Source organism: Centroberyx gerrardi, chromosome 15 (assembly GCF_048128805.1).
Source record: "Centroberyx gerrardi isolate f3 chromosome 15, fCenGer3.hap1.cur.20231027, whole genome shotgun sequence".
In the NCBI taxonomy this organism is placed as follows: Eukaryota; Metazoa; Chordata; class Actinopteri; order Beryciformes; family Berycidae; genus Centroberyx; species Centroberyx gerrardi.
The window spans coordinates 1356707-1480110 of NC_136011.1; the positions used below are offsets into that span (position 1 = coordinate 1356707).

At 40.9% G+C, this 123404-nt stretch overlaps 5 protein-coding genes across 5 annotated transcripts; all 5 read left to right on the forward strand.

Moving 5' to 3' along the window:
* Window positions 1-10652: 10652 nt before the first annotated feature.
* LOC144542375 (uncharacterized) lies at window positions 10653-13195 on the forward strand. The gene is made up of 8 exons (XM_078288891.1): window positions 10653-10725; window positions 10835-10934; window positions 11063-11274; window positions 11481-11622; window positions 11731-11859; window positions 11989-12169; window positions 12461-12609; window positions 12851-13195. The coding sequence occupies exons 4-8, from the start codon at window positions 11515-11517 to the stop codon at window positions 12920-12922; spliced, it is 639 nt and encodes a 212-aa protein (XP_078145017.1). The 5' UTR covers window positions 10653-10725; window positions 10835-10934; window positions 11063-11274; window positions 11481-11514; the 3' UTR covers window positions 12923-13195.
* A 23623-nt stretch (window positions 13196-36818) lies between these two features.
* LOC139921234 (glutathione S-transferase P-like) lies at window positions 36819-42949 on the forward strand. Its single transcript, XM_071911429.2, has 7 exons — window positions 36819-36947; window positions 37317-37352; window positions 39917-40023; window positions 40146-40233; window positions 41102-41205; window positions 41679-41780; window positions 42560-42949. Coding segments are annotated over exons 1-7 (627 nt in total). The 5' UTR covers window positions 36819-36946; the 3' UTR covers window positions 42749-42949.
* A 4712-nt stretch (window positions 42950-47661) lies between these two features.
* Window positions 47662-59570, forward strand: LOC139921235 (glutathione S-transferase P-like). Its single transcript, XM_071911430.2, has 7 exons — window positions 47662-47781; window positions 48147-48182; window positions 56165-56271; window positions 56402-56489; window positions 57238-57341; window positions 57534-57635; window positions 59181-59570. Coding segments are annotated over exons 1-7 (627 nt in total). The 5' UTR covers window positions 47662-47780; the 3' UTR covers window positions 59370-59570.
* Window positions 59571-61427: 1857 nt separating this feature from the next.
* On the forward strand, window positions 61428-70280 carry cdk1 (cyclin dependent kinase 1). The gene is made up of 8 exons (XM_071911437.1): window positions 61428-61482; window positions 61892-61935; window positions 62307-62463; window positions 63580-63703; window positions 64335-64505; window positions 65743-65906; window positions 68990-69131; window positions 70032-70280. The coding sequence occupies exons 2-8, from the start codon at window positions 61899-61901 to the stop codon at window positions 70143-70145; spliced, it is 909 nt and encodes a 302-aa protein (XP_071767538.1). The 5' UTR covers window positions 61428-61482; window positions 61892-61898; the 3' UTR covers window positions 70146-70280.
* A 2588-nt stretch (window positions 70281-72868) lies between these two features.
* Window positions 72869-98274, forward strand: tm9sf2 (transmembrane 9 superfamily member 2). The gene is made up of 17 exons (XM_071911440.2): window positions 72869-73083; window positions 81262-81329; window positions 83621-83714; window positions 84174-84301; window positions 85977-86106; window positions 87101-87225; window positions 87442-87553; window positions 88605-88684; window positions 88798-88906; window positions 90159-90291; window positions 90944-91063; window positions 93061-93118; window positions 93216-93375; window positions 94057-94208; window positions 95436-95547; window positions 96291-96462; window positions 97343-98274. Exons 1-17 carry the CDS (start codon window positions 72967-72969, stop codon window positions 97408-97410), a joined length of 1938 nt encoding a protein of 645 aa, XP_071767541.1. The 5' UTR covers window positions 72869-72966; the 3' UTR covers window positions 97411-98274.
* The last annotated feature ends 25130 nt before the right edge of the window (window positions 98275-123404 follow it).

Sequence of the window (123404 nt, forward strand, 5' to 3'; positions counted from 1 at the left end):
CATTTACAAGACACTTTTGTCCAAAGCGACTTACAATAAGTAAATTTTGTCAACAGTAGTCAAACCGACCATATATTACAGTTAGCACATAACTGGCACATAAGTCTTCAATAGGACATGCAGCAATACCAGCACACCAAGCTATTATATATCATTTTGTAATGTCACATAAACTGTTGTATGATTAGGTTTTAAATTTATTTTTATTTTTTTTTTTTTACTTTATTGCCATTAACACACATTAACAGGCAATTAACATTACAAAACAAAATCACCTTGAGATTGGGCTTCACTTGACATACATACACATATAGATGAAATGACACCGTACAAAAGTAAAATACACACACATCTACCTATACATATCTACAAAAATTATACATCTAAACAATAAAGTGCAAGATTCCTAACTACGGTAGACAATAACCGATGTCCATTTTCTTATAAAAATAGGCAGTTTTAGTTGTAGCTGGGCAGTCATGTGTTCCATCATGTAAACATGTTTGACTTTTTGTAGCCATTGAATAATCGTGGGAGGGTTAGGCTTCATCCAATTAATAGTAATTATTTTTCTTGCAACCATCAACAAAATATGCAGTATATAACACTGGTCTGTGGTAAACAAGAGTTCAGGTGATACTTCCAATAAGAACAATAACGGGTCCAGGGGAATGTCCGTTTCCAGAATTTTCTCCATTTCTTCTTTGACATTTTTCCAATATGTCTGTATTTTCGGGCAGTCCCAAAATATATGAGTATGGTCACCGACCATACCACAGTTTCTCCAGCATTTGTTGGTAGAATTGTGTTTAAAGACGCAGGATGTCAGCAGGGTCCTAAAGAACCTCATTTTAACCTTCCAATCAAATTCTTTCCATAGCTGGCTCCCAGCCCCCCTGTGACATCTAGAACATATCTTTTCCCAGGCGTCACCGTCCACTATTGTATTCAACTCCAGTTCCCATTGTCCTTTGATATGTAGGGTGTTATCTGACGTGTCTAGCATTAGCTTTTTGTAAATATGGGATATTTGTTTTTTTGTTGATACAGGGTGTTCAAACAGATGTATAAAATGGGTTTCTATATTGGTTGGTTCTCTTTTAATATTATCCCAGTCTGTATTTTTTGTGATATAGTGTCTAATTTGTAGATATCTATATAGGTCACTCGAGGGTAAGGCAAACTTGTCTTGGAGTTGTGAAAAAGATTTAAATATATTCCCATCAAACAGTTGGTTAATTGTATTCAGCCCACTCTCCGCCCATCTTTTATAAGCATTATCACACGGGGAGAAACTCTACATTTCCTACTATGGGCATGGCCCGTGACAGGGCTATAGCTCCCTTTAGTTGCTTTTGGACTGAAGTCCAGACCTTCAATGTGTGTTTGATCCATACATTCTTCATTTTATTTTTTTTCCGAGACTGTTGACTAAGAAATGGAAGAGTAGATAGTGATATTCCTGGTAAGGAATTTTGTTCAATAGAAACCCATCCAGTCTCCAAATCCTTGACAACCCAAGCCACCACTGCTCGGAGCTGGGCCGCCCAGTAGTAAAGTTTTAGGTTGGGTACACCCAGACCTCCTTTCTCTTTTGTTGACATCAATATTTTCAACCGGATTCTTGGTCTCCTGTTTTGCCAGATAAATTCTGATATTCGTTTTTCTAACAACTTAAATGTGGATTGTGGTACTAGGACAGGAAGAGATTGAAATAAGAAAAGTAATCTTGGTAGAATATTCATTTTCACTGACTCTATCCTGCCAAAAAGTGACAGGGGCAGCACATCCCATCTGTTTAGATCCTTTTTAATTTCTTTAATCAATTTGTCGTAATTTGAGGAGAATAAATGTGTAGTTTTAGGTGTAAGAACAACACCAAGATATCTGAATCCCTGCTTGGATCTTCTGAAAGAGACCAAGTCATCTAATTGGGAAGGCCAGTCCCCGGCTATCATCATGGCTTCGGATTTGTTTGTATTGACCTTGTACCCTGACACTGCACTATACTCATTAAGGCTATGTAGAAGGGCAGGGACAGAGGTAGTGGGGTTTTCTAAGAATAATAATATATCACCTGCGAAAAGTGCTAATTTGTGTTGATCATTTCCCTCATCAGATATTCCCTGTATGAGGGGGTTAGTTCTTATTAATTCAGCCAGTGGTTCAATGCTGAGTGCGAACAAGGAGGGTGAGAAAGAGTCTCTCTAGCATGTACCACGTCCCAGAGGGAAAAATTCTGAGCAATGCCCATTTACCCTAACTCTAGATCTGGGGTTTTTATAAAATATTTTAATCCACTTAACAAACGTATCATTAAAGCCCATATACCTGAGAGTCTGTTCTAAAAAGGTCCAGTCGACCCTATCAAATGCCTTCTCAGCATCTAAGCTGAGAAGCATTGACGGGGTGTCCCTCTTGGCTGCAATTGATTGTAAGTTCAAGGCTCTTCTGACATTGTCAATTCCCTGTCGATTATTAATAAAACCTGTCTGATCTGGCTTTACAAGTTTATTGATATGTTTTTGTATTCTATTTGCTAAAATGGCGGTCAAGATTTTAAGGTCTACACAGAGGAGGCTGATTGGGCGGTAAGACATGCATTGAGTCAGGTCTTTATTGTCTTTATGAATAACACTTATTACTGGGGTTAACTCATTTACAAATATTTTATAATATTCTCCAGGGAAACCATCTACCCCTGGAGATTTATTATTTTTAAGTTTGAGAATAATTTCTTTGATTTCTTCTTCTTTAATAGGGGACGCCATCATATCGGCCTCATCTGCTGTTAATCTAGTCAGATTAATTGAATTAAAAAAGGATTCAATCTTTTCTTTTTTATGAGGCTCATCTTCCTCTTTATACAACTTTCTGTAATAAGTAGCAAATGCCTCTGCGATATCTTTTGGTTGGGTTAACATCTGATCATTATTTGGGCATTTTATCTTTTGCACTACTCTGTTTGATTGGGCTTTACGCAGCTGGAAAGCCAGCAAGCGGCTTGCTCTGTTACCCATTTCGTAGTACTTCCTATTTATGAATTGCAATGCTCCCTCCGCTTTGTAAGTTAACAGATCATCCAATTTTTGTCTATTTTCTTTTAATAAGCCCAATATTTTCTGATTTTTTGATTGTTGATGCTCTGTCTCTAATCTCTTAATTTCCCTCTCTAATTCAACTTGTTGAGCTAGCCTTTGCTTTTTTAATCTTGAAGAAATAGCAATAATATTACCCCTCATCACTACTTTGGCCCCCTCCCAGAGAATAGAGGGGGAAACGGTATCATTATCATTAAAGGTAAGATAGTCTGTTAGGTCTTTACGCATTTCTTGTTGAATTGCTTCATCATTTAACAATGACACATTAAGTCTCCAATATTTAAACTGTTTACTTGGTCCTATCTTTATCTTTAAGGTGACAGGGGAGTGGTCTGATATAGTAATTGCTTCTATATTACACTCACTAGTCCTGTAGATGTCTGTTCTAGATATCAGAAACATATCCAGCCTAGAGTAACTGCCATGCATCTGCGATATGAAAGTAAAGTCCTTTTCTCTGGGGTGTAAGTAGCACCAGATATCCACCAAGCCCAGCTCACCCATCATTGCCAGAAGAGTAATAGATTTTTTGGACAGAGGGCCTACTTCCGCTGGGAGCCTATCCATAGTTTGTCTCAAAACACAATTGAAGTCTCCACCTATCAAAATAGTTACCTCTGCTTTGTCTGCTAATAAAGATGCTATGTTCTTAAAGAAATCTGTACAGTCTTCGTTTGGAGCGCATAGATTGAGCATTGTTATTTTAGTACCTCCAATAGTCCCTATTACCATCACATATCTACCCTCCTTGTCCTCAATTGTTTTTTCATGGTTGAAGTAGACTGATTTATTGAACAGGATGGCAACTCCCCTTTTCCTCCCATTTTTAAAAGAAGCACTATATACCTGATCCACCCATTCTCTTTTTAGTTTTAAATGTTCTTTTCCTGACAAATGGGTCTCCTGGATTATTGCTATAGAGCAATGTAGTTTTTTAAGTTGACTAAATATTTTTTTTTCTCTTAATTGGACTGCTTATACCCTTAACATTATAAGTAATATAATTTAGACTGTCCATGTATTATTGTTTTAAACTTATTATACTCCCCTCTCAGTTTTTTCCAAATGCACATAAAGTCAAGTATGGCAAAAGTACCACGGGATGACAGTGGCCCAATGCTAATCTCAAGGTAGAATAAACAAAACAAATAACATAGAGTAGAATAAGTAAAGTAGAACAAGCAAAGTAAAGTAAACTTCCACATACCCAACTGGTTTTTGAGTATTAATTTTTGTTGTTCAATCACTTCTAACCTAAACACAAACCAGTTCCAGGTGTGACCTGGGCAGAGGAAGGTGACTGTTCCTCCGTGGGAATCACACACAGTGTTGGTACTGCTGTCGTCCGGCTCGTGGAGCGGTCGCTGCTCGGTGTGCGGGTATTATACTCGCAGCTCATAATTAAGTTCCGTCCATTGTGGTAAAACTTGGGGTTGTCGTCCTAACGTTGATTGTTTCGAACTCCACAAAATAAAACTGGGCATGCACTGAGGTCGCTCAGCTCCATTGAAGAAAGCCTTGGCATCCGTGCCCGATAGCACCGCTGGGTCTTTCCCTCATCTCCCTCCCGATCTGCTCCACCTGTAGCAGGACAGCTCCCTCTCCATCTGCTCCCGCTCGTCCACCCGGACCTGGATATTGAGCTCCTGAAGCGTCAGGAGAGCATCCGTGAGCGTCGGGTAAGTCTTCTCGCCAGACTCCGTGAGCATTTTTAGCTGTGCCGGATAAATGCATTTGGCTCTGATGTTTTTCAGCTTTAGTTGTTTAATTACGACCCACACCTGCGCTCTCTTCTTTTGTAACTCTGGGGAGTAGTCGTGATCAAAATATATCGGTTTTGCTTTGTATAGGATCTGTTTTTGACTCCCTGCTTGTCTTAGGATCGCGTCTTTCACTGAATAGTCCACAAACTTAACAATTAGGGACCTCGGAGCGGCAGTGGGGATCCTTGGTTTGGTTGTTAGAGATCGGTGGGCTCTCTCTATTTGTAGGTTCACTTCGGGCATCGGTTGAAGGACTGATTGAATCAGCTCCTTTACAAACACCAGAGGTGGAGTAAGTCACACATGTGCAAGTCACAAGCAAGTCTCAAGTCTTAACCTTCAAGTCTCAAGCAAGTCCCAGGTCACTGTGTTTAGACTCAAGCAAGTCAAGTCACCATGAAAGAAGTGCTTAAAACAAGAGAGAAAGGGGTACAATGGCGAGCCATGTCATGAGAAAACTGCACCTGTTAGTTAGTTAGTCTCTACAACTAGGGATGGGTATGGTTAGGATTTAATTAATACCAATACCACTATTGATACTGCTTATCGATACCAATACTTATCAATACTCTTTTGAGTGCAAAATACATGGTGTTAAAAAAATTATCAGTACTACTTTTACATTAGTTTGGGCAAAAAATATTTAACAAAATAGTTTTGTTGATAAAATGAAATAGATTTCTCAGACAAAACATGATGATGGGACCAATTGGTATAGGTACTGTAAATGTCTGGTAGTTGTTGATACTTGAGAAATTTCTGTTTCTGATGGTCTTCACTAACTTAATGGGAATATGACTGTAATATAGTGTGTGTCCACCAATCACTAGTTATTGCTACCTTTGTGAGCTGCAGGTATGTTTTTCTTTTCAACCTCCTTCCTAAAAATATAGACTGCTCTGGTTACATTAGGTTACACTGCTGACATTTTAAAATCACTTCTTACATTAAAACAGACACATATGATAGCATATAATATTGGTATGCTATTTCATCTCTAAGCATTTTGTCATTTTTCCTTTAATTAGGCCTTCCATTGACAGTTTTCAACATAGAGGATAGTGAGTGACGTTAAAATAGAGAGTTGAAATGACTGATATTAGGTGTAGAGGGTGACTAGCATGTCTGGATGATCATGACAGTTTTGAAATCTTTATTTAAGACCCTTTGAATGTTGAAATAGATTATTATACCCGCAACAGTTTCCCACTTTATATTTATTATGCGGCACACGCGAGTACCTACTGTATAGGCAATTGTTCAAATTGCGCGAAAATGAAACATAGTAGCCTATTCTATCTGATGATTACTATTTTCTGCTGTGGATTGTGTAGACTAATACATCCATAAATTTAGAACACTGAAATTTTAATCCTCATCAAGGAAAAATACCATCTTGTTTGCCTGATCTCGCAGGATTGCATTTGTCACACAGTTGATTAGAGAGAGGGCGAATGAATGAATGAAATCATTCCGGAGGAAGATTGCCACGCAAGTGTTTACATGAACACTAAATATAACGATCGCATTGAGATGTGCGTTTACATGCTCCGCAGTATGTAATCAGAATAAAAGTTTCTGACATGCACAAAACACCGAATCCAGCACTCTAACATGGGCTTACGTTTTTAAAAGATGGACGATGGATGCGTCGGTTATTTCTTTACTGCTGTTCTTTCTGATGAAGCAACAGTTTTATCAAAACATACGACTCCATAAGTGTTAGAAAAAGACGTTTTGTTTTGCCCCCGCAATGATTGGGTCCATTTGTAATTTTCACCGCTGTAAACCGAAACTGACCCGGAGAGGCGGAGTCAGGACTTGATATAAAAACGGGCTGCGCCGCCTACATCAAGCCTGAGCGCCCCGGGGTTAACAACAAGCACATCCATTCGAATCCTCCCGGAAAAAAAGGTAACGTAAATGACGTTACTTACGTTAAATGCGCGAGCATGTGCAGAAAGAGGCGAGATAAGGAAAGTGATCGGAATGAGTGTTTACATGACGAAATTGTATCCATCGACCGGATTATGAAAGGGTTATACCACCCCTCTCAAACGGAATGAAATTTCTTTCGGATCGGCCAGTTTATTGTGATTGAGGCGTTTATATGAGGCATTTTTATTCTGATTGGGCTACTATTCTGATTAAAAGGCTCCATGTAAACGCAGAACTAGTGAGGGACCGCGAACAGAATGATGAAGCTCTGTCTAGAAAAGCTGTCAATTCATAAACTGTCTTGTCTGAATCAGAAACGTTCTGGTAATATAGAGAGCCTAAGTCCCTCCCCTTCCGCTGTCCCCCATGGGACCTTATTTCGAAAAAAATATGTACGGTAGTCAACGGCAAGAGACAAATAATTGTTTGATCCCGTTTGAATTGTGCCATGAATTACACATATGATTTTTTGTCAATTTAAAAGATAATTTTTCAAGTCAAGAAAGTCGCAGTTTGTCGTAAAACAGTAAAGTAACGTTTAGTTTTGTGTGAAACCGCTCAGTGTTTGCTTTTTGTCGGGAGTGTTTTTCTTTTTTGTTTTTTTTTTGTTAAATTTTCACAGCAAAAGCCGGATCTGGTTAGGCCTTGGCACCATGGGCAGCGCCCTCTCCAAACCGGTAAGATTGGCTCATTTTCATCTTTGTAGTGGAACAAATTTGTCTTTCTTGTGTGTTTTCACGGTGTAACTTGAGCTACAAGAAACTTTGTGAAGGATGTGAAATGCAGCTCAGAAAAAAGTCGCGTGTCAACTGAGATGTGACGGTTCCGAGTAGAACACAGTAATTGTTTCATTAATTACGAATTATTGTGGATTTTTATGGGTCCGTGGGGTCAAAGTGTTGCTAGTTCACGGAGCTTCCCTCTAAGCTTCTCTACAGCGCGCGGACACTGGACTTGTTATTGTTTGAATGAAGCACGCGCTTTAGCTCGAGCCGCTGTTCTGACTAGAACGCTTTTGACCTTAGAGCAGTGCCTGAAATAGAGAGCCTAAGTCCCTCCCCGTCCGCTGTCCCCCATGGGACCTTATTTCGGAAAAAATATGTACGGTAGTCAACGGCAAGAGACAAATAATTGTTTGATCCCGTTTGAATTGTGCCATGAATTACACATATGATGTTTTGTCAATTTAAAAGATAATTTTGCAAGTCAAGAAAGTCGCAGTTTGTCGTAAAACAGTAAAGTAACGTTTAGTTTTGTGTGAAACCGCTAAGTGAACTACATCTCTCGTCTCGCACAATATACGTCACCAACACCAACATGGAACGAAACATACGAAACACACAGGCATCGCGTTAACGTTAGCGCCCACTGTACTAAAACTATCCTAAACCAGTTTAAATCCGTTCTTACCTTCCAGGATGTGTATAATACTACTGCTATCTGAGAGGGACTTAGAGAGCGGCTCTGGGTAGCTTGTGGAGAGAGAAAGTTATGACGTCACTTACGTGACTTTTGGGTGTGTAGTCTTTCTAATTACATATTTTCACAGTCTATAACTTCAACAGTTTTACGACAAACTGCAACTTTCTTGACTTGCAAAATTATCTTTTAAATTGACAAAACATCATATGTGTAATTCATGGCACAATTAAAACGGGATCAAACAATTATTTGTCTCTCGCCGTTGACTACCATACATATTTTTTCCGAAATAAGGTCCCATGGTAAATTATTAGCTAGACAGACGGAGCTCCACTTTTAGGCTGTTGCCTCAAACATGACGTCACCGGAAGTCCTTAAAAAAAAAGGTTATTTTAAAGTTATTTTTTGGGCATTTTTGCTTTTATTTGAGAGGTGAAAGTGGAGAGAAATTCAAGTTTGTTTATTTATATAGCCCTTTATCACAAGCATGTCTCAGAGGACTTTACAGAGAATGAGCCTAGCTAGATCTAACTAAACAAAAATCAGTGGTGAACAAAATGATATAGGACAAGTACAGCGAAAAGCACAAGACAGACAAGAGCAGATTTTAGCAAGACAAACAATCTACATATTCCACGTAGCCTAACCTACCCGGCACCCCCAGCCTTAGACCCTAACTGCACACAAGGAAAAACTCCCAAGAAAAACCTCAGTAGGAAAACTTGGAATAAACCTTGGGCGGGCTGAGGCAAGGCAGTGGACACTCAGCTGTTTGTATGTAGGGTTTGGATATAGTTTACAATATCTTATTATTATTATTATTATAAATGTAAATACAGATCGTTGGTTTGAATAGGCAACAGTACTACAGTACCTGCCTTAAAACAAAATGTGCTCTTCAAAGTCCCATTCAGCTGGCAAATTTGAGTAAAGGATTCATTAATGTGCTACACCCCTGTGTCTGTGTGTCTGTTAATGAGTGTATTGGCTACCATAACTATCTAGATCAGTGGTTCTCAATGTGGGGTCCGGGGACCACAAGCGGTCCTTGAGGGGGTTCCAGGGGGTCCCCAGCAAATTGATGAATTGTTAAACTTCAGCATTATTTAATTTACAAATAGTTAACACAATTACAGAATGTAGAAGACTGACTGTTTTGATCTTAGTTTCACTGTTATCTCTCTACCTACAATACAGACAGTCATGGGATTCTGGATCAAAATCATTTCTAACAATAAAAGTATTCTCAGATTTGGGTCCGAGAGATAAAATCTCATCAAATGGGGGTCCATGGCTCTAATGTGGACTAAACTAGGGGTCCTCGATATGAAAAAGGTTGAGAATCACTGATCTAGATGACATGAAATGGCGGTCAGAAGTCTATCATAAATGTAAAATGCCTCAGCTTCTAGTGGGGGTTACATCCCCTCCGGACCTCCCCCATTTGTGTCCCTACCAATGTCAAAATCAAACCTACGCCCTTGGCTCCAGGCAATGTCCTGCCAAACACACTGAGTGTTGTACTCGTTTTAGGCCAGCAGAGGGCAAGATATCATATTTAATTACTGTTAATTGTTTCTATTTCATTATATTTTAGATGGTGACTTATGAAGTCATGCATGTTGGTAAATGTTAACAGTTTTTATTTTTATTGATTATGCTTGTCTATTCATATGGTGAGAGAAGCACTGTAATAGTAGTTTTCAAATTTGGTGTGTGTAATTGTTTGTTAAGAAAATAATTAATTATTAGTACAACCCCCCCCGCCCCCTCCCCCCCCCCCCCATCAATTGCACTATGATATATAAACTCTTGGTTCAGTTTGTTTTACTGAAAAGAATAAATAAAATCAACTTCCAAAAAGATTTGATATTATAGATTGCGTTCAGTCAGTGCTTTCTGACATATTTCTTGTAAACATTCTTGAATATATTTTCACATTTAAAGACGAGATGAAATGAAAAATGCCTTTTTAACCCTTTTAGATCACATCCCCGGTCATATTGTGCACCTATTTAACAATATATGCCAAAAAAAATACCAAAAATCAATTTCATTGTATTCTTATATCAAAATTCAATCATGTTTTCTTCCTATAAAACAAAATATGCCGTGTGCTTACGTAAGCATGCCCATAACTAATTTCAACCAATAATATCATGACATCCACCCATCAATCAATCTTCAACTTTTAGCGCGCAGAGCTAAGATTCATTAGTTAGCTAGCTAGCAACAGCATGGTACTTCGGTGTGTCTTCGGGTGTTCGCCACCTCAAACCTTGTTCCGTTTCCCCAAAATACCGTGGTTATGGGCCCGCTGGCTAGAATTTATTCACTTTGAGGAAAGCGGTATCTGTGACCGCTCCAGATTATGCGCAAGGCATTTTACAGTGGACTGCTTCGGCAACTACATGCAACATACGATGGGCTTCGTCTCTCTCTCCCTGACGAATACTGCTATCCCGTCGGTGTACACCGTCAGGGCCTCACCTACTTTGAAAGTAAGTACCTTTAGGCTAACTTACAAATAATGTTGGTTTACTAGACTTCATGCAATATACAATGGTTTTGTTGTTATAACGTTAGCAATAACTTTACATTATCCACCAGCCACTGACACGAGATGTGGGCTGCCAATATGCTCCGTGTATGAAGACAGCTTCCATTCAAGTGTCTTGCCCAGCTCCGAAGCAGAAAAGACGGAGTAAAGGTAATATTACATTAGCAAGTGTTAGCTAATAGTTTGTTATTTAGCAAGCTAATTATGCTAAACAAAGTTGAATGTGTTATATTGTCTTACAAGTGTGCATCTTTTATTTGTGTGTGGTTTAACGTTAGCGATTCAAGTAAGACCTCTTGGGCGCTCTGTGTCAGTGAGCTGCTCCATGGACATGCTACCCCGAACCACCATTCCTCACGTCAACCCCTGTCAAAAGGCCACGCGTTGAGCACAGCAGCACCTTCGAGTCCAGCGCAAACGAATCCTGCTGCACAAAGCAACCTCAGGATTCTACCTATGTGCCTGATGTGACACAAGAGGACCATGAAAGGTAGGCTGCAGTACTCTGTGTGTGTGTGTGTGTGTGTGTGTGTGTGTGTGTGTGTGTGTGTGCGCGCGCGCAGGGATGATAAAGCAAATGTAGGCACTGTCTACACACTATAATCTAAACTGCTCTCACCTGGTCAAACAAAGCTAATTAGAAAGAGTGTCATGTCTGTCTGTGTGCGCTTCTGCTTGTGTCTTTTTCCTGTACAGTGCTCATCTACCGCTGTACAACACCAGAAAGTATATGGTGTATGAGAACAATCTAATGCAGCTCTTCAGGACGTGCCCAACATGCACCCGCACCTGCCAAATTGAAACATTTGTTGTTGGGACCCTTTTATCTGTCACACAGGTAATTGCAACCTACAGACAAAATAGTATCAACACAGGTGTACATATTATTTTACCTTAAAACGGGCTGTTGTTTACATACATCATATTGCTGAATTATCACACACAGATATGTTCTCACTACTACCACAAAAAACTGTGGAAAAGCCAGCCCTACATTGGGAACATCCCAGCTGGCAATCTTCAGCTGTCAGCTGCAGTGGCCTTCAATGGTGCTTCTTACATTCAGATTCACAAGGTTTTAATTTTTTTTATATACAGTATATTTTTAATTTATATTTGGTATACTCTGCATGGATTATGGTTCAGTAACATGAGATACGTTTTGATGGTGTGGCTAAAGAATATGTGTTGTGTTGTTTTTCAGGTACTGTCATCGCTCCGTCTGGAGTGCATGTGTCCCCGGACCTACTTCAGTCACCAGAGAGCTTTCCTCCAGCCAGCCATCCTCTGGCAGTGGAGGGCTGAGCAGCAGCAGGTCATTGAGAGGGCAAAGCAGTCGGGAAAGCCCGTCACCTTGGGTGGTGACATGAGAGCTGATTCACCAGGTTTGTAAATTATTTGTTTTATTAGTTTGGTTTAGTGAAGTACAGTCTATTCTGGGAAATGGTTAATGTCAGGTTCTGCTCATGTTTGTGGCAACACACAATTTACCACATTAAAAATAGCATCCTCTCTGCTTTTATCACACACCTTTTTTTAAGATCCAATCAAGAGAACAGAGATCACACCAAATTCAGTGCCAGTTAGTTTATGTTCTAGCTTACACTGCCTGGAAACAGTAGGGTCACAAGCTTGACTCCCACCCCCCTAATTCACTCCTTTTTTAATGTGTGTAGATTGCTCCTTGCCGGTCTCCACTACAACGAAAATGCGGACCGTGGTAAGGCGTGCAATTTGGATGGGGAAGCTGTGGTCAGGGTCAGATGGCCGAAGTACAAGAAGAGAGAATACTCTCTCTACTATGCGAAGACTGCTCCCACATACAGTAAGTTACACAATAGAACCTGTGTATAAAACTTGTCAGTCTGTCATTGTTCAGTCTCTGCCAAATCTAGAATCAATTGAACAAAGATTGACAAGAAGCATACATTTCTGGAACTGCTCCTTTGACAAAGAATAGACAGCTTTTCACATGATGTGATAGAAAACAAGATTTTTTTTTCTAAGGGACATGAGGACATTACATCTACATTGACATTACCATATTTCTTTTTTTTCCCCTATAGACTATGTGGACACCCTGCAGAGGCTGCTTCTGGAGGAGGTGGCCTTCAATCCTGGCCCATACCAGGAACTGAGAGACCAAGTGAAGGTCCCTGAAAACCTATGTGCTGCTTTTGAGAGGCCCAACCTGCAGGAAGCTGTGGTCCACCACTGGTCCCGTTTTTCACAGGAGGAGCAGGAGTAAGCAGCAGTTGCAATAACCCTGTCATGCTAGCTTACCTGGAAAGGGGGTAAATATTGCTCCAAAGCTAACCCTTAACAGGCTGGTGTGAAAGCGCCTTAATGGTATCAACCCAAAACATGCTGCAGTAATCTGTTACACTTGGGAATAAAATGAAAAATAAATAAAATATCTTTACTGTAAAATAATGCAAGTCTTATGTCATTATTTTTGATTTATTAATTGAAATGTTTATAAAAAGTTACATTAAAATATTACAAAATAAAATCACTGAATATGTAGTGGAGGCAGCCTGAAGCCAGTGTATTGTTCAGATGGGAAGGCAGCCCTGATCCTCACGACGACACACGATGGGATCACCACACGGACATGTCTTCCCAGGTAGCCCCAACACCATCTCACAAAGATCCGGTATGCTGTGTGCCGGTAACGTCTAAACAGAGAATCACTGATATAAGAATGCTAAAATCAAATATACCTTTTCATGCATATAGTAAATAAGTTAAATTTAAAAGAAAAGTGGAGATGTTGCAGCACATGACTTGAAAAAGTTGCTTTTCTGACAAAACATTGCAGCAGTTAGATTATAAGAACATAATAAAAGTAAAATGGTTTGATAAGCATTGATACAAAGTGGAAGTTGACAACAATGGTTACAGACATACATTGTCATTTTTACTTACTCCTCCTCTGTGAATTGGTCCTGGCCAAAGTCACCATAGTACTGGACCATGGATGCAAATTCCACTTGGAGAACCCATGGGTTGAGGCATACCGCTTCAAAGCCTGGGTGTTGGGTCATGCACCCAGGCTGTGGGTCCGCCTGTGCACATTTGTCCATAACCTGTATAAGACAGCAAAATCAATATTCTGCAACTATGCTTAATGTTCAGCACATATCCTATTTAACATTGTTCTGGATACATTGTTTTGCCTGAGCATGGATAGTATTACCTATCTTTAGTCCTACTCTCCTGTATACATTCAGACTTGCAAAATGGGAGGATATAGGGCAATGGTGGTGTAGGTTGTAATGGAGGGCAGTTCCATGTGTGTTTGTTTGTTTGTGGACACAGGCCTAGGCCTAAACAGTGAAGGGTAACAACATAATTTATATGTAGGCTGTTGACAGACTGACATTCATCCTGCTCTAATACCACAAACCTTTCTAACCTCCCTACAGCACAACTTTTCAATGGCTGAAGTCATGTTCTGGCAGCAGCCACAGGAACACCTGGATGAGAAGCATAGGTTGTGAGGGCTTTCACTGATTAGTGTGAATTAATACTGCAAATAATAACTGCAGAGCCTAACAATAGGTGGCCAAGATAATCAGGGCAGAAAGTAAGACTTCTCAAAGCCACAATGACACAATATATCATACCGCATCATATGCACACATATACACACATATATACATACACACATCATACATACACACATCATATGCATACCGGTATGTTTGTGCATGGTTAGTGGCAACAGTGCGTTCAACATGTATAATGCTAACTATTCGACTTTGTAATGTTAGCCAAGATAGCTAATCACTGTTGTACTATTGGAATAAATGCAGCCAATCATTTAGATCGACTGTAACATTACGTTAGCTAGTCAATGCAATAATAGCTAAATAATTGATTCTAGAGGAACGTTACCATTGAGACACATCAAGATGCTCTCGTGGGTCAGGTTGAGCCTCAGCATCCTGGTCACCACTGCTGTTCTCTGCAGGGGTCAAAGGCTCAAACATGTATGGCCTTACTCCAAGGACGAAATATTCATCCTCTCCCTCGTCTTCCTCCACCTCCTGCAGTTCGAGGGGTACGTCTGCCTGCTCCGGTAACGGGGGTGATGAAGGTGTTGAAGGAGGCGAGTAGTCCTCTACGATTGAATGGAGGCTAGCATCCAAGTCTGAATCACTGTAATTCTCCATGTTTATGACACGCCCACTTTTCAACGTTCAAATCAAATTCCTTCCAACGTTATGTCCCGCCTGTCTTTCCTGTTTCACTCGGAAATACGTCACGATACGGAAGTTAGATACTCTCAAAATGCCGTTTCATCTCGACTTTAAAGTAAAATTAACTTTAAATTTTAAATTGAACTGGGGAACAGTGCAACAACTTAGATTTCCCCACTTTTAACAGCAGGTTCTCTCAAACTGAATTAGTGTGCAAGAAAAAAACAAATCCTACATATCAAACAATGACTGATGTGGGCTTACTGTCTCGTCATACTTCCTTACTTTACCTTTTTATCTGTCGTTGTGGTCACGTTGTCGGCTGCGTTCACATTGCGGAGCGGTTTCCGCCTGAAATCCACGCGACCCGCCTCGCTTTGTAAAAAGTGGCAGAAACGAAGCAGAGCAGTGGCGCATTCGGCGCGAATCTTATCCGCTCAAGTTGAACTATTTTCAACTCTTTGCGTGACCATCCGCGGAGTCGGCGGTGAGCACGGAATCCGCTCCCTTCCATAGGAAATAATGGCGTTTTGAGCAGAAACCGCTCCACAATGTGAACGCAGTGTAGGGGGTATTATGTCATGCCCCCCCCTGTAGTTCCTCTGTTCCCCCCCAGTTTGGGAACCTCTGAGTTACACCAAAAGGATAAACAACCAACCAAGCTGGAAACCGCAGCAGCGTGCCTACCTGGGCTGACACAGTCTGCAGGCTGTACAAGACAAGCAGCATGTAGAACGTTCGATACTGCTGCCATGTCGAGTCGAGTTTGAGTTTTCAGTATACCGCCACATGAACGACTCATTCAACAAAGCAGTATCTAAGTATGGCAAGCCCCGAAGGGAAAAACACAAGTCGGCACATGACACAAAACTATACAGCCGCTCAATACAAGGACATACAGTTGTCATACTAACACAAACAATGTTATTTGTTTGTTCAGTGAAACCATGTCTATTAACTTATCGTCCCTACAACGAAACAGTAGTTATTTTGTGGTAAAGTACCGCAGGCTGTCGGCGACGAGCAGCAACTCCAGCATTCAGTATCGCTGCCGTGTTGAGTCGAGTTCCAGTATTCCGTATGCGGGTTACGTACGTACTGAAACTCGAGAACCCGAATGAACGGCTGGCTCAATGAGGAAGTAGTACTACATTGTTGAGCGAGCCGTTCATTCGGGTTCTCGAGTTCAGTACGTACGTAACCCGTATACAGAATACTCAAACAACTCAAGAAACGACTCGACATGGAAGTATCGATGCTGCTTGTCTCGGACAGCTGTGATAGTGATTTGAAAGTGAATATCGAATGCCGCACTCAAATCAAGTAAGATAAGAACAGAAGAAGAGTCGGAGTCTGAGGCAAGGAGTAGGTCATTTACCACCTTTGTGAGAGCAGTCTCAGTTCTATGGAGAGACCTAAAGCCAGATTGAGAAGGTTCGAAAAGACTATTGCACGAGAGGTAGAAACTATTCTTTCCAAGACTTTAGAGAGGAAGGGGAGATTAGAGATTGGTCTAAAGTTATTAAGAACATCAGGATCAAGGTTAGATTTGATCATAATTTTTAATAATAATTGATAATCTCATCTCTAATACAGTCAATTTTGTGATTAAAGACCTTAAGAAAATCATTTGCAGTGAATGGTGCTCACTACAGGGGAGGGTTTGCAATTAAATTTTGCTACAGTGTCAAATAGAAACTTAGGGTTATCTTTATTAGTGTTAATTAGATCTGAGAAATAGGAGGCCCTAGCAGCGGAGAGCGTACCCTTGTAATTCATTAGGCTATCGCTCCATGCTAGCCAAAAGACCTCAAGTTTGGATGAGCAGCATTTGCGTTCTAGCTTTCTACACGCCTGTGTTTGTGCACGAGTTTCATCAGTAAACCAAGGCGTTGGTTTCTTTAGACGGCGAGTCTTTGTGAGTAAGGGCGCAACAGAGTCAAGCGAGTCAAGTAGAATGGAATTAAAATTATCTGTGAAATCGAGGGAGCTGATTTGTTCTGTGAGAGAAGCAAGAGTTTTAGGTAGGAGATCAGCAAGTTTTGAAGTTGTGGAAGTATCAATACGGCGGGTGCTGTAGGTATCAACTAGATTTGAATGCCGACAAGGCAGTTAAATTTGAAATTCTGAAATCTGAAACGTTAATACCACGAGCGAGGACCAGATCAAGAATATTGCTGTTAGAATGGGTCTGTTCGTGAACCGAGTGAAGTCAAAAGTGTCAATTAGGGACGAGAAAGTTTTGCTAAGTGGATCAGTTTTACTATTTAGATGAATATTGAAATCACTGATAATTAAGATGTTGTCCGCACGAATTTCAAGGTCAGAGAGGAAATTGGAAAATTTGTCTAAAAAAGATGAATAGGGCCCAGGAGCGGCGATAAACGATAATTAGGTAGAAAGGCAGTGACAGGATACCAGAGTGATTATGGCCGATGCTAACTGGAGTAGAAAGGTGCATAGTGAGCATCTCACAAGATGAGTTTATTATTCAGATTTGGTGAAAGGTTCAGACTCGAATTAAAGATTAGGCCAAAACCCCCACCTTTCTTAGATGTCCGAGCGACATGCGAATTGGTATAATTATAGGGGGATGCTTCATTTAATGGAAGAACGTCATTTGGCTTTAGCCAGGTTTCACATAATCCCATTATGTCAATACTATGTTCTTTAATTAAGTCATTGATCAGCAGGGCTTTGTTAGAGAGTGATCTGATATTAATGAATCCAAGTCGTATGCGTTTGTGTTACGAGTAGTTTTGGTACACTCAATAACATTGCGAGTAGGTTTAATCTCAATTAGGTTACTGCATTTTGTTCCAGGTGGCGGACGAGGAAGACGCAAGGGGAGTCGGGGATGGGATACAGTACTGATTTGCGATAACGTAATACAGTTTGTTGTTGAGGCAACGCTGCTGCCAGACGGGTCGATATGAATAAGAAACAGGAGACGTTGGGAAAGAGAGGGACGACATGCGCCAAAGGTCCCAGGCCGTATTCGAACCGAGAACATCACGGTTACATGGTACATGCCATAGACCACTGAGCCACCAGGGTTTTAATATTTGGGAGGAATTTGTATTAATGTTCCAGCCATCAAGCGGCCATTATTGGGAGGCAGCGCAAACGGTCTTGAGTAATAAAACCTAACTCCACTGAAGCTGTATGTAGTCTTTTACCCCTGAAAATGTATACAGTAGGAATCAATAAGGAATTGGGCCGATAAGAAGAATTGAAAATGGCAAAAGAATCAGTTAAATCCTAACGATACCCAGCCCTAGTGACCTCTCTGTGTTTTCCCCAAATAAATGTGGTTGGTAACCTGAAAAGAGCAATTCCTGTCATCACGTGATTGCAATGTTACAATATATGTATTCTTCACAACACTTTTGTTCATACCTTTTCCATCTCTTTGGGCTGAGGTGGGCTATAGGAAGCAGAAGCTCTGATTCCAACACTAAAACCTCTTCAGAAGTTCAAGAATGAAAACCAACAAGGTGAAGACAGCTCTTCAGTCACTGTGACTCAGCAGAAAACCACATAGCAGACATAGCAAGTTATCAAAATGACACATGGAAAAGTACTGTAGTTAGAAAGTCAGAGGATCCAGTTTCAACTCATCACTCATCATGCCACACCCACATTCCTGCAATCTGTGGATGTATGGTAGGTTCATGCCAGCAGGGACAGCAGAAAAATTACTTCTGGTTGAGCCTTCAAAATATTCAGCGAACATAAGATAAGATGAGACTTTATTGATCCCAGTAGGGAAATTAGGTTGTTACAGCAGCAAAAGTAATAGGATACAGCAAAGAAAAATAGGATGTAAACATATGAAATAGTTGTGGGGTTATGTAAACACAAGCAACCAGAAGTAAAGGAAACTGGCTTAGTAACATTCATGGATTTACTTACAGTTGTTACTGACAGTCTTGCTTATTTAAGTATGGATTACTATATGAAATATGTGCTACACGTATAAATATAAGTATGTATAAACATTCATTATAAAAAATATAAATATAAAACTCTAGATTGAATGTGACGTGAAAATAGAGCTGTCTGGACACACAAAAGGGATTATGTGGTATCATTAATGGTATTTCCTGATGATATAAGGTTTTGAAAAGGGCAGCTTTCAGGCTAAAAAATAATTTATATTTAATGAGTGAAAAACAAAATGCATATTAAAGTGACTTTGGCACCTGTCAGCTCCAATGACAAGAAATAATGGCTATGTAGCAGTGGGTTTAACTTCACGTCTTTGATATCCGATATCCCTCTAGGTTGTCTGGTATGGGTTTTGTGTTTCAGTCTTTTGTTCTGCAGCTTTTCATAGCCTATGTACGTTTTCCACTGGAGCTCCTATTAGGTAACATTCAAATCAAGACTTGAACGATGAGTTCAAGTCATTTGTTTGCGAAAGAAAATAGTTTGTAAAAATAATGTGTTTTGTGTTATTTACTTTTGAACTTTTGGCCATCTTATGTAGCAACCAGAAGTATTCAAGAATCATACTTGCAATAAAAATCCAACAGAAATAACAGCTATACAACAACATGTGGTTTAAATGCTCCTGTTTCAGTTAACAGCTCGTTCTTCCACTTTGTCTTGTACAGGTTTTGTGTCCCAGTGTTTAGTTTTGAACTTTTGGCCATCTAATAAGTCTTCTCTCTTCATAGACTTGTTTGGCTATATAAATGAGCTATGATATGAAAAGGTCATGTTTGAAAACAAATACTCAATTTGCTGTTTATGTGTGACCTTTCATTTAACTTTGGTATGTTGTATTTCCCTGAAAATCTTGCATTCATGAACACTTTTATTTTGAAAAACAGTTTTTACGAAATATTTTTCATAAACCGCTTTGGCTTAAATGTTAGTGTGTTGTGAAAGTAACACTATGAAACCAAACCCCTTAATTTTATCCCGGAAATGTCCTTAATTTCTCATTAGGCTACATAAATATTCATTATCCATTAAAAATAACATAACAAAAAAATAACAAAAATTAAGGTTAGTATCATGGGTTTATATGGGTTTTATTCATGGGTTGATTCACAGACACTAGTAATTAAAGGATTTTTCATGCCTTTTATGCATGGTTTACAGGGTTATTAATGAGTTGTTAATGGCAAAGTTCCTGTCTGCCTAAATTTTACATTAAATTAGAAAGTAAGGTGTTTAAGGAGATTTTGATGGGGTCTCCTGCATTAATAACTCCCTTAATTAATTTAAAGGGGATTTTGCATGAATTAAGGGGTGAATTAATGGAAATGTAAGATTATTTGGTAAGGCTTTATTTTACAGCCCACTAATTACAGTGTAACTAGTTTGTAATTATGGGGTACTAATAAAATAACAATGCTGTAGTTACAGGGTAAGAAACAAGAAGTCCAGGAATTAAGGGGTAACAATTTTGTAATTATGAGAGATTTATAAGGTAGTTACGGCATAACTGTTTTCGTAATTACTGCATACTTCAAAAATAATTACAGGGTACAATAACGTAATTAAGGGGGACAAAACAAATGTTATCTGTGCTTAAAGGTTCATGCACTAGGAAAAGGCCATTGTAAAGTGCTAGCTATGTTTCTATTAACTACATGGGTTGATGCTCAGGTTGTTCTGGAAAAAAGAAATTCTACACCTGAAAAGCTGAATTGAAGATGAATAACTTTTCTGATCGGTGTTCACCTACACATTGAGACAGAAAACTCACGTTGCATTCATTTGGAGAAACATCAACAACATCTACCTTTTAGAAAGGAAAACATGGAGAGTGATTTCCATCTTGGTAAGCCACATGTATTTATAATTGTATTATTTAACAGGAAAAGAGGATTTTGCTGAACAGACAAACACAAGACAGATGGTCAGGATAGACTAGTTGTTTATGTTGAAGGATTTACATTTGTGTTCAGTTCTTCCTTAGTTTGATTTACATTGTAAATTCACAGTTAGATTTGTTGTTGAAACAAAACTATGATGAAAAGCATATATAGCGACTATCCTGACCAGCAATTAGCCACTCAGCTGGGTGCGGGAGAAGACCTTGTTTTTGACGCGCTTCAATGAGTCGATGTCCAGGCAGTCTTCACTGTTGGGTGTCACTTAGCTGAATGATATTGACAAACTGATTCTACATTGCAAACAAAACTCGTATGGCGACATGATGGCTGACTTGGCTCTCTGGTGTGGCTGCCGCCGTCCAAGCATGCGAGCGGTAAAAACCGTGAGACCTCCCCATCACCCATGCATGATTAGACCTGTTGCACCTGTGCCCATATAGATTTCACCCACCACACTAATCTACACTGCCACCCAGTGGTAAACTTGATGTAGGCTACAAATTATAAAGACATAAATACACAGACATAATTAATGGCTCCTACACACCGGCCCCTAATTGTGAAGGTATGAACAATTACATTAAAATCTGATCTTCCTCTGTTTTCTTTCTTCTTTCTTCTCTGAGTCAGGGGTTACTAACACGTGACTCAACCTTGGGTCATGACCTTTACACTGCTTCTTGAAGCAGAAAAAGCTTGGATATGGGCCGCTCCAACTGCCCTGTCTTTGTCTTTAACTGTACTGCACGTACAAGTCCTTTCTTGTTCGGGTAAGTCTTTGTCACTCTTCCCATGATCCATGATCCACGAAGAGCAGTTTGATCCATGACAACGACAATGTCCCCTGTCACGAAACTTCTCCGAGGCTTTGTCCACCTTTGTCGTTCCTGCAATAGCGGCAAGTACTCCCTTGTCCACCTTTTCCAGAACAGATCCGACAGGTACTGAACCTGTCTCCATCGTCTCCTGATGTAAAGATCGTTTTCTTGAAAGAGTCCAGGGGCAAGAATAGGTTTCCCTTTGAGCAAAAGGATATGATTTGGAGTGAGAGCTTCCAAGTCATTGACATCATCAGAAACCTTGGTTATGGGGTGGTCATTGAGAATGGCCTCTACTTCACAAAGGATGGTATGAAGGCTTTCATCGTCTAAAGATTGTTATTGTAGAACAGAAAACAAGACCTTTCTGACCATTCTGATGAGTCGCTCCCAGACACCGCCGTGATGGGATGCAGAAGGGGGGTTGAAAGTCCAATCAATGCCTTTTTGCAGGAGAGCACTTTGAATCTTGCTGTGGTCTATAGCAGCTAAGGCTTCTCTTAACTCTCGCTCTGCTCCAACGAAGTTTGTGCCATTATCTGACCTCAAACGACACACTTGGCCTCTGCGACACATGAACCTTCTTATGGCATTAATACAGGAGTCCATATTCAGAGAGTAGGCAATCTCCAAATGTACGGCTCTGCTAGCCATGCAGGTAAAAATTACTCCATACCTTTTGACCATAGCACGCCCTCTCTTGACCTCAATGGGCCCGAAGTAGTCCACTCCCACGTTGGTAAAAGGAGGCAAGTCTGGACTAATTCTCTCTTTTGGCATGTCGGCCATTTTCTGTTCACTTGGCTGTCCTCGATATCGTCGACAGACCACACAGTCAGATATTATCTTTCGGCAGGCAGAGTTGGCATTTCTGATCCAGTATTTCCGTCGCAAAGTTGAGAGCATATGATTTCTTCCGGCATGTCCAAGCTGTTGGTGAATGTATTGCAAAATGAGATTGGATACATGGTGACCCTTGGAGAGTATTACAGGATGTTTCAGCTCCTCAGGTAAGGCTGCCCGACTGAGTCTTCCACCCACTCTCAACAAATCATCCTTCAACACAGGATCCAATCTGTAGATATCACTGGTTTTCCTTACACCAGATGCTCCACTTTTCAACGAAGAGATTTCTTCCCTGAATGTTGCTTGCTGATTGAAGCGGATAATGGCAAATTCTGCTCTGGAGAGGTCACTTACAGATAATGATTGACTACCAACTGCATCTCTGGCCTTTCTCATCTCCTCTTCTACCTTTTCTGGTTGTGTGGATGAGCCAGCAACAGTTAAAGAAGCAACGACTTCCTTCCTCTTTCTCCTTAGCTCCAGAAGAATAGTTTTGAGCCTAAGGAACCAAGCGACTGAGCTCTTGAGTTTAGTCCACTCAGAAAAGTAGTTCATGAGTTTGGTGGTTGCACCTTCGGAATGTATGATGATGACATTCGCCATGAGGTCCCTTTTGACCTCTGGATCTTCTGAGGAAATGGGCTGTGGATCGAAGGGTCTTGGCCAATCCACCTCTGGCTTTCGAAGAAAGTCTGGGCCCTCAATCCACCTCCTACATGCTAGGAAGTTATCCACAGTCAGACCTCTGGAGGCTTCGTCAGCAGGATTGTTCTTTGAGCTGATGTACCTCCACTGAACAACATTTGTTGCTTCCCTTATAGAAGCCACTCTATTTGCCACGAAGGTGTGAAATCGTTTGGTCTCGTTATTGATATACTTCAGCACGGTCTGACTGTCAGTCCAGAAGCACGACTTCTCCAACTGAAGTGGTAGTTCCTTCCTCAGCATTTTGTCGACTTTGACAGCCAGCACAGCAGCGGTAAGTTCAAGGCGAGGAATTGTTGTCTGTTTTAATGGCGCGACTCTGGCTTTGCCCAACATGAATGCAAGATGTACCTTCTTATCCTGGTTCTCCAGCCTCAGGTAGGACACTGTGCCATAACCATGGTCGCTGGCATCTGCAAAATGATGCAGCTGTGCATGTATGGGTCCTCTGAAGTCCTTCGGCTTGATGCAGCGGTCCACTTTAAGTTCCGCCACCTTCTCCAGGTCCAGCAGCCATCCTGTCCATTGTTGTGAGAAAGTCTGGGGTATAGGGTCATCCCAGGACATGTTTTTTCGACACATTTCTTGCAACAGCAGTTTTGGTAGCAAGGTGAATGGTGACAAGAATCCTAATGGGTCGTAGATGGAACTGACGATTGAAAGAATCCCACGTTTGGTGTGTGGTTGCTTCTCCACTGCAGGCTTGAATGTGAAAGTGTCACTTTCGGCGCACCGATTCAATCCAAGTGCCATCTCCACAGGCAGGTTGTCTTGCTCCAAGTGCAGCTGCCTGGTTGTTTTGGAACGCTTTGCCTCAGGAATAGATGACAATACAGCCCAACTGTTGCTTGTCCACTTTAACAACTGAAATCCCCCCTTTGAGCATATGTCAGTAAGGTCCACTACCAACTGCATTGCTTCTTCCTCTGTGGGCAAAGATTTCAGACAATCGTCCACGTAAAAGTTGTTGTAGATGGTGTCAGTCACTTCCACTTCGAAGTCATCCTTATTGTCCACTGCAGTCCTCCTCAAAGCGTAGTTGGCACAGCTCGGTGATGAAACTGCTCCAAAGATGTGTACCCTCATTCTGTGTTCCACTGGACTCTGTGACATGTCTCCCATGGGCCACCACAGAAAGCGAAGGAAATCCACATGCTTTTCTGACACCTTTACTTGGTGGAACATAGCCTGGACATCAGTCATCAGAGCAACGTTCTCCTGTCTAAATCTTGTTAAGACACCAAAGAGAGAGTTGGTGAGGTCAGGACCTTGCAAAAGTTGACAGTTCAAGGAGGTTCCTTTAAACCAGGGGTCTCAAACTCAATTTACCTGGGGGCCGCTGGAGGCAGAGTCTGGGTGAGGCTGGGCCGCATCAGGTATTCCACAAGAAAAGCTTTGTTAAAACAATTCCAATCTTCTCAAATGTCTTTATTTTTATTTTTTAACACAAAATAAGATTTAAACGTCTTTATTAACAGTTCTTTAACCTCAATGGGTTCTTCTGAATATGAATTGTCCTGAACATGAATGGAACATTGAAGAACATGAACTGTTCTTCTGAACATGGCTTCTCTTGCCTACTCCTTGCTGCTAGAGACCTGGCAGTAGTCACAGAAACAAAAAAAACAAATGACATCATATAGAAATATATGTAGTGTTCATCGTGTGAGGCAATGCAAATAGCGCGATGCAAATAAAAAATAATGACCCACAAATAACAGTGCGACCCTATAATTGGTCCGGGTTACCGGGGACTGTTATCGCCGACGGACAGGTGTCGCTATGTGACTGCAGACTACATTAGGCTACATTGAGTTCCTTACTTTTCTTTTATCCCGCCGCGTACGCATCACTTTGATTTATTTTGTCAGAGAGAGACATATATGCGTATAATGTCCCGCTGGGCAGCAACTTAAAAAACGTTTTTTTGGAAGTGTTGTGAACGCAGCGCGCTGGGACGAATTTCCGCGTGTGCCCAATAGAAACGAGGCAGCCAGCCAGGCACGGAAGAAAACTCTCCATGGTAACGCGGCTGTAACTTTCACTCATTGAGAAATGTTTCTCTGCTTGCATCAAGCCCGGTCGATGTCCCACCCCCGAGAGCCATATACCCCACCGTGATTGGTAGGTTCGTTCAGCTCCGCACACAATACTGTAAAGTGCCATCCATATAAAACTTGCAGGCCGCACTAACATTAAACTTTCATATTAAGGTGGGGGCCACAAAATATCGTCTCGCGGGCTGCAATTGGCCCGCGGGCCGCGAGCTTGAGACCCATGCTTTAAACCCTGCTCCACAGTCGAAAACCACTCTCAGGGTTTTCTTCTTTGGGTGGTACACCCCGTGATGAGGGAGATACCACACACTGCCATCTTTGCAGTCCAACTGGTCTTGAGGCACCACCTCTGCGTATCCACTGTCAATCATCTCAGTAAGAAATGTTGTATACTCCTCCTAGTAGGTCTTATTCCTTTCAAACTTTCTTTTGAGACTTTGAATGCGCTGTTCAACTATGCACTGGTTGTTTGGTATGGTGATGTCATCCACTTTAAAGGGTAAGTCCATGCAATTATGACCTTCCTGCCTGCAAGTAGACTTCTCCAAGATCTCCATGAACCTCAGGTCCTCCCTTGACATCTCCTGCTTCTCCTCCAGTGACTTCTCATTGAAATCTTGGTTATACTGAGAGACCAACAGCTCCTCCAGTCTGACAATGGATATCCTATTGGCATATATGGTCGAGCAGCTTCTCTGGCAACAACCACTATTGCCCCTCAAAGGACCGTTGATGACCCACCCCAATAGGGTCCTCACGGCGTAAGGTCCATCACCTTGGCTGTTAATTATTTCCCAGGGTTCCATAAGTTTTGGCGCATTAGCCCCAATCAAAATTTCGACATCAGCGTCCAATTCTGGGATCCTGATATCTTTCAGATATTCCCATTTTTCAATATCTCGCTGAGTGGGGATGTTACTCTTTGAGACAGGGATTGTTTCCTGTATAAACGTCTCTGGGAGCTCCACAAATTGGTTACCGTCCAATTTGGACACCTCCAGTCCTGTAAGGATTTGGCTTTCAACAACCTTTTCTTGGCCCATAGTGCGCAACAGAATGTTGGTCTTTGTACCCTGTAGATTCAGCTTCTTCATGAAACGGTTGGTACAAAAGGTTGCTGTACTTCCAGGGTCTAAGAAGGCATAGGTCTGCAGCACCTTATCTCCTTTCTTAGATTTCAACTGTACTGGAACAATGGAAAGGGTACAGTCTTGGTCGCCGGCCCCAGTACAACCACATGCCTGAAGAGAGACAAGTGCACTACTGACTGATGTTTCCTGTGGTTTGTTCACTTTGTCTTTGTTGACATGCAGAATAGTCGGGTGTTTTAGATTGCATTCATCACAGGTCAGACCACTTCTGCATTCCTTGCTCATGTGGCCAGCCTTCAAGCATCCAAAACAGATTCCTTTTCCTCTCAGGAATTCAATTCAATTTTCTCCCTTGGGAAATTTTATTCAGCTTTGAACACTTGAATAATGGATGTGACTCTTCACAGTAAAGGCAGGGTTCTGAGGACAACTCCTTAGATGTTATGGGCTGGTTTGGCATCTTGTGCACTGTGGGCTTAGGAGTTACAGCATGGTTGGTAGCTGCAATGGTTGTTGCAAAACTGCTGCCTTTGATGTTGCTCCTGGGTAGCAGTTTGCTCCTATTTACAGCCTTTATTAAGGTGCTTGGTCGTGCATCTGAAATATCACCACAAAGTGGGTGAGACAAGATCTTGACTTGTTTAAATGAAACCATGCTTCCTGCTTTCTCTGCTCCTCCTCGGGTGGAGGAAACTTAGTGAGCAATGCATTATGGAGTTCAGAGGCGTTTTGACATAGGTTTTTGAACCTTTTTAGATTTTGTTGAACAACAGAGACATTTTCCTTGGAAGCCAAGAGAGTGGTGATTTTTGTCTTTAATTTGCTTGCCTGTTTGAAATTTACATTCCTTTCCTTTTGAAGCCTTTCAATTATCATTAAGATTCCTTTAAATGTAGGCTTTCTTGTTCTTTTTTCTGTAACATCACATTGCACTTCTGTGGACTCAGTTTCAACAGTAACACAGTGCATATCCATTTTCAACAAATGCGTACTGTTCCTTTAAGAGAAGGCGCTACAACACGAATGCTGCGCTATGTTGAGGGCTTGCGCACGGCCTGTGCGCTATCAGTTTGTCCAAACAACACAATCGTAATCACATGACGAGTTGAACGATAATGTCTTTCTTTCAATTTGTATGAATTCATAGAAAGTTAACACAATCAATAAGGACTTGAATGCAACACACCATAATCCTCAAAGCAGCCCACCGCCGCGTATACAGCTCAATGCCGTTCCAAACAAGCAATTCAAACATACAGGTGTATGCACTAACCGGACCTCCTTTGCCTTGTGTTAGTCAGAGCCCAGAACTTTTCTTTCCTTTCGGGATGATGATGGATTCACCATTATCCAGAAGACAAAAAGCATGGCCTTTGCAGTGCTGCGACCCAAGGTGTGTGTGTGTTCCAAATGATTCCAATTGTCCGGTGAGATCTGGGTTTTTACTTGTATAGCGACTATCCTGACCAGCAATTAGCCACTCGGCTAATACTTTTTATTATTATTTTTATTAGTGTGCTTGCCGTAGGCAGAGCACACTCTTATTATCTTGCATACTTATTATTAGTGTGCTTGCCATAGGCAGAGCACACTCTTATTATCTTGCATACTTATTAGTGTGCTTGCCGTAGGCAGAGCACACTCTTATTATCTCACATACTTATTATTAGTGTGCTTGCCGTAGGCAGAGCACACTCTTATTATCTCACATACTTATTATTAGTGTGCTTGCTGCAAGCAAAGCACACTCTTATTATCTTGCATACTTATTATTATTATTAGTGTGCTTGCCGTAGGCAGAGCACACTCTTATTATCTTGCATACTTATTATTAGTGTGCTTGCTGCAAGCAAAGCACACTCTTATTGTTACTGTCGGCCATTTTTATTATTATTTTTCCGCCAAAAGGTTTGGCACGCTACTCCTCCTACAGTTTTTACAGTACATACACATGTGAGACATCAAAATGTGCGGCCCATTGAGGAATCATGTGCTATTACTTTTCTAAGAGATGCATCATAAGGTTTTTGAGATATTAAGGATTAAATGCCATTTTGGACGCAATACACACACATTGTAAAATGAGAACCATGTGGACTCAATTATAGGATCACAGAGCCAGAAATTTAAGTTTCGTTTTCCACAGGATCACAGAGCCAGATATTTAAGTTTCGTTTTGTCCGCCATCTTGTTTCTCCGCACGGTAGCTGAAGTTAACTGAAGCTAAGGTAGAATCAGATCAGTATGGATGTATTTGGACTTTTATTCTGTATATTAAAAGTCTACTGCGGAGTTTTTTACCGGCTGGCTTGATGCATTTAGGACAGAGGGGCCGTTTACCGGCTGGCTTGATGCATTTGGGACAGATGGAATCGCGCTGCGGAGATCGGCAGGTACGTTAGCACGCAGTAGCTGAAGCTAACTAGCAAGCAACAGTAGCATGAGCTTACTAGGCTATACAAATGAAATGGTCGAGCTCATTCATGTCAGTGCTTCGACACAGCCAGCAGATGGCGACAGAGACCATGAGTTCCCCACATGGGCTGGCTTGATGCATTTGGGACATTGTAAAAGGATGAGAACCTGAGAACCGTGTGGACTCAATCACAGGATCACAGAGCCAGAAATTGAAGTTTGGTTTTGTCCTTGTTTCTCCGCGGAGATCGGGAGGCTCCCACCCAGTAGCTGAAGCTAAGGTAGAATCAGATCAGTATGGATGTATTTGGACTTTTATTCTGTATATTAAAAGTCTACTGCGGAGTTTTTTACCGGCTGGCTTGATGCATTTGAGACAGACGGACCGCTTACCGGCTGGCTTGATGCATTTGAGACAGACGGGCCGCTTACCGGCTGGCTTGATGCATTTGGGACAGAGGGAATCGCGCCTCGGAGATCGGAGGTACGTTAGCACGCAGTAGCTGAAGCTAACTGAAGCTAAGGTACACACACAGAGTATGGTGGTTGCGGCGCGTCGGCCGACGCTTCACGGAGCTTCCCGGGGACACGGTGCCGGCCAGTGCCGATAGCTGGGCGCCGATGTGTTCCTGGTCGTCCGGCCGACATTTCGGCGCCACTGCTGATGCCGATGCGTCAGCAGCTGGCCGGCGAACGGCGTTTTTCGGCACTGATGGGCCCCAAGTGTGATCGGGGCATGGACCGGGAGAATCAATGCGGCCGAGAGGATGAGGAAGAGAGGACAAAACAGCAGCGGAGAGAGGAGACGGGACGCGCTGAAACGGAGATCAGTATGGATATATTTGGACTACAGCGGAGTTTTTAGAAGCTGGCTTGATGCATTTGGGAGGTACGTTAGCTGGTTTCTCACACAGTAGCTGAAGCTAACTGAAGCTAAGGTAGAATCAGATCAGTATGGATGTATTTGGCCTATTATTCTGTAGATTAAAAGTCTAGTGCAGAGTTTTTAATGGCTGGCTTGATGCATGTGGGACAGACGGAGATCGGGAGGGACGTTAGCTGGTTTCTCACACACAGTAGCTGAAGCTAACTGAAGCTACGGTACACACACAGAGTATGGTGGTTTCTGCGCGTCGGCCGACGCTTAACGGAGCTTCTCACGCGCTCAGTTTTTAAGCTAAAGCGGAGCTTTTTTTATTAACGGAAACTAGACATCCAGACGAATACGTAGGTACCAGCCATGTTATGCTAGCTCGCTGGGAAGCGGGCGTAAGATAGCTCCAAAGTCGGTGAGGTTTAGCTCTAGAATTGTGATGCGTTTTAGGTCCTTGGAAAGGTGGGAATCTTTAGTTTCGTTCGATACCAAACATGTTGTTGTGGCGTGATGAGAAAAGTATCCCAGTGCCTTTGAACGCAACTGGCTCTGTTTACTGAGTCTAGTCTGTCAAAATGCTAACAATTGCAATGCTGCACCGCTTAGCAAAGCTAGTGAACGCCAAGTCTAAGGGCAGGGGCATTGCAAGGGCGGCAAGCACACTTAAATTTTCTATAGAAAATTTAGCCTTTTCTAGTTTGTATTACATTTGTAATATTTGGGAATAGGTGACTATGATTGTTGCTTCCTAGTAACTGTGCACCTTTAATTGTCTTTTGATACTCTCTCGAGAGCAGAGTTTGGGGGTGATCTCGTGGCAGTCTGGCAAGCGGAGAGTGGAGCCACACAGTTTTTTGACCTCTCTCCTTTTCTCTCTCATTAACGATTCTCGCTTGAGTTTGCTTCAGTAATTTGATAACTTTGGAAATTGACAATTGTTCTGTATCAATTATTTTTTGTGTCGAAGTAAACAGTTCAACTTTACCGAGTGGTCCTGTGGATTTTTTTTGATGTGGATAAGGACGAGGGGAATCGTTAGAGCATCAAGCAAAGGCTTCATTCATTGGAAACCTACATGGACTATGATGAAGCATGTTGACCTTGAATGAAGCTACATCAGGCGGCCTTATGATTATTTGATTATGAAGATGTTGCCATTGCATTTCTTTCAGCATCCATGCAAATAGTCGCTCAACTCAATGCTCTTAATGACGATCGCCAGCTGCATGTTTGCGAAAGTCCTGAACAAGGAGCAATACCTTTATGCTGAAGCCTCTAGTTTCTCTGGAGTGACTGCTGAGCTCGACTGTGACCTTTCACCTCAGTCTGCTGTTGGTCTCAGCTCCAAACCTGCTTGTGGATTTGAGAGCCTCAATATATGGGAACCAATAGCCAGCACAGCGTCATCAGCATACAAACGTCTCTTGGATATGGACGAAGGAGACCTTCCTCCCACAGAGAAAGAGTCTCCTCTCATGACCAAGGACACAGCGTTAGGTAATGCTGGAGCATCCATCCACCCAGCTCAGCATGTTGAGGCTCAGTCTAACCTGCTCCGCCTTGTTGAGGCTCCAATGACTGATGACTTCAAAATCATTGAGAGATTGAGGCTGCTTCAGCATTCCCCCTTTGGTTTTGACGATGACTACCACCTGGAGAAAGCTGGAAAGAGATACCTCTATGCTCCCCCAGGTGACACATCTGGATTTGTGGCTGCTTGCTGCTCACCCTGTGGATCCACTATGGGCTGCCTGGTTGAGTGGGAGCCACTGGTCAAATCCCACTTTGACTCGGAGATGGAGGGATTTGGTGAGGAGCTCCTCTACGCTTCATCACATCTCTCTAGATTTGCAGTTGACTGCTCCCCACAGCATGGGCCGACTCTGGACCAGCTTGACAAATGGGAACCTGTTGTCAGCAGCACTGATTCTCACCTGATGCAGTTCCTCTCAGTCCTCCTGGAGGAGGAGGAACCTGGTGAAAAGCACATCTATGATTCCTCATCAGTGAGTTCTACATTTATGGCTGCCTGCGCTGCACACCATGCCCCTACTCAAGATCATCTTGATGAATGGGAGCCAATCGTCAAAGCTGATTCTAAACTGATGCTGTTCCTCCAGGACTTGGAGAAGGAGGAAGAACAATGTCCTTTTACCATCAAGAGGGAAACGGTCAACTCTTGTGCACAGATTGAGGCCGCTGCTGAAAGCTCTGTCACCATCCTGCATCAACCTGAATGTTGTGAGGGAACAAAAGTCACCGTCCTCTCTGCTGGACCTGACAATAACTCCACCTCAGAGGAGGTTCTCTTCGTCTCTCTTGCTGAATACACCCTGATCCGCCTGCTTAAGGAAGGATCAACCAACCTGCTTCAGGAGTCCCAGGCTCCAGCCATCCAGGTTGAGGTCAAAGCTCCACCAGGCCTTGTGGTTGAAACTGTAAAGGACACCAAGGATCTGTCCCACTGGCGTAAATATCGACGGGGCCCAGAAGCTGTCAGGGGCCCATGTAGGAAGGTTATTTTTTGCTGCTTTACTGCCCTCTCGCACATTGACCGTTTCACGAAGTCTTCAAAGTAACCATTCAAGGATATCACTAGTTGTTATTGTGATAGCTAATGTTATACCACCTTCCCACCTTGTGTATAACACTTACGGTTTTGAGTCATAGCCTATTTTTATGTATTTTTATTTGTCCTTATTGAAATGTTCCAAAACTGCATGTTTTATTAAAAATAAATATTATTTCTACCCACCACTTATTTAATTTGGTTGTTTTCTTCTCAAGTTACAAAGGAAGAAGGCTTGCTGGGAAATGCTAATTTGTTTGTCCAATGACCTGCGTGGACGTCGTGACGTCAATTTTTTCTCTATGGTTCAAGCTTTTAGCAAGAAGCAAGTGTTCTTCAGCAAATGGAAGATAAGTTAGCAGCATAAATAATGTTTAGCAAGCCCAAACAAAAAAGCGGCGCTCAAAAGAGTTAGGAAAAAATAGAACAGGATGAGCGTACTGATAAACTGATGAAATTAGATAGGTTTTTCCATGCTTCATCGAATGCTAACGTTAGCAATGTTGACCTGCAGCCGGAGGCTAACGTTAGCTCACCATTGCCATCTAGCTCCATAAGTGAAGCTGTATCGGCCCAGCCGCGACCCCCTTGTCTGGAGTGGTTGTGTGTGTGTGTGTGTCCGTGCGTGTGTGTGCGCACGAGCGTGTGCTTGTGTTTGGGGCGGGGCAAGAAAAAATATTTGCACCGGGTCAATCACAATTATGTTACGCCACTGATCTGTCCTGTCTGACCCTGGAAAAGACACTTCCACCCGTCCAGCTGGTCGAACCTGCAGGACCTCAGAGTTCCAGTGCCAAAGACAGCCTGTCAACAAAACCAAAGAAGAAGAAGCGTGGCTTCTTTTCTTGGCTATCCCGCATATTCCGAAGGAAGAACAAGAAATCTGCTGACAACATGGCTGCAACAGCACTCCAACAGACCTGCCAAACAGAAGGAGATGAGCCAAAGCCCTGCTTGACTGCCCTCTCACCTGCAGTCCATTTCTGAACTCCTGTCATCTTCCTATCCACTTTACACAATTGAACAACTGAATCATTTTACTTGAATACATTAATTTGCACGCTACTGTTACATTGTCTTTGCACATTTCTTCAAAACACACCTGTATTCCTGTAGTTATGGATAACCTGTAGTCTAAAGTAGTGAAAATGTAATGGAATTAGTGAATATATGTTGGCCATTAACATTTTCTATACCTCTATTACTAACAATACAATCAATATTTATTCTAAATGTGGTTGATTTTTCACTGAGAGTCAATTTTGCTTTTAATATACTACTTGTTTTCTGTAAAAAACTGTCATTCTAGGGTAAGTTCAAGGTTGCTCCACAGTAAATACAGTTTAACAGAAAATCACATACGTCCATCTGGTAATCGATGTTAGGAGAGGAGACCCTAGACCAGCTGTTTGGTGACATTTCTGTAACAATATAGCATACACAAAAAATATGGAACTTCAACACACAGTGACAGACTTAACTGAACATACAAGAGCTTTATTGAATGTAATATACAGTATGTTGAGATGAAATATCAAATATGTCAATTTTATAATATAAAATGTAAAATAAAAACCTTCATAATACTTTTATAAAACAAATTAGGGTCTAAATACTTACTACATAACTACAGGGAACAAACACAGATAACATTTGTTTTGTCCCCCCTAATTACATTATTGTACCCTGTAATTATTTTTTAAGTATGCAGTAATTACAAAAATAGTTACACCATAACTACCTTATAAATCTCTCATAGTTACAGAATTGTTACCCTTTAATTCCCGCACTTCTTGTTTTGTTACCCTGTAACTACAACATTGTTATTTTATTTGTACCCCATAATTACAAACTAGTTACACCGTAATTAGTGGGCTGTAAAATAAAGCGTTACCGATTATTTTAAGGGATTATTGGTTCGTAGAGGTTGGTGTGTTGTGAAAGTACAGGTCTGTAGGAGTGTTTTGACACATATCTTGTGCAGTCGTAATGAAAGGTGAGCTGTGTAATGTTTAATCTGTGTATATAGTCCAAAAATGACAAATCTCTGTTTAAATAGGGGGGATTAGAACAATTATTGTAGAAAAACATTGTACATACTGTATAGTTGCATTTGCTTAATTATATTTTTTTGTGTGCAAAAATAAGTTTTTAGTCAATATTTGAATGTTTTGGATTTGAAGATATTAAGAAACAAAAAAAAAAAACTCACAGAATTTTTGAAATGAAATAGTTTCACTCCATGTTGTTGAAACAATGCTGTTATAAAAGCGGGTTCACTCGATATTTGTTGTACATTTTTATGTTAGTTTTAGCATCAAACTAACTTCCGGTTGAGCACTAACTTCCGGTTGAGCACAATCTCGCCTTCAAAATAAAAGCACCGAAATTGACAGTTTTGACAGCAGGAATTTAAATATATTTTATTCAGGGAACGTATGATTTCAAACAAAATTGAAAATGGAGTTGTGAAATTCAAAAGGGGAGCAACACTGAGAAAATGTAATGGTGATTTTGAGTTTAACCTGCAGGGAATTAGTGGTGGCAAGGTAATTGTGCACTTCCTCATAGAGAAGGATATGAAAGGAAAGCTTATGATCTTGTGAGAGAGGGCCATGGATAATATTAGTTTTCTCATTGCTTTAATGTTCAAAAATGAGAAAATTGGGCCATTGATCCACAGTTCACTGCATAAGTAAACTTAAGGAAACTTAACACTCACATGTGGTTTTCCACATGAAGAACTGAATCACATGTGAAAAACCAAAACACGTGTCCAAAAACCACATGTGGTTCAAGATCACATGTGTAAACACTCACATGTGATTTCCACATGTGGGTTTTCTGTAAGGGTGAATAGTAAAGATCCAACTTCCTTAGCTTTAGGGGGAATTGGAAAGCCAAGGTAAGAAGTTCTTATCTTGTGAACTAATTTTTTTATCAAAATAAAGAATAAACGAATTGTAATTTGGATGTAATGGATACAGGATACCAATAAAACAGCTACAAATAAAGCTATTTGAACAAAATCAAATTAAATCAAGAAACCATTCCTCGGTTTCAAAAAGCATGACGCCATTCACTACGAAACCAAATTTTATCCCTGAAATGTACTTAATTTCTCATTACATAAACATTAATTATTCATTAAAAAATAACATAGCTTTAAAAAAGTAAGGTTAGGTAGGCCTATCATGGGTTTATAAGGGATTTATTCATGGGTTGGTTTATGGAGACACTAAAAATTTGGGTATTTTTTTATGCCTTTTGTGCATGGTTTACAGGGTTATTAATGAGTTATTAATGGAAAGTTCCTGTCGTTGTTGTCTGCTATAGACCTCCAAATCAAAGTGACTTTTATGAACTTTTAGAGTCTGCTTGTGCTGAAAGTAATGTATTGATGGAAAGGGAATGCATCATTCTTGGGGATTTTAACACAAATTTGTTGTCACCCCCTAGCAAAAAACATTTAGTTAAATCATTTTCAATTTTTTCTAGAGTGTTTGGATTGAAACGACTCATTTCTGAACCAACTAGAGTGAGTGCTAATAGCCAGTCTATTTTGGACCTGATTTTGGCCTCTGATAGTGAAAAGATCTACCAGTCAGGTGTATTGGACATAGGATTAAGTGACCATAAAGTGATATTCTGCACCTGTTCTTAAAACCCAGAAAATTCCTGGAAATCACCGCTGTACTAACTGCACTAGACAATACACAATGGAGAGCTTTGAGCTCAAGCTTGCTGAACAGGATTGATCAGATGTTTTTGAAAGCAATGATGTTGATAAGGCATGGTTTCTGTTTAAAGGAAAGTTTCTAGATGTGCTTGATGAAGTTGCTCCAATGAAGGAGGTTAGAATAAAACAGAGAAGTGCTACATGGATGACAACAGAGATCTTACAACTCATTAGACAAAGAGATGACTATCTGAGGAAGTTCAAAAGGTCAAACCTGGGTACCGATTATGACAGATATGTATATTGTAGAAATCAAGCTAATTATAAAATACAGAAAGCAAAGTCCCAGTATTATGTGGATGCTGTTACGGAGAATGCACACCAGCCCAAAAAACTATGGAATGTGCTAAGATATGGGCTCAACAGGGCAACACAATACAAAATCATGTAATATTGGACTGGATATAGATAATGCCATATGTTTTGACAAACAGAAGATTGCTGGTCATTTCAATACATTTTTCACAACCATTGCCAATAGTTTGGTAGCTAAATTACCTAGTGGCTCTGGGAGTTTTGAACCACTTTTTCTGAACAAATTCTATCAAGATAAAGGTTTTGTTTCTGATGCATCTGAGATGAGTCCTGTCTCTATGGAAACGGTAATGGAATGTCTGTCTTCACTAAATAAAGCAACAGTTCTTGGATCTTATTCCAGCCAGTTTTTTGAGGGATAGTGCCAGTGAATTAATGTAAATGTAAGGTTATTTTACCTTACTGGTTTGTAGAGATTTCTGCCCAGCCAGGGTCTCTTCCGCCCATCCGGGGGCGTTGCCCAGACAGGGGCGCGTGCTGCGAGTCTGCAGGCTGAGGCTGAAAAGGCTGAGGTTGCTGGAACCGCCTTCAGTCACCGTGACTCAGCAGAAAGCAGACTTTCCTCTGATTTGCTCATTTGACTGCTGTCTGCCACCCACAGCGCAACTCCTTGCGTAAACTTAATCTGACCAAGCAGCCTCAGCCTCCTTCAAGCATTACAGCCTGATCCACCACCAGTAAGTTCCACAGCTGCAGCAAAACAACTCGATCCTTTCCGCTGGATTTTTAGAATTGCAGTAGCTGAGTCTGTGCAGGCTGTTATCATACAAATAGTGAACAATGCAAATTATGAAATCTCCAGATTGCATATGCTGAAAACCGATTGCTTCTTGTAATAGTGTTTTACTTTTGATTTATAATTGTAATAACCTACTGGTTATGGCATTTTTCCATTTAGAATCCAATTTAAGAAAATTAGCAATCAGCAAGTGATTTAATTAATTTATAATCAAATAATGCAGGTGTGTGTATAAGTGATAAATGGGAACATGCTTTCGTTGAATTGATTGACTTTTGGTTTGATTGTGTGTTTTGTCTCTCCTCAGTGCCTCCATACACCATCACCTACTTTGCAGTCAGAGGTGAGTGAAAGACAGCCCTCTCTCCTGAAAGATAGAATATATATATTTTTTTAGAAACAAATAAAAATAAAGTTAGCAGATCTCACACTGCCTGGATAAGTGGTGCACATGTGATTTATACAGGCTGATACATCTATCCAGCTGCCTGATTTATTGAGATGAGATATTGAGAGGTTCTGGTTAAGATTCTCCCAATTCTTTTCATGTTTCTTTGTAAATGCACTGGATGTGGATGACTTGTGATAATAAACCAGTATTACTAGCCAGAGAACAAACCTACCCTATGTTTCAGCATGTAAGCTTTTGTTCTGACAACCTATTCAGTTCCAGTGAGGTGTGCAAACAGCCACACCTACATAGGCGCCTACTCAGTGCTTAACCTCGCGGTTTTGGACTACCTGCATTCCAGTACTTATTTGCGTGGACCCGGCACCTCTGGTGGCATGAAAGTTGTTTTTTTGTTTTTTTTGTCTGCCATGTAATAATCCCAATAGTTGACTCTTCCTTTCCCCTCCATTGCAAAAACCGAATTGGCTCATTTCCATATGAAGACAGGTGATTACCCTATTAGAAAGTAGCAACAAGCGCATAGTAATCACGTCACATGAGTGAGCTGCTCTGCAGAGTGTGTTATGGTAAACTTCAGACATCGTCATGGCTAAAAGACAGTTGAATTTGCTGTCCATATGTCTGCTGTGTGGACTATTTTTGGAAAATTAGACATAGTAAGCATGTTTTGTTTTTTGTTTGTAAACTGTTCTCTGCTGGGACAATAACATCAAAATTAATATTTGCATAGATTAAAACAGAAATTATTTGGAGTGCGGATCTGTAAGTCCCACAGTTAAATATGTGGGACATTGCGCGCGTTATGTTGAGTGTCCAGAAATAATTGGTAATATAATTGGTTGACGTGAAGGGCTGTAAGCCCCACATCAATGTGGGCATTTCAAAACCAGCGCGGTCCAGCTGAGTGTGCGCATTTAGGCCGACTTCTAGCTGCATGGCATGACCATGACACGTTTTATTGCTGTCATTTCATTATTCGCTGACATTGTTTCCTACGTTCAAAGTAGATATCCTATGAAAGTATTTGTGTTGAATATTGATGCGTAACTACTCGAGCCAGAATTTGTCTGGTAAATGGTTGAAGCCATTGCAGTTTCCTTGATGTGTTTATGTATGATTAGGATATCTCACAGCCAAGTATGTGGGCATTTTATGTTGTGCACAGCGCAGTTATATCTTTAGTCTACTACTTGAAGGACAGGTTTGTAAAAACCCATCGGTTTGGACAAAATGAGCATTATGTAATCAAATATTGTTATAGGTCCCCAGTAGTCAGAGCTCCAAGGTCATATAGTCGGTCATTTCGTAATGTTTAGGCTGTTAGGTCTACAGTAAGCTATATGGCTGTACTGAGCACCACCGTGCCTCCAATGCACTTGTTGTCTTGATATGTTCCGGAACCTTTTCCCTCCAGGCCGACTTGCGGGAACACCGACCACTTGGTGTTCCTGGACCTCATCATTTACAAATTAAGCACTGCGCCTACTCCATAGGGGCAATGGGCCTCTGGCCCACCCACTTTGAATTCTGTGGTGGCAAGAATGTCTTTTTTCCCCCTGATATTTTTGTCACGGACAACCACAATTTCTGACCACAATATCTAAGAAAATAATTTTATAAATAACAGTACTTAAAAATAAGCATACAATAAATTTCATCCTTTTCATCTAGAAATATTCATAGTCCTGTATATAAGGTACTTTTGTGTCAATATAAAATGCCTATAGCATAATGCGTACTGCAGGCCTAAAGCAGTCTTGGGGAAGTTACACCTTATTAAAAATAACTTGTAAGAGTACTCAAAAACATGAGCTGAAACATGGCTGAGTGCTGCTCTGTTTTTAAAACAGCAAACCAGACTTATTAAGCTGCAGTATTTTTTCTGTTGTTTCTTTTTTTTTATTTGTGCTAACAAAATGAAACATGAAAGTAATGTAAAAAAAAAAGTAACTAATAACGGGTAAGAAGAATTGAAAACTAACGCCTTAAACCTGCAATAAGCGATATCAGACCCTATAACCAATCCTGAAGCTAACGTGTGCTATAGGAGATTTAATTTAGACATAATGATATAAACCAATATCCACACACGCAGGTCAGCTGTGTTGCTGTTTTCACCTCTTTTCTAAAGCTCGTTGTCAAATTACGCTCCGGAATGAAGCTCCTCTGGGGCCATTCAGTAGCTTTTCATTTTTTAAAACTAGCTTGCACCTTCCTCGCTGTTTAAAAGCATCCTTTGCTAGGTTTGTCCTCTGGGGCCTCCGTAGTCCAGCAGCTTTGCTGTGCTTTATTTACAAATGTGTTGCGGTTTCTGTCACCTTCTAGTGGTCGGAAAATCGCTTATTGCAGCTCTAAGTACCCCCACAGTACCCCAACAGTGGCTTCGATGAGGAAGGGTTATTCTGGACGCTGCAGCTGAGCTAGATCCTCTATACCAGATGCTAAATCAGTTACAGCCCTGTAAATGAAGCAAGCTAACACTGCGTCTGTCCCAGGCCGCTGTGGAGTCACCAGGATCCTGCTGGCCGACCAGGGCCAGGACTGGAAGGAGATCGTGGTCAACTTTGAGGACTGGCTCAAAGGAGACCTGAAAGCCACATGTGTGAGTTGATCATGGCCTCTTTGTTCCTGTGTTTTATTATTCTGCTTGCAAAATCATGTGTATACTTTTACCTTCTTTGAATTCAGTTGAGTGAAATACCTAATCTTCTGCATTTACTCCAGGTATTTGGCCAGTTGCCCAAGTTTGAAGATGGAGATTTGGTCTTAAACCAGTCTAATGCCATTCTTAGACACCTGGGGCGCAAACATGGTAATTTTCCCGATAATATTCCTTACATAAATTGTTACATGTGTCAGGGCTCGGTCAGTACCCATATATTGAAGCACTGAGATGTTTCTGTAGGTCTACTTTGTAGAAGCTGTTTGGGAAATAAGAATAAGGGAAAATGGAATTCTTACATGTAAAAATAAAAGGCAGATCCAGGTATGAAAAGCCTTTATTCAGAGCTGGTCTAGTGCAGCTAAGAAAGATGTGGATAAACTACAGCTACTCAACAACAAAGCAGCACGTCTTGTTTTGCAAGGCATTAGCAGCAGTAATGTTGATATCAATCAGAACAGGTTATCCTGACTTAAGGTAGAGGACAGACTGAGTGCAGCCAGATTTCTCAGATTTCTGAAGAATACCTCAGAATTAAAGTTACCAAACAAGCTTTATCAGCAGTTGACATACAGTCATAAAGTACATACATACACAACAAGACATGCAACAGCCAAATTGCTTATGCTCCCAAAGGCTAAAACTAATAGCATGGAACAGACAGTTATATATAGAGCAATGAAAAGTTGGAATTCTCTTCCACTTGAAATCGCTGAGGAATGCAGTAAAGGTTTTAAATTGAAACTTCAATTTTTATTTTTTATTTTTTTTTTAATATCCTACCACTAGTAGATTATAGGTTTATATCATGGGAAATATCACAATAATCACAGTATTAAATCCTTGTTGCATAGACTTAACTCTGTATCGCAGCCCAACAGCAAGTATTTCAGTTTTTTTATTTGTATATGTATATGTTCAGCTTTAATTTTAGTTTTGACCTGCTGATTTCAAGTCAGCACTAAAAAGGTACTTTGTTTTTATTTTTATTTTTTTTACTGCCTGTCTTCCCATCCAGGAGCTTATGGGAAGGACGCCAGGGAGGCCGCTCTCATTGATATGATGAACGATGGTGTTACAGACCTTCGTTCCAAATATGGGAAGTTGATTTACGAAGAATATGTAAGTCTGAATGCCTAACGTACATACAATCTGTTGCATTATGCACTCTCATTCCAAATATCCTGTTAACCGCATCCTTCGAACTCTTAAGTAGGTCTTAGTTGGCATGGCATGGAGGAGTTCCTGGAAATAAGATATATTAACAGTCTGGTAATGCTTCAGAGTCATGGGATGGGATGCAAAAACTGCATCCCATCCCGTATATTCCTAATGCAACTAGTACTCTATGCTCAAAACATCCTAGTCTGCTCATACTCATAATAAAAAAGACTCATAATATACTTCAAAACAATCCCAGTATCCTCAAAATTGCCTGAATTGTGGTGCCCATTATTAATGTCATTTCTTCATTAAACAACAGAATGAACACTGGAACAATGTGATGGAAATACATTATTGAATACATTATAACTTAGATGAAAAATCCTGATTTGGTATGTCATTCTGACTGACTATGCTGTCTCTTTTAACAGGAAACTGGCAAAGATGCATACATTAAAGATCTGCCGAACCACTTGTCCAAATTTGAAGCAGTGATGGCCAAAAACAAAACTGGCTTTCTGGTTGGGGACAAGGTAAAATGTTGTAGTTTATGGATTAGACTTTCAGTTCAGTACATTTGTTCTTTTTACCCTTATACCCTTTTTAGTTTGTAGCATTTTGTGTTGTCCCTTGCACTTTCTATGAGGCTATTTGCAGCAATGGTGGTATGCAAATGTGTATTAGGCCTAATTCATTCATTCCACCCTCATTCACTTCATTACAAAATAACTCCTGGAATGCATCACAGATTGATGACATCTAGCAGTGGAATAACTTGAATGTCTATAGATTCTGACAATTCATTTTTATAGATCTTACCTTTCACCTTTTATAGAATTCAGTTAATAGAGAATAAACGGTCTATCTTTAGCAGATGACTTGTCAATTGCTATAGGCCCTTTTCACAAACATGGCTGCCATACTTCTGCAGGGTAAAGATCGGTTCTCACCATTTCCAGCAATGTTAAAAGCGAACTTTCTGTCACCCATAACTCTGTCTGTGATCACTTATTTTGTGTTTCAACATAGTGTATAACGCAATACAGGTGTTGTCACTGATATATCTTTCTGTTTCTGTTGTCAGGGACAACACCTGTATTGTGTTATACATTATGTTGAAACACAAAATAAGTGATCACAGACAGAGTTATGGGCTTATGGCTTTTTAACATTGCTGGCAATAGTGAGAACCGAGCTATACCTTGCGGAAGTACGGCAGCCATGTTTGTGAAAAGGGCCGACTCCTATTTTGAATTGGTTGAACTGATCCCAGTCCTGTTTTGTTCATATTATTGTATGGTGTCTCGGTCAGGTTTCATTTGCGGACTACAGCCTGTTTGAAGTTCTGCTCAACCACTTAGTCCTGAGTCCATCCTGCCTGGACGCCTTCCCCAGCCTCAAGGGCTTCGTGGAAAAGATGTCGGCACGCCCCAAAATCAAGGCCTTCCTCGACTCCGACGCTTATAAGAAACTACCGATCAACGGCAACGGCAAACAGTGAATCCCTACAAATGAGCTAATTCACGATAGAGAGTCCTGGCTTTGTCTATATAATGTCTTTGTCCATGTTAAAGTTTGCACTTTTTTAATTGTGTAGACAATTGTGGTAATTCCTTTTTGACAACCTTTATTACATCAGTGCACTTAAAGACTTGTATAGATTTATAGAATCAATAAAGGGACGAGGTAATATACAATGACATTGTCTGTTCACTGGCCTTAATTGCATAAAACCACATCTTGCAGGCTGTATAGTTATTTTGGTAATGAGAACAGATGATATCTTTAGTGCAAAACCTGTCTGAACCTTGCAGCTCCTCCAAGGTTTATGACTCAAAAATAACCAATGCAAAAAAAATCAGTTACTCTTGGAGAACAGTTTGCAAAGCTGACCAAAACGCCTCAGTTTTTCATATTAAAGTCCATTGTTCTCCAAGAGTAGCTGAACTTTTCATATATATTTCAATTATGTCTACCCTTTTTGTGTGATAGGTTTTTATATTCAGAATACATGTAATGTAGTAATGTTTATATTTGACTTGGCAGTTTTCTTCCATTCTTCTATAAAACCTTGGGCTTACCTTTCACTACATCACCGATCATCAGTTCAAAATATTTAAAGACTTTTTAATGTCACAACTTCCATAGGTATAAGGCTTTGAATTTATCTGATTCCTATATGGAGCCTTTCTTTACCTGGTTAAAAGTTTTATGGGGTTTTATAACTTCTCGCTACAGAGTGAACGAAGATTACATACGTAATCATGCTTATGTGACCCGATTGCATCACTGTTCAATGTTTGATATCACTCTGCGGCGGAGGGATATACGTTTTAGGCAAGGATTTTACAATTCACTACTGTGCGCACCTGCGTGTGCGTTGTGCGGCTGGGCCGACCCTATAAAGGCCCCTCCCGCACATATGCACCCGCTATAAACATTTTCGAGGCACCTCAAACACCGCAAGAGGATTGGAGTCACATAAGTGTGGTTACCTACTTAACCTTTGTTATGTTTCCCTCAATTGGATCACTCCAATGTTTGGTATACCTACATCCGATTCATCCGGTTGTTGAGGTTAGGAACCAGCCACAGCCAAGCCGACAGCAGAAGGCTGAACTGTTTAGGGCCTATGCCGTACCAACAGCAGACACCCCCTCATGCAAAGCAGGGGAGCTGTCTAGAACAGCTGACTCTACTAAGTTAGTTGGAGCCACGTTCACCTGATAGAACCAAGCAATGGTGCTAGATGAGGCCCAGCCAGCTGCCGCACACACCTCAGAGAGAGGAACTCCTCGCAGAAGAGCCCTTGATGTGGTCATCCCCCTGGTAGAATGTGCCAGAACTCCATCCGGCTCATGCCTACCAGCCAAACGGTACGCAGATGTGATGGTGTCCACTATCCAATGGGACAGCCTCTGTTTCGACAAACCTGACCCCGGTTCCGCTCCCCATCGCAAACAAAGAGCTGGCCAGTCTTGCGTGTTGCTTGTGTGCTACTCACATAAGCCCCCAAAGCCCTATCAGGGCATAGGGTTCTGAAGGCAAACTCCTGCCCCACTGCAGAAGCAGGAGGAAAGTACACAGACAAGGTCAAGTTACTGTTAACTATTAATCATGCGGGACCTTTGGCAGGAAACAAGGATTGGGCCGGAGAGTCACATATCTCCGGTCGGGATCCATGTTGAAGCACTCAGGGCTCACAGAGAGTGCATAACTCACTGACCCTCTTGGTGGAAGTGATCACCAATAAGAGGGCTACTTTCATAGAAAGATGCTTCAGTGAAGCAAGAGGTTCAAAGGGCGGCTTAGCAAGGGCCGACTTGGATCGACTTTCTGGACTAGTGGAGGCAGCCAACCCTGCATCTAGCAGAGACTGCAAGAAATGCAGTACAGACTGTGCATTGCAGGACTCTGGATCCAGATTGCTCTTTGCACACCAAGAGCTGAATATTTGCCAGCTCAATTTATAAGCTGCATTAGTAGATGGAGCCCTGGCCCCCTGCAGAGTAGTTATCACTGCCTCCTGAAGGCCTAGCTCTGACCATTGGCACCGTTCAGAGGCCAAGCCTAGAGGTTGAGCCGTCGTGCTTCCAGGTGCCACAGAAAACCCCTGGCCTGTGACCACAGGCGGGTCTCAAAGGCAGCTGCCACAGAGTCCTGCAAGGAGAGACAACAGAAGTGCAAACCACGGACACCTGGGCCAAAACGGGGCAATTAGAGTCAGATTGTGCCCTGCAAACTTGGTCCTGTCCAAGTATCAGTTCCCTGGAACTGATACTTGCAATAAAAATCCAACAGAAATAACAGCTATACAACAACATGTGGTTTAAATGCTCCTGTTTCAGTTAACAGCACGTTCTTCCACTTTGTCTTGTTTCGTGTCCCAGTGTTTAATTTTGAACCTTTAGCCATCTAATAGATATCTCTTCATAGACCTGTTTGGTCTATAGCATTTTCTTTTACCCAATTTCCTGTTTACGAATGATCTTTCAATTAACTTTGATATGTTGTATTTCTCTGAAAATCTTGCAGTCATGAACACTTTTATTTTGAAAAACAGTGTTTTTCCAAAAAAAAAATTCTTAAACCGCTTTGGCTTAAATGTTAGTGTGTTGTGAAACTAGGCCCACAGGTCTGTAGATGAACTGTGCAGTGTCCAATTGAGTTGGAACATGTCACAGTTTTGCAGTATTGCTATAACTTTGAGGGCCTGCCATGATTTTTCTTAAAACAGCTTGGGCCTAAATGTTGGTGTGTTGTGAAAGTGCAGGTCTGTAGGCCTAGGTGTTTTGACACATATCTTGTGCAGTAGTAATGAAAGGTGACCTGTGTGTTTAATCTGTGTAGCCTATGTAGGCTATGACAAATGACAAATCTCGGTTTAAATAGTAGTAGTAGTAGTAGAAATCTTTATTGACCCCAATGGGGCAATTCGGTTCACAGCAAGCAGTTGCAATACATCAACAACATCAGAGAAACATAATCACATATCACAAAAACACAGACAATATGACACAATATCAATTTATGCCGACAAGAAAACTGTAGGCCTACATCCTACCCCCAGTATGCATAAGTAGGGAACAGGCCTTTGTTCCACACACCTAACAGCACATAGCCTACACATTCAATCTGCGGATTGCCTCAGAGATAAAAGAGCGCTGGAATCTGTTACTGCTACCTTTAGGGAGCCTGAACCTATGCCCAGAGGGAAGAAGGGAAAACTCAGAGAAAAGAGGGTGCAGGGGCTCCTGAAGAATATCCTGAGCATTCTTAGTAACTCTCTTCTGATATATATAACTAAGATCATTGAGGTCAGTGCCAGTGATTTTAGAGCACAACTTCACAATTCCTCTTAACAGGTTCTTTTCTCTCTGATTTAGATTACCGAACCAGCAGATGAGAGCAAAAGTAAGAATAGACTCAATGCAGGATGAATAGAACATTTTCATAAGAGACTTCTCCACATTAAAATTACGGTGCTTCCTTAAAAAGAATAAACGTTGATTACCTTTATTTACAATTGCCTTCACATTAGGCTCAAAGCATAAATCATCATCTAAAATTGTCCCCAGGTATTTATACTGCTTTACCACCTCTACCTGCTCACCATTAATAAGGGTAGGTGGGGGGGCAGCAACTCCCCTGCGAAAATCAATGGCCATTTCTTTGGTCTTAGACACATTGAGTTTAAGAAAAGACTTGTTACACCAGTGTGCAAACTCATTAACAATTGGGCCATGGCAGGTCTCACCATCCTTTAGAAGGCTCAGTACAACAGAATCATCTGCAAATTTAATAACATATCTGGACTCATGGTGGCTCACACAGTCATTGGTGTACAACACAAATAGCAGGGCTGAGAGGACACACCCTTGTGGCGAACCAGTAGAAGATTTAAGAGGGCCCCATTTACTCTCACCCTCTGAGAACAGTCAGTTAAGAAGTCCACAAGCCAGCCAACAATATTAAAATCAAAATCAAAATTACATATGAGCCTTTGTGCAAGAATATGGGGTTGAATACAATTAAAGGCAGAAGAGAAGTCAATAAAAAGCAACCTAGCATGGGTCTTAGTGCCTTCTAGGTGTTGTAGAGGGGATTAGAACAATTATTGTAGAAAAACATTGTAGGCCTACATATTGTATAGTTGTTGCTTAATTATAATTTTTTTTGTGCAAAAAGAAGTTTTTAGTCAATATCTGAATGTCGTGGATTTTAAGATTACGCTTTTATCCTGAAAACAAAAACGGGCGTTTAGCCTTCAAAATAAAAGCGCAATATTTTAAACATGTATAAATACTGTTTTAAACCAAGTATTTTGTATTTAATCATTAAATTCAATAAGTGAGCACCCATATTAATGTTTGATGTCAAAATAATAATGAAAAATGCCATAAGATGTGCCATTTTGTAACTATAAACGCTGCATATATTACACTTTCTGATATTTCTGACTGCAAGTTCTATGAGTAGTAGTAGTCTATGAGGAGTGTTTTGACATATAACTTGTGCAGTTACAATGAAAGGTGACCTGTGTAGTGTTTATATCTGTGTAGCCTATGTAGTCCAAAAATGCCAAATCTCTGTTTAAATGTAGAGGGGAACTTTCAACTAAATGATTACAACAGTTCTTATCATAGAAAAACATTGTAGAGCATTTTGTTGCTTAATTACTTGGTTTTTGTGCAAAAAGATTTGTTTTTAGTCAATATTTGAGTGTTGTGGATTTGTAGAAATGACGCTTTTATTCTGAAAAAAATCGGACCGGAAGTCTTATTCTTATTTCAGATGGCGGAACACAGCCGGCTGGAGGAACCTATGCGCGGAACAAAAGGCTGAGGGTGCTGGAACCGCCTTCAGTCACCGTGACTTAGCAGAAAGCAGACTACTAACCGGAGCCTTTCCTTCAGTTTGCTCACTTGACTGCTGTCTGCCGCCCACAGCGTAACTCCTTGTTTAAACTTACATAATCCGACCAATTTCAGTAGACTCAGGTTCCTTCAAGCATTACTGCCTGATCCACCACCAGTAAGTTCCACAGCTGCAGCAAAACAGCTCGATCCTTTCCATCGGATTTCTAGATCGCAGTAGCTGAGTCTGTGCAGGCTGTTATCATGCAAATAGTGAATAATGCAAATTATTAAATCTGCAGATTTCTTATGCTGAAAACAGATTGCTTCTTGTAATGTTGCCAGTGAATAGTGGCGCGTTTTACCTTTGATTTATAATTGTAATAACCTACTGGTTATGGCATTTTAAGAAAATGAGCGAGTGATTGAATTGATTTACAATCGGCAAGTGATTAAATGAATTTACAATCAATGCAGGTGTGTGTATAACATGCTTTCGTTGAATTGATTGATTTTTGGTTTGTGTGTTTTGTCTCTGCTCAGTGCCTCCGTACACCATCACCTACTTTGCAGTCAGAGGTGAGTGAAAGACAGCCCTCTATCCTGAAAGATAGAATTTTTTTTTTTTATTAGAAACAAATAAAAATAAAGCAGCCAAAACACATAAAGCCTCTTCTAATGCAGCCAGTCAGCAGATCTCACACTGCCTGGATAAGTGAAGACAGGTCCCCAGCAACTTCAGTTGTTCTGGAGAACGCTGCAACGTACTTCAGCTGGGAAGCTCAGGGACTGTTGTATGGACTAACAAACTTTACCTGATTTTCTACTGGCATGGGGGTGAGTAGATAATGACTGAATTTTCGTTTTTGGGTGAACTATTCCTTTAAGCAATTAATTGCAGCCTCAGCGATTTGTTAATTGCAATAGTTCATATTGCAATTTTTTTTTCTTTTTTATTGTTCAGCTCTAATCTGGAACATTTCAGTGGCTGATTTTTTTCATCCTGCCTTTTCATCTAGAAATGTCCATAGTCCTGTAGACAAGGTACTTTTGGCGTGGGGGTGAGTAGATAATGACTGAATTTTCATTTTTGGGTGAACTGTTCCTTTAAATCCAATTATTAATTAATCCAAAATGGATTAATAAACAAGATGTTTTAGAGCTCCGGTTAATCTTTGGCCCATGAATCAGTATAATAGGTAACGTTAAGTAGAGCTGTAATACTGTAGGTGTGGCTGTTTGCACATCTCAGTAGAACTGAATAGGCTGTCAGAACAAAAAGTTACATGTTGTAACATGAAAAAAATCAGCCACTGAAATGTTCCAGATTAGAGCTGAACAATAAAAAAAAAAATAATAATTGCAATATGCAAACAGCCACACCTACAGTATTACAGCTCTACTTAACGTTACCTATTATACTGATTCATGGGCCAAAGATTAACCGGAGCTCTAAAACATCTTGTTTATTAATCCATTTTGGAAGCGTCTCTCTCTTAAAGGAACAGTTCACCCAAAAATGAAAATTCAGTCATTATCTACTCACCCCCATGCCAAAAGTACCTTGTCTACAGGACTATGGACATTTCTAGATGAAAAGGCAGGATGAAAAAAAATCAACCACTGAAATGTTCCAGATTGGAGTTGAACAATTAATAAAAAAAATAAAAATTGCAATATGAACTATTGCAATTTCCAAATTGCAGAGGCTGCAATTAATTGCTTAAAGGAATAGTTCACCCAAAAACGAAAATTCAGTCATTATCTACTCACCCCTATGCCAGTAGAAAATCAGGTAAAGTTTGTTAGTCATCTAGAAATGTCCATAGTCCTGTAGACAAGGTACTTTTGTATCAATATGAAATACCTATAGCATAATGCATATGACTGTTAGGGGGTTGTTTTCGTGGACCCAAATGCAGACACGGAAAATTGGTAGGAGAGAAAGGAAAAAGGTTTATTGGAGGTTGGAATTGGGTGTAGTGGGATGAAGGCAGCAGGTCGGAGTAGAGGAGATGATCCGGACTGGGCTGGCTGACAAGCAGATGAGCAGGCGGGTTAGCAGGCAAGCGGACAGGCTGGCTGGGGCTCGGGCTTGGGCAGATGTGTGGCGGGCAGGCGGACAGGCAGGAAAGCTGAGAGACTGGCAGGTGTGGCGTGGGCAGGCGGAGAGACTCACAGGGAAATCCACGGAGTAGGTGGAACAATCTGGCGACGGATGGAAGGCAAGCCGGGGTAGATATACTGGTGGTGATGATAGGAAGCAGGTGAGCAGACGAGCAGACCGGTGATGAGCTGATTGCAGGCAGCTGAGCTGGGAGCCAGGAGAACAGGGAAGGGAGGAAAGACCAAGGGCAGAGAGGGCCAAGAGGGCAGACACTAGAGCTGAAAGGGGCAGATCATGGCAGACAGGGGCAGACCATGACAATGACAGATAATCAGTCAAGTCAGTGTAAAGTGTAAAAATGCATAAAACATAATGCATATTGATATTACTGCAGGCCTAAAGCAGTGTTGGGGAAAGTTACTTTTAAAAGTAATTGAAACATTAAATGAAACATGAAAGAAAAATAAAAGTAATGACATTGTAATATCAGAATCAGCTTTATTGGCCAAGTATGTACACATACAAGGAATTTGACTCCGGTTTTTCGTTGCTCTCAATGTACTTACACAGAATAAATATACAGCTAAAAACAAGGACAACAAGATGAACAGAGGTAAAGGGGGGGGGGGGGGGGTGTTACAGGTTTATTGCACAGGGATAGTTTCTGTCACTGTATGATAGAGCCCGACCGATATGGGATTTTTGAGACCGATACCGATTTTAGAGGGGAAAAATTCACCGATTACCGATATGGCGGCCGATATAGTGAATTTTTGAGCTGGAATGAAAATAGACCTTTTCTGTGTGGACCGATTTTGCACCGATATGACTACGCAAAGGTACTCAGAAGGCTGCTTTCTTAAACAAATAACTTTATTAAAGAATATTTAACAATATTATACATTGTCAACCAATTCTAGAAATGAACACTGAGAAAATAAAGAATATTTCCTACTTTGTTGTGCTGTAGCCTACAGACAAAGTTACTACAGTTAAGTCCAGTTATGAACGACGTGGATCAAAGATTTGTGGCTGTGTTTTAGTTGTTAAAAATACATTCATCCTCATAATTATTTCGTATCTATATTTCACATACAGTGCCTGTTAGCAGGAGGAGAACATTTGCATTTCTTCTGTGATGTGATGTGATATACGATTGGGAGTCTGCACAGGGTGTTTTATTTTGAAAATTGACCGGATGCTCTATGCCTTCCTGTGTCTGACTTCCTGCCCAGCTCGATCTGCTCTGTGTAGCTTGACGTGGCTCGACGCCGTATTCTGCTATACACGTTCAGGGGAAACTTTCAACGGTGGAAAACCGTTATTTTAACGTTTTGTAAATGCAACGACTGGAATTGTTCGGTACCGCCATGTCACTCATGCTTATCACATAGCCAGCTATAGTTTGTCAGTACAGTCAGTAATGTAGCACGTAACGTTCACGTAACATGAAAGGCAACGTTAACAGTTAGCTAAGCATCAGGAGCCGAGTGCACCAGCTGGGCGTATGCCTGGGTGTAACGTTACGTCCGACTTAGAACTGAAAGTTATGACCAACTTAAGGTTATGACTAGTGCACCATTTAGACTTAAGCCCTGTATGTGTTGCGCCTGGGTGTAACTTTTACGCCTAGTATGGAGCAGGTGTAAATTGGAAAGTCAGACTAGTATCCATGGTAATAATGGAATATGAAAAAATAACGGTAATGGAAAAATAATGATCACACAACCTGAAAAGAAAAACAAGGATGGCAGCGCGTCTTGTTTACAGGATAAATAACGAAAGGGCATTAAGACGAGAAAGAGTCGTCCGTGATCGGACAAACCCACTGGACATCTATTCAGACAGTGAGCTGATTGAGAGGTTTCGCTTTGGCAGGCAAGCCCTGTTTGAGCTAATTGAAGGGCTCTCCCCTCAACTACAGCATGTAACGGACAGAAACGCGGCGCTGTCCCCCACCCTGCAGGTGCTGATTGCGCTCAGATTTTATGCAAACGGGGCCTTTCAAAATACTGTGGGAGATATGATTAATGTACATCGGACAACAGCATGCCGGGTTATTAGAAGAGTGTCCTTGGCTCTCCAACGCCGCCTTATATTCACCTACCCACCCAAGAAGAAGCAGCAAAGACCAAGCAGGACTTCTATTTAAAATCAGGACTACCTGGTATTGTCGGGTGCATTGATGGTACTATGTTAATCGAAAGGGTTTCCATTCAATTAATGTACAAATTGTCTGCAACTCGGACATGGCCATTGTCGACCTCGTTGCAAGATGGCCTGGGTCGACCCATGATGCTCGCATTCTCAGAGAGAGTGCCCTTCATCGGGAATTTGAGGCAGGGAGAGTGAATGGTCTTCTCCTCGGAGATAGTGGATACCCACTGAAGCGGTGGCTAATGACACCTGTCATCGCAGCGAGAACTGCACAAGAGCGCAACTACAACACAAAGCATGCAACAACGAGGAATATTGTTGAGCGCTGCATTGGAGTGCTCAAACGTAGGTTAGTAACTAGTTTATGGGCATAAACACCATTAACAAAAATAAAAAAGACCAGTATGGTATATGCAATGTGTATAGTCTATAGCGTCTATAGTGATGTAGTTTTTTTTTTTTTTTTTTGCCCTGATATATATGGTAAAGCCCTTTGAGACATGCTTATGATAAAGGGCAATATAAATAAACTTGACTTAGGCTATAACTAAATGAAGTTATGCCTATATTGTGAAATGGTATTGACTAGCCTATTTTTGATGCTTGTTTTTTAGGTTTCACTGCCTCCACAGTGAAATGCGAATGCATCCTGAACGCGTCTGTGTCATCATTGCTGCTATTGTGGTGCTGCACAACATTTGTGTGCAAAAGAGAATCCCCCTTCCGAGGCAAGGAGAAGTGGTGCTGGAGGTGGATGAGAACCCCGCTGCTCCTGTCATCCCGGAAGATATCGGTGGACGACTTGTCCGCAATCATATCATAAACAACTTATAGGGCCTAGAACATGTTGTAAAAGAATGACTGCACTGTCAGTAAAATATTTGTAAAATGAACGCTTATAATCTAACATTGTTGTTTCAAATGGTTTAAATTCATTCTCATGTTGTTGTTTTTTTGCATTTAATAAACAGCTAGTCGATCTTTTAATTAGCTCACCTTTGTGATCACATATTTTTATTAGGTTTTTTTATAGCCTATTTTATTTAAACAACAAATATATAAACATAAGAAACATAACAACAGTAAAAGCAATCTCATACATCAATAACTTACAGTTCATTACAATTCGGCTCTGAATTATAGCCTACCTATAAATATAAATTATATTTATACTATTATTATTATTATTAGTACTAATACTATTATTATTATTATTAATTATACTATTAAATGGCCTACATCTATCATATTTAGAGCTGAATTTGGCATAGAAATGTTACGCATATTTCATGACATCGTGGACAAACATTTGGAGAACTATTAACATGAAATTGAGAAAGAGGAGAAAGCAAATAGAAAACAAAAAAAATCAAATGTTTTCACTAAAGAATGGTGAATGACACATTGTCTTGTTCTGAGAAGTTATATCTGCTGCTGTCTCTCAAGAAGTTTAATTTCCAGTTTTAGTTTTTCCTTTTCGAGCTCCAACTTCTCATGTTCTGCTTTGAGTTTGGCAGTCTCGGTCTCCACACGAAGGATTTCCTTTTCCACAAGGATGCGCTGCAGCTCCGCAAAAACCTTCTTTCGTTTTGGGGGTGTGGGCGTAGAGCTATTTTGGGATTCCTCCTGCGTCATCGTTTGGGGTGCGGGACATGCTGTGGGGCTTTCCTCTTCTCTCGGGAGGTCGTTTGAGTCTGTAAAATCGCAACATTGTATTTTAAGGTTATTTGTAGCACTTAATTGTAACAATGTAGGCCTAGCCTAGCTGTAGGAATAAAGTCATTTCTTAGGGTAATGTTACTCTATTAATGACCTACCACTCATACTGACAGCTGTCACATCGTGATCTGCGCTGTCCGAGTCATCCACTTCAACCGTTGGCGCTGACAGCTCTGAACTATCAATGCCATTCAATCCTGTAAAAGCGGGGGAATCTTCTCCAAAAATATCAATGATGATACTGCTATAAATAGACGTTTTTGGTGAAGGACCTCCCCCTGTCGGCGGGTTTTTAAGAGCTGATGAATCCTTTTTGGCTTTTGATAAAAGATCTTTCCATTTCTTTCTCTTCAACTGTCCGCAGTCCCCCATCACATTCGTTATTGATTGCACTGGTGATCGATTTCCATGCTGATGGTTTTTGTTTGTTTGTGTTGGTGTTGTTAAATTTAGCTGTGAGAACGTTTCTATGCTCTGCATACAACTCTATAAGTTTTCTTATTTCTCTATCAGTAAAATTTAGTTTTCTTTTCTTTGGGTTTGCGTTATCCATATCTTTCAGTTAGAGTTCGCTTTGGATAGAAGTGTGTTGCTTGGCAACAATCATCGCTTCGCGTGTATTCACGTGGACGCGCAGGCGCAGCTACGACCGTGGTCAGTCAGGCTTGGTGCACTCGGTGTAAATTCAAATCACAAAGTCGGACGTAGCTAAGACCGGCGTAAGAATTATGACCTACTTTTTTCCGCCCAGCTGGGGCACTCGGCTCCAGAGCAACTTTCTGCAGCTCGGCGGATGACGGTGCGGTGGTGGATTGAGTCTGTTGAGTGTTGATTTCACGCTACGTTGTTACCTAACGTTAGTTGGTGAGATGCAATGCTGGAAAGTAAATAAACAACGTCCCCATCTTTTACGCTCCGTGACAACGAGCTTATCATACTCGTTTGTTATATTAGCTAACTAGCTAACCACGTAGCTACTTTAATACCTTGCCAGCTGAGTGGAAGCTAATGTGTGAGCATGTATTCACACTAAACTGTTTTGTTCAGGACTCGCAGTTTGGTACGCCCTCCGTTGTCAGGGACAGGGGTAACGTTATATTAGAGTTATATTGAAAATGGAAAATGATGGGGTGTTTATTAACTTTCCAGTATGTATTTCACAAACTAGTTGGCAACTTACCGTGAAGACACCGCTTGACTCCGAGTCCGCACCACTGTCTGCTCAGCTGTGATGTGTACTCTGCTACATGTGCTGCAGACAGTGCTGAGAGTGTAAACAATGGAGTAGGAGCATGCTCTGCTGGAAAAACTACGTGATGACACCATTTCTAAATCACCCAAGCATCGTTTTCTGCATTATATGTTATGTAAAAAAAAGTTTGCATATCGGAAAACATATACGCCGATACAGATATATCTGTGATAGACCCATATCGGCCGATAAAATCGGCAGACCGATAAATCATTCATCAGAGTGATGGCCTGTGGGAAGAAACTGTTCTTGGTTGTTTTGGCGTACATTGTTCTGTAGCGCCTACCAGAGGGGAGGAGTTGGAACAGGTTGTGTGTGATGGGTCTGCAGTGATCTTTCCTGCCCCTTTCCTGACTCTGGAGATGTATAAGTCCTGAATGGAGGGCAGTTGGCACCAATGATTTTTTCTGCAGTCCTGACTGTCCTTTGTAGTCTGTTCCTGTCCTGTTTGGTGGCCGATCCAAATCAGACAGTGATGGATGTGCAGAGAACAGACTGGATAATATAAAAAAAAGTAACTAATAACGGGTTAGAAGAATTGAAAACTAACGCCTTAAAGCAATATTCCACTTAGTTTTAACGTGGGGGTTATTTGGCACTTGACCACCATGAAAACCAAAATATAAACTACTCACCAAGATCAGATGCAGCTGGACGAGTTTGTAGTGTTTGAATGAGGCCACGAAAATAGACTGAAAACTGACATTTAACAAGTTTGTGAACAGATTCAACAGCAGATCCCGCTTTTAAGACAATAAAGCAGTAACTGGTCAGTCATCATTTTGCATTTCTATTATTGGTTTACACTAAAATTAGTATTTAAAAATAAAAGAAGATCCGGTCTCCCAAACAGGAACTATCTCTCCTAAATGGTATCCCTCCGCTATGTGCTCGTCTATCAATAAAAATGCTATTTGGTGAAATGACGTTCTAAAAAGTTTGACCAAACGTCAATTGAAAATCACAGTAGTGGGATCTGTTGTTGAATTTGTTCACCAACGTGTTAAATGTTAGTTTTCAGGATATTTTCATGGCTCATTCAAACACTACAAATGCTACAAACTCGTCCAGCTGCATCTGATCTTGGTGATTAGTTTATATTCTGGTTTTCATAGCGATCAAGTGCCAAATAACCCTCATGTTAGAACTAAGTGGAGTATTGCTTTAAGTTAAAAAGGTAATCTGACTACCCCATAACAAAGGGTCATTCTGGACGTGGCAGTCATATCCAGTCAACCAGGCTAAGTTGAGCTAGATCCTCTATACCAGATGCTAAATCAGTTACAGCCCTGTAAATGAAGCAAGCTAACGCTGCGTCTGTCCCAGGCCGCTGTGGAGCCACCAGGATCCTGCTGGCCGATCAGGGCCAGGACTGGAAGGAGATCGTGGTCAACTTTGAGGACTGGCTCAAAGGAGACCTGAAAGCCACATGTGTGAGTTGATCATGGCCTCTTTGTATTTGTTCTTGTATTCTATTACTCTGCTTGCAAATTCATATGTGTATACTTTCGGCTTCTTTGAATTCAGTTGAGTGAAATACCTAACCTTTTGCATTTACTCTAGGTATTTGGCCAGCTGCCCAAGTTTGAAGATGGAGATTTGGTCTTATACCAGTCTAATGCCATTCTTAGACACCTGGGGCGCAATCATGGTAATTTCCCCTATAATATTCCTTACATAAATTGTTGAAGAACAGGAGTGTCATTTGGAAACCATATGAATCTCAATTAAATTCAACTTCTGAGATTTAACTAAATGCATAGATTATTTTGTACAGGAAAAACTTGTGCGAGGTTCCACTTCCTCTCAAGAGCAAATGTTGCACATCCTAAAGTAGCTGCAAGAAGCCTGAATCAGCAACATCTCGGACACGCCTGTATTTCTAAACAATATACTCGGCTGCCGGAGTGGCACTTAAAGTAACAGTTCACCCCAAAATGTAAATTCTGTTAAAAAAACAAAAAACAAGCTTTCTCTCAATAGTTGTGTTCTATTTGGATATATAACAATTTTTTCTAAAAGACGCACTACCTTCTAAGCCGGTGTAAGCTTCCACGAGAGCCAGAAGAAACCAAAAATAACTGCTGGTAGCGAAGTTCTGGTTTCTACTAATAGGGATCATGATGGGAAACATGTTATTTGGGCCCAGGGTTCAAAATACGGAACTACCCCTTTAAGTTGGAGGAGAGGAGATAGTGTGAACTATTCCTTTAATACCAAAGGGTTCTGAACACAGACGTATATTATAAGAATATTATAGTGATTTTTTTCATGTAGGACTTTTTGTTTTTTAGGAAAACGTTGTAATATCTTGACTTCATGTTTTTATTTCTCACAAAGTCAGCACTAAAAAGGTACTTTTTTTTTTTTTTTTTTTTACTGCCTGTCTTCCCATCCAGGAGCCTATGGGAAGGACGCCAGGGAGGCCACCCTCATTGATATGATGAACGATGGTGTTGAGGACCTTCGTCTCAAATATGGGAAGTTGATTTACCAAGAATATGTAAGTCTGAATGCCTAACGTACATAGAATCTGTTACAAAAACTGCATCCCATCCCGCATATTCCTTCTGCAACTAGCACTCTATGCTCAAAACATCCTAGTGTGCTCATACTCATAATAAAAAATATAACTTAGATGAAAAATCCCAATTTTGAATATCATTCTGACTGACTATGCTGTCTCTTTTAACAGGAAACTGGCAAAGATGCATACATTAAAGATCTGCCGAACCACTTGTCCAAATTTGAAGCAGTGATGGCCAAAAACAAGACTGGCTTTCTGGTTGGCGACAAGGTAAACAGACTGCTAGTGTTTGGTAAAATGTCACCTCTATGCATGTTGTAGTTTATGGATTAGCCTTTTAGTTCAGTACATTTGTTCTTTTGTTTAAAGGCATACTGAGCAGGATTTTCCCCCTTGGAATTAGCATAAAGTTATCCAAAAAGGATCCTACTCAATCATTACTTATGGCCCATTGGTAGAGTGTGACAGTGTGTGTGTCTGCAGAGACCATGCCTTCTGCCTGGATTTTCTAATTTCTGAATGTTCGGGACGTTTCTGGGCGTCAGCATTTTGGCAGCCGGTGTATGCGGCTGCAACCAAAACCACTGCTAAATCGTTTTAGATCTAAACGCCACGCTGGCTATGGTAGCAGTCCTGAACTCTAAAACAGACCAACTGGTCAGAGCTAGTGTGTATCATGAGCTGGCAGCTAGCTACCATTAGCGTAGCTTCGTTGTAGTAGAAAAGCTGATAGCTAAACTACCGTTCGAACAGAAAACAGCTCCGCCAACTCTGCGTCGCTCTTCATCCCCATCCTCTCCTTCAATACTCGCCAACGTGTGAAAGCCAATCCCAGATACACTCTCGTTTTGGAACATACCTTATCTGCTTGCCGTTTCACCATGCTGTACTGTTTTACTGTTTGTTTGTTTTTACTGTTCTGGCAACAGCAGGGAGGAGCGGTCAACTTTGAAAGTTGTGTTTACAAGCCACAACCACCAAAATCCTACTCAATATGCCTTTAAATTTAACTACCCTTTTAGTTTGTAGCATTTTGTGTTGTCCCTTGCACTTTCGTGAGGCTATTTGCAGCAATGGTGGTATACAAATGTGTATTAGGCCTCATTCATTTACTCATTTATTCACTTTTTATTCACTCATGTAACAGTGGAATAACTTGAATGTCTATAGAGTCTGACAAACTGAGTTTCTCAATGACTGTTTGTATAATTTTCTTGTATTACCAACTCCTACCTTTTTATAGATCTTACCTTTCACCTTTTATAGGATTCAGTTAATTGAGAATAAACGGTCTATCTTTAGCAGATGACTTGTCAATTGCTATAGGCCCTTTTCACAAACATGGCTGCCATACTTCTGCAGGGTAAAGATCGGTTCTCACCATTTCCAGCAATGTTAAAAGCGAACTTTCTGTCGCCCAGCTGTCTGTGATCACTTTTTTTGTTTCAACATAGTGTATAACACATTTTATGTGTTATACACTGTTAGCATTGTTAGCACTGTTAGCATTTTTATGACCCTTGATCAAATCACTTTTTTTATAGTTGCACAGTCTTCTGACAACAGAAACAGACAGATATGTCAGTGACAACACCTGTATTGTGTTATACATTATGGTGACCGACAGAGTTATGGGCGACAGAAAGTTGGCTTTTTAACATTGCTGGCAAAGTGAGAACCGAGCTATACCCTGCGGAAGTGCACCCATGTTTGTGAAAAGGGCCTACTCCTATTTTGAATTGGTTGAACTCATCCCAGTCCTGTTGGAGATGAAAATGTTCTTTTGTTCATATTATTGTATGGTGTCTCGGTCAGGTTTCATTTGCGGACTACAGCCTGTTTGAAGTTCTGCTCAACCACTTGGTCCTGAGTCCATCCTGCCTGGACGCCTTCCCCAGCCTCAAGGGCTTCGTGGAAAAGATGTCGGCACGCCCCAAAATCAAGGCCTTCCTCGACTCCGACGCTTATAAGAAACTACCGATCAACGGCAACGGCAAACAGTGAATCCCTACAAATGAGCTAATTCACGATAGAGAGTCCTGGCTTTGTCTATTTAATGCCTTTGTCCATGTTAAAGTTTGCACTTTTTTAATTGTGTAGACAATTGTGGTAATTCCTTTTTGACAACCTTTATTACATCAGTGCACTTAAAGACTTGTATAGATTTATAGAATCAATAAAGGGACGAGGTAATATACAATGACATTGTCTGTTCACTGGCCTTATTTGCATAAAACCACATATTGCAGGCTGTGTAGTTATTTTGGTAATGAGAACAGATTAGAAGAAAACGGTTTAATATTAAAGTCCTTTATTCTCCAAGAGTAGCTGAACTTTTCATATACATTTCAATATATTATGTCTACCATTTTTGTGCGATAGGTTTTTATATTCAGAATACATGTAGTATGTGTATATTTGACGTGGCAGTTTTCTTCCATTCTTCTATAAAACCTTGGCTTTACCTTCAACTACATCCCCGATTATCAGCTCAAAATAGCTACAGATATTTCATTGTCACAACTTCCATAGGTATAAGGCTTTGGATTTATCTGATTCTTGTATGAAGGAGCCTTTCTTTACAAAGGAGGTTCTTACCTGGTTACAGGTTTTATGGGGTTTTATAACTTCTCGCTACAGGGTGAAGTGCAGTTTCTAGTACTCAGTGCATCTGCAACTCAGTAGGAAACCAGCTGTCCCTCTTGTACTGCAGCAGCATTCACAACAGGAACTTTAGGAATTTGCAGCACATGATGGTCACGTTACTCACAGTGTGATATAGTGTGAACAAAACTCAGGACGAGAGAGTGGCAGTTTGACAGGTTTATTCAATCTACAGGTTGGGAGCCAAGGAACTGTTGAACATTTGTGATTATGTCAATACAGATAGAACAATAATAATAATAATAATAATAATAATAATAATACCGCTATTCAAAAAGTATAAAGTCACATGAACAAGACCGAACAATCAATGATAATTATAGTTCTAGCACTTAAAGGAAATGTGTAATAAGAGACGACCACCTTCTTATAGAAGTTCTTTTGTTAGAAGTTATTTTTATTTTTGGGTTGAGAAAATTCTACCACCCCTGGGTTTATAAAAACCTTTTCAAGCCCCACTGGATGAACTCAGAAATGCATAGTGGTAAAGCTGAAAAAGATAGAAAATACCATAAAGTACAATAAGATCACAATGAACGCACTTTTCATTTGGGTTGACATTGGTCACACGTCATGATTATACTGAGATTACAGCTAACGCAATGTTGCTTGTGTGATTGTGATTTCCCTAAGGAAAACAACAGACATGCTGCTTTCAATGTCTCCTCATAAGATCCATAAATAAGTTTTCAGTTGGGAAGTTGTAAATCCCACTTGTTGAACATTCAAGTGCGTTGATGAGAAATGACAAATGTTTAATTAATTTATCAGCCATAAGTCATTGTACAGTATGTGACTTTTATGATGTCTTCATGTACTGTCAGAAATACCTAGGAATGCAACAAATATGACTGGAAAAGTTCGGATTTGTTATGATACGCAAGTTGGGGAGATGTGACAGTTTATGTGCAGAGAGCATGGACGCCGTATCAACAACTGATTGTAAATGTAATGTTTACAGCTTTTTTGTGATTTACAACCGAAAGCACTTAAATGTGGCTCAAGTCCTATTTATGACTTTCCACATTGAAAGCAGGAGCTTACGAGGAGGACTTGAAGGCAACATTAGACTTTTACCATCTTTGTACTCCGCCATTTTCCCCTCAAAACGTCACATCTCGTCAACTCGACTATCTTGTAGACAATTCCAAACTTCATCAGTCATCGTATTTACTACTTTGTTGGGTCGTTCATGTGTGTATTGTGTAATTGTTAAAATTTTGACAACCCTTGAAGGCTGCAATACACCCTACAATACACGCCTCGGCGCGTTCTCTCCCGCTCAGCCCACAGGACAGCCTCCTCTTCCTGGATTGGTGCTTTTGAAATACACCAAGGGATCTGGTTGGTTGGTTTTGAACCGCTGCTGCGCCGCGGCCAATTCAAAAGACTCCATCATTCCAGCGGCAGTCTGCGGAGAGACAGTACAGAAAACACACAGCACTACAGTCAGGTAAATATGATTCGCTTTTTTTCTTTTACTGGTTGTAATATCAATAAAAAAGATTATCAGTTGCTTTGCAAACGTTGACAATTCAACTTTGAGCGGAAAGCGGACCAGATATCACTAGGAGCATGGGAAGCTACTTTAGCCAATTAGCATTAAGCTAGCTAAGTTAGCTAGTTTAACATGGGGGCAATATCGTCAGGGAAACAGCTCGCTACTCAGTTTTAGAAACGTTAGGCAGCGGTTGTTTTTAGCGATTTTAGCGAACTGCAAAACTGTAAAATTTTCACATTACGATCCAAATGTCATATGAATCAAGCGAATTCATGTAACTTAAACGTTAGCATGAAGTGAAGTTACTGTGGCCTGTCAGAGATAGTCTTGACATGACATGACATGTTTTTTTCTGTTTCAGGGGATCAATGGAAGACTACTTGAAAATAGAGAAAATTGGAGAGGGTAAGTCCTAATGTGTTTTTGCCTTATCTTAAAACTTGACAAAAGTGGGGTTATGCTGCTAAAGTGCTAAAGGTTTAACCTAAGTTATAGCCTACATTCACGTTATTCTCAACATCCTTTAGCTAATGTCATGATAGCCACTTAAACATTTATAATCCCTTTCCCTGCTTGCCACTACTGTATGTTGTCACTTGCATTTAATTCAGCATATTTGGAGAAATTTACTAATCTATAATATCACACACAGTGTGGCAAGATTTACACAGATAGAAAATAACCCAAATTGCCCAATAACCCACATCTTTGTATGATGGACAAAATATGGATGAATTATCAACTCGGGAGCACATGTTTGTTGGTGTGTTTTGCAGGCACCTATGGGGTGGTGTATAAGGGCAGACACAAGGCCACCGGTCAGGTTGTAGCCATGAAGAAGATCCGTCTGGAGAGTGAGGAGGAGGGGGTTCCCAGCACCGCTGTCAGAGAGATCTCTCTGCTTAAAGAGCTGCAGCATCCCAATGTCGTACGGTGCGTTTACTGTCTGTAATAGGCGTGATAGAGAGGGGGTGTCTGCAGGGCCTGGAATGTCTGAAAATGTTTTAATGTGCAACGTGTAGGGTTTTTACTGCCCTGTAGCACAAAATGACCATAATAATAATCTGCGGCAGGTTTGATTGGGTTGTTGATCAATACACCAATTTAACCATTACTTGACCTTCAGAGGTCTCAGTTACAGTTAATGAAGGATTTTAAGGGGGGGGGACTGAAGAAAATCTATCTAATGTACTATCTAATGTATGAACCTATATATCTAAAGTGCTCCCTTTCAAGTGCTTTGTGTCAAAGATATCAGAACTTAAAAATATAAACAGTGCTACACTGTTCTTTTTCTTGTTATGTTTGTTGCTTGCTTTTGTCCTGTCTACAAGGTACAGAAGAATAGACATGAGGCCTCTTTTACAAAGAAATGTGCTTTTCTGACTCTCTGCCCTGCTACATCTCTCTGTGCTGTCATTTCACCTGTATCTTTACATTGTTAAATTACTAGCCTTTGACATGGTTACATTATCTACTCTGTTTTACTGCTCAGCAGCTCCTCTGGTCCAGACTGTTCCTGCTCCTTCTCAGGATGAGTCCTTTTCCTTCTGTGAAAATATTTTTCAATATTAATCTGGATTGAGGGAGCAAACATTCAGAGTCAGAGTTAAAAAGTTAATATTAACGTTATCAGTCCACTCAGTGGATACTGACTAGCAGCTATATACAGTGTGTTTACGCCCGCATAGACATCCTGTAAGTTCTATTTCTGTGAGAGGAGGAAAAACATCTGCACCAAGATTTCATGCAAATATCTGTAACATCTTATTAGATCCTCTAATGTTACAGGTGTTTGCATGAAATCTTGGAACAGATGGGCCAGCAAGGGCTTTCAAAGTTTTAACCAAGCTGTTCTCTGATTTTAAACTGATCAGAGGGTTGCATACCGAACAGGTTGTTTTTGATGTGTACTTTTCCACCTTTTAATTAACTGGCAATGAAAGTCAGAATTCCTCGCTGTAGAGAATTAGTGCATTACTGCACCAGATGCCCAGCCAAGGGTCCAGCATCATCCCAGAGTGTGATGTGTGTCTGTGTGTGTCCCAGGCTCCTGGATGTCCTGATGCAGGAGTCTCGGCTTTACCTCATCTTCGAGTTCCTGTCCATGGACCTGAAGAAATACCTGGACTCCATCCCATCTGGGCAGTACATGGACCCTATGCTGGTCAAGGTAACTGTGTGTGTCTATGTGTAATGAATCAGTCCCCTCTGGACAGTTTGTGTTATGGGTCCTTTGCTGGTTTTGGTAACTGTGTGACTGTGTCTGTTCTATGATTACAATAGTTGATTTATATATTTCAGAAAGAAAATTCCACCCTAAAACACTGTTCACAGCTATTGCTCGATGCACTTTGAATTTATCGGTTTTGTTGTTTGGCATATTTTACTTATTCCTGTATATAAAATGCCTTTTTTATTGTGAAATGAAGATGTACAGCCTCTTGACTTCTTTAAATGATTAATCAAGAAAAATGGCCTAGAAAGGGAAACACTAAAAATCATTATTTGGTGGTTTGCATTTCTTGACTTCATGTCCCTCAACTATTCATTTCCTTTCCTTTCCTTCCTTTCTTATTCTGCTTATAATTTCACAACTTTGATTAGCTATGTTAAATCAGAATTTGGCTGGTTTTGACAGCTTTATTTCTTTATTTTGGTTTTTCTTAATTTCGATTCCAGGGTCTTTGGCTTTCTGCAACCTCCAGAAAGCTGCTTAGGGTTTTTTGTCTCCTTTTTGACCGCTGGTGTGTTTGCATCCCTCATCTATCCATCTGTCTATCTCTCTTCCACTCTTCCTTTAGAGCTACCTCTACCAGATCCTGGAGGGCATTCAGTTCTGTCATTGTCGTCGAGTCCTCCACCGAGACCTGAAACCCCAGAACCTCCTGATCGACAACAAGGGAGTCATCAAACTGGCAGACTTTGGCTTGGCCAGGGCCTTTGGCGTTCCTGTCAGGGTCTACACCCATGAGGTGAGGATCCGCTCCACATCACCGCCAGGGATTCATGGTCATGGAAAACTTGGTCAGACACGCCTCCCTGGGAATTTTATAAAGTCACTGATGAAGTAGTTGAATATGAGGGAATTTAATCATTCCCCCGCAAACACTCTGGTCCTGAAGTGGAAATCAGACTTTTTCCAGATCTTACAAAAAGCATGAACATGCCAGGAAGGAATCCAGTTTAATTCATGGGTATTCATGACCTTTTTTATTAAACCCAGAGTGGGAAACCTGTTCATAGATTTTTAAATTTGTGTTTTTGAGCCTTGAAAAGGTTACGGACAACAGGAGTATGATAAAGTTTAGAAATGTAATGGAAATGGGTTCATCTTTGGAGAGGTTTTTTTTTTTTTCAGAATCCGACATTGTTCCCACGATACAGCAATGCTACTACAATTTCTTGCCTACTTCCTTCATCCAATGTTTACAGTTTCGCCTAAAGGCAGACAATGCTTACTCTTCAGAAAGCATTTTGAATGCGTGCATAATTAAATGTTCAAATGTATTTGGATAGGAACTACTTTTGATTCACAAAGCGATGCTTCAGGTAGGAAATAAGTCACATGATTGTTTTTCTGATACTAGCAGCATGTAAAAATCCATTGGCATTTTTAGAAGGGGGGGGGGGGTTGAGATGAGGGTACGCTGGAAAACGTACTTAACACTGACATGTTGACAGACAATCTCACACTGGAGATGACTATGCTTGTAAACTGTTGGACGTGTTGAACAGACGCTAGCATATGAAAGCTAACATTACCTGTGAATAAAAAGCGCTGGCTTCTCACAGATAGTTGCTAATTTGAAGGAATGACATCAGATTCAGAGTCAAATTCAGAATGCAGTCCACTGCATAGGGATGCTGAATCTAAACAGCCGTCCAATACTTGCCAATGAAATAGCCAAGCTCACTGTAAATTGTCCTCTTGGTTTGGGTGGTTGGTAGGTTGAGACCTTGGTATTATTATATAATGATAATATATAATACGTTATCCAGTTTCCATTACTCTGTCAACTCTCTGCATAGTCAACCCACCTGACTCAGTGACAGCTCAACGACTAAAGACACAGGTTTTGTTTGGAGCAGCTCATTACTTTACTGCAGTGGATGTGTTTATGTGTGTGTAAACACAGTTTGTGTCTGTGTGTGCTTTCGCATGTTACTTGTTATTCTGGCCTAGCAGATGTGGTGTGTATGTGTGCCCAGGTTGTAACTCTATGGTATCGAGCTCCTGAGGTCCTCCTGGGCGCCCCCCGATATTCAACACCCGTTGACGTCTGGAGCATCGGGACGATCTTCGCCGAGCTCGCTACCAAGAAACCTCTGTTCCACGGAGACTCCGAGATAGACCAGCTATTCAGGATCTTCAGGTAGATGCGTGTTTGTGTGTACGCGCGCAGATTCATTAGGGCCCGTCTGATATGAGATTTTTGGGTCCGATGCGGATAATTGCGAAATTAAATTTCTGCTAAACGATATATCGCCAATGTTTTTACCAAGACTGGTTCTGTCTTCTGAGTAATGCATTTACTCATTAAAGGATAAGTTTGTCAATTTTGGACCTGTATATAATTTGTCACTTGCATACCTGTAGTACTTTTAGTTACTTAGTACTGTTAGCCTCTTGCTGCTAACAGTACTCCAAATGGGATATGTCAAAATGTCCCCAAAAAAGCCATTTATAGGCTCCATGGGGGAGTTGAGACTAAAAATTACACAATTCCACCATTACGCGCACTTTCACTAATCAGGAAATCACAGAACTATTTTTCTCTGCTGCAGCAGGGACTGCTGTGGGGTGAAAGTGTGTTACTGGCGGAGTGATCTAGTTTTAGCGGATGGACAGGTCAGATTGTAAACAGTTATTTTGATAAAGCCCATTTGGACTCATTGTTATCAACAAGAGGCTAGCAAAGGGAGCTGTTTCAACCGACGGCTGACTCAGGAGTTGATATTCTCTGAAAGAAGAAAAAGAAATAATATATAGGTCCAAAATCGCCAAACTTATCCTTTAACTGAAGGGAAAACTCAGAAATGATATTAGGTATCCACAGTTTTAAATTATCTACATTTAAGAACTTTAAAAAGTATTAAAATACATCTTAAATCCAGTTATTAGAGGTCTTTTTTTTACCATGTAGTGAGAAGTGTTCTTGGTGTTGCAGTTCCACCCTCAGATGAATCCAGAACAGAGTAGTACTACCTACATCTTAACTGCTTTACTAAACATCTGGACTTGATGTCCCTTAACCATTAATATCCTGCTGTCCTATTTTCTTATTCTGTCCATTTACAGTTTGTGTGTTCAATCAGAAATAGTCTGGTTTTGAAAGCTTTGTTTCATAATTTTGTTCTTAAAGTCTTAATTTTACCCTGTCTATATGAACCACTCATTGTACAAGTATGTAGGTTAGTAACGACTGACTTCAGCCACATGAAATGACTTGGTCTAATGGGAGCTCTGCCAGTTGCTCTTTGCAATTTACAGGGTTCCTACGCAGTATGGAATTTGATTTTAGTAATTTCCGGGTCTGTATAAGTATGGAAAAAAGAAAAGAGTATGGAAAAATATTTGTTTCCAGACTATTGCCCCTATTCTGTTTTCTAAAATATAAAATTCAGAATTTCTAAAAATAAATTGATCATACAAGCAGAGTGTTTTTCATGGCGTTTGGAGCAGGCAGCCAGCACAGCCAAAATGTTTACCCCTGTGTGAGAGAGCGCGGGCCAGAGCGAGCTTGATGACGTCGAAAGCAAGGCAAGAAGTATAGCGTGTGACTGAACGCATGCTCCTACGCAGAGCTGCCTGTACGCCTGTACATCACAGCCTGCAAAACAGCTCTGCCCCAAGTGCCTTACAACTGTACCAAATCCGGACATCCGCGATCAAATTAGTTTGACAAATAACCAAATATTAAGCTTGTCTGAACATTTATGAGTTATGCAGTGATGTAGTTATCAGAAAAGTGAAATAGAGAACAACGCCATCCATGATCGATTAACTAGTGGACAATCTCCCCTCGCTCTAATCCTCCAGGTTTTCCCACACATAGAAAACTTTGTGACAAATTTTCTTTTTTTCCACTATTTAATCGTAGAACTGCGTGTAGCACTTTGATTCGCTCAGCCCCTAATTGCTCCACACGAGCTCTCTCTCTCTCTCTTTCTGTCTCTCGGTCTTTCTTTCTCTGTCTCTCTCTTTCTGTCTCGCTCTCTCTTTTTGTCTCTCGGTCTCTCTTTCTCTCGCTCTCTCTTTCTGTGTCGCTCTCTCTTTCTGTCTCTCGCTCTCTCTCACTTGCTCTCTCTGTTTCTCTCGCTCTCTCTCTCGCTCTCTCACCGGACCCGTCTGTTCGCCTCCCACTGCACACGCGTGAGGGATATTTTTTTTTCCATGCCAAGAAGACGGCCGACTGAATTCCTGAAAAGAAGAACTAACAGTTAACGTTACTCGGAATACAGCTGAGTTTCCGAGATTAGCACGCTGTATAGCCTAGCTGCTAGTCAGTATCCACTGAGTGGACTGATAACGTTAATATTAACTTTTTAACTCTGACTCTGAATGTTTGCTCCCTCAATCCAGATTAATATTGAAAAATATTTTCAAAGAAGGAAAAGGACTCGTCCTGAGGAGGAGCAGGACAGTCTGGACCAGAGGAGCTGCTGAGCAGTAAAACAGAGCAGATAATAATGTCAAAGGCTGTAATGTAATGATGTAAAGATACAGGTGAAACTGACAGCACAGAGAGATGCAGCAGGGCAGAACAGCTGATTTCTCTGTAAAAGGGGTCTCATTTCTATTCTTCACCTTATAGACAAAAGCAACAACAAACAGAACAGTGTAGCACTGTTTATATTTTTAAGTTATGTTATCTTTGACACAAAGTACTGTAGATATCTACAGGTTAGTTATTTGTTTGACAAATGGAACTATTTAAAATGGAGTAGGCCTACATTAGATAATTTTTCAGCCACCCAGGTATTGGGATTCTTTATTGATATTAGCCCCCCCCCCCCTCCGTTGCCAACCCACCTATCACCACAAATACATTCGAATTCTGTGGGACACACTGTGTAACATACATGTTAACAGCTGGATTTTAAAACCATTTATTTACATAATTAACATCTAGCTATTTGTACTCAGATGTCAAATATGGTCTGAAAAATCTACCGAGAAGTCTGGAAATTTGAGTCTGGAAAAGTATGGAATTTTGAAATGGAAAATGTGTAGGAACCCTGAATTTAGTGTGTGACATCAGTTCACCATCTGTAAAATGTAATTTATAGTCCTAATCTACTAGCAGACTGGCTGGTGGTAATTTTCAATCCTGACTATAACCTGGTATCCCTGTCTGCCTGGTTACAAGACTTTTACAGTTTAGAACTGCTAAACCTCCCTAGTTCGTCCTTCCTGCCCTTCCCCTTTTTTAATCCCTCTGCCTTTTCTTTCCAGGACTCTGGGAACTCCCAACAACGATGTCTGGCCTGACGTCGAGACCCTACCTGACTATAAAAACACCTTCCCTAAATGGAAGTCTGGCAACCTGTCCTCCATGGTGAAAAACCTGGATAAGAATGGCTTGGACCTACTGGCTGTAAGGGCAAATCTGTTTTTTCTTCTTTTGTCTTAAGTTTGCTTTATTATGGCTTATTGTAAATTGACCTGGATTGTGTGTCACTCAGATGCCATCAGTGTAGAGCATAACACTTTAAAATTGATGCCATAACCAGTGCTGGCAAACAAAAATGTTGCATTCTTGTTTCCTAGATGTTTTTGTTTTTTTGGATGTAAGGTATACTGCAACTAAATGAATGTAGTGGAAACACTCTTGTGTATCCAAAATGTAATGTTTAAGAAAGCCTTTGAAAACTTAAATTCTATCCTTCTTAAAAGCACCACAATACATAGCAAAAGTCTATATATCACCAACATATTTCTAAACCAATTTTGCAGACTGTATGTCATCACTGGACTCATAACAGATAAATCTCTTTCCATATTTCCTAGTTGGTGAAACGCAGGTATTGAGAGATGTTTCTGTTCTTGTGATTGCATTGAAGAGCAAGCTTCTTTTTCAAGATTCTTTTTATGTGAAAATAATTTGAAAACATCTCTCCTGAAAACCTGATCAGTGAAAACTGAGATACATTTTATTGGTGGTTTTCTTGTGAATGAATGGCAATCCACAATTTTAAAAGTGACAAACCCCAAAAAGCAGACAATTGTAACCTACTACACTAGTGTCTGGCTGTAGTTTGTTTCAGCTCTACTTTTCTTTACATTTGTGCACAGCAAAAAAGAAAACACTAAAGACTATTCCCTCTGTTCCTTTTCCAAATAAAAGCGCTCTGTGGAGCAGCTAGAACTACATATTGACACCATGCTGACGGGAACAGCACTTTTAGTGGAGTTTGACGGTTATCACCTTTGCAAAGCATTGGCCATTTGGACCTTGAGTGACACTTTTTTTTCCCCTCTTTCCTGTCTGGTGTAGAAAATGCTGATCTACAATCCTCCCAAGAGGATCTCTGCACGTCAGGCCATGACCCACCCTTACTTTGATGACCTGGACAAATCCACCCTGCCTGCCAGCACCATCAAGATATGAAACACATACAGAGAAAACAATCCTATTTGTACCTATGTTGAATAATTATTCTGTAAATACTTTTGTGTGGGAAAAGTAGTACAATGTAGTAAAGTTTGTCTTTCAACAATTTTCAATAAAGCTGTACTTTTTGAAATCCCAATTACTTTGGTTTGTGTTCTCTATTACTGCAGTAGCCTGCTCTGCGTCCCTACAGGAGCACTTTGCAAATATAATCATCATAAGGGGTTTTTAAACTGACAACCCCTGATATACATTTTGACAAGGACTCCCAAATACATGAATACATTTACATTTCCTAATTGAATCAAATGGCATGAATTTTACTAGAGCTCATTCACGAGACAATCCTGGCCTGGCTTACTGTAAAGCTTCCAACTTCCAACAGCCCTCTGACAAGGCAAACTAGGTCAACAGCAAGACAGTTTGTTTTCAGGAGAACCACTGATGCAAATGTAAAAACGACCACTAGGAGACGATGTGAGCTCAAACTAAAAGTTTTGATACCAAAGACTGCCACTACCAACACCACTCCTCTTGGTATACACATTAAATAGTACCAAAATTGAACTTATACAATCATACAAATACCTTTTTTAACAGGTTATCATTCAAGAGCCATGTGGAACACCTTAGCCAAAACAAAATGTGATTTTTTTTTTTTGTACAGAAACAAAGGTTGTTTCTCTTTTGTTAATGGAAAGAAACCACTGTACAATCACAGTCATGTCTGTATTTGATTACGGAGACATATTGCTTTTGCTTTGAAGCCATTGCATGTACTTTATCACAGCGCCTTGTGTTTTATTATAGATAAGATACATTTTGCTCCATCATGATTTACATTAAAAAGTTGGCTGATCATTAACAAGAAATTAATGTTGATTTGTATTTATTTTTTGGGGAATTTTTATGAATGTATGTTTTGTTGTCAGGTCTTTCTTTAAAAAGGGATCCGAGTTCTCAGTGAGATTACCTGATAAAATAAAGGATAAATGAAAAAAAAGTTATGCAGCCAAATATTCATTATCATCAGGGATGTAGTGGAGGGTAAACCCAGTTTACCCAGCTTTTTATTTACAGGAATACTGTAGTTCACCACCATTTTAGGCTGACATGAATCTATACAAGGTAAATTAATTGTACCCATAATAGTAAGTAGTATAAAACGGATGTAAGATATTTGAGGACAGTGTTTTTCAAGGGGGAAAAAAACAGGAATGCTCTTCTGAGAAAATATTTTTGTCAGTACTGTTGGATGTTTGCCTTATAATGATCAATGAATGGAGGTCAGAGTTTACCCTTCTTTTTATTTACCACTGTTTTTATTTACCACTGACATCAGAATCAGAATGATGTATTAACATGACAAGTATACTCATGGGTATTTAGAATATAAAATGTCAGGGCTGTGAAGCCCATGATTCTGTTTTCAATGGGAGATATTTAGCATCTCTAGTCTCATTTTGGTTGCAGTGTGAACAGAAACGTTCATGTCTTGATAGTGATGATGTTTTAACAGTTATAAGATGTTGCAACTAGGGTTGCCACCGTCAATGTGGAAAAATAAGGGACACCTTGCCAGCGGCCCCATGCCCAGGGGACACAAATCAAGAGTGTCATGAGTGTCAGACACTTCATTTCCTGCATTCTGGTGAATTTTTATGCACCAATTTGTGCTTTTTATGCATCAATTTCAAAGTCCTCTGCTACTCTCAACATGAATGTAAATGAAATAAAGAGTCAATAAGAGTAAAGCACAGTTGCATCAATTATATTAAGGATTAAAACATCAGATCATAGACATGGGCAAAATGTTTCGTCTGTCAAAATACACTATTTGGTATATTTGGAAGAAGCAAGAACCCGTTGATAAACTCGGAAATAGCAAATGACCTGGTAGACCACAGAGACCACTATGGTGGATGACTGAACAATACATTTATTTGTGAAAATATATTAACAATACATTTATTTGTGAAAATAAATGAACAATCTTTTTTTACTGTCAAACTGATCAGAACAACTCTCCTGGATGTAGGCATTGAAATAAAGATCAACCTATTCCAGAGTGAGGGAAATGTGGAGAAACAAAATAATTACTAAAACTTAAAAATTAAAAACTGTACAGTTTGCCTTGTACTCGTTTCCACTGACAGGACTGACCCACTCGTGCTCCGTCTGCCACTCAGTTCTGTATTTGGACAGCCTCTTTCTTTTTACGGGCGGACTTGAGCTGGAGGTAACGCATGAGGTAACGTTATTCGCCGACATTTTTAAAAACCGCGCGTCTGAGTCTCCGTAACCAGGGCAACGATGACGTTGAGTGACAGTGACAGACAACTTGCCTGTCATTCTGATTTAATACTTCTCCGCTATGTCTCGTGAAACTCTTTTGGTTTTATTATTTCTCATGTCATTCCAAGCATGTGAAAACGTAGTATATGCATTAGAGTAGGGTGTGCACGAAAATACGGGACAAATCGCGTCCCGTATTGATTCAGTAAGGGACAGTGCATTTTATTTTTCAATACGGGACGATCCCGCATTATACGGGACGGGTGACAACGCTAGTTACAACCATAGAGATATAACAGGTGTTATATCTCAACAACAGTTACAACAGTTTTAAGGGTTAATTCTAGCTACCCTCCAGCATCCCACAATGCCCCTCTTCATGAAGCACGACTTCCGGCAGGTGACGTGTCTGCCTGCTGCAGGACGGTATGCTGGCTGTCCAGCCTGCGGATGTCAGATGCAGTGTAAGCAGTGAAGACGAGTAGATATTTGGGTAAATCAGTGGTGAAGAGTCGGTGTGAAGATGTTGCTGTGCCTGCTGGGAGCGGCGCTGCTGGCCGGAGCGGCGGGCTTCTACCTTCCGGGTCTGGCGCCCGTCAGCTTCTGTGAACCTGGAAAAGACCAAGTACCAGACTGCAAGGTAAACACATCATATAACTGAGTAACTGTATAACTAACAGATGCCATAACTCACCAACTATATTGCTAACATACAATATATCCAGTAAGTAAGCAGACGAGAGGCACTGAAATTGATTACTTCCTAAAAACAACCTTAAGAGCCAGCAAAGCTAACGCGTCACAGTGGATAACGAAAGGGAACGACAGCGCTAACTAGCTAGCTAGCTAGCTAACCGAGCCAGCTGTTTCTCTTCTGAAAACAAAAAGCCCTTCCAGTTGTTTTACTGGACCTAGACTGGATGCACAATATAACAGACTGTCTGCTGCCTGTCCACTTACTGTATAGAAATGCTGTTCACCTGGGACAATATGGGTATGGAGGGACTAGCCCCCCACCCCCCTTCCCCACCCCAACAACTAGAACAGGCTAGGCTAGATTAAACTTTATTGACCCCTATGGGTAAACTGCATGGTCTGTTGCAGCATACAGTAAAGAAGAGCAGGATAAGAATACAACATATATATTCGATAAATAGAAATTGCTTAATTCAACCACAATATAGTTTTCTGTTAAAGCTGTAGCTAGCTAGCGAAGGAGCCATCAAATGCAGGACAGATAACATCAGGCCAACAACATTAGCCTTGTTGCTATTTGGAAGATGAATCCAAGTATTTGTTAAATGCATCACTCAATAAAATGAACGCTCCTCAGTCCTGGACCCAAGATACTAAACCAGCTTCTACATGAAAGCCAGGGTCAACTTTCTGGTCCTGTTCCAAAGACACCAGGATACAGAGCTGCAAGGGATAACAATACAGGATTCACTCCACAACATGGGGTTCACGATTCGATACAACCGCGATACAATGTAATAAATAAAAGTTATATGACTAAGTATGACTGTGCAGAATTATGTTTATTTCTGAGTCACAGATCTTTCCAGCAATGGCACTGGCTAAATGTCATCACAAAGTGCAAATAATATAATTTGGATGGAGTGCTTGTAAAATTGTGATGGACAACCATCTCATTTGTGATTACTACAGCAAAATAAAATGTAGCTAATATTGTGTTTCATTTTTCTACCCCATGATATGTACTGCCACATTTTTGTATTGCGATATATCGTCCCATCCATAGCGGTTGATTATTCTGTCTCAGCAATCCACAGTAGGCCAGCTCCTATGTGGTGCCACGTGTCCTTACCTACTGCCGACGAGTGTGTTTGCCTCTCCAACGCTGCCTTCTGCTCATGACAGCTAAAGCTGTTGAGCCTCTGATTGTGAACAGCTCACAGGTGTGTCCAGGTGAACTTGCCAGTTGGTCGGAGTACCTCAGTTGTAAAATACCTCACCTCCAGCACTTGACCTTGTCCTCAAGGACCCCCTGCCCTGCAACCTCCAACTCTACTTTTGCACACCTGATTCAATTAAGGTGTTATGAGAACGTGTGGCCCTTAATTGAATTGAGAGGACTTGAATTTTCTTCTTCTATGTTTCTTCTCATTCAATCCTCTAGCAGCAATTTAAGATTAAGATTAAAATTGCACTTTATTGATCCCCTAGGGGAAATTTCAGTCCACAGTAACACTGGTTACTCAGTACCATAGGATATCCGTACTTTGTGTTGTGTTGTGTATTAATCTACCAAATAAACCTGGAAAAGCAGTAAAACACAAAAGTGGGACTGAAAAACTAAGAGAAATAATAATAAAACCCTTGAGTGACATGTGACGGTGATTTTGTCCACATCGCCCAATCCTCATGTCTAGTAATACTTTGTTCTAATGCAGGGGTATTCAACTAAAATTCAAGGAGGTCCAGTCACTAAAATTTCTTCCCATCAAAGGTCCGAAGTATCATAATGTATGACTTTCTATCAAATAAAATAAACAATGTACATTTCAATATCACGACGTAACGCATGTTCCGGTTCTGAAAAAGTAAATACAGAGCAGTACCGGTGGTTGTACCTGTTTTAGGGAGCTGAAACTACTGGCTCGGTTCATTTTATGACCAAAGTTTTACACAACTGGGCGGTGTTTGGACCTTCGGGCCAATCACAGTGCTTAAAAACGGAAAACTCCACTCAATTGGGATGCCGGGCCACATTAAACAAACGCACAATGAAATTACAAGCACAGACAGTTTAATCTGAGCAGCGGAGCTGAAACTAGACATTCTTTCCTATTTTCAACCCAATGTGAGCGATTAAACAATGTGTTCAAGTGAATTTAACTTGTTTCTATGAAGTAGCTCCATTATGAGCGAAGCTAGGCTACTGTATTTCTGCCATCAATCCATCAATTCTGTCCATTTTCCGACGGATCAGTGTGGCTGCAGCTACTACAACTCAACACACGCGCCGTGGGCCTGTACAGGATCTGTACTTGTTCTCTTTCTTTTTCCATATTTTCTTCTTCACCTCTCTACCTTTCTTAGTGAGAGAAATAATATCTTACTTTTCTTATTTTGGAGCAAGACATGCTGTCATCTCTCTCTGTGTAGCTTTCGTCTCTCTCTCTCACTCTCTGTGCATTTCCCTAGCGATGCACCATAAACAGTCGCTTTGATTGGCTGAGTTCAGTGAAGTAGACGCATGTGATTGGTCTGTGACCTCCTAGCTCCACTGAGCGATTACCGTATGAGCTGAAATAGCTGCGCCTAAGGTCTATAGCTGTGCCTGTGGAAAAAAACGCTCCGTGAATCTTATTCTCATTAATTGATCAGAAATGGGTCGCGGTCCGGACAGAACCATCACTGGGCCCGGATCTGGCCCGAAGTCCGCCAGTTAGTGATGCCTGTTCTAATGTGTTCATAGTGAGAGGAGTGGGGTGGTTGTGGGTGGCCAGTCTAGGTCAAAAGTCCAGGACAGTTTTTTTTAGTCCACTCATGCTCAGTACAGAAATACAGTCTGTGACTTTCAGTAGAAAACTGCTGCAGAGTACTAACATTGACAGAACTGGGTTGCCGTATGCAGGATTGCAGTTTTTAGTTTAGTTTATTTGAGAATGAAAAGCAAGATAGACACAATGCATCTCAGCTTAATTTGACAAGGATAACACAATGAAGTCAACAGATTTATTTCAATTGTGGTCCTTAATATGTTAACGGTAAGATGGCACAGGTAGAAAAATAGAAATAGATGGAAAAAGGCAGGCAGTGACCTCAACAACAAACCATTACAAACTAAAAGCACATATGGCAAAACAGCTTCAATTAACAATAACCCAATTAATACAACCAAACAACACAATACCACAACAATTCAATCTGGGTTATTCCTAGGCTAACTATATTTTCAAATTGGTGCACATACCAACTACATCTCATATGAATGCATGGCTTCAATCCTGTGGTCCTCCTTGAGTCCCTGCCCTGTCTCTATTCACTGTCACTAAAAAACAATGAAAATCCATGCTCATGACACCTTCCTTCCTGACACGGAGGTGGACAGACAGATGACGCTGTGATCACAACTCTCACGAGACCGAAATTTGAGTTATTTTGAGTCATTTTCTTGTCACTGATCTCTCTGTTACTTTTAACCTGGTTGTTTGAGTTTGGTTATGTGCTACCAACCACACTGCTGTCCTGATCAACCGGATTCATCCATTGGATTTTCTGCTTTTCTACTACCGTTACTCACCTGCCACGACGCTGCTCCTGCCGCCTGGCTGTCTCGAGCTGACTCTCCCTACCTGCATCACTTTCTGCAGCTGCTAAGAGGGACTTCCCAGATTGACCATTCTTGCCACGGTGTGGCTAGCCCGAGCCCTTGGCCTTGCAGACTTGCTGGCCTGGGTCTGTTACCTTGCTAGCACGGAGCCTCGCTCAAGGTACATCCCGACAAGGACTCCTCTCCAGGTGTGGTTAGCCCCTCGCCTGGTCTAACGCTATCTTGTCTGGCCCATACTTCAACGTCAGTCAGAGTTCTCCAGAATTTCACTGGCCTGCTACAGTCTACAAGCTGTTATGCTGTGTTTTTTCCTGTGGATTTTCTTGTGGTGCAGCCCGCTATTCCTCCTCCCCTGGGCTCCCGACTCCTACTCACGAGCTGGCACCGGGCTAGCGCCCCCCTCCTCGGCCATGGTCCTGTATTACTCTGCAGTGGATCTCCTCAAACTCAACAGCCACTCATATCCTGACTCTATGGACATTCTAAAAGAAGCTGTGATTTTGCGCCGATCCCGTTCTGTCCACAGAGGCTCTGGTCGCAAGTTTATTTACAACTACACTTTGGCCACCTCCATACCGTCTCTGTGGTCCTGTCGCACACCCACTTCCTCCCTACGTAATCACAACACACGGCACGTGAATACAGCCAATCTGCGACCCTTAGCCATATCCTCTCAACCAATCAGGATGCAAAACCGTATGAAACTCGCCTTGTTCAACACCCGGTCCTTCAACAATAAAAGTGACGTTCTCAACAAATTCATAATGGACAACAAACTTGATTTTCTCTGCCTCACCGAAACCTGGCAAAAACCCCTGGACTATTTCTCCTTTAACCAGACTACACCTAATGGATACACATACATTAACAAACCACATCCTGAGGGCAGAGGTGGTGACATTGCCGTGGTAGACCGGCAGGATATTAAGACAAGTCTCATCTCATTCCACCTCCCTCATTTGAATATCTGGCTTTTAAACTCTCCGGTCCCACACCTCTGGTCACAGCTGTTGTTTATCGTCCCCCCAAGCGCAACCCATCTTTCATCTCTGACTTCTCAGATTTCCTTACTCAGCTCTGCTCTCTCTCACCCTCCATCCTCCTACTAGGTGATTTCAACATACACATTGACTCTACGGACTCCACAACAACCACTGAATTCATGGAAATACTGAACTGTTTTAATCTCACACAACATGTCAACTTCCCCACCCACAACCGCGGACACATCCTGGATCTGGTTTGCTCCACTAGTCTCAGCATACATCAACTCTCTGGCTCTGACCTCACCATCTCCGACCACTTAGCCATCACCATGGACATTGATTTTGTTTTGGCACCCCTGTGCCAAAAATAAAAACGCACAATAAACTTCCGCAAGCTCAATTCCCTTTCTCCCTCCTCTTTCTCATCCTCCCTCATCGAAAAAATGTCTGTCTCCCCTCTGCCTGAGTTTTCCACCCCCACTGACCTCACCAACTACTACAACCGCACACTCTCCTCCTGCCTCGACCAGCTGGCCCCCATCAAAACCAAAACAGTCTCCTTCACACACTCTGCTCCTTGGTACACTCCTGAACTTCGGCAGATGAAAACCTGTGGGCGTCAACTTGAAAGACTCCATAAGAAAACAGGTCTCACAGTTCATACCCAAGCTCACAAAGACCACCTGCAACAATACAAAGATGCCCTCTCCAACGCCCGCTCCACCTACTACTCTCAACTCATACAGTCTAGCTCCGGTAACCCCAAAGTCCTATTTTCCACAATCAACAAGCTCCTCAAACCTATGGACAACATTTCCCAATCTTTCACAGTCAACAAATGCAACTCCTTCCTGTCATTCTTTCAAACAAAAGTAGAGACTATCTATAACAATTTGGCCACTCCTACGTCTGCCCCCCCTTCTCTCAATTTCCCCTCTTTAACTAGCCAGTCCCTGTCTCAGTTCTCCCCAGTCTCCCCTACGGACCTTTCCAACCTTATGACGGGAAAGAAAACTGCCACCTGCACCCTGGACCCCATCCCCTCTAGTCTTGTCAAGGCCTGTCTTCCCTCTATATGTCCGCTCATCACCACAACGATAAACTCCTCCCTGACTACTGGCTCCATCCCTCTCACCCTCAAACTGGCTACTGTCACCCCCATCCTTAAAAAACCTGCGCTCAACCCAGACATCCCCAACAATTACAGACCCATCTCCAACCTCCCCTTCCTGTCTAAAATACTGGAATGTGCAGTTGCTTCACAACTCAAAGTCCACCTATCTTCCAATAACCTGTATGAACCATTCCAATCCGCATTCAGATCCAAACACAGCACAGAAACAGCCCTCCTTAAAGTCACAAATGACCTTCTTCTCTCCTCTGATGCCGGTTGCCTCACTATTCTCATCCTGCTTGACCTCAGTGCGGCATTTGACACGATCAACCACTCCATCCTCCTCACCCGCCTTGAAGCCTCCGTCATAATCACCGGCACTGCCTTCTCCTGGTTGAAATCCTACCTCTCCGACAGACACCAGTACATCAGCATCAACAACTGCAAATCCTCCACTGCTCCTCTTTCCCAAGGTGTTCCCCAAGGTTCAGTGCTTGGCCCCCTCCTCTTCATCCCCTATATATGGTCCCCCTTGGCCACATAATCCGCCATCATGGGCTTCAGTTCCACTGCTACGCCGACGACATCCAGCTCTTCATCTCCACCAAAGCAATCACTGCTGCCACTCACTCAACCCTAACCAACTGCATCATAGAAAAAAAGTCCTGGCTCCAAACCAACTTCCTCAAACTGAACTGTGACAAATCTGAAATCATTGGCCCAAAAGCTCTCATCTAATCCACCCACAACTTCTCCCTCACCATTGACAGCTCACCTCCCCTCACATCCGCAACCTTGGTTTCATCTTCGACCAAACCCTCTCCTTCGAACAACACGTCAATCACATAAGCAAAACAGCCTTCTTTCACCTCAAAAACATCGTCCGTCTCCGTCCATCCCTCTCCTTCTCAGCCGCGGAAACACTGATTCATGCATTCATCACCTCTAGACTGGATTATTGCAACAGCATCCTTTATGGCACATCCTCCAAAATCCTCAGAAAACCTCCTCATCACCTATAAAGCCCTCCACAACCTGGCTCCCCCATATACGGCACCCTCCTGTGTGTCCCCCCCCCCCCCCCCCCCCCCATCAGGACCAAGTACCGGACCTGGGGAGACAGGGCTTTCGCGATTGCCGCTCCCTCCCTCTGGAACTCTCTCCTAAAGGACATCAGATACTCTTCCTCACTCTCCACATTAAAAAAATCCCTTAAAACACACCCTTTTAAAACTGCTTTTAATCTCTAACTTTCTTTCGGCCCCCTGGTCTTTTAATCTAAACTTTCTTGTCTTTCTCCCTATCTGAAATGTTCTATTATCTGTCTTATTCATTGATATTGTCTGTTATGTGTTTCGTATCTCCTTTACTATGTAAAACATCTTTGAGTATTTAGAAGCGCTACACAAATAAAATTTATTATTATTGATTGTTATTATTGATTTTTTATTTATTCATTTATTATTAGTATTTTTCCTCTTCCTCTTTAATTTTCATTTATATATTTATTTATTTACTTTTTTCTTTTAAGCCATTATACTTGTCATTCACGCACACACACACACACGCACGCACGCACGCACACACACACACACACCACTCAAACATGGCCCACAGATATACTGTTAAGACTGCCAGAATACATCCATACAATTTTTTTTTCTTTTTTTAATTTGTTCGTTGTTGTTGTTGTTGTTATTATTTGTTTGTTTTATTTTTTTTCCTTTTGCCCCCCTTCTCTTATGTCTTGTCTGTTCGTTTTCCTTTTGGTTTGTTGCTCCCCTCACCCTCCTTCACTCGACCTTGCTCGCTTTATACGACCTGTGACATGTCAGTTATGTCGTCTTAATGTCCTGTCTTAATGTCTTTGTTACTTAGTCAAATGCCAAATGTTCACTTGTTATTGTTTGTTATTGTTTCTTGCACAGTTAAATAAAAAAAAATCCAGAGTTCTACCTTGGATTTTGTGGTTGTGACAAGTGGTGCAGCCGTGGTCAGCTTTACATTATCTGATTGGAAATTTTAGATGGTAGTGCGGCACCACTCCTACACTGCTTGGGGAGAAACCCTGAAATACTGGAGAATACCCTTCTTATTTCACTCAAGAAAGATTTAACTGTACACAGTTAAGAATTTCATTAAAACTTCATGACACTTGTCAGGTGGAAACTTGGGTTTTCTTCTTCAACTGGCCCTAGTGACTGGTTGAGTGAAACATTCAACAATTTACCAGCCACAGTAGCCAAAAAATAGAACAAAATATGACAGAATAGAAACGGTGAAGGCTGGATGGAGGAGGTCAATGTCCTGACTCCTGACTGATGCTAAGCTTAAGAGTTTAATGGCAACTGGAATTAAGCACATCAAATCTGCTGCTCTGTCTTCCTAACAATTGTCTGTCCCTCTTTTGTCTTCTAGTCTGCCATCGAACTGTTTGTGAACAGGCTGGATTCAGTGGAGTCAGTCCTGCCATACGAATACACTGCGTAAGTAGCAACGACTAGGCTATGTGTTTGTTTGTTCTTGTATGTTTTTGTTGTAATATTTCATTTCATGTCCTCTTGTCAAAGGCATTTTAGTCAAATATTATGGACATTCTACTGTATATGCGCGAGCTTAAGCCACTCTTTGGGTCTCGTTCTGGGTCTAATAGCAATAACTGAAAAGATGATGAGTGGCGCTCCACGACTTTGAGCAGTGTTGGAAGTTGGAACTTCATTGTAAACAATGGTTTCGAATAGGGCTGAAACGATTCCTCGAGTAACTCGATTACTAAAAATCATCGATGCAAATTCTTTGCATCGAAGCTTCGTTTAATCCATATAACTATATACACGCTCAGTGTTTCGCACGGATGATTATTACTGTTGCACAACGCGCTGGAGAAAGAGAGAGAAAATAGCGAGGGGCGAAGAGAAGAGAGAGGCCAGAGAAAACGACAGAAAGTGTCCAAAGTTTCGGATCCAGTGTTGCCAACTTGGCGACTTTGTCGCTAGTCTTAGCGACTTTTCAGACCCCCCTGGCGACTTTATTTCTCAAAAGCGACTAGCGACAAATCTGCCGACTTTTTCTGACCATGGGAAGCAATGTTAATGTGTTGAATCCCAAAGCATTTGGCAATAAATTGGTTCGGCTGATGCCGGTTTTCTCTACTTGCTTGTCTAATCCAGAGAGGTCTGACGGTCACAGCGCTTCCCACACACAGCGTAGCTCCTTCCCTCCGCTGAGAGCAGGGACTGTAGGATAGGGTCCACTTGTAATTGCTACCGGCGTACGCCGAAACTGGCCGGGTGGGCGGAGTCAGCACTTAATATTAAAACGGGATGAGATGAAGGCTAGTAAAGAATGCACGTTAATTATGGCTATATGTAATGGCTAGTTAAGAACGTAAATCAATATGGTGGCTAGTTATGATGTCCCTAAGTTAGCTAAGTTTTGCTCAAGAAAATAACCACAGAAAATAAAACGCTGCAGTCAATTTGTGAAAGCCTGAGCTTCATTCATGTTATTATTATGATAGGCACACACACACACACACACACACACACACACACACACACACACACACACACACACACACACACACACACACCTACTCCCCTCACAGTGATGCATAAAATACCCCAGAAAGCAAAATATCAGGTGGTGTAAGTAGCAATTGGAGCCTAAAATGCACCAGTCCAATACAGCAAGTATATTCAGTTTAGTTTGATTGCAGTGAGTAGGGTCAGCAGGTGTAGGGCAACCCTTCAACATAGCAAATAGATGTACATTAGCCAGTCTTATGAACTTGTATGATATTTAGGCCTAGTAATAAATATCAATAATAATTATTATTTCACCTCGTTTTCAGTAAATCACAGTGTCGTATGGACAGCTTCGTGCGGACAGCTTTTCTCTTTTGTATATTTACTAGTGCTCTTTAATAAAGCAAAAGTATTTCTTATCCGATTACTCGATTAATCGATGGAATAATCGTTAGAATACTCGATTACTAAAATAATCGATAGCTGCAGCCCTAGTTTCGAATTTTTGGACGTTTTATGTCGTCCGGCAGATGTGTCCGGTATGCAACCCCCTTCAGTCTAAATCACAAAGTGGAGCTGCAACAGAGAAGAGCATCCCATCTCCAGTAATTGAGATGCCGTAGATTCACCCTTTTTGCCCAAATTAAATTCTGGTGTCAGTATGGTCACTGGTTTTGATTCTCCACACAGTGACGAATCAAAACTTGATAATGTAATCCAAAAGTTTCACTTCAAGGAGAACAACCACAAAATATCAGACTTAAAGTTTTGTGGCATCCAAAGGATCACAGGTGATTTTGAGAAGAAACTCGTACAATGTCAAACAAAGTGGATTTATTATCTTTGCACTGTTCAACCTGAGGGACACAATTTTAAAAATGCTTCAATTAAACTGTTTCTTATAAAAAAAAAAGTGTGATGGAATTAATTTTCATTGTAAATTTTGATATTTATATAACTATAATTTGCATTTGCTATATAGGGTATATAAACTATATTGATATTCATTGAGCAGTTGTGCCACGTGCACGTGTGGAATATTTTCTGTGCCACAATCCAGCAATAAATTATCACATGTAATGATAAAAACTTACAAACATCAAATAATGACTATTCATGTCATGTCGTGTCAAGCAAATGATTTATGCTTTGCCGAATATGGTATTTGAATTTGGGAACATCCCTACCCTCTTCACCTAAGTTCTGCTTGGGCAAAAGCAGAGAATAATATTACATATCTGTCCGTCCAGGTTTGACTTTTGCTCAGACAAAACGGAGAAACGTCCGTCAGAGAATCTGGGTCAGGTCCTGTTTGGAGAGAGGATCGAACCCTCGCCCTACAAGGTAATACACATCTACAACAACACACACACTAACACACACACACTCTACACAGTGTGTAAAACTCATTATTCATACTGACTTAGCTGTAGATCTTTTGCAGGGTGTCTGCAACTTCTGAAAACACCTTGTCTATAATAATAGTCTCTAAACTGCAGACCTTAAAAGGTCTTCAATCGAGTTAAATAAAGAAATCAGTCCAGTCAGACAGATCTATACTCCTATCCGTCTATAACTGTTTTCATTTTCACATTTTGTGAAAAGGTCTTAAATTAAACATGATGGAACCTGTTTCAGAAGAGGGTTTTTTTATGTTGAGTTGAATTTCTTTATTTTACATTAAATATTTGCAATATAGAGAAGACTTGGGCTTGTTAATATCAAAGATGGCAAAAAACCATACAGCACCAACTGTGCCAGTGACAAAGCGCACACATGCTAACCATTTGTACTGTGTCTTAGTTTGAGTTTAAGAAACCGGAGGTGTGTAAGACGGTGTGTACCAGGGCCTACAACACCAACAACCCACCAGACAAAGCCAAACTGGACTTTCTCAAGAAAGGCATGCTGCTCAACTACCAGCATCACTGGTATGTAGCACACACACACATTCATAGAGTGAATAAAATCGTACAAATTAATGGATGCATTAGCGCTACAACGATTCTATTGAATGTTGTAACGATTAATTGAGTAAACATTACAAATGCTTCATTGAAAATAAATCACTGCTGGTTGAAACGTCATCACCGCAAGTAGACACGTCATCGCCACAGGTACAAATGTCGTCATCGCAGGTAGAAATGTCGTCACCACAGGTAGAAACGGCACCACCAAAGGCAGAAATGTCATCATTTCAGGTAGAAATGTCGTCACTGAACCTCCTACTAGAGAAGGAAAAGTAAATCCGGGCTGCCATGTTAGTTTTTGTTGCCTCCTCCCCACCCACTCACCTAGTTTGCCAAAAGTGAGATCCTATCACAGTGCGGAAAGAATGCAGACAAGCACAACACAGAGTAAAACCAGGTGGGCAGTGGAGTATCCAGATAGCATATTCAGATTATGATACCTGATGAAAATAAGCCCATTGCACAATAAGAAATGTTAAAAATGGAGTATAAGGGCTAAAGCCTGGCTACTAAGATTGAGCTGCTACTTAGAATGTAAGACAGCAAGTTTTGCCCCTCTTTCTGCTCTCAACAAAAAGATATCTCACATTAGTGTAATCACCTGTTTCAAGATGAGAAATCCTACACTAGATATAAACAAAACTAAAGCTAGACTTTCTGAATTAGACCTAGACATATCTTGTATGTCAGTATGGCCACTTAAGGCAGTGTTGGCAACACTCAGTCGATGCTTGAGGCTTATGCTGCTGCTATGCAACTATTGAAAATCCGGAGTTGAAAATGGCTACAAAAGACAAAAATGAAGACAAGCAGGAAAATTCAAATCAGGATTTTTTTTGGAATTGAGTAACTTGAGGAATCATTTCAAATCTAGAACACACCATAGTCTCACACACACACACAATTCCACACACATACACTTTGTAACAGTCAAAAAACACACATGCGTGTAACCACTAGATGGCAGTCCTCACCTGTCATAGCCCTCCTCAAGACATCTCCATTCCTAACTCTTTCTCTGAGTGTGTTGGGTTTTGAGTTTGTAGAACTAAAGACCCATATTGGACAATTTGTGTCGTTTGCAAATCATTAAATTCACTAAAAACATCTTTGCTTTCATTTTCACAAGAAATACTGGCTTCATGCACCCACGTTTTCACGAAATATCGCGCCTGTCTTGATAACCGGGTGTGTCGTTTTCGTTCACAACAGAGCTTTGATTGACAAGATGATGGCCAATCATACACTGGAAGTGACCACGCATGTAAATTGTGAAAAGTGCTGAATGTGTTGGACAGACGCTAGCAAATGAGAAAAAAAAAACTTGATGATTTATAATATATCTGTCAGTATTTTAGCATCAGGTTGAGTACAGTAGAAAGAGCATCTAAAATCCATATAAAATCTGGTCCATAGTCTGCAGTTTGTGTGTTCATTGTGATACCATCACAGCAAAATTTAAGCCGCTGATAATTGGCAATATGGTAACAGGTTTATTTACAACAGAAGCAAATTACCAGCAATTAAGGCTTTACTTAGGATCGGCATGGCCTCACCTATAAGTGGACAAAATAATGAGATTTACATACAAATAGGCTTTATTTTTTGTGTATTTTATTATTTTGTGTGTGTGCAGGATTGTGGACAACATGCCTGTCACCTGGTGCTATGATGTTGAAGAAGGACAGAAGTTCTGTAATCCTGGCTTCCCTATTGGCTGTTACGTTACAGAGCAGGGACGACCCAAAGACGCCTGCGTGGTTAATGTGAGTGGGACACACACACATACACACACACAACTGAGAAAGTTACCAGCTCAATATAATTTGGTATAGAGTACAAATTGAAGCAGGTAAATAGTAATCAATTACAATGATCGGATTCCTTGGTTACATGATCACTGCTGGGTCTAATTCATGAAGAACTTACACACATTAACCCCATACACGCACATACACCACATACATTCTACACATCTCTAATACACACACACCATTTTCCTCTATTTATATCCATATATGACCAAAGATGTTTAATGAAGACATCGAGAAAATTAGATTTTATTTGATTCAATTTAAAGTTATGGCATTTTTTCCAGGCAGTTTGAGACTAACTCCAGCAAACGCATCACAACTGGACTTGGTCCTGATTGGCTCCCTCACTAAAGAATTCCTGAAATCTTTCCAATCAGGCCAGTTTGCAGTATTTGAAGTTGAAGTTTGCAGTTGTCGGCCAATCAGCATCCATTATTGTGAAGACTTAGTCTTAAATTTAATTTAATAAATACCCTTTTAACTAAACTACATTTATTTATGAAACATCATGAAGAACATTATTCTCATTTTGAGCCATAATATATTTGAAAACAAAATCATGAAAAACTGAATAGGAAGGAAGTCCAGGAAGACTGGTCTCTAGAAAAGTGCTCAAGACACAAAAAAACTAGAAGGAATGTTGATCACCATACACCAAACTTGCTCTTACTCTAGATCAGCTGTCTTATCAGCCTAAATGTGGCTGCAAAAGAGAAGAGCGTTCCATTTCCACTAACTGAGACACCGTAGTTTTCTAGGGGTGTAACAATTCTCAAAATTCATGATTTGATTTGACTTTCGATTTTGAGGGCATGATTCAATTTACGTTTCTTTACGCTCCACACTAACAGCTATACTATTGTTACACTATCAGTCTTGAACTTTAAAGAAAAACAACTGTTTGTAAACACAGAAAATATTGTGTGTGTTGGGTTTTATTTTTCAGTCTGACTTTAATGAAAAGGACACTTTCTACATCTTCAACCATGTGGACATCACCATCCACTTCCACATGGTTGAGAACGAACAACTTGGAGCACGATTAGTCGCTGCCAAGATGGAACCCAAGAGGTAACCAATGAAATTGCTAGCTGGTACTGAGCTATCCTGCCAAAACATGCCAAGTTCCTGACAATCCTCAGACTGAGAGGACAAGTGCATATTGACCATGTTTCATCCACTTAGCCCCACATCTCCATGTCTATAATTTTTTTCTTCTTGTTTTACTTTGTTGTGAATAAAGTTTTCTCTCCCTCTGCTCCATCTCATCCCCTTCTCTCTGTCCAGCTATAAACACACCAATGTAGATACTCCAGATTGTTCCGGGGGTCCGATGTTCCTCAACAACAAACACATTGGAGAGTTCAAGATATCATACACCTACTCTGTCAGCTTTGTGGTACGTACACTTGTGTGTGGGTGTGTGTGTGTGTGTGGTTGGGCGGGTGGGTGGGTGGGTATCTTATACCCCTTTCACACTTGACAAAAAACCCACTAACACCCACTAACATCTGGCTTTTGTCTTCAGTGTGAAAGGGTACAATCGGCATTCATTCCTGGGTCAAATGACTCTGCAGTAGTCACGGGTATTTATCGGCTCCAGCTCCGATCGGCAGTGATGGAAACATGACACCCGGGTGGACACGCTAATTTTCGCCCCTTTTCCGGTGCGATGCTATGACGCGCGTTGAAGTTCCGGACGTTGGCGCGTAAATAGCCAGGCAGGAACATTATTTATTAGGGGATTAAGCCCTCACTACCATCATAATATCACTGCTGCATGGAACGCTGCATAATTCCAACCAGGAAAGAGGATTGTTAGAGTAAATATCCGACCGCGAGGTCCGACAGCCAGCTTCCTCCGTTGCACGTTGCAAGGTCCGATGACGTCATTCTGCATAATAATTAGCCATGTGCTTCTGTTTGTTTGAGAAACGAGGGGAGAAAAGAGGGCTTTCGGTCCAATGGGACATTTTTCGGACTATTGGGGTTTCGGAATAATGGGCCGTCAGAACAATGGCATGGCACCGTTCAGTCGGCGTTGAGTTTGAAAGAGAGACTGAAGTAAAAGATACAAAAAAGTAACCACCTTAACATTGTCACTGGCCTCCATGCTGCTTTCTACTGTTTGCTAACCGTGTTTTCCAGCGCGTTCGTGACGTCAAACGTGACACACCAGAAAAAAAACAGAAAGACAAACTCGTCTACTGGCAATGGGAAAGGAGTCAATCGCCTATTCTTAGCGGGTTTACCCGCGTTTAAAAAACCTGCATATACGCGCTAATTTTGGTGTAAAAAGGGTATTAGTGTGTTTGCCTTGTTTGTCTTTTCCTTCTCTGTTTGTGTTTTGTGTGGCTCTGAAGACAAGTAACACTAATTAAAGTGTTTGAATTGATTAAGACAAGTGTATGCAAATGTGTATATTGACATTTCTGTGTGTGTGTTTACAGGAGGATAAGAATATTCGCTGGGCATCTCGGTGGGACTACATCCTGGAGTCCATGCCTCACACCAACATCCAGTGGTTCAGGTGAGACTCAGACACACACACACACACACTCTCATACTCTCTCACACACACACACACACACACACACACACACACACACACTGCTAACTACATTGTCTCTCCTATGTTCCCAGTATAATGAACTCGTTGGTGATTGTGTTGTTCCTGTCTGGTATGGTGGCCATGATCATGCTGAGGACTCTGCATAAAGACATAGCCAGATACAACCAGATGGACTCTGTGGTAAGAACCTGTCTGCCTGCCTGTCTGGCTATGAGTATGTCATTTGCTCTGATCAGGAGCAGGGTTCAACCAATTATTGGATTTAAACTATTGACCATTTTCATGCCAAAAAATTTCCATTTTCCAAGTATTCCTCCAAAATTAGATTCTTGTCATGGTAGGGCTGCACAATTAATCGTATATTAATCGAGATTACGATTGCTGCCACGGCGATATGGTAATGCAAAAAGTCGTGATTACTACATTCCATTTAATAGGCTACTCCCGCTGTGTCTGAATCAAGTTTTTCAAACTTAGTTTCAAAGTGCTCTAAACCACTGCTCTAAACAGCAAATGAGCGTTGTAACCAATCACAGACATATCCGTTGAGCTTGTTGACTGCACTGGCGAATCAGAGGCATCCACATTATGTGACTAATTCCGAGCTGTGCTGCTGAACCTGAGCATCTTTTAAGAAGTATGGATTCCTCCTCCGTTTGCGGTAGCCTCCAGAACAATTTGAGAGGTAGGCCTCGAAACATATTTACTTATATTTATTTATGTTTAAAAGTGCAACTAAATAATTTCAGTGGCGCACCGCCACAATATCAACACGGCCACCACAAAACCAAAAGTTGGTCAATGTATAGAAAGTTATCTTAATCGATCCCTATTGCGACTAATGTGCACATCACATCATGTCTGTTATTTGCTGATACACAGACCAGCAGCATTGTACTCAATCTGACCGTCTCCTGTTGAAACAAAAGTGAAACTTAAAATTCCACAATTTGCTCCAAACCCGCATGTGTTTGTAACAGTTTTTGTAAACAGTAATCGGAGATGTGTCAAACCGCTCAACACAAGATAGAGAGTTAACATGAGTGCAGAGCAGAGACTGGCATGGAATATGGTATGGTATATATTAGTATATGGAATAGAATCATAAAATATTCCGTATCATCTTGTCATATCTCCTCCCACTGATATTTTGGAGGGATCTGTAGGCCTATAAATTTCAATGCTTTTCATGTCCTTGTATTTCCTTGCATTTTGTAAACATGGATTGAGAGCTTTTGCATTTGTGACTCCTTGTCACAAAACTAGTGATTGTGGCTGAAATCAAGACAAAGTGACCAGAACAACTAGCGAGATTTCTGACAATATCTCAAATGTCCGTCTGTGATTAGTTTTCTAGGATGAGGCTGGTAGATGGAGGTGTGTTGAGCCTGTCATTTACCTCCACCCATCTGTTGATTCCGGTGTTTTCCAGGAGGATGCCCAAGAGGAGTTTGGGTGGAAGTTGGTCCACGGAGACGTGTTCCGACCTCCCAGGAAGGGAATGCTGCTGTCGGTTTTCCTCGGCTCAGGAACTCAGATCTTCATCATGACCTTCGTCACCCTCTGTACGTCTTTCTGTCTGTATGTCTGTATGTCTGTCTGGTACAAGAAGGTAATAGTCACCTAGTAGAAACAGTGTTTGATAGATTTGTTACCTCATCACATGTTGTTACCGTGCCATTAATTTAATTTAATGTCTTGTTGTGCTTCTCTCTTCTCTCTCTATCCACTAATGCATTAATACTCTCTGTTTCTGTCTTTGCAAATAAGCAAAACAAGGTGAATCAAGACCCCCTACGCAAAGTGATTGTTCACTGTACATATTTCTGCTTATTGCAAGGCTACTTATGAAATACTGGTTTAAAATTACTTTAATACAAGCTTAAGTAACTTACAAGCTTTCCACCAAAAACCTAATCCAGCAGTCTGCAGCAACCAAGGAGTAACTTATTTTTGCCACAAAGTGGCGCTAGTTAATTTGATGAGAAATCAACAAGATGGAGCAGACTTCCTGACATGCTTATATGTGAAAGTGGTTTGTAATTCAGAGATAAGACCTCAGAATGGCTTCATTGGCCAATCAGAGCTGAATATTCAACAAGGCTGTTTTTGTTGTGCTAGTACATCAATTATTATGATTTATTATGTACAACATGTAATATAAAATCATCTCCCTTCTGTCTCTCTCTCTCTTTACCCCCCCCCCCCTCTCTCCAGTCTTTGCCTGTCTTGGGTTCCTCTCCCCGGCGAACCGTGGGGCGTTGATGACCTGTGCTGTGGTTCTCTGGGTTTTGCTGGGAACTCCTGCCGGATACGTCGCTGCGCGCTTCTACAAATGTAAATGAGAAAGAAAACAATACAATGACTACACTTAGAAAGAAAGAAAGAAAGACAGAAAGAAAGGAATGGGGGGATTACAACTGATACTGCTGACTTGTTAAGGTCTGTAGCAATTGATAATGTAATAACTTGTTGTAATGATGTAATAACCTCCCTGAAAATAATAATAATAATAATAATAATGATCTCCCTCTAAATTAGTCAAAAATGTAATAACGGGTATTATTGCTCGATAATGTAATAACTTTTTCTTTTGACAAAATATAAAAAGTTTAAAGAATTTTGTATTTGCCACTTAATGTAATACTGTATTGCATTATCAGGAAACAAAATATTATAATATCAGGTTTTATTACATGTTTCCTCCTTTTACATGGATAGTTTTTTCCTGATAATGTAATACATTATTACATTAACTGGCAAACAATTGTAAGGGGTGTAACCTTTTTCATTATTGCAATATCACTCTGAAGATATTACATTATCTGGCAATTTATTACATTAACAGGTTGAATTGCATTTTAGATGCATTAAGAGGAATATTTTATTGCATTTTGACAAGGTATTACATTATCCAACATTATCAGTTGCTACAGGGTCCAGTCGGCAAAGTTTAGAAATCATAATGGACAACATCAAACAAATCAACAGTGATGAGTTTGAAACTCAAAGAAAATCCAGAGTGAGTTTGAAAAAAAAGAAGAGAAAGAGGAGGATAATGAAAGAGAAGAGTGGTGGAGATAAAGGAGAACAGAGGTCATGATCTGGTAACCTACCGGGTCAGTAACCAGACCGCTGGGTTCGTTAGCTCCAATCAGTGTCAGCATGGAGTTGGACTAGCATGACACACACACACACACACACACACAGTCACTATGCAAGGGTCCCTTGACACTGATGCACAGGTCAGGGTTACCCCAACACACACACTCACACACCTGCTAGGCCCATCTGTCCTGTTGTATTTCCAGGAATCCACAGTGGGACCAGCAGCAGTCAGTGAAGCATGGCTCCAAAACTGGGGTGGCTTTACCCAAAGCAACTTTTTTTGCACAGTGTCAAAGGAGTTGCCTCCGCACTGCTGCTTTACCCACATAAGGACAAAGAAACATTTAAAGCTGCACTAGGCAACATTTTGCAGCTGCTGTATTATCAGTCTATATCAGCTGATCAGTTGATGGAGCTGCAACAACGAAGAGTGTCTCATGCCCACTAATCGAGACACCATAGAATCACCCCGTTTACTCAGATTAAATTCTGGTGTCGGTATGATCACTGGTGGTAATCTCCGCACAGGAAGAGACGGATCGAAACTTAACGGTGAATTCCAAAACTGTCTCTCACCAACCAGACTCACCAACGATGACTGAACCTCTTCACCTCCACCCTACCACCTTTCCTCTCGCTGCCATTTAGAACAACATGACAGAATGACCTAGTACAGATTTAACCAGTTATTTGAGGCAGTTACTGGGAGTTTTGTTTCCTTGTTGAGAGTCCTGCCCATCTACATTGTCCAAAACATCGGTTATACAAAGTATACAAAGGCCCTGATACATATGTAATATTATGACTATGTCTATGGGAAAAGTTGCCTTTAGCAGGTACAATATTAGGCAAAGGCAATAGAGTCAGTGTGGATAACATGTCCTATAAGAAAAGAAAGTCATGAAAAATACTTTTGATCTTGGTTATTGGCAAAGTTGCCCATCTGCATTGTCCAAACATGTTGCTCATATTAACTAGACTTGAGCTCACTCGTGCCCCCTTGGCTTTCAATGAAACACGATCTGAGGGTGGAAAAAAACGTCGAACCAGTTAAATCATCAGTGAAGCAAATGTGTCTCCTCCCACCTGATGTGGAAGAGATCTGTAGCCATAGAAACACAGCTCGGTTAGATTCCAAGCTAGATTTTTCACAGGAAGAAATGCTTTGCAGTTTAATTTGACGTCTTTTCTGACAAACCCTTTCCTCCTTTCTCTTTGAATCTCAGCATTCGGCGGAGAGAAGTGGAAGACCAACGTTCTGCTGACAGCCTTCCTCTGCCCCGGGTGAGAGAGACACTTGCACTCAACCTCTCTCTACCACTCTCTCACTCATCTGCTCACTCAACCTTCTCGCTCTCTCTCCCCCTGTCTGTCTATACAGGGTGGTGTTCGCAGATTTCTTTGTGATGAACCTGATCCTGTGGGGTGAAGGCTCCTCGGCAGCCATGCCCTTTGGTACCCTGGTAGCCATATTGGCTCTTTGGTTCTGCATCTCGGTGCCCCTCACCTTCATAGGCGCTTACTTTGGCTTCAAGAAGACCGTGAGTAAACACACATGCATACAGGGACACATCGCTACACATACATGAGGCATTCTCTAATTCTCTAAACGTATCCTGTTACCTTCTGTTATGATGATTTCACTTTAAGTTGTCTGAAAACTGATTGAAATTCTGAGCGAAACTAAATTACCACACACAGGAATATATAGATGTTCATACATTTTCCACATAACCCAACTTAAATAAATTGTATAAGTGTATCTGTTTTTTGTTTTTTGAGTGACTGAATAGATAAACTGTAGTATTGTCTATTCAGTCACCGTATTGTATTGTCACAAAAATGTGACAATACGTATCGTGGGGCAGAAAATGAATTGTGATATTAGCTTCATTTTATTCTGCTGTAGTAATCACAAATGAGACAGCTTGCTCATCACAATTCCATCCAAATTATATTATTTACACTTTGTAATGATATTTTTTAAATTGTTTACATTCTAGCAAGAAAATGCCATTGCTAGAAAGATTTGTGGCTCAGAAATAAACATAATTCTGCACATTCTTTGTTGTAATTGAAGTTTTATTTATTACATCGTATCGTGGTTATATCGAATCGTGAACCCCATATCGCATATTGTCCCATCCCTAACAAACTGTTTCCATGTTATCCATTTGTTTATTTGATTCCCTCGCTCTCTCCTCTGTGATTGGTTGTTTCAGGGTATTGAGCACCCAGTGCGGACTAATCAGATTCCTCGTCAGATCCCGGAGCAGTCGTTCTACACGAAGCCCCTCCCTGGTATCATTATGGGAGGAATACTGCCTTTTGGATGCATATTCATTCAGCTGTTCTTCATACTCAACTCTATCTGGTGAGAATGATCATCAGGTTTGTCTGAAGGAATGAATTATTGGTCTTTACAGGAACTTGGTCTGCAAGAGCTCTTGCAGGGGTTAGGGTTTTTCTGTTATAAAATTCAATAACAGAAAAAAGTATTCATTCCCTTTATTCACTTGGGTGAAAGTGTCTCACAGGCAAAAGTATGTTATTCATACTTCATCTTTAGGTTATACTGAGACTTTTTGAATGCATTTTGAATGCATTTTTTCGAAATTGCTTAGTGGTCTTAGAATTAAATATGAGTAATCTGTGTAATGTTTTTGCGAGTATTTTGCGAGAATTTGAGGTTTTTGTGAGAATTTAGGGGTACAAACCACTGTATGGCATTGGACTAGGCAAGGCCCAGGTCACAGGTCAGCTGATGTTGGTCTCCACAAGTATAACATGTCTTTATACTGTAGGTATATGCATAGCTCACTCTATTGCTTTTCTTGATAACACATTTTAGTCAGTCGGACTGTATTTGTGTTTTGTCGCGAGTCACGATGCAAGTTGCGACAGTGTGCTACTCAAAAATATTTTCCAATGTTGTAAGGTCTGTAACAATGAAAGGATATGTTGTATTTCTGAATAATTTTACCTAGTGGAAGCATGTACAGAGAAAACAAGAGGGGGCCTAAGATTGAACCCTGAGGAACCCCACAAGGAGTATAGGCAGGTGTGCAGAGCTGACCCAGAGATGCCTACCCACTGCCGCAAGCAGTCGATAAGGATTGCGTGATCAACAGTATCGAAGGCATGTTGGCATGTTGAAACAAGATGGGACAGAGGCGGTAGCCAGGGAGCTGTTTATGATAGCCAGTACGCTGGGGCTAATAGCTTCAAAAGCCTCCTTCAAGAGCCTAGCCGGGATGAAGTCAAGGCAGCTGGAAGTGGGTTTCATGCCTACAATGATTTTGTCAAGGAGAGGAAGGGAAATGGGGTGGAAGTTATTAAGTGAGTTAGTGCTCTCACAAACGATTGATAGTTGTGGGCAGCAATGTTCAATCTAATGTCGTCAACCTTGTTTAGGAGGCGGAATCGGGAGATGGATTAATTACAGAATTAATGACACTGAAAAGGACTCTGGAGTTATGACAGCTTCTTGGAGTTCGTCTTTTTTCCATTTACGTTCGGGTATACGGCAGTTCCTTCTAATGGACCGTGTAAGATCAGCGATCCTCACAAAGACTCAGACACGCCTCTTTCTTTTGTCCAGGTCCCATCAGATGTACTACATGTTTGGCTTCCTCTTCCTCGTCTTCATCATCCTGGTCATCACCTGCTCTGAGGCCACCATCCTCCTCTGCTACTTCCACCTCTGTGCCGAGGTAAACAGCACAAAACCTCTAACATCATCGTAGAAAAGAATATCAGCATCATCGAACAGATATCAACACTAATTATTCATATATGCAGAAATTCCAAACAATAACGTGTAATAATAAAATATAGGCTATCACTTTTTCCATCAGTTGCTGCTTCACCCTCTAAATGTCACGTCTCAACTCTGCTATCATAGAAAAGTAGTAACAAACTGACAAGTAGGGCTTATACTTATGTTCATCTCATATCTGAGTGTTGAGCAATTTTACACATCTAAGATTAAAAAGTGTCACATTACTGTCTAACATACGTCGTTGCAAATGCATAGAGAGTCTGTTACCAGCGGAAAGTTAGTTAAGTGTGGAAAACGCTATGTCTCAGGAGGGGGATTTGATTTTAGCTTTGAGTTAAAAAAAAAAAAAAAGTCGATGTTTGATTGGCTAGAAAAGATAACACGAGAGGGGTTGCCATGCTCACTGTTACTCAAAAACAAATTGCACCAAGTATGATTTGTAGTGTGATTTATATATTTACTTGCAAGCAGTACTACTTTGTTAAGATATTGAAAAATCATAGATCTCCAACTTTACCTCCAACCTTCTCTGTCTTCAGCACTGCAATTGGCAGTGGCCTTCCTTCCTGACCAGTCAGTTAGGTGTAAAAATCTGGAACAGTGGATTTTCTGCTCAGTGAAGACATTTCTAAACTCCCAGATATCCAACTCTGGCTGTGCTTGTGCTCTCTGCAGGACTACCATTGGCAGTGGCGTTCCTTCCTGACCAGTGGCTTCACTGCTGTGTATTTCCTGGTCTATGCCATCCATTACTTCTTCTCCAAGCTGCAGATAACTGGACTGGCCAGCACCATACTCTACTTTGGATACACCACGATCATGGCTCTCATCTTTTTCCTATTCACCGGTAGGTATATGAGGAAGGAAGGGAGAGAGCAGAAGCCTTGTGTTTGGAGGTAAAAAAAGCTGAAGGGTCTTTGAAAGCCAATGCCGATATTTTTGTGAAGCTGTCAAACGCTAATATTTTGTGCTGATGTTCAGTGTCTTTAAACCATTTTCATGCCAACAGTTCCCCGACTGATATGTGATATTTAGTAATATGAGGCCAATATCTGCCCAATATATCAATTTTGGGGGGAATTCTGAGAATAACAGGGAATTTTGCACATGGGCGACTTTACAGGAATATAGCAAAGTATTTTCCAACCTCATTGAAACAATTGGAGCAGAAACCAGACTGAAAAACAATATTAACAAACCAGCAACAAGTCCAGGCGAGTTCTCTGTGGGTTGTTGAAAGGCATTCTGGGAAACGTAGGAAATCACTAACTAAAGTAGAAGTAGACGAGGGAGGTTGAGGGAAAGCGGGTACACCAAAAGTTGCAGTGCTTCATCTGAACATCACAGACTTACGATATAGAACGGGATCTGAGGGTGGATTTTTCCAAGTAAATCAAGTTTATTTGTATAAGCCTTAATCACAGTTACAGTCTCAAAGGACTTCACAGTGCCAACATTATGAAACGATAAATTAATTGGGAGTGTCTTGAAAAGTCCAATGGGCTGGGGGAGTTTTTGTTCCAAAACGGAGTACAGGCCGAAAGTGAGTTTTGAAAGCCAGAAATCTCAGCACCTGGCCAAATAATTGTTAATAATTGTTGAGTTATTGGTATTGATCAACAACCCTATCAACCCCGAGCAGATATATTATGGTCACTTTGTGCTACGGGCAGGATGAAACTTAATGAATGTGCCTTTAAGTAACTATGGATTCTCTCTGTTCTCAGGTACGATCGGCTTCTTTGCCTGTTTCTGGTTTGTTACCAAGATCTACAGTGTCGTCAAGGTGGACTGAAGACTGCAGACACACTACAGACCCCCCATCCACCACCACCACCACCCCCACCACCTCCAGCATACAACACCGTCAATATGAACTGAAATATTGCAACCTGAAGACAAACTTTGCTCTTCGCCTCCCCTCTGTTTCCTCAGCCAGACTGAAATCTCTCTCCCTCCTCTTCTCTGACAAACACTACGACGTTCCTTTCGGTTTTCTTCCTTTCGCGTGCCTGATATCTGCATATAATCAGAATGACACGAATCAAGAGAGGAGGGGTCGAATCAGGCCGCCCTCGCCCCAGCACCACCATATGCCGCCAGAGTCTCATAGCATTTGCTTTGCCATCGCTCCAGCAGTTTGCGATGCGTTTGTGTGCTCGAAATTTCAGAGGAATAAAGCTGCGAGGATCTGCTTGTTAACAGCTCCTTTTTCCAGACCATTTGTGTTCAAAAATGTGCTCATTTGTAAAAAAAACGTGCAGTCCTTGTCACTGTTTTAAATGATAAGAGGTTTTTATGCAATTTGTTTGTATGCGGGCAGATTGCTGGAGCAGCTTTAGCTTTCCTACAGCTTGAGACGGTCTGACGGTCTCCATCACGCCAGGCAAGGTGAATCCATTTCAGGAAAAGTAGCTGAATCCTTATCCGATTGTCATTTGACCCAGTTCTGTTGTCAAACACAGCAGCAAAGGAGTGCTGTGCATTTAAAGGGGCATCTGTAACCTCCACTGAGCTGTAGTGACGACTAGTAGGAATTGCAACAACATTGATGGAACACTCCTACACAGGTCTCTGGCATAGCTCCCCCTCCCATCCTGTCTTCTTGAGGTATGGTGCCTGTAATGGACAGAAACAATAAAGTTTATGTGAAACTCCACTGGATGGGAAAATTTTATTTCAAAACTAGTGAATTTTGAACGCCAGAAATCTCAGCAGTAATGGTAATAGTTGAGCCATTGGTATTGATCAACAACCCTATCAACCCCTGAGATGTACTATGGTCATTTTGTACAAGAAAAATCTTACTTATTGCCCCTTTAATACACAGTAGCAGCCAGAAACAAATGCATTGCATCACTTTGCTGTGAATTAAAAGCAGCAAAAATCATTTTTGTGAGAGTCTACGTTAAATCGATCTCGGTGTTGAAGCTCTGCTGTCATCTTGTATTTGGCAATTGAGATAGGAGATGTTTTCAGGCCAGCTAACTGATGGACTGATGTTATTTTTCAGCTGGTATTTCTTTGGTTTGTACGGAAGAGGATTAGGGCCACATGTGAAACATTTATTTGAGTTCTGAGTTTAAAGACAGAATTCTGAGATTTAAATTGGAATTCTGAGATTGAAGTCAGAATTCCGACTATAATCTGAGAAAAAAGTCGTAATTCTTACTTAAATCTCAGAATTCTGATTTAAATTTCAGAATTCTGAGATTTAAGTCCGAATTCCGACTTTTTTCTCAGAATTCCGACTATTCTGAGAAAAAAGTCGGAATTCTTACTTAAATCTCAGAATTCTTACTTAAATCTCAGAATTCTGACTTTAAACTCAGAATTCCGACTTTTTTCTCAGAATTCCGACTATTCTGAGAAAAAAGTCGGAATTCTTACTTAAATCTCAGAATTCTTACTTAAATCTCAGAATTCTGACTTTAAACTCAAAATTCTGACTTTATTCTCAGAATTCAGACATTCATCTCAGAATTCGGACTTTATTCTCAGAACTCAGACTTTAAACTCAGAACTCAAATACATTTTTCACATGTGGCCCTAATCCTTCCGTAGGCTTGCTCACTGTCGGAGCGGCAGTTTAGCATCCCGCCTGCTGAGCTCTCTGTAGAACTGAATCAGCAGCCCACACATTAGAGGCTTTACCTTGACTTTAAAACTCTACGGTGTTGGAAACCTTGATTTGTAAATAGCTAACTTTTTTCTAATGTTAAAAAGTTTTGTGGAACTGGGGGCGGAAAAAACGATGTGAATGAACGGACTTGTACCTGTTACCATGGAGACACTCTTCTAATGTTCATGTGTTTATTCTATGGGACTTTTTGGTTTGTGGTTTTATCTTTTTTTTGCTTGTTGGCGGATTATTAACCAGCTTGGTTTCTGTTATTTATCTGAAATTTTCATGTTTGTTTTTTCATGTGATTTCTTGGCCTGGATTCTGGTGCCTCATCCTGAGCGGCTTTAAGGCTCAATTATACTCAACGTTAAATACGTATACGGATACGGACGAAGCCTTCTGTCCGTACTCTGCATTCATTTCGTCCGTATTTGTGCACGTTTTCTGAAAGCTTACGGATACGGACGAAACAGAGCAGTACCACCGGAAATCGTGGGGGCAGTGTAGCCAATAGTTCAAGCGAGACCAGCGAGACACGACGAAGATATGTTGTTTGTTGTTCACAACAAACATGGCGACGGTGGACAGAAACTTTTGACTCTTTACTGCCCTCTAGTGGATGTATTGCTTAACATCCATGCCAACGTAAAGGACGCATGGAAGTATGTGGGCAGTGACGGTTACATCGTTTGAAACGGACGTATTTATTTTCGTACGTAAAGGGAGCATAAATGAGCCTTTTAGAAAACGATTTGGTCCGGTAGCTTCCTCCTTCCTGCCCTCTTTCCCTTAGTCCTCATTATCTTGGAGTACTTATTGATTGTACATGGCTTCATATGTGAAAGGCATGAAAAGGAAAGGAAAACGGATTCAAGACGGTATAAAACTAGTCCCTGATCAGCAGTATTACTCTGTGTTCCTGTATGAATACAAACCCTGATCTGTTCCTAAAAAAACAAGAGGAAGGAAAAGACTTGTAAAAACATCTAAATAGAGGTGGTTGAGTTTTTATCAATTACCATTCATCTCTCCATCCATCCATTTATTCACCCTTTCAGTTTGTGGGATGTTGGCATCCTGTGTCTATGTATATACCTGTCTATCATAAGTTATCCTAGAGTGATCCTTAGACTGTTTTTTTTCTCCCTTTTCGCTGAGTTTGTTGAAGTAATAGAATTTAAGATGAAAATGGTAGGGGGAAAAAAAAATAAAACAATTTTCCAACAGAACAAAAAGGTGTTTTGTGTTCGTTTTGTCCCAGCTGATTATAGTGTAAGCTCCTTGAATTTGGACACTACACAAAGTCGCGCTCTTCGTCTGTTCAGCCATGGCGGCTATCACTGCTCATGCAAACTACCCAGTTCTTCTACTGATTCCAAACAAACCGGAAAGGTAAAACGCATCACTTCCTGTGCAGCAGAGGATTTTTCCCAGGAAAGAGCTACCTGACACCGGCTGTTTAGAACAGTAAATGGAAAAGCTTTCATGAACTGGATATAGGTTGCATCACTTTTTTTTAAAGCAATCAGTGATAGAGAATAGTTAAATGGACATTTATTTATATGAAAATGTCACAAAAATGTTGGATTGTTGCTTTTATAGAGTCGATGGATATACATTCTGCATATATGCACACTTTTGGTGTAAGACTTGTGGATGGAAAATAAGCTTTTTCATTTAAAGCAATGCAAGGAGCCTCAGTGCTTCATCATGTCTGACTGACAATAGAGTGAAGGTGGAGGTCAGGGCTGAAGCTCCCATCATGCTCTGCTCCACAGGAACCAGGAGGATTTATTACTATTGACACAATTCTCCTTCCGCTCTATTGACCTGGCCCAGGCAGGGGTGTGTGTGTGTGTGTGTGTGTGTGTGTGTGTGTGTATTTTGGGGTCTGGAAATGTCAGCCAATCTGGTGTAAAGTCTTGAAGGCCACGACCTTTTGGCCATCCTGAGCAACCCAGCAAGACCATCACACACACACACACACACACACACACACACACACACACACAAACACTCATACACTCCCTGCCAAGTGGTGTGTGGGTCATGAACATCACATCATCATCACAGTATCGTCATTGGATTCTTTTATCAGTGAAATCCTGCATAGATTGATGATCCTGGGTTCATCATAATAAAATCATAATTCATCATAATAAAAAAAAATTCAATCAGGAAAGGGGGAGGGGCTTAAATTACATCACAATTCTGTCCTAAGTAAATGCATGCTCATACATGCATACACTATTTATGGATATACTTTAAATGAACAAAATGAATCAAAAACAATAACACAAAACCTACATTACGGTTTGCTAGTTAATGCTTAATTATGTTGTTAATGAATCATTAATTAACTATTAACTGATATATTAGTTAACTACTCACTACCTTTTAGTCACTATTAAGTAATACGCTTGTAAGTGATTAAACACTTACTAATGAATGAAGAACGACATCATTAACTTTATTAATTTATCATTACATCACAGTTTATGTATTCATTACCTCTCTAATTATAATGCTCATGAATTATGTAGTATGTAAAGAAGTAGCATGGGAACATACCAGTAGTTAGTTCCGCTAATTACACTAATCATGTGTGGCTGCATTTGCTCCTCCATTGTGGAAGACAGTCCTGCCTACCTGGTTAATCTTTCTCTCTCTCTGTCTCTCTCTCTCCCTCTCTGTCTGTCTCGATCTCTCTCTCTCTCACCCTCTCTCTCTTTCTGTCTCTCTCCATATGGCCTTTTCTCCCACTACGTTGTCATAAACATGTCAGCGAGGGGAATACAATCAGCCTTTGTTTCTCTCTCTCTCTCTCCACACACACACACACACACACACACAGGGTTAACGAATGAGGTGGACAGTCTTTTGGTGTGTTTTGTGTCTTTTAAAGTGCCAGTTGTCTGTGGCAGACTGATACACTGATCCTATTTCACACTTCCAGTGTTTTCATGCCTCTTACTGACTGTCTGTCTGTCTATCTATCTATCTATCTATCTATCTAGCTTTATTGATTACATTTACTACATTCTATTATTCGAACCAGTGATGTAGTGGAGGGTAAACCCACCTAAACTCAGGTTCCTGCCTTTTTATTTGCAGAATAGTTTACTTACCTTTACTTGCCTTTTTAGGCTTCAGACATAAATCTCTATGAGGCAAATTCATAGTAAACATCATTCTAAGTAGTATCAAACTGATGGAAGTAATATGAGGATAGAGTCTTTTGAGGGATAAAAGCACAAACAAATGTTTTTCTGAAAATATATTTTTTTGTTTCTGTTGGTGGATGTTTGCCTTACGACGATCACCGACTGGAGATCATATTTACCACTAGATTACTGATTACAACACAGCACTAAACATGTTGTCCCCCACCTATGATGGCAATCAGTAACAAATACTGTATGTCACCTTGCTTTGACCCTAATTACAGCGCCCCCATTAGGCCAATCAGTAGAATTTAGAAAATGCTGGAACATGGTGGTGAGATGCATCATTCCCCCCAAGTTTCATCAGAATTGGTGGGTAACTGAAATATCAAGCATGAACGAACAAATGAATGAACGAACAAATGGATGAACGGATGGAGACTGAGCCGTAGGAATACCGACTTAGCATTCTTGGATTTGATAATTACCTCATCTCTTAGGCTGGGTTCATTTTAAACAAATAGTTCACGCAAAAATGAAAATTCGGTCATTATCTACTCACCCCCATGGTAGTTGAAACTCTGGTGAAGTTTGTTCATCCATGAAACATACCCGGAGCTTGCCGGTAGCAGCATTCTCCAAAACAACTGAAGTCAATAGGGTACGATATTTAGAATTGACCAGAAATTGACTCCATACAGCTTGTGTAGCATAATCTAAGTCTCCTGAAGCCAATGATCACACAGTGAGTGGAAAAGACCGATATTTATGCCATTATTAAGTGCAAATCTTCACTACAGCCAGATGTTTTCGGAAAACGGTCGTGAAACTCCTCCACTTCCTGTTTACAGTCCTACAGATAATGATTGAATTGTCATTTTTGGGTGAACTATTCCTTTAATGTTATTTCATGTGACTCAGAAACTAGAACAGCCAAGGGCATGTTCAGTCAATTCATTCCTTCACAAGGAATCAGCTGAATGTAATGCACCAACCAACTCATTTTAGGGTTTTAAAGACAAACTTGTATTGAAGTCGTATCCAACAGTTTCAGAAGGTTTAATCCTTTGTTGAAGAGATGTAGTTTTACTATTGCTACTTGTGGTGGTAAAATAGGCTAATACATCTGGCTTTATGTCTGTTGTGGTCCAAAAGCCAGAAGAAGCTATGAATGTTGTAAATGGATGTAGAATGTGTCATTCAGACTCCAGTTACTGTGACATTTCAATTTAGCCAAGTTTTGAGGAAGTCAGCACAGACTTAGTTACAGACTTAGGATAGTTACCCTCCTATTTCACTGGTGGTAAAGAAACCATTCTGGTCCCAGCACTGTTCTTATGAATGCTGAATGTCCTCAGTGTACCTGAGGTGAATGTGTTGAGAGCTGCAGCTTTGTTGAAGAGGCTAGTGAATGAGGAGAGGAGGATTTGAGGAGAAGAGAGAGTGATGGGCCTCTTTACATGTAGTTAAGAGGAGACGATGAGGTGAATCATGGCATACTGTAACAACAATAAAGACCTGATGTTCACATGCTGTTTGTTTTCCAGTCCCAGTTAACCTGATCTAAAGATGCTACATGTAGAGATTTTTCATTAATTTTGAGATGAGGTGTGATGTCCCATTTAATTCAGGCCTAAAATTTTTACAGAGTAGTCCAAATGATCTGCTTTGTACTTTCATTTGGTTAGGAGCTTCTGCCGATGAGTTAGGCATCAAAAGCAGCACTGAGGGAACTAGCCTATTCACTCTATTCACATGGTTTAGTATACAGATGGAAACATAGACTAATCCAGTATTTGGACAAAAACTAAAATAAACACAGAAAATATCCATCAGCATCGTCGACTACAGCAACTGGACTGATATTAATCCATAATGTTAGCTAATCATGTTGTTAACGATATATATGTTATAAGGATGCTTAATATATGCTTATCTCATGATACGATTCGATATAGGGTTCACGATTTGATACAACCATGATACAATGTTAGAAATAAAAGTTCATTGACAACAAAGTCTAACTGTGCAGAATTATGTTTATTTCTGAGATACAAATCTTTCTAGCGTAGTGTAAATAACAATGTAAAAATGTATTTTCCAAAGTGCAAAAAATATCATTTTGATGGAAAACTTGTGAAACTGTGATGGGTAAGACATCTCATTTGTGATTACTACAGCAGAATAAAATGTAGCTGTAGATTTTTTTTTCTGCCCCACAATATGTATGATATTGTCACATTTTTGTATTGCGATATATTGAAGTTCGATGTATCGTACCATCCCTAATATACTATATATCTAATTGTGTAAGTTGCAGATGACAAGTCATTTTAAGGTTGATTAACTGTAACAGTTTTAACAGGCAAATGTCACCTAAAGCTAGTGTTAGCTAGCAGACGAAGCTAACATAAACAATTTGAAGTGTCACTCAGGATATGAAGCATAATGTTTGCATATTACTAATACTAAAAGTAATTCTGACAATTAAAAATACCTAGTTGGTTTGGAGATAAATATAACTTTAGTTTAACTATAATTTTAGCTTTATCTAAAAACATGAAGTAGCCGATATTAGCTATTAGCTAATAGCTCTGCTCATCTCACCACAATATCACCTGTGTTTGCCTCTTTTTCCATCTGTTTTGCTTCCAGGTAGGTTTCCCACCACGAGTATGAAAATCAAACATGGCTGCCATGTGAATGAAGTTTTTTTTTTTTTTTTTAAGTCTTCAAAAATACAACAAATTGGCAATGACAGTTTTTTCTATAACACCAGAGTAAGAAAATAAAAAAATTCTAATAATAAATAAATAAATTAATTAATTAAAAAAACAAAAAGAAAAAGAAGAAATGAACAATATATACATTCCAGGGGTTGAAGTACTTTATATTGTGTAAATATACTGTAATATACTGTAATTTTTCATACATTTTAGAGATTTGGAAAATGTTGCTAATTAGTTTTAAAGGCTGTCAAACAGGGTTGTGTTTTGCAGTATTTACATTTGTGCATAAAATATTTTGCCAACATAATTAAATTATTCAAAAATTATATATTTCTATCTTCTATAAACATCACAAATTTAACATTTTTGAATGGAAATGGGGGTAAATTTGTATGTTCAAATTAGAGTCTATATGGGAATTTTGAGTCTCTATTAAATTTTAATCTTAGAAATTCTCTGGAGGGATACATTTTATTAAGAAGAAAACTTTAAGCCTCAGCATACAAACACTCAGTCACACACAGAAAATGATGAAGCTCTACATTCCTGTCATTCTGTGACATTTTAGGGTTTTTCCCATAAACCCCTTCTGTCACCAGCGGACTGATGGGGGGACAGAATGAATGTGTCGCACACACACACACACACACACACAGGCATCCCGGGGAGGTGCATTGTTAGGAATAAAGAGCATGTGGGAGTCCTTTTATGTGTGTGTGTGTGTGTGTGTGTGTGTGCGAGGGAGAGAGAGAGAGAGGGAGAGAGAGGGAGAGTGGGTGTGTGTCCCATTGTATGTTGTCCCGTCTTTGATGAGGCCTATTGCCTTGGGGCTATCCTGTCTCTCTCTCTCTCTCTCTCTCTCTCTCTCTCTCTCTCTCTCTCTCTCTCTCTGTTTAAGTCCTTTGTTTCTTGGAGTCTTTATTGCAGCTCAGCCTTTGGTCTTTAACTCCTGTCTCTCTCTCCTCTCTCTCTCCCTTAATCAATTACACACAGCTAGAAGCTGACCTGTGACCCAAGCTACAGGCTGTGCGTGTGTGTGTGTGTGTGTGTGTTGTCTTGAAAAGATGACTGTTCAGTCTGCGATGGAGGAAACCATAAGGAATCTGATATTGCACTAGTTAAACAGCCAAGAAAAGACCAGATGTACTGTTTCTGTGTAAATTCAGCCACAGGAGATCTGTTAAGAGCACACACACACACACACACACACACACACACAAACAAACGTGCGTGCCAGTTTAGTCCATTATTCCTCAATCAGTGTGTCTGAATACGTCCATACTCGCACTCCTCTTTTATTATCTTCTCTTTTCACACACAAACACACATACACACACAGGGGAGGAGTGTGAACAGTTGTGTGTGTGTGACTGTGTTGTTCCGGTCAGATTCCACTCAGCAGGGTTTCCCTTTCAGCTCAGCAGGGGCTCTCAGCGGGGGAGCTGATTGGTCGACTGACTCTTTCAACTCTCTCTGGAGTCAAGATGCATACATACACACACACACACACACACACTCACACACCTCCTCCAAGCACTCTTCCGAATGTCCTTTTATTCCTTTCTTTTAGAGCTGGTGAATGAGTGTGACTAACAGCCTGCTGGATGGGAAATGTTTAGTGTTCAGCAGTCGGAGGGGACATGAGCGCGTGCGCACGCACACACACACACACGCATACATGCAGAAATTAGTACACAAAGTACACAAAGTTTTTGTCCCATTGGTCGGCTAATCCATTAACTGATGAGATAAATGATTCAAACTTAAACACCAAAATCATCCATGTGTCCCCAGTAGATCACTGGCTCCAGTGCTCCATGCCATCACTATGATGAGTGATAGCAGGCTCCATACTAACACTTAAGCATACACTACATACATGACATGAGTGATAGTAGACCACTAGCATTATCTCAGAAGTGAGACAATGAGAATTTGTAGCAGCTATATGGTGAGTAATCTCAAATGATATGCAGCCAAGTCTGGCAGTTTTATGTAAGCGACTGATAAAAATAAACACAATATATGATAAAATAAAATAATGGAAAATAACATACAGTTTGAAGTAGCAGGGACTACTTTCCCTTTTTCATAGGAAGTGAAGGTAGTGGGTGATGGGATATGGTGCACAGCTATCCCATGCAGCAGATGAATACGGCTGCTTACCCGAAATTTTCCAAAATGCACATGGCTACATCAGTTACCCCACCTCAGTTAACCCTCTAAACTCGGATAGGCCGCCCGCGGCCTTATTTGTATCATGCTGTTTAGATAGCTCTAAAATCGAAGCCACCGCCGCGTCCGCCGCAGATCGTTCGTGTGAATGCGATAACTTGAACAGTTTTTATAAGAATCTTTTCTGTTTCCGTATATGTCGTTGATGACGTCATCACATTGTACCACGCCCGTGTCTGCTGGTGAAAAGGTCCGGCACACCCGGCTGTTTAGGGCGCTAATATTCCGGGTGTTTGACCGAGGAGCAAGCGTGACTTGTCGGCGAGCTCCGCTCTCAGCTGCGCTATCTCCGAAATGTCTCCTGCCGCCGACCCGATAACCAATGTCTGGAGAAACATTAGCAGTTGACTAGGCACTGCTAATATTGACTAGCCAACTGCTAATATTGGCTAGCCAAATGCTAATTTTTCTCTCTCGGGCAGAGAGGAAACCGAGTGGGCAGGTGTCTTCCAGACATCGGTTACCCTCTTCGCTGGGGTGGGAGTAACAAAGACACCTTTGCACTCTGCTCACAAATACATTTTGGAGTGTTGAGAAGTATTTTGTTCATGTTCCTTACATTTACAATTTCTGTAGCTAAATATGTTTAGTGTGTGTATTTGGCAAATTTTGGTCAAAAAACATGTCCAATTTTGTCAGATTTTTTTTTCAGTTATTATGGTTTATTGATTTACATAGCCTTTTAGCTTGGGTTGTGCAGATTTTAGGGATATGAAACATTTGAAGATACTCAAAAAAATGACATCACAGTAAGCTATAAAAAAAAATACCAGTGGCTCTGGCAGACCATTTCTATTGCAGAGTATAAAGGGTTAAAGATATTTCATTTTTAACATTTATGAATCTAACTAAAAAACTGCTAACAACGTTTTATTACTGAAAGGTCAGACTTCTTACTTTGGATAATGCTAGTGGCCTACTATCACTCAACATAGTGTATGGTAAAGTGTTAGCATGGAGCCTACTATCACTCAACATAATGTATGGTAAAGTGTTAGCATGGAGCCTACTATAACTCAACATAGTGTATGGTAAAGTGTTAGCATGGAGCCTACTATAACTCAACATAGTGTATGGTAAAGTGTTAGCATGGAGCCTACTATAACTCAACATAATGTATGGTAAAGTGTTAGCATGGAGCTACTATAACTCAACATAGTGTATGGTAAAGTGTTAGCATGGAGCCTACTATAACTCAACATAATGTATGCTAAAGTGTTAGCATGGAGCCTACTATAACTCAACATAATGTATGCTAAAGTGTTAGCATGGAGCCTGCTGGAGACAGAAATCATCTTTAGCTGTAAATAGAACCAAGTCAATGTAGGCAACTTAGTGGGCTATGAAGAACTAAAGATACTGGTCATACCTAATAGGCCTTTAAGCACTATACTGTATTCTATTCTATTGTTCTCTATTCTATTGTATCCTACCTACTCTACTAAACTCTTGTCTACTCTACTCTATTGTACCCTAGTCTATTCCACTCCACTCTACTCTATTGCACCCTATTCAACTCAACTCTACTCTTTTGTACCCTACTCTACTGTACTGTACTGTTCTACTACATTTACTCTATTCTGCTTTTTTCTAATTTGTACTCCTATTCTATTCTATTCTATTCTATTCTATTCTATTCTATTCTATTCCAATGGAGTCAGTGATTCTCTGTCTGGCGTCACCAGCTCTATGGTGGATGGGGGGGAACAAATTGGCAACAAAAGAACCATCTTCCCACCCCAGCTTGTCGTCAGGGCAACCCGTCAGCATGCCAACGATGAGCCTCACTTCTAAAAGTCCCCCCCCTCTCTCTCTCTTTCTTTTTCTGTCATCCTTTAGTCTATCTGTATGCCGTTTTGTATTTGCAGTTTTTGTTCCACCTCGTTCTGTTGGTTTATGCTATTAAGAAGGCCCTTGTAAAACACACACCAGAGAGAATCCAATTTTCAACGTAGGAAGTGATGAAACAATAAGGAGAGCAGAGAGGACTGACACTACAGGGCAGTTCCACTGGATTTTTAGAATGTTGAAGTGGTCTGCAGATACGTTTTATGTGTGTTTTCTTCACATTACATTACATTATGTCATTTAGCAGATGATTTTGTCCAAAGTGACAATAAGTGCATTTTGTCAACATAAGTCAAACCAACTGTATTTCACAGTCTTCATCAGCTAAGCCGTCAATAGGAATAAGTAGGATTTGTAGAATCAGAGGTTGTTTTTTTTTTGTTTTTTTAAACCAAACCCCTTACTTTTATCCCTGAATTGTCCTTAATTTCTCATTACATCAACATTATCCATTAAAAATAACATAGCTTTAAAAAGTATGGTTAGTATAATTTTTTTAAGGGATTTATTCATGGGTTGGTTTAGTCTCCCTGAACTCATTTTAAGGGGATTTTGTATGAATTACGGGGTGAATTCATGTAAATGTAAGGTTATTTTAAGGGATTACTGGTTTGTAGAAGGGGAAGAAGATTGTTCACCAAAATAGCAAATTCCATGTTTAAGTTTGGGGTTTCCTCCTGACATATCATGTCAGTGTCATGGGTTTGAATCCAGCCTGGGACCTAAAAACACAAAAAGAAAAATTAACTTTAAACAAACCCAAGTTAGGCTTATTTGTGAATGTCAGTCAATGACAGGGCATTTTAAAGCCACGTAAAGGTCTGTTACACTTATCAGTTTAATATTCTAATTCAAAATTTTAAATGGGAATTTTTTTGCAGTATTCTAAAATCTCGGTTTGTTGCAAAATTGAGATTTTAGACTTTTATTTTTGACTTTTCCCCCCGTTTGAATAAAATATTGGTCTCACACTAAACTGGGGTATTTAAAAAATGTATATATACTGTATATATATATATATATATGTATATATATATATATATATATATATACACACTCAGTATATATACTGTATACGTATATATTTGATTGATGGATACAGCCTATAGGGGAGACCAAAGTGATGAGTCAAATGTATCTATCGTTCAGTCCATATCCAATTTAAAATTTAAAAAACCATAACAAATGACTTGCTTTTCATAAGTGAAAATAAATAAAATCTGTTTTACTGTAAAATATGATTGCAAAGTATAAATTTCACCATTCAACTCGTTTCGATTACACCTTTCTCCATCGTCAAAATCAAAATAACAAATAAGAAGAGGAAGAGGAAAAAATGAAAAAAAAAGCAGGGGGGACTCTCCACAATCAACGCTTAAGCAATAAAACAGCATTAGGTTCAAAGAGCTCTCAGGTTTCTCAGGCTGTGTGTGACAGGACAGTCAATCATTCTCCTCTCAAGCATGATGGAATTTTTCTGCCCAAATACAGCTCACGTGGCGTTTTGTTTGTGTATTTTACACACGGAGGTGTGAAATTGAAATATACAAGTGCAAACCCCTATCATACACGTATTATTGTTCCCCAAAGAATTCTATCCATATATGTCATATATGAGACACAGAGAGAGAGAGAGAGATTCTGAGTCGGAGAATGCCGTGGGAATGTGCGTAACCGCAAGCAGGCGTGCACTTTCTGAGTCAGCTGAGATGAGTGTGATATGGTTATGTGGCAAAGATAAGGATAATATCAAAGGGATAATTTGTGCAACATTTTATTTTGCGCCTTAATCTTTTCAGCGCACCATAGTAGCCTATTAGGTCTCAACAGAGTTAAATATTTATAGATGCGTGCGCTAACATCCTTTTTCTGCAAGCCTAATTTCTATTCTAGTGGAGTAAACAGGTTTCCATATTGTCACCATATCGTACAGTAATGTGGGAATAGGAATAATGCACATCAGATAATAAATTAGACCTACTGGTGTGATCAATCAGGCCATTATGGCTCCACAATATAGCGGTGCGCATAATGGCTGTGCGTTATGATACAGTGGCTGCTTTGGCTTGAATCTACACAGTTTTATGCGTCTGGCCAGGTGATGCCAGCTGTGTGCCAGTCAGCATGTGTTTGTGGACAGCAGCGATGCTGACGAAAGGAAGAAAGATTTCTCATATACCGTTCTTTTAGCAAAACAATTAGCGTTGATGACGGAGCTCCTTCTCTTTTTACACTTTTCCCTGTGGATGTATTATAGGCAGAGTGTCGCCCTTCTTTTATCCACGGCTCTGCAAATTTATGAGCTGGAAAAAACGCAACTTCTATAATCCCTGCGTGAAAAGGCAGAAAAACCCCATGGTGTTTTTTTTTTTATTTGGAAGTTGTTTGCGCCATTGTCACGACCTGGCTCTGGAGCCATGACAAAAGAGAGGGGGACGCAGGCTGAAAGCCAAATAATGAATGATTTATTTAAATAAAGTATGTAACCATAAACACAAACTAAACTAAGGAAACAATGAGATGTGTTCGTCAGTAGAATCAGTGGTGAGGGTGCGTGTATGCATGTGTGCAAGGTGTCCTGTCAAAGAAAGATGTTGGTTGGCTACAAACAAAACAACCATGCGCGGTCAAGGAAGAGAGAGAGAGAAGGAACTCTCAGCCAGAAAGGCGGGGTCTTATAGCATGGGAGCACCGGGCCCAGGTGCTTCCAACTAAGGTAATCAGCACTCCGCCCTCCAGGTACCTGCTGCACTATAGAAACAAAAGACATAGAATATGAAAACAAGCCAGGGGACCGTCACATCCCCCCCCACAAGAACGGGGTCCTAAAGGGAATCCCGGCACCAAAATACCATAACCCAAAAAAAACAAAAAACACATTTTACCAAAAACCCCAAAACAATTGGCTAAAACACGAAAACCCATATACATTACCAACTATGTTTTATCTGAAAGGCCCAACTATCTGAGGTGAATCCCAGGTGTCTGAATAAACAACTACGTCATCTAAATAAACCGCACACCCTTGCAAATCACCAATAACGCGGTTCATAAGACGCTGGAACGTAGCTGGCGCATTCCGAAGTCCAAAAGGCATCACATTGTAGGAGTAGAGACCAGTTGGCGTTATAAAAGCGGCTATCTCACGCGCTCGCTGGGACAAGGGAACCTGCCGATATCCTTTTAGAAGATCAAATTTGCTCACAAATTTCGCCGAGCCCACCTGATCTATGCAGTCATCCATCCTAGGAAGCGGAAAGGAGTCCGGCTTAGTGACATTATTCACTTTACGAAAGTCAGAGCAGAAACGTGGCGTATTATCCGACTTTGGAACAAGCAAACAGGGTGAAGACCAGCTGGAAGCACAGGCCTCTGCAATCCCGTTTTCCAGCATATAATTCACCTCCGCATCCAAGTGCTTACGTTTATCCACATTTACACGATAGAATCTTTGTTTAATTGGGTTAGCATCTCCAAAGTCAATATCATGCTCAATTAAGTGGGTGCGGCTAGGTGTATCACCAAACAAACATGGATAACCATGGATCAGCTGGACCAACACCGCCCGGCACGACTCAGGCAAATGCGCCAACAGCTTATCTAAGTTGCAGAGAGCTTCAGAGTTTTTCAAACGGCTGTGCACCAAGGCCTGTTCGGGTGTACCTAACCCGTCTTCCTCACACCCCAGCAGGTTGGGAGGAGACTCCACCAGCACCGGAGCAGCTACACAAGCTGCATGAGCCTGACCAACATCTGGCTGTGCGCAAAAAGAAGGTGGCGCAGAGGTGCGTGCATAATATGGCTTAAGCAAATTTACGTGACAAAGCTGAGTTGGCTTCCTACGACTAGGCGTTGAAATTATGTAATTCTGCTCCGAGATTTGTTTTAACACTGTGTGTGGATCAGTGAATTTCGCCTGAAAAGGTGAACAAACAATAGGGAGTAAGGCAAGCACTTGATCTCCAGGGCTAAAAATGCGGCGCTCAGCATTATGATCATACAAATGTTTCATTTTGTCCTGAGCTGATGCCAGTTTCTCTTTAGCCAGTACACCAGCGGTGTAAAGCCTGTGTCGAAAACCGTTAATGTAGTCAATCAAGTTTTTAGGAGGTTGTGATTCCTTCCAATTACCAGACAACACAGCTAAGGGACCCCTTACTGTGTGTGCAAACACAAGTTCATTTGGGCTAAACCCTGTACTCTCTTGCGTTACCTCTCTCGCTGCAAGCCTTAACCAGGGCAAACCCTCTTCCCAGTTTTTACCCAACTCCGTGCAGTATGCGCGCAAGATGGACTTTAAGGTTTGGTGGAAGCGCTCCAATGCCCCCTGACTCTGAGCATGATAAGCTGAGCTCTGGTTGTGCTGGACACGAAGCTGCTTCAACACCTGTGAAAATATGTGGGAAGAGAAACTTGAACCCTGGTCGGACTGAATTACTCAAGGAATGCCAAATATGGAAAAGAACTGGGAGAGCGCTCGCGCTACAGACCTAGTAGTTATTGTGCGCAGAGGATAGCGGGTGCTCTGGCACATAACAGTCAGAAGATAATTTGCACCTGACTTGGATCGAGGCAAAGGACCCACACAATCAATTATCAAGTGCTCAAATGGTTGGCTGATTGCAGGAATGGGACACAGTGGCACAGGTTTTAGTGTCTGATTAGGTTTGTCAGTCAGCTGGCATGTATGGCAAGTTTTAATAAACGCAGAGACATCTCTCTTCATACGAGGCCAAAAGAAATGTCTTAAAATCCGGTCATACATTTTTCTAACACCAGAGTGTCCAGACTCATCATGAGCTACTTTTAACACTGACTGATGAAGTTTAGCTGGCACAACTATTTGGAAGACAGGATCCCCCCCAAAACTCCTACTGTGCTGCACCCATTTCCTCACCAGCAGCAAATCCTGAAGAAAATAACCACAAGCACTGTCCAGCACCTCACTCTCACGGCCGAAATACATGGGACACGGATGCGATGCGTCACGTAGGCGGGGCGGAGCGGGGTTTTTTACCTGCTACACAGACTCCGTCTTTGTAGCGTGTGGTTGCGTGCCAGCCGTGGTTTTCTGAGGAGATATCAAGTTGAGTTTTGCCAAGTGATAATGCAGTTGGTTATGCAGGGTTTGGAAGTGTAGGCTATATTAACTGGTACTGAATTAATTAACTAGATCGTTTTAACTACAGGATCATGGATACACATTGATTTGATTGATTTATTTTAATGTGCAATGTAAAAGCACCCACAAGGTTGCTCTGCTGCGTCACATTGCCTCTGGTACAATGAGGTATTTATTTTAATCATTTTTAAAGAGATTGTACTCGTTTTTTACACAGTTCTATGGAGTTTTTACCTCTTTGAGGGCCGCGTAGCCACGCGTAGAGGGGAAAAAATAGACCAGACGGTCAAAACTAGAGATGAGCCGCGCGATGCCCACGCGATGCCCGCGCGGGTGCGCGCGGCTTCCGTGGTCCGTGTAGCAGCTTCAGTTGATTATACTGGACACGCTCTGCTGCGGGCATTCTGCGGCAGACGTGTCGCGCCGCGTCCGTGTCCCATGTATTTCGGCCGTCAGGCTGAATCAGCTGAACCAGCTCCTTCAGGGAGGGGTCAGCCTGCTGCTCTGCAACCAGGTCACTGCGGAACATTGACATAGGAAAATCAGACAGAGGTAGTGAGAATTTTTCAGAAACATTTCCCTTATCTGATTGAGACACAGATTCAGACTTTGAAGCCACCATTGCGCGCGCGCAGGCTGTAAAAACCTCGGGGAAATCACGTTCACTTTCATCCGGTTCCAGCCTCACCAGTGGCACCGGCGCCACCACCACAGGCGGGGGTACATCTGCCCACACCTGAGCACCTACCAGATCGTTACCCAGGATGACTGAAACTCCTTGGATCGGCAACTCCGGGCGCACAGCTAGTTTAGCCTCACCCTGGAACAAATCACAATGGAGCATCACTTTATGCAATGGAACCAACAAAACATTTAAATCCATTCCACGAACGGGAACGGAACTGCCCGTTTCAGATTCCTTAGATAAGGGCAGAACTCCAGCCTGGATAAACGAGTCAAAAGCCCCCGTGTCCCTCAAAATCGTCACCGGCACCTTCACCCCACCTCCTGCCATAGACACAAAACCTTTCAGGATAAATGGCCGGTAGGGCTCCAACCCCGCGGGACAAGAGTCCTTTTCATACAAGTCAACATTGACACTATCAGGAGTCACGACTTGAGGAACGGGCGCGGCCAAACCAACCCCTTTTACATGAGCACCAAAAGCAGCATTTTTAGGCTTAAACTTCAACAAGTGACAGTCTACCTTCCAGTGTCCTCGTTTGTGACAGTAATTACAAACCTTTTGTGGATCACGTAGGTTACTGTTACCTTTACTTTCAACTTGAAAAGTTTTACCATGCCGGCCAAATGACTCCACAACACCATCAGCACCAGTGTCCCTGTTACCATTACCAGCCCGGGGCTCTCCAAAACTGCCTCTGTGCGTCAACACATAATCATCAGCGAGAGCTGCCGCTGCAGCCGAATTTTCTGCTTTCTGCTCACTGATGTACGTCGCCACACGCACAGGAACACAATTTTTAAATTGCTCTAGCACCATAAGTTCACGCAATCCTTCAAAATCATCAACACCTAAAGCGGAACACCAACGAGTGAAATGGGTAGTCAGTTTACATGCAAAAGCAAGATGACTCTGCTTCTCTCCTTTTTTCCAGGTCCTAAACCGTTGCCGGTAGGCCTCCGGAACCAACTCATAGGCCTTCAACACAGCTGCCTTCACAGAGGAATATTTCCGACTGTCAGCATCAGTTAACGATGAGTAGGCCTCCTGTGCTCTGCCCGTCAGCACGCACTGTAGCATCAGCGTGCGCGCTGAATCTGGCCAATTATGCGCATCAGCAACGTGCTCAAACAACGAAAAAAACTATTACGGATCCTTTTCAGAAAATTTTGACAACAAATCTCGGAGCAGAATTACATAATTTCAACGTCTAGTCGTAGGAAGCCAACTCAGCTTTGTCACGTAAATTTGCTTAAGCCATATTATGCACGCACCTCTGCGCCACCTTCTTTTTGCGCACAGCCAGATGTTGGTCAGGCTCATGCAGCTTGTGTAGCTGCTCCGGTGCTGGTGGAGTCTCCTCCCAACCTGCTGGGGTGTGAGGAAGACGGGTTAGGTACACCCGAACAGGCCTTGGTGCACAGCCGTTTGAAAAACTCTGAAGCTCTCTGCAACTTAGATAAGCTGTTGGCGCATTTGCCTGAGTCGTGCCGGGCGGTGTTGGTCCAGCTGATCCATGGTTATCCATGTTTGTTTGGTGATACACCTAGCCGCACCCACTTAATTGAGCATGATATTGACTTTGGAGATGCTAACCCAATTAAACAAAGATTCTATCGTGTAAATGTGGATAAACGTAAGCACTTGGATGCGGAGGTGAATTATATGCTGGAAAACGGGATTGCAGAGGCCTGTGCTTCCAGCTGGTCTTCACCCTGTTTGCTTGTTCCAAAGTCGGATAATACGCCACGTTTCTGCTCTGACTTTCGTAAAGTGAATAATGTCACTAAGCCGGACTCCTTTCCGCTTCCTAGGATGGATGACTGCATAGATCAGGTGGGCTCGGCGAAATTTGTGAGCAAATTTGATCTTCTAAAAGGATATCGGCAGGTTCCCTTGTCCCAGCGAGCGCGTGAGATAGCCGCTTTTATAACGCCAACTGGTCTCTACTCCTACAATGTGATGCCTTTTGGACTTCGGAATGCGCCAGCTACGTTCCAGCGTCTTATGAACCGCGTTATTGGTGATTTGCAAGGGTGTGCGGTTTATTTAGATGACGTAGTTGTTTATTCAGACACCTGGGATTCACCTCAGATAGTTGGGCCTTTCAGATAAAACATAGTTGGTAATGTATATGGGTTTTCGTGTTTTAGCCAATTGTTTTGGGGTTTTTGGTAAAATGTGTTTTTTGTTTTTTTTGGGTTATGGTATTTTGGTGCCGGGATTCCCTTTAGGACCCCGTTCTTGTGGGGGGGGATGTGACGGTCCCCTGGCTTGTTTTCATATTCTATGTCTTTTGTTTCTATAGTGCAGCAGGTACCTGGAGGGCGGAGTGCTGATTACCTTAGTTGGAAGCACCTGGGCCCGGTGCTCCCATGCTATAAGACCCCGCCTTTCTGGCTGAGAGTTCCTTCTCTCTCTCTCTTCCTTGACCGCGCATGGTTGTTTTGTTTGTAGCCAACCAACATCTTTCTTTGACAGGACACCTTGCACACATGCATACACGCACCCTCACCACTGATTCTACTGACGAACACATCTCATTGTTTCCTTAGTTTAGTTTGTGTTTATGGTTACATACTTTATTTAAATAAATCATTCATTATTTGGCTTTCAGCCTGCGTCCCCCTCTCTTTTGTCATGGCTCCAGAGCCAGGTCGTGACAATGTACTGTCATATTGGAGAAATGCATGTATTTCATTCACTGACAGAATAAAACATACCAGAGAGTGGGGGAAAGCGTGTCCCCACATGCGATTAAATTTCATGATCAGAAGTGGGGAAATCAAAAGCAGAATAAAAAAGAAAAATTGTAATTTTGACTTAACATAATCCCTATATGCAAAACACTTAACTTGTAGATACATTTGACCTGCTGCTTCTTAACAAGAATAGCTGGTAAATTACAGAGGCTTTTTTAATATCTTTTGTCATTTTTGTTTTATTGGGTATATTAGATGAAAAAAATGACAAATTTGAGATTTTCATCATATACAGTATTTGTAAATAAGTTTTACAAATCCAACGACCAACGATTTAGTTATTCATCAGAATGAAATGCACTCTGACTTCATCCACTGAGAAATTGTTCTGATCTGCAATAAATAAGTCATGACACAAAAAGTGTTTGTATATGTGTCCATATTCAACATATACAATTTATTCTGACAGGATTAAAGTATTTCTTTTTTATATATCATTTGATATATAATTTCTGATAACCTGTGGTGACCTTTAAAGTGCTCTCTCATCCACTGCCATTCACAGACAGGCCTTTTAACTTGAACATGTATTTTGTTGTGTTGGTGAAAAAAACACTCCTGTACTCCAGTGCAGGATTACAATAGTCATTCTTATAGCTTGTATAATTGGGATCATTTCTAGTGTATCAAATTATAGTGAAATTAAACTGTTCCTTATTTTGCTGGAACCCCCTCAAGGACCCCTGGAATCTCCTCAAGGACCTCTAGAACCCCCTCTGTAACCTCCTCAAGGACCCCTGGAACCCCCTCTGGAACCCCCTCAAGGACCACTGGAGCCCCCTCAAGGACCCCTGGAACCTCCTCAGGCACCCCTGGACCCCGCTCAAGGACCCCTGGAACCCCCTCTGGAACCCCCTAAAGGACCACTGGAGCCCCCTAAGGCACCCTTGGAGCCCCATCAAGGACCCCTGGAACCCCCTCAAGGACCCCTGTAGATCCCTGGACGCTACTTTGAGAACCACAGTGTGTGCGTTTTCTATTGTAATTGCTTCTACAGCAACAAATGTGCTGTAGTTCCGATGTCTGTATATGAGAGTGAGTCACTTAAATGCCTCATAGGTTTTGTATGTTAATATTTAATGAGTCAATAAGGAAACATGGGAAAATAGATTTGAACACAATAATAAACGATCATAAAATATCACAGCAACCACGCAGCAGGTACAGGCCAGCTTGTCATACATACACACTGACACACACAACAAGAACAGGCGGAATAAGCAACCAAAGGCAAACACAGTCTCGTATCTCTTAATGGCAAGTATTCAACATAATACATAGTATACATACACTTGCATACGTGTACACACACACACACACACACAAATGCACACATTCATTCTCAGTTTCACACACATCCATGCTTGCTTGCTCACACACACACACACATATATGCTGTCTGTGGGAGCATGAGTAAGTCAGCATTTTTTCATTTTCAGTCTAATACACACACACACACACACACACACACACACACACACACACACACACACCTGTCATGACACACTCACATTAAAAGGTAAAGTCCAAACATACAGGTAGGCTAGATTTACACAGGAAGACAAAATCTGATTTTAACCCTTTGCAACTCAAGTCTAATAGTTTTTCCCAGCAAACCTGCGTATATGCGTCCATGAAACATGTCCTTCACTGCAGGTTACATTTTCTCTCCACTGTACAATGACTGATAAAGCAGAAATGCCATAAAAATAATTTGGAAAAAAAATGTAATGAATAAAACTGTGTTGCAGAAAAATCAGATTTGTTTGTGTCTGTGTAAATCTAGCATAGTCCGATCTGGGATTCTATGGATGTATTTGACTTGGCTTGTGCATCAAAGTCTTAACAACATCATCATGAGCAAAGTACTGTGTGTGTACGCTGTATCTTTTGAGACTACAGGAAATGTGTGTTCTTCTATATTGAGGCTATCTGAAGTTCTTCTTTAGAGCAAACAAATGAGCAGCACTGCTAACTTACATCCTTCTTAAAGCAATCCTGTGAGTTTTGGGTAGATTGTCTCATTGATCAACTTATCTGTAAAGTGATGAACAATGACACCAAAATCATCCATGAGACCACGGTAGATTGTTGACTGCGGTACTCCATGCTAACACTTTAGCATACACTATGCTGAGTGATAGTAAGGTCCATGCTAACACTTTAGCATACACTATGTTGAGTGATAGTAAGGTCCATGCTAACACTTTAGGTTACACTATGTTGAGTGATAGTAGGTTCCATTCTAACACTTTAGGATACACCATGTTGAGTGAAAGTAGGCACCATGCTAACAGTTTAGCATATTATGTTGAATAATAGTAGGCTCCATGCTAACACTTTAGCATACACTATGTTCAGTGATAGTGGGCCACTAGCATTATCCAAAGTAAGAAGTCTGACCTTTCACTAATAAAAAAAAATTATTACTTGGTTTTTATTACATGGAATGTAGATTTATAAATTGTAAAAAATAAATATTAACTCAATGTAGCTGATATAGCCAAGTATATTTTTGGAGCTATTTCAGGTGAACAACCACATATTCATCCGCTGCAGAGGGATTTTTTTAGCTGTACACAGTCTCCCATCAGTTCCTATATGAAAACAGGGAAAGTAGTCCCTGGTAGTTTTAAACAGTACGTTATTTTTTTTTAATCATATTTGTGTCAATTTCAGCAATCTCCATCACCAAACTACCACACTTAGCTAGTGCTGGCATGGAGCCTACTATCATTCAACATAGTGCTTAAGTGTTAGCATGGAGCACCAGACTCAACGATCAGGGACACATGGATGATTTTGGTGTCTAAGTTCTCATCATTTAACGGCTAACTTGACCAACAGGACAATTTCCACAAGACTTTATGGATTCCTTTAACTCTCCAATATCCCTGTTATAGTGTAGTAACAAGTGCTGGGGTCAGTTGAGTCAATTTCACTTTAAATTGAAAGTGCAATTGATTGGCTAATGATAAAGCATCCATTCTCAATCATCTCTTAATAGGGTGGGTATGACAGCCTTCTCATGTCAAAGTTTTTTTCAGTGTTTCAGTTTTGAAGAAAAGCCACCTCCTCCAATATCTGAATTGAGGTGAACTGACCCCTATCCCGGTAGTGATGCATAGTATATTAAGAAACGTTGTATGGTGTAATCTGGAATTTACACATCACTGCCATCCCAGGAAAAACCTCACAACTAGAATTGTACTTTTTTTAATTAAACTGAAACTTGACATAGCTCTTTATGTGCTGAATACATTTTCCTAACCCCAGGCCCCATGGCAGGCAAGCAGAATCTGCTTTGAAATTTCAAAAATGTCCACTGGTAAATACCAGAAAAAGGGCGTTTTACACAGCAACACACTGCCTCTCAATCAACTATCATTTGCTTTCAACTTGATGTCAACTTGGGGAGAGACATGGCACAAAGCAACTGATGGGATGAAATGAAAATAGCTGCTGATGTCATTTCATTTGATTCAACCGTCTTCATCAAATCTGATCGTTATTCCTTTACAACTTGCTACCCAAAATTGATTTTGGGCCATGGACAGTATAAAGTGAGCAATATGAAGAGCACTTGAAATTAGAGATTAGCGCCAGCAGAGAGTGTTTGTATTGCATAAATTCAAATTTGCCAAGCTCATATTGAACCGTTAAATTAAAAAAAAATTGTACGGTACCATTTCAATGGCTTTAAAGTGAATGTGATTATTATTGAATTTAACTTATTATAATTTCAAATTCGGTTTTCCCAATTCAAATCTTAATTTAGATTCAGCTTTGTGAGATGCACATCTCGACACAAAAGACTTTTGTTGCTAAGTGCCGAGCCCTCCTCCAAGGCTACCAACAGTGGGCTAATAGTTTTCACTTAACCAATCACAAGCCATGCAGCACTGTGCCTTGCTCATCTCTTCAGCCAATGGTCAAGCTTTATACTTCCCACTTGGTGAAAGAGTTACAAATCACGTCCTAGCTACTAGCACTGGGCTGGATAGAAGGCTCAATACATCGGTTTGCTAGCTTGCAGACAGCTAGTATTGTTTAAAAACAGTGTATTGCAACTATTACGTAAGCATGTTTACATACATAATCACTACAGTGAGGGATACAACATGGAATTTCTTTTGATAGAAATCATGTAAATTATCACTTTTTTCAAATATTCAGCTGCCCAGCAAGCTAGTTAGCCATTAGCCACTACCTAGCCAACAGCTAGCAGCTAATGAGGCTACATGTTCACTTTTTTAAATGACAGTCAAATTTAGTTTGATTTGTCAAGTTGATATTCACTAAAACAATAAAACATGACAGTCTGACACTCTCACGAAGTGGGATAATAAGACGCGGCCATTGGCTGAAGAGAGTAACAAGATACAGTGCCACATGGCATGTGAAGAGTGGGGCAGGGCCACAGTTGGCAGGCTTGGAGGACCAGCCCCTTCTAGTCGACACGCAGGCAACAATGGTCCTTTGTGACTGGATGAGTGCCACAGAGAGCTCAATCTGAAAAACTAATTTGAAATTACAGTTAGTTAAACTCAACTGTAATCACTTTCAATTTGAAGGCACTGACAAATTTGAATTTATGAAGTTCAGATACAATCTCTGCTAGCACTAATCTCTTTCCATACACATGGTTTTTATGCACACTTTTTAGGCTGTTTTAATGTCTGGGAATATACACCAAGCACACTTCATATAGCTGACAAAACTTGAAACGATATTCTAATATATTTTCTGTCCAGATCAGTTTGGGACTCAGTTTGTCTGGTAAGAGGCCTGTGACTGCTATAAAAACTCTATGGTCATAAGATCATTATAACATAGAAGTCTAAAGAAGAATGCATTGATGGTTAGCTTGAAAGACACTGTACAAGGGGAAATTTTGTCATCAATTATGGCCAAAATAATGTTTACGGTAATCTTGCCCATCAACACTGTGTCGTTATGTTGTCCATGTATCATCACCAATATACGTGTACTAGCTGTCCAACAATACTGATAGGCCTTAAAGGGGATTACAACTAAATTTAACAGTTCATATCTGTTATTCCTATAGTCTAAGATGGTCCAAAAAATATTTCAGAAATTAAACACCACTCTTTAGGAACCAGTAATCTAGAACAGCTCCATATAGAATGATCTGAGAAAGATGGTAAAGGTGACTCGGGGGGTAAGGGCATATATTCTGGTTCAGAACTAGTAGCGTGACTCAAGAATAAAGCTATTTAGGTATAAAATCTCAACCAAAGATAACATTCTGTAGGTCCAAAAAGTCAGTCTCCTATTGTGTATGGACAGCTCCAGATTTTGCATCCTCACTACACAACATCATACACTGGTTAGATGTTTTAGATGTTTTAGATGTTTGACGGTTCCTACCCTGGCATGGTACACCCTCCTACAATTTAGGGGCTCCAATCCTCCTCCTCGCTACCTCCGAGTTGTCAGCTACAACAGCTTCCCAGACTCCTTTACTTCAAGGTGAACTGACACAATCAGGGCAACTTCTCAGAAATACAAATATATCATATAACCAGAATATCAACTGCAGAAGGGAAAGTGAGAAAAACAGCATTTCCATGATAGAGTTTTTAAATTTAGAATGCT

Excerpts from the sequence above, each read along its gene's own strand:
- cdk1 (XM_071911437.1), top strand. The coding sequence starts at position 61,899 with ATGGAAGACTACTTGAAAATAGAGAAAATTGGAGAGG. Across the intron at positions 64,506-65,742 it reads TCAGGGTCTACACCCATGAG|GTTGTAACTCTATGGTATCG; the intron begins GTGAGGATCCGC and ends ATGTGTGCCCAG. Across the intron at positions 65,907-68,989 it reads CAGCTATTCAGGATCTTCAG|GACTCTGGGAACTCCCAACA; the intron begins GTAGATGCGTGT and ends TTTTCTTTCCAG.
- tm9sf2 (XM_071911440.2), top strand. The coding sequence starts at position 72,967 with ATGTTGCTGTGCCTGCTGGGAGCGGCGCTGCTGGCCGGAGCGGCGGGC. Across the intron at positions 87,226-87,441 it reads GCCAAGATGGAACCCAAGAG|CTATAAACACACCAATGTAG; the intron begins GTAACCAATGAA and ends CTCTCTGTCCAG. Across the intron at positions 90,292-90,943 it reads CATGACCTTCGTCACCCTCT|TCTTTGCCTGTCTTGGGTTC; the intron begins GTACGTCTTTCT and ends CCCTCTCTCCAG.
- LOC139921235 (XM_071911430.2), top strand. Across the intron at positions 56,490-57,237 it reads ACACCTGGGGCGCAATCATG|GAGCCTATGGGAAGGACGCC; the intron begins GTAATTTCCCCT and ends CTTCCCATCCAG. Across the intron at positions 57,342-57,533 it reads AGTTGATTTACCAAGAATAT|GAAACTGGCAAAGATGCATA; the intron begins GTAAGTCTGAAT and ends CTCTTTTAACAG.
- LOC139921234 (XM_071911429.2), top strand. Across the intron at positions 40,024-40,145 it reads GAGACCTGAAAGCCACATGT|GTATTTGGCCAGTTGCCCAA; the intron begins GTGAGTTGATCA and ends CATTTACTCCAG. Across the intron at positions 40,234-41,101 it reads ACACCTGGGGCGCAAACATG|GAGCTTATGGGAAGGACGCC; the intron begins GTAATTTTCCCG and ends CTTCCCATCCAG.
- LOC144542375 (XM_078288891.1), top strand. The coding sequence starts at position 11,515 with ATGGTGTATGAGAACAATCTAATGCAGCTCTTCAGGACGTGCCCAACA. Across the intron at positions 11,623-11,730 it reads CCCTTTTATCTGTCACACAG|ATATGTTCTCACTACTACCA; the intron begins GTAATTGCAACC and ends TATCACACACAG. Across the intron at positions 12,170-12,460 it reads CATGAGAGCTGATTCACCAG|ATTGCTCCTTGCCGGTCTCC; the intron begins GTTTGTAAATTA and ends TAATGTGTGTAG.